The 144,179-nt window shown below is 40.0% G+C and overlaps 1 protein-coding gene across 5 annotated transcripts; it reads left to right on the top strand.

Annotated features, from left to right (window-relative positions):
* The first annotated feature begins 39,119 nt into the window (after window positions 1-39,119).
* Window positions 39,120-135,308, top strand: LOC126299308 (fizzy-related protein homolog). Of its 5 annotated transcripts, none has more exons than XM_049991111.1 (12): window positions 39,164-39,527; window positions 50,832-50,972; window positions 61,569-61,682; window positions 72,891-73,079; window positions 73,576-73,722; window positions 84,993-85,181; window positions 100,576-100,800; window positions 104,623-104,755; window positions 106,183-106,346; window positions 114,267-114,464; window positions 129,066-129,172; window positions 133,138-133,807. In XM_049991111.1, the coding sequence occupies exons 1-11, from the start codon at window positions 39,492-39,494 to the stop codon at window positions 129,135-129,137; spliced, it is 1,608 nt and encodes a 535-aa protein (XP_049847068.1). In that variant the 5' UTR covers window positions 39,164-39,491; the 3' UTR covers window positions 129,138-129,172; window positions 133,138-133,807. The 5 variants fall into 5 exon arrangements, with proteins under 5 accessions (XP_049847069.1, XP_049847068.1, XP_049847070.1 ...); XM_049991110.1 differs by having other exon boundaries at window positions 39,174-39,527; window positions 61,569-61,691; window positions 129,066-129,158; window positions 133,138-133,808; XM_049991109.1 differs by having other exon boundaries at window positions 39,174-39,527; window positions 61,569-61,691; window positions 133,138-133,808.
* The last annotated feature ends 8,871 nt before the right edge of the window (window positions 135,309-144,179 follow it).

Genomic DNA, 144,179 nt, shown 5'->3' with positions numbered 1-144,179 from the left:
TGAGTGCTGTCGACAAAGAATCTCAAATTGATGTGGTATTGGCCCTAAATAATGAAAAGTGTGAGGTAATTCATATGAATTCTATAAAAAATAAAAAGTTAAACTTCGTTTACACGACAAATAAATGAAATCTGAAAGCCGTAAATTCGACTTATAACTTAAATTGGAAAGAACACATAGAAAATGCTCTGTGGAAGGCGAACGAAAGAGTGCGTTCTATTGGCAAAACACTTAGAAAATGCAACATATCCACTAAAGACACTGCCTACACTACATGAGTCTGTCCTCTTTTGGAGTATTATTGCATGGTGTGGGATCTTTACCAGATAGGATTAACGAAGTACATCGAGGAAGCTCAAAGAAGAGCAGCACGTTGTGTAGTATGGAAAAGTAGGGGAGAGAGTGTCACAGACAGGAAACAGGGCTAGGTGTGGACATCATTAAAACAAAGGCTTTTTTATTTGCACTGGGATCTTCTTACGAAATTTCAGTCACCAAATTCCTCCTCTGAATGTGAAAGTATTTTGTTGATGCAGACGTAGATGGGGAGAAACGTTCATCATAATAAGATAGGGAAATCGGAAGATACAGGTGTTCATTTTTCCGCACACTATTTGAGAGTGGAATAACAAAGAATTATTGTGAAGGTGATTCGATGAACCCTCCATGTAGATGTAGAGGAAATGGGTATGAGAAAGGTTCAGCTAGTTATAAGTAACTTGAAACTAATTAAATTAAAATAGTAACCTGTCAAGCCTAAAATAAATCTCTAAAATATAAATAACGTTAAACATTTCTTTGTGTCATTAATGTAAGTCTGTATTTCTTGATAAAATGAGGAAACAGACACATCAACTATTTAGTCACAAATAAGGGGGGGGGGGGCTTAAAGTAAAAGATACAGAATCAAACATAGGTACCTCCAGGAAAACAAGTATGGGAAATGTCTTGAATAAAAAGAATTTACAAAACAACACAACCAAAAAACTACTTTGAGCTCTCTCAAAGAAATCTGCATTTCTAGACAAGATGAGGACAGAAATACATCTGACACTCATTCAAAAAAAGGGGGGAAAGTGCCAAGTGAAAGACAAGGGTCATGCGCAAATTGAATGTAGATGCACAATAGGCAAGTAAAGATATTATGGGGGGAAATTGCAAGTCACAGAGCAATGGCGCTTTGCAGTGGAAATCATGATTGTCATGAAGGAGCAAAACAGCTAAAGGAACACTCATTGCAATTTACAAAGCAACGTACTGTCTGAGTAATAACATGAAACCCCCATCCACAAAACGTGGTCCTTTCCAAACTTCTCAATGATATAGGCGAGAAGCGACAAGCAAAACTGAAGCATGGCCTCTGCCATCGAAATGTTATGCTAAGCTTCATGTAGCAAAATCACATTGAACCATCAGATTTGAAGGAAGATGGACCTTTTGTAATGTAATACACGCAGCACATCCACTGACAAACATTTATGGGACACCTGATGTGCCAAAGATGCCAAGTCTCTTGAAGACACACTTGATGGGAGAAACAATCTCAATACAGAAATAAAGCAAACTGACAGTCAACTGACAACTAGTCTAGTCATCGATCAAATACATTCTGTCGAGCGATGGCGCATCTGAATGCAATTGAAGATGTCTGAGGAAAAGCAATGTTAAATATTGAAGTGATCTGTATTTCAGGAAATGACACACCCATTGTTTAGTCGTAAACAGGGACAAGTCCCAATAAAAAGAATTGAAGAAAGCCATGCTCAGAGCCATTTGAACCATTGTTGAAGAAAGCCACTCCTGAATTGAGTATATGTATATTACTAAAAATACATTATAAGATGCACCAAATCACAGAATCATCGCTCCCTACAAATACAGTAATACCATGAAGAAAAGAAAAATCTCGAGGAGCACTCATTGCAGTATTTACACAATAAACCAATATCCATCTACAAATGAAACCCCACACAAGATGGTGCCCTACTCCAAAACCCATAATTGTAATGACTGCTGAACCCAAAAATCAAATATTGAAACAAAACCATGTCAACAAAATACTAGGGTAAGAGTCAATCATCAAAATCAGAATGAAATAACATTCACAAGAGGAAACAGATCCTTTGCATTGCAAAACACATAGCAAATCCATCATCTAAAGATCTCTTGGATACACGACATGCGAAAAACACAAAAGTGGTTCGAAGAAACGCCAGATTAGAGCAGCAGTTACAGCCCAATGAGAAACAGAAAGGCAACAATCGATATATAATTAGTCGAATCATCGACTGAACAAACTGTATCATGCGACCATCTAAGTGAAACAGATGAAGACATCTGAAGGGAACAGAGTCATACACCCATGAACACAATATGATTACAAAAACTAAACTAAACTCAACTACGTTGAACAGGCCTCGGAAAGACCAACGGTAATGACTAACTGTCGTGTCATCCTTTGCCAACACGTGTCACTGGATGTGGATACGGAAGGGTCAGTACACTGTACTCACGGCTGTTATCAGTTTTCCTGTCTGGAGCTGCTACTTCTCGAATAATTATCGTTTCATTTTGTCTCACAAGGGATGAGTGCAGCCCGCTTGCTAACAGTGCTTCGCAGAAAGGACGGTCATCCATGCAAGTATTAGTCAGGTCCGACAGCGTTAAAAGTCGATGATCTGACGGGAACCGGTTTTAAAACTGCGTCAAGACGGTTGGTAATAAAATAACTGACATCCTAAAATGTAGCTGAAAGTCAACACACATTCCCAATCAACATGAAGTCTATATGAAGCCTCAACATCACAAAATAGAACCAAAACGACATTGCGTATAAAGTCTCAAGACCAAATCTGTGTCCCACCATAAACAATGACAACTTACAGGACACCAAACGCGTGGAACAAAATAACTTTCCTTCAACTTTCAAACAAGGATACTTCAAATGAAACCACCACATAGTGATACATGTAACGAAACCATAATGTAATGAAAATTTAAAAGGCCATAATCACCACGAAAGGTCATAAAATTGGATCGATAGTCACAGAAAACAACTTGTCTGGTGTCCAAATTGAAAGCCACTATGTCGATTGCACAGTCCCTATGAGGACAGGCCCATGAAAAATAAAGGAAGGGAGCACTCCTAAATTGAACACATGTACACTATAAAAATACAAAAATATTATAGGGAGGACAAAGATAAAAAAAACAGTAGCGCAGACATCGTGAAAAACGCAACATTGCAAGGAGAAAACTCGTTAGAACCTTTACAGAATAAAAAAGTATCCAACTATAAAAGCAAATTGTGCCAGAAGAAAGTGTCTCATGCATAAATACGCAATTGTAAATGTTGCCAAGAGCAGCACCAAATACGGAATGAAAAATCCGCCGTTAAAATACTGCAAGTGCCAATAAATAAAGTCACTATCAACTAACATTTGCAAGAGAAAACAGGCCCATCGCAATGCAAACCATGTAGTCTATACGTTATCAAAAAAATCACTTGGATACATTGTATGCAAAATATCAGACTGCTTCAAAGAACCTCCTAGTAGAAGCACTAACTACAGTCTAGCAAAAAACAAAGTAGCAGCCCACATATGTGGTTAGTTAAGCTATCAACCAAATAACCTGCATTATGTGTTCACCCACTAGTAAACCAAAAAATGTCTAAAGAAAACTGTGTCCCACATACATGAATAAACCATAAATGAAATAACTATGACGCCTTATTACACGTTTGTACACACCAAAACCAAACCAACAGATATATTTTGTATGTACAGTTACAAAACAAGAACCATGTCTCACTATCCATAAAGACAGGAAATTATGCACTGTGCAGCAAACTGAGGGACTCAAGTGAGTGGAATAAAGGAATCTTTCCCAAACGAAGGAAAAAACATACCAAAACTGGATCTATCACAAAAGAACACGTGAAACCCAACCATAATGTAAGGACGTTTCAAAATCAATAATCATCATGAAGTATGACGGAAATGAAACAATAAACAAAGAAAACCCATTGGATGGCGCCACAATTGAAAGGCACAATGCCTGAAATTTTACAAGTCGGTAATAACTGAAAGTGGAACAAACACCTATAATGGGATGTACAAAGTTGGTGTGTAAGAAAAAAACGTGTGAACCTAGTGGCCACTTTGAGAGAAATCTATGAAAGGAGCCCAAGGGGCACTTTCCGCAAGACAATGTCGAAAGGAATACAAAATACATTACTTTCATAAGGTAATGTAGCATTAAAAAGGTCTGAAATATCACAAAGAAACATCAATATAATGAGTGACAACGACATCATAGAGTAGTTTTTCAGTAGTGGTGTTTCAGAAATACGTTTTGGTCTTGACATTTCCCCTATAACGTTTTTGCTCACCTGTGTGTACCTATGTTTGATTGAGGTTGTTGTTGTTGTGGTATTCAGTCCTGAGACTGGTTTGATCCAACTCTCCATGCTACTCTATCCTGTGCAAGCTGCTTCATCTCCCAGTACTTACTGCAACCTACACCCTTCTGAGTCTGTTTAGTGTATTCATCTCTTGGTCTCCCTCTACGAATTTTGCCCTCCACGCTGCCCTCCAATACTAAATTGGTGATCCCTTGATGCCTCAGAACATGTCCTACCGGCCGATCCCTTCTTCTGGTCAAGTTATGCCACAAACTTCTCTTCTCCCCAATCCTATTCAATACTTCATCATTAGTTATGTGATCTACTCATCTAATCTTCAGCATTCTTCTGTAACACCACATTTCGAAAGCTTCTATTCTCTTCTTGACCAAACTATTTATCGTCCACATTTCACTTCCATACACGGCTATACTCCATAAAAATACTTTCAGAAATGACTTCCTGACACTTAAATTTATACTCGATGTTATCAAATTTCTCTTCTTCAGAAACGCTTTCCTTGCCATTGCCAGTTTACATTTTATATCCTCTCTACTTCAACCATCATCAGTCATTCTGCTCCCCAAATAGCAAAACTGCTTTACTACTTTAAGTGTGTCATTTCCTAATGTTATTCCCTCAGAATCACCCGACTTAATTCGACTACATTCCATTATCCTCGTTTTGCTTTTGTTGATGTTCATCTTATATTCTCCTATCAAGACACTATCCATTCCATTCAACTGCTCTTCCAAGTCCTTTGCTGTCTCTGACAGAATTACAGTGTCATAGGCGAACCTCTAAGTTTTATTTCTTCTCCATGGATTTTAATACCTACTCCAAATTTTTCTTTTGTTTCCTTTACTGCTTGCTCAATATACAGATTGAATAACATCAGGGAGAGGTTACAACCGATTGAGGTATGGGCCCTTATTATTCATTTTAGCCCCCTCCCCTTTTTTGTGACTAAATAGTTAATGTGTCTTTTTTTTTCATTTTATCAAGAAATACAGATTTATATTAATGACACAAAGAAATATTTTCTGTCAGTTATATCTCAGAGATTTATTTTAAGTTTGACAGGTTATTCTATTAATAGAATTTGTTTTGAGTTGCTTATAGGTAGCTGAACCTTTCTCTTACCTAATTCTTCTGCTTTTATGCCCAGTGTGGCACTATATAGCATTTTTGAGTTTCACAACTTCATGGTAATATCATCTAAGTCAATGTTCTTTCCATTACAGTTACCTAACACAATAATTACCACTATTTCGTTGTATACAACTCTGTAACAAACCACCATATGGTGCACTATCACAGTTATAATTTATTCCTGTTCTATCTATAACTTTACCATACAGGATTTCAATAATTTTTTCCTGTATGGTTTACATTTTTCCTTGTCAGGCACCTTCTTCCCAATAACGAGACTCCATACTTTTAATGATACAATACCACAAGTACATATGTGGTGTTTTACCACATAATTAATCTTAATAATAATATTATTCTTATGGCAAACGTTTTACTTCGATGCTGCAGTTGTAGTATTCCCTTTTGAGGCCACAATATTTAAAAAAATTATTTGGACTTATATATGTACTCTCTAATAGCATCTGTCATGTATCTTAGATTTGTTCATATATCTGACATAATATCTCATTTTCCTCGTTGTTTCAGTGCACTATACCTACTTTGTTCACATAACACCTATCAAAATCTAAACATTAGCTTTTATTCATACATGTAGTATGTACAGTCGTGCTCGAAAGTATCTGAACGACCTGAATTGTATTTCGCATTATTCGCATACAACCCCCATAACGCAGCTGTCTAGGAGGTCCTCTAATCGCTCCTTGGTTCAGTCGTTTGACTATTGAAAATTGTTCCGACTAATCACCATTAGAAAACACTGCTCTGTATCGCAATAACTCAAGATGTAAAGTAATACCAAGACACTATATTTCAAATATCAGGGAACACCTTATCACAGATAAGACTGTTCTTAAAGCATGTATGTTCACATTTACTACAATACATGACATACCTGAAATGTTACCATTCACATTATTACATCAGATAGGTAATGCACGTAGTACGTTCGTCGTATTCATGATTTCCTCTTCAAAGTAACATACTGTACTTATTATTTAAAACAAAATGACATTAAAAATTTAAGATATTCACGAGCTGCTAGTTGAGAATATGTATGAACTTCAAATGACGCGACGAACCGTCTCGTTCTGCACATGGATTCAAACCCAGGTCATGCAGACTAAGCAAAGATTTCATGGCTGATGGAAACTAACAGTCATTCCTGATTAGACATACAGAGAGTGATATACCTCGATTTTAGATAGTATCAGTTAGCAAATATCAAATTTAAGTTACATAATGTAAACATTTTTAAAGGACGCGAATTCCTACCCAGTATCTATTGTCCCTGTTAACGAACTACGAGAGAAGTTAAATATTGCTTCTTCACAAGTAACTTCCGCATGAACCTTGGGCCTTGCCGTTGGTGGGGAGGCTTGCGTGCCTCAACGATACAGATAGCCGTACCGTAGGTGCAACCACAACGGAGAGGTATCGAGAGGCCAGACAAACGTGTGGTTCCTGAAGAGGGGCAGCAGCCTTTTCAGTAGTTGCAGGGGCAACAGCCTGGATGATTGACTGATCTGGCCTTGTAACACTAACCAAAATGGCCTTGCTGTTCTGGTACTGCCAACGGCTGAAAGCAAGGGGAAACTACAGCCGTATTTTTACCGAAGGCATGCAGCTTTACTGTATGATTAAATGATGATGGCGTCCTCTTGGGTAAAATATTCCGGAGGTAAAATAGTCCCCCATTCGGATCTCCGGGCCCGACTACTCAAGAGGATGTCGTAATCAGGAGAAAGAAAACTGGCATTCTACGGATCGGAGCGTGGAATGTCAGATCCCTTAATCGGGCAGGTAGGTTAGAAAATTTAAAAAGGGAAATGGATAGGTTAAAGTTAGATATAGTGGGAATTAGTGAAGTTCGGTGGCAGGAAGAACAAAACTTTTGGTCAGGTGAATGCAGGGTTATAAATACAAAATCAAATAGGGTTATGCAGGTGTAGGTTTAATAATGAATAAAATAATAGGAGTACGGGTAAGCTACTACAAAGAGCATAGTGAACGCATTATTGTGGCCACGATAGACACGAAGCCCACGCCTACTATAGTAGTACAAGTTTGTATGCCAACTAGCTCTGCAGATGACGAAGAAATTGATGAAATGTATGATGAGATAAAAGAAATTGTTCAGGTAGTGAAGGGAGACAAAAATTTAATAGTCATGGGTGACTGGAATTCGACAGTAGAAAAATGGAGAGAAGGAAACATAGTAGGTGAATATGGATTGGGGCTAAGAAATGAAAGAGGAAGCCGCCTGGTAGAATTTTGCATAGAGCATAACTTAATCATAGCCAGCACTTGGTTCAAGAATCATGAAAGAAGGTTGTATACATGGAAGAACCCTAGAGATACTAAAAGGTATCAGATAGATTATATAATGATAAGACAGAGATTTAGGAACCAGGTTTTAAATTGTAAGACATTTCCAGGGGCAGATGTGGACTCTGACCACAATCTATTGGTTATGAACTGTAAATTAAAACTGAAGAAACTGCAAAAAGGTGGGAATTTAAGGAGATGGGACCTGGATAAATTGAAAGAACCAGAGGTTGTACAGAATTTCAGGGAGAGCATAAGGGAACAATTGACAGGAATGGGGGAAAGAAATACAGTAGAAGAAGAATGGGTAACTTTGAGGGATGAAATAGTGAAGGCAGCAGAGGATCAAATAGGTAAAAAGGGCTAGTAGAAACCCTTGGGTAACAGAAGAAATATTGAATTTAATTGATGAAAGGAGAAAATGTAAAAATGCAGTAAATGAAGCATGCAAAAAGGAATACAAACGTCTCAAAAATGAGATCGACAGAAAGTGCAAAATGGCTAAGCAGGGATAGCTAGAGGACAAATGTAAGGATGTAGAGGCTTATCTCACTAGGGGTAAGATAGATACTGCTTACAGGAAAATTAAAGAGACATTTGGAGAAAGGAGAACCACTTGTATGAATATCAAGAGCTCAGATAGAAACCCAGTTCTAAGCAAAGAAGGGAAAGCAGAAAGGTGGAAGGAGTATACAGAGAGTCTATACAAAGGCGACGTACTTGAGGACAATATTATGGAAATGGAAGAGGAGGTAAATGAAGATGAAATGGGAGATATGATACTGCGTGAAGAGTTTGACAGAGCACTGAAAGACCTTGGTCGAAACAAGGCCCCCGGAGTAGACAACATTCCATTAGAACCACTGACAGTCTTGGGAAAGTCAGTCCTGACAAAACTCTACCATCTGGTGAGCAAGATGTATGAGACAGGCGAAATACCCTCAGACTTCAAGAAGAATATAATAATTCCAATCCCAAAGAAAGCAGGTGCTGACAGATGTGAAAATTACCGAACTATCAGTTTAATAAGTCACAGCGAATTCTTTACAGACGAATGGAAAAACTGATAGAAGCCGACCTCGGGGAAGATCAGTTTGGATTCCGTAGAAAAGTTGGAAGACGTGAGGAAATACTGACCCTACGACTTATCTTAGAAGAAAGATTAAGGAAAGGTAAACCTACGTTTCTAGCAATTGTAGACTTAGAGAAAGCTTTTGACAATGTTGACTGGAATACTCTCTTTCAAATTCTGAAGGTGGCAGGGGTAAAATACAGGGAGCGAAAGGCTATTTACAATTTGTACAGAAAGTAGATGGCAGTTACAAGAGTCGAGGGGTATGAAAGGGAAGCAGTGGTTCGGAAGGGAGTGAGAGAGGGTTTTAGCCTATTCCCGATGTTATTCAATCTGTATATTGAGCAAGCAATAAAGGAAACAAAAGAAAAATTCGGAGTTGGTATTAAAATCCATGGAGAAGAAATTAAAAACTTTGAGGTTCGCCGATGACATTGTAATTCTGTCAGAGACAACAAAGGACTTGGAAGAGCAGTTGAACGGAATGGACAGCGTCTTGATAGGAGGGTATAAGAAGAACATCAACCAAAGCAAAACGAAGATAATGGAATGGAGTCGAATTAAGTTGGGTGATTCTGAGGGAATTAGATTAGGAAATGAGACACTTAAAGTAGTAAAGGAGTTTTGCTATTTGGGGAGGAAAATAACTGATGATGGTCGAAGTATAGAGGATATAAATTGTAGACTGGCATTGGCAAGGAAAGTGTTTCTGAAGACGAAAAACTTTTTAACATCGAGTATAGACTTCAATGTCAGGAAGTCGTTTCTGAAAGTATTTGTATGGAGTGTAGCCATGTATGGAAGTGAAACATGGACGATAAATAGTTTGGACAAGAAGAGAATAGAAGCTTTCGAAATGTGGTGCTACAGAAGAATGCTGAAGATTAGATGGGTAGGTCATACAACTAATGAGGAGGTATTGAATAGGATTGGGGAGAAGAGAAGTTTGTGGCACAACTTGACTAGAAGAAAGATTCGGTTGATAGGACATGTTCTGAGGCATCAAGGGATCACCAATTTAGTACTGGAGGCAGCGTGGAGGGTAAAAATCGTAGAGGGAGACTAAGAGATGAATACACTAAGCAGATTCAGAAGATAGCTGCAGTAGGTAGTGGGAGATGAAGAAGCTTGCACAGTATAGAGTAGCATGAAGAGTTGCATCAAACCAGTCTCAAGACTGAAGACCTCACCAACAACACAAGTAACTTACGTGAGATGCTATGAGGTAAGGCTTTGTGTTGGACAGGGATTCGAACCCAGAACCTAATCGGATTAATATCGAAGCACAATCAACTGTGACATATCGGATTTACTCGGCAGTAGCAAGATGTTTTAACTGAAATGACGAGACGAAACATTAACTTTTCCTTCCCAGGTCTCCAACCCGGCACCTATCGCTGTTATATTCTAGAGAAAACGAATGTTAAATATAGGTCTGTTACACCAGCAGCGACATGTGAGCAGATTTGAACTAGAAATAATATGACGAAGAGTTCAGTGCTGACTGGTAACCAAACCCCACACATATCGTTGTTGACTACACACAGAGAGACGTCAGCTACCGAATTTATCTCCACCAGCAGATAGGTGTTCTCATGCTAGAGCTTGATAATAGATAATGAAATCTTTAGTGCCGGGCCAGGATTCGAACCCACTCACGCGCAGTATGTGGAGATGTTGAGGAATGTGCAGTTTTGAAAAAACAACAAATTGTAGTCGAGCTGTATTGTCACAAAGGGATCAAATTCTGCGTTAAGGACGGTCTAAGTTGCATTCCCAGATCAGAACCAATTTTATCGACATACAGAAGCTCAAATAAAAGATGGAATATGTGTCCTGTGACCCTACATAGCGTTTGTTACGTCACTAGAAATAAATAACTAGTATAAGAAAGGTTACTGGTGATAGAGTTTCTACATGTCGCCGCTCCAGACTTTATTGTGGTTCAACCTAACATGTACTTGGTAGAGAAGGAATATCATGTTTAATGTGCATTTCAGACCACACTGTCATTATACCTTCGTCAGAATCTGTCTCTCCGTATCTAGAATCATTGACAGAAGTTGGAAACGAACCCAGACCATGAGTATATGAACCTATCATCAGTCCAACAGAGCACCAAATCCTCATCTCTGTGGCTCATTTTTCTATCATAACGCCGTTGCGCCACATTGGATGAGAATTCTGACACACAAACTTCCTGTAGTAATTTGCAGCATGTTCAGTAAATTCATTTACTTGGTTGAACGAATCAACATGAACTAGCTGCGTCGGCTAACCAGTGCATTCATTCGACTCTATTTTGTAATCAGCGAAATAAAATCACGTAACTGCCACCTACACAGAACTGCCAACAGTGTAGAATGCAGAAATTGAAAATGGTTCAAATAGCTCTGAGAACTATGGGACTTAACTGCTGAGGTCATCAGCCCCCTAGAACTTAGTACTACTTACACCTAACTAACCTAAGGACAACACACACATCCATGCCCGAGGCAGGATTCCTACCTGCGACCGTAGCGGTCGCGCGGTTCCAGACTGTAGCGCCTAGAACCGCTCGACCACACCTGGCGGCATCTAAAAAGAAGTGTACCTTTCCACTTGAGCTACTCTATTGCGCTAACTGTTTGTTGAAAACGTCGTACAGTGCAAAAGAAAAGCTGTAACTGTTAGTCTCTCAGAAGTCTAGACCCGGACATTTGCATTGTAGCATGCAGAAATTCTGGAGGAATTGTCGTTGAGTTCTGGAGCTGCCCCAGCTTCGTTACAGTTGGTAGCGTAATAGTAAGTGTCGCGAACCGTAGATAAGATGTCTTGAGGTCGAGTACATTCACTGCTACATTTTTTAAAACGCAATTCTGCTGTATGCTGAAGTTATCAATCTAATGGAACTTTGAACTTAATTCCCTTCACTTCTCAATCCAAAATAGTCGCATGTGTAAAAAGGGCTAACTTCTGTGACATTTTGTTCTTTTCAGGTTTAATAGACAGCCAGCCAGCAGATGCATCTCGAAACTTTGGTATTATGTATGGGGAGAGCGCATCATGCCAAAATAGTCAGAAAAGTATTTTCTGTATTAGCTGTCGTGTGGTAGTGACATTTTATTCTTCTTCAAATCTTGTTTGACAACATTAACTCAGAACAAGTTTTCTACGTGTAATCAATAAATTGCATGTGCATTGTCAGACTGTTATAGATAACATTAGAGAATTCGTATATATCGTTGATGATTAATTTCTGTCTCATGTTTACTATTGTTTTAGCAACACTAAAGGAAACCTTATGAAAATTGTGCATTGTATTACAAGAAATGAAATAAAACTACCCACGATAACCTTACGAGGAAAATCTGTTTTAATAAATCTGAGTATCTGTACACAAGCATGCCTCTATCGACATATTACTCACTTGAATTTTGATTGGGTCTGTGTTTAATTGGTATGCTGTGTCATACTCAAGAGGTATACGATTGTGGCATTTCATAAATAAAGTCGTGTATTCCTAGAAACCCAAAATTTGCTTGTCAGCAGCGGAAAGAGGCGTTAGCTGTTGTGCAGCATTCTAAATTTTTCACCATTGCACTATGAGCCGAAAGTATTTTCTTGCGATTTCCTTATCGATGTTTGATCTTACTGCTTGTAGCTCCTTCACAGAAGGGATAAAGACGTTGCAGTCAGAGAGACTGAAACTGCGAACCATAACAGACGGTTTTTGACAAGTCAGCATGTTACCACAGAGCTGGCGGAAGGGTATGTGTCTTAGCTTCCTCTTATGAGGCGAATGGGGGCCAGAACTCGTAAACCGCTATTTAAAAGACGAGATTAGTTGCGATTTTCACGTGCAACGACTTTCCTGGGCTGAAAACCGTAAATTTACAATCTTTTGTTACACCTCAAGCGATAATAACTCAGATTATTCACTGGAGATGACAGGTAAAATCATGTGTACTTCGAGGCCTATTTCCGTGCACACCAGGAAGTAACTCGTCGATCACAGAGTTGCCAAACGTACCTTGCCTTGTTGCCAAATGTCAGTTACAGTACCAGCAGGAAGAAGACGAACCGATGTGATCCTACAGCGGGCTGGGAAGTGACCATAGCTGGTGTCTCCAAGTTGCGGCTGCTACCGCCTGGAATACGCAATGCGTCTGATTCGCATTTCTGTAACTATGCTTAGGGACTGGAGCGTAGTTACTAATAATACTCAGAACTGATTGCAAAGTAAGCATCATAAATCAGTAACTGTCAGAGTTGTTTTTTTTATTTCTTTCGTAAGTGTATTCAAAACTAAGAAACTCATTCATGGACGTTTTCGTGCCTGGCCAATAGTCGAGCACAACAAACAAATAAAAATAAAAAAGGAATGTGTGTGTTTGTGTTTGTGTGTGACAGAAAGAGACATAGATAGAGAGAGAGAGAAAAATAAAAAAGAATGAGGGAGAGTAAAAAATTGTTGTAAAAAAATTGAATTGTAGCATGTAAATATATATTTCATTAAAATGACACATTCCACATCATTACGAAATGTTGTATTCGTGATCTATGGAACAAGAATTAATCTAATCTAATCTAATCTAATCATATCATATTGCTGACTAGCCATGAAGAGTCATGAATTACCGAAATTTTTGCCAAGACTCCTATCAAGACCCTTTCGTCCCTGTTAACTAACCACGAAAGATGTCTGATACACCTCCATTCTGAAGTAACAAAGTGTGCATGCATTTAAAGATGAAGCGAATGACGTGAAGTTCTGTGACGGAGATACGAACCCAACACGTAAACGGATTGTTATCTAAGTAAAATCAAATGTTATGTATCGGTTTTTCTCAACAGCTGCTAGGTATTTGAATCTAAAATAAGGAAACAAATTTTTGTGCCTGAGCGACAATCAAGTCACACACCTGCTGTCCCCCTTTATCATCCACGAATATAGCTTAAGTATCAATTGGTTAATCACCAACAGTAAGATGTGTGCGTGTTGGAGCAGATATAATGACACCTATTGCGAATGTTGGCAACACATTAACAGATATTAAAAATGCATGTTAATTTTCACTAGCAGACTGGTGTGCACGTGATAGGGCTTGAAATGAAATTATGAATATTTTTGTACTGGATCAGGATTATGACTCACATACTTACCTTTGGAGGAGACCTAGAGAAGATTGCAGTCTTGGGAAACGGAATGAAATGATTGAACTATACTGTTCCGAGAGATTAAGATCCTCGAGAGAGGAGATACGAATTCAAATCACAGTCAAGCACCAAATTTTTCAACGCCTCTAATTCCATCAAGTACAAGTGAAATAAGAGAACTGTTCCTGTAAATGGCTATCGGTTCATAAAACAAAATAAAATTTTCTAATGTAAGTTAGTTTACGCTGGCGACAATACTTCTGTTTACCATGACTTCCGCCTATGTCATTTTCCAATGTAAACCGACTCTGCCCAGTTGGTAATGAAGGAACGTGATCTTTAATCCGGATTTTGAATTATAAAGTCTTTCTCTTGAAGTTAACAGAGGTAAAGTAAATCTGTTTGTGCCTTTTAAAAGTAAGTGCCTGAACCCACTCATTGAACCTGTGATACTTCGTTCCACCAGACTATTATGGGCACGTTTCCCAGCCCTAGGAGTGTGCTGTAACGGATCATGTGCTTAGCTTACAAAATTGGTCACGGTGGAAAAAATGCGAGTCTATTAATTGGTTAAGTAGGAGCAAGATTCTGATGTGGAGATTATGCTATTCTCATGTCAGCAGGATGTAAAGACTCTTCTAGGCATCATAGCCTCGATGTGAAGCTATTTGAAAATTTCACTAATTCAGAAAATTTCTTTGTTCGAGAAAATCCACTATGAAGTGTGAAGCTACTGGATAATTCGATTATTACCGTCATTATTACTATCATATTCCGCATACCTCTGCTGGGACACATGTGCTTGAGCATCATTTAATGCCCTTTGGTCATTATAGAAGTAGTTGCCCAAGAACAGGTTCATTCCCCTGTCTACGGAATCCTTTTCATATTAATATCAAACATCAGCAATTACTCGTAGATTATATTAAAACTAAAGTAATTGATGAAGACGTCACTTGATAACAAAAACGCGCTGTCTTTCTTCATTTACTTGTGCATAGAAATGGCTGTCGAATACTGCCACACCAAAAGCCAAGGGATCTTGCTACCTCCCGATATACGTCGCTGTCAGTTCTTCCATATGATTTGGTCGACGTGACCTGTTTCAAGTTGTGTATGACAGAGAATGTTTTAGAAAATCAATTGTTTTCCTTTGCCATAAACAGAAAGATTTTCATTGTAAGATATCCAAGTTCAAAATATTCGCAATATTAGTTCAAATTTAATATTCGATTCAGTAATGTGGGAAAGTATTTCACAGTTGCAACACACGTATGCGGCCCATTGACCTTACGCTTAGACGCTGACCATAAATTCTAGCTCAGAGTGACAAAAGTTTAATTAACATAATGTAGTGAAGACTGTTTGCCAGTGCTCTTTCTCACCGGAAAATACGCAACTAACCGACTGGGCTCCGTAAGTACGCTGTAACAGTAATTTCTGTGTGTATGCAATGCATATGAATTTTAGAATTTAGTGGTGCTCTCTCTTCCACTTCTGTATACAATATGCCTGATCTAAACGGACCGTTTATCATTACAGGCTCTGGGCAGTGCAACATCATATTGACAATAGTAATGTGCTTTTACTGACAACCTCACTGTTCGTTTTACCTGATTTTTTAATCATTTAAATGTAACAACATCAAGTGGGAGACATTTCAGACCCTTTTCCTTCCGTGAAATTTGTCAGTAAGCTTTTTGGCTTCCAACCAGCGAAATGCGACAGAGTACGTCTGGCAAACGATTCACAAACCACGATTTAGTGCCGTTAAGACGATTTCTTTAAACATTGTCGTGGCTGAAGGAATTTAGTTGCTTCTTAAATCGTCTAAATTACCAACGTTCACGGATATCTCAAATAGGAAAAGCTCTTTATCCAGGTACGAAGGTTGTAAAACAAACTTCCCACAGTTTGTATCAGGTTGATCTTTTCGTCTGTTAGGCGCTACAGTCTGGAACCGCGCGACCGCTACGGTCGCAGGTTCGAATCCAGCCTGAGGTATGGATGTGTGTGATGTGCTTAGGTTAGTTAGGTTTAAGTAGTTCTAAGTTCAAGGGACTGATGACCTCAGAAGTTAAGACCCATAGTGCTCAGAGCCATTTGAACCATTTTTTTCGTCTGATAGCACTGCGTATGTATTTTGTTTGAGGGGTATCACAAGTAGTGTTCCTGTAGCTGTGGGAATCATTGGCTGAAAACGAGTTTAACACCATTGGGTACAGTACTGCTAAATATTCTATATGATTATCGATCTAAGACTGAGTTCATTCACAAACTGAGGCGTATATAATATTGAAGCTAGACTGTGTATCCTTGTCTTCCTTGAGTGGGCACTGGAAGGTATTTACACACACGTATAGAATGCTATGAATACTTCGAACGCTATAGTTAACGTTGCTCCCATAAACAACTTTTGTTTTTTTAATTCTTCTGGGTCTTCAGCATGCAATATGTGTTGAAGATACACTCTTAGACTAAAAAATTGACCGCCGAGTCGTTCATGTACGGTGAACAATACAGTCGTGCTCCCCTCAGAATTCAATGTCCATCAATATGCTCAATCTTGTATTATTGCGTAATTCCAATTATTAAGAGTCTATTCGTGTGCTTGCTCACATTAAGTGGGATGAAACCTATCACAGAAGCAAGCTAAACACAAATATTTCTTGCACCATGCGCAACACACAAACGAAATCTCGGTGCACTGACGTGTTGTCCGATATATTGCTGGGAAAACTTAAATTGCTTAATGATGCTAAATACAGCTCTATCAGATATCAATTTAAATGCGTACCAAGTGTATAAATGTAGATCTTGAAATACACAGAAAGGCACGTAAAAGTATTCGACTGTAACATAGCTATGACCAAGATTGTAACTGGGTCGACAGCATCGTTGTCTACCACCTTGACAACTCAAATGGTGGCAGTGCTCAGCCGGTTACTTACGTTTACTGGTATCAAAGCTATAGCATTCAAAAACAAAAACATTAATAATCCAAAGATCATTAACTTTGGAACCCACAGTAAAGTAAAGCAGTCATCTGTCGGAATACTGGTTTGAACACCACAATGCTGTAATAGGCACGATCTTGTTGGAGGTGGTATGCCGTTGCTTTCCTCCGACCTTTGAGTTGGCTTACATAGCCAGTTAATAGGGGAAGCTACAGTTTAACGTGGCTTTCGGACCACAGTGGAGCTCGGTATTTTTTACATCAACAAACACTGCCTGAGGGGCAATAAGTATAAAATGGCACATAAAAATCGTGGTACTGACCAGGGATCGAACACAATACCTTCGAATACGTAGTTTTGTTTTTTACCACTTTGCCACCACGTAACGGCTGCAACCCACATTTACTAATAAAATGTTTTATTTGTAGACGCTCTTTCGGTGTACAGCACTGAAAATAGCTTCAAAACTAGGGAGTGTCTAGCAGAAAGCTAGAACGTCCATGAAATATCTCCTTGTGAGACTTATTTACAAATTGGAAGTTTGTACAGACTGTTTCCCCCTGCTCCCCACAACGAGCGTTCTAAGTGACAGACAGCAATGTATGTAATACCTCAAATACACTGAACACCACAGTTTTTTTAGTCTTCCATACTAAAACATGTTCGTTCCTTCGATGTAATAGTTACAACTAAAACATATTTCTGTTTAACCTGAATTTTGTTAAACAGATTTAAATTGTCATCTAACACAGCTCCATAAAAATACCACATACGTGGTAAAATCAACAGCTGCGTATTTCAGATAAGTGATTTTGGCAGATATACCCATAAACTGAACTCACCTATCTGTTATAACTGGATCGTCTTCAACAGCATTGATTTAATGATATTGCTCTAAACGTTCCAGTGAAATCATGCATATAATCTGTGTGTCATAGCATTGAAAGCTTGAAATCGGGAATGAATTTGATTTCGGTGCTCGTGTGAGTGCTATGCGTCCTGTGTGGCACTTCGTTTCCTTTGACCTTGTGAGTTCTGTTCTTACTTCTGTCAAGGCGACATGTCACAGCTCAGTGAGCTTGGTAAAGGTCGTATCCTTGCCCTTTATGAAGACGGATACTGTATCAGTGCCATTTCCCGTGTTCTGGGATACAGCAAATCCATTATTCATCTCTGTGTGAAGAGGATGGAAGATGAAGGCCACGTAAACCGTCTTCGTCGCTCTGGAGAATGAAGAAAAGAGTATACTCCGTTGCAGTGTTGAGGACCCTTTCAGAAGCAGCAGAGAAATTAAAATCATCCTGCAGCTAACAGAGAGCAGGTCGACCCCTACGTCGTCGGCTCAACGATGAAGGAAGATATGGACGGAAATCAGCTGTTAAAGAAATGTTGAAAGAGCAACATAGGGCTGCCAGGTTAAATTTCGCACTGGCCTCCAGAAGGAAGCCGCTTTTGTACTGGGACGAGAAGGTTCCAAATAGCTCTGTTCATGTATATCGACCAAGTGGAACGAGATACGACCGTAAATATGTCCAGCAGAGGCAAAGGTGTGGCCGGACGTCTGTTGCAGTTGTGGGCTGGATACAAGCAAATGGTTGCGGCGTGCTGTGAGAATTTGAGCATCCGCTGTGTGATGCTTATTATTCGAAGAAATCATGCTTCCTTCTGTTCATCAGCGATTTCCTGGAGGTAGAATCATCTTCCAACATGACTGTTCCACAATCCATACAGCCAATCGTGTAAAACACCGGTTTCAGATGAAAGGGGACATTGAGCTGTTGAACTGGCCTCCAAAAGCTACTGACCTCAATCCCATAGAGCAGTTATGGGCAGAGACGGAAAAAATTATTAGAAGCAAAAGACCTGCGCCAACATCCAAGGCAGAGCTGTCGGAAGCAGTTCACGCTGCGTGGGAAGAGATGTCACAGAGTGACAGATTCACGAGAAAGCTTGTTGCCTCTGTTCCCAGGAGATTAAATGCAGTTGTTGAAGGGGACGGGAACTGGACGCGGTACTGAGTCTACAGTGTTAAGAGGAAGAAGACTTTGTTTAAAGCAGATATTGGTTAATTTCAGCTTAACTTCTCTTTAGCGATTAAGATGCTGTGAAAAAAGGAAAACTTCTCCTATTTTAATTTTGATAGTAAAATTTTAATGTAAAATATAACGCAAATATTTGCATAAGAAGACGAAGATGTTTATTTCTGTCGACTTAACACCATGACGACAGACAAATTGGCGACTCAGTGTATTTTGAATATAATTCGTTAGCCTTCTTGCGACCTCGTTCTAATACCTCGTGGGAGCAGGCATAATAATTTGCTTTTTGAAAACCGAGGAATAACACAGAAAGATACTAGATGGGAGGATACAAATAAACAGTCTGACTCATGAGTGCGCATCTAGTACATCATTAGGAGGCTAAACTAGAGGGAAACATTACGAAAGCAATGAATACGCTGGTTAGTATACATAATTTGTATAGATCTGAAGATGAAAAAGCGCAGATCTGCACAATGCCCGCATCTGCACTTTAGTTTCTGTCTTAATGGGCATAATTTTTAGTTTCTTCTCTTCTGAATTTTCAAATGAATTGATTATTACGTTGCACAGAATAATTAGTTAACTGTGTTTCTTATAGTTTCCATTCGCACCAACATTTTTCTACATTCTCGTGCAATTCATGAAATCTACTTGAATGATCACAAGACTGCACATATATGAAATCGATTTCGAGATGCAAAGGTTTTGTTATATTACTTTTGTAACAGGTGGACATGGGTGATTTCCAAAGACTTTTTATTGTACTGAAATAATCTTTTGTCCCAAAGTAACAAGGTAAGTGTTTCATTCGCATATATTTTGTAGGAAACTGTAATCGTGATGGAAGATTATACACCTGAATGTTTGACACAACTGGTAGGAGAAAACGCTGCATATTAACCAAACCCCGCGCCTCCTCTCCATATCCTCCAATGACACGAGCATGGATTCTCCTCGCATACCGCTACAGAGCTGTTCCTAGCACAACTGAGAATTGGAAACGTCACAAACATTAGGCAACACTGTGACAGTGAAATCACTTCCGCGTATGGTACTGAATTGACTTGCTAAGTTCACTTGATATTCCCTTTCCATTTGAATGACTCGTGCTATATAATACTCATGTAAAGTAAGACACTTAGACAGAAAATTCAATTTTTTGGCTAAGGAAATTCTATTCCCCACATAAGTGACAACTTTTATTATCTTTCACGATGCGTCATGAGGCTGAACGACCAATACCATGATGAGAGTGACGTGCAGCCTGCAGTGTGTCCGTAGTGGGTGGTACCGCCCGTGTCTCGTGTCACAATGGCTCAACCAGTCGTCAGTTATGACTGTGGTAGGTGCCAGCGTGTGCGAGCTTTTTTTCCTGATATATCCTGTGGAGCTGCGAAGTTCCAGAAAAAAAATTCTGTAACGAAATCGGAAGAAAACCTTTACACATCAAATCCTCTTGGTAGCTCCACTCAGTAAGTTGTGTTAGCGGTCATAGATCTCGGCTTTCTGACTGCCAAGCTGGCCGGCCGGGGTGGCCGCGCGGTTCTAGGCACTTCAGCGTGGAACCGTGCGACCGCTATGGTCGCAGGTTCGAATTCTGCCTCAGGCATGGATGTCTGTGATGTCCTTTGATTAGTAAGGTTTAAGTACACTCCTGGAAATTGAAATAAGAACACCGTGAATTCATTGTCCCAGGAAGGGGAAACTTTATTGACACATTCCTGGGGTCAGATACATCACATGATCACACTGACAGAACCACAGGCACATAGACACAGGCAACAGAGCATGCACAATGTCGGCACTAGTACAGTGTATATCCACCTTTCGCAGCAATGCAGGCTGCTATTCTCCCATGGAGACGATCGTAGAGATGCTGGATGTAGTCCTGTGGAACGGCTTGCTATGCCATTTCCACCTGGCGCCTCAGTTGGACCAGTGTTCGTGCTGGACGTGCAGACCGCGTGAGACGACTCTTCATCCAGTCCCAAACATGCTCAATGGGGGACAGATCCGGAGATCTTGCTGGCCAGGGTAGTTGACTTACACCTTATAGAGAACGTTGGCTGGCACGGGATACATGCGGACGTGCATTGTCCTGTTGGAACAGCAAGTTCCCTTGCCGGTCTAGGAATGGTAGAACGATGGGTTCGATGACGGTTTGGATGTACCGTGCAGTATTCAGTGTCCCCTCGACGATCACCAGAGGTGTATGGCCAGTGTAGGAGATAGCTCCCCACACCATGATGCCGGGTGTTGGCCCTGTGTGCCTCGGTCGTATGCAGTCCTGATTGTGGCGCTCACCTGCACGGCGCCAAACACGCATACGACCATCATTGGCACCAAGGCAGAAGCGACTCTCATCGGTGAAGACGACACGTCTCCATTCGTCCCTCTATTCACGCCTGTCGCGACATCACTGGAGGCGGGCTGCACGATGTTGGGGCGTGAGCGGAAGACGGCCTAACGGTGTGCGGGACCGTAGCCCAGCTTCATGGAGACCGTTGCGAATGGTCCTCGCCGATACCCCAGGAGCAACAGTGTCCCTAATTTGCTGGGAAGTGGCGGTGCGGTCCCCTACGGCACTGCGTAGGATCCTACGGTCTTGGCGTGCATCCGTGCGTCGCTGCGGTCCGGTCCCAGGTCGACGGGCACGTGCACCTTCCGCCGACCACTGGCGACAACATCGATGTACTGTAGAGACCTCACGCCCCACGTGTTGAGCAATTCGGCGGTACGTCCACCCGGCCTCCCGCATGCCCACTATACGCCCTCGCTCAAAGTCCGTCAACTGCGCATACGGTTCACGTCCACGCTGTCGCGGAATGCTACCAGTGTTGAAGACTGCGATGGAGCTCCGTATGCCACGGCAAACTGGCTGACACTGACGGCGGCGGTGCACAAATGCTGCGCAGCTAGCGCCATTCGAAGGCCAACACCGCGGTTCCTGGTGTGTCCGCTGTGCCGTGCGTGTGATCATTGCTTGTACAGCCCTCTCGCAGTGTCCGGAGCAAGTATGGTGGGTCTGACACACCTCTGTCAATGTGTTCTTTTTTCCATTTCCAGGAGTGTACTTCTACGTTCTAGGGGACTGATGACCTCAGATGTTAAGTACCATAGTGCTCAAAGCCATTTGAACCATTTTTTGCCAAGCTGATTCACAATACCAGCGTCTGGAAGAAATTCCAATAGACCTTCAATGATACCAATTACAATATTGTTCTTCACTTAAGACTCACATGCCAGGGTGATGAGTTTGAAGGAAATGAACTTTTTGATTACTATAGGGCCTCTATGCTAAATTTCCACTGAAGCAATTAGGAACTCTCTGCAGACATATGTTAACAGCGGCTCTAGCAACTTACTTTTTCTCTAGGTAGTTTCAAATATGGACAATTTTGTCGCCTTAAATCCAATTGAATATTTAAATATCACTTGTGAACAGCATTCACTTCTCCATTATTTAATGTAAGGACCTCAAAACATGCAATTTGACTGAGTAGCTATAGAGCAGGTTCTGAAACGTACTGACCCAATTTTTCGCATCCATTTACCATAAGGAATCAAAGAAAGAAACCAAACACGTTACATTGCATTTACTCTCTGTGCCTTGACTAAAACATATGAATCCATGACAAAAATAAATTATTTGAAGAATGTCCTGTGAAAGGAAAAAGAACAGAATGTGACACTTTAATTATAGTGCACTGGATCAGAAACAATTAAATTAATTTTGTGCCACATTGATGTATTGCATTCTAGTGCAATAAAATAATCATCAAATAAAAACGGTTTTGTGACTCAGTTGCTATCAAGTGTGAAACACAAATTGTAGACAGATTTTATGGGTCACCACTCAACAACATTAAAGCATTTTACATGGTCGAGAGTGCGGAGTGGAGCAGACGTTGACGGCACAAGGCGAGAGAGCGCAATGCCTCAGCCCCCACCAGCAGGCAGCAAACGATTCCCAGAGAGTTCAGACGTATGCAGTGTTCAGAGGCAGATGGTCGGCCAAGAAATCTCTTGCTAAAACATTTGAACCAAACTGTTATTATCAATGTGACAGAAAGCGAAATATATTGTAGTTTCGCTTGAATTACACTCATAGCTTCAGCACCAAGAGGAAAGGGGCGATAACAAATTTTGGCGGCGTGTGCTTTCGGTCGCCAGACGTCATATTAGCTAGTATCGCGTTTTACCTCTAAACCATGGTCTTAGGCAAGACTGACGTACTCAGACTGCAGTCAAAACTGCCTCCAGGAAGTGCCGTAGTGTAAAATGTTGCCAGATTGAGCGTATTGATGGACATTGAATTCTGAGGGGAGCACGACTGTATTGTCCACCTTACATGAACGACTCGGCGGTCAATTTTTTGTCTAAGACTGTATATACAGCACATATTGCAAGCTGAAGACCCAGAAGAATTTTAAAAAAAGTAGTTTATGAGAGCAACGTTAACCATAGCGTTCGACGTAGTCATAGTATTGTATACGTGTGTGTAAATGCCTTCCAATGCCCGCTCAAGGAAGACAAGGATACACAGTCTAGCTTCAATATTATACACTACTGGAAATGGAAAAAAGAACACACTGACACCGGTGTGTCAGACCCACCATACTTGCTCCGGACACTGCGAGAGGGCTGTACAAGCACGGCACAGCGGACACACCAGGAACCGCGGTGTTGGCCGTCGAATGGCGCTAGCTGTGCAGCATTTGTGCACCGCCGCCGTCAGTGTCAGCCAGTTTGCCGTGGCATACGGATCTCCATCGCAGTCTTTAACACTGGTAGCATGCCGCGACAGCGTGGACGTGAACCGTATGCACAGTTGACGGACTTTGAGCGAGGGCGTATAGTGGGCATGCGGGAGGCCGGGTGGACGTACCGCCGAATTGCTCAACACGTGGGGCGTGAGGTCTCCACAGTACATCGATGTTGTCGCCAGTGGTCGGCGGAAGGTGCACGTGCCCGTCGACCTGGGACCGGACCGCAGCGACGCACGGATGCACGCCAAGACCGTAGGATCCTACGCAGTGCCGTAGGGGACCGCACCACCACTTCCCAGCAAATTAGGGACACTGTTGCTCCTGGGGTATCGGCGAGGACCATTCGCAACCGTCTCCATGAAGCTGGGCTATGGTCCCGCACACCGTTAGGCCGTCTTCCGCTCACGCCCCAACATCGTGCAGCCCGCTTCCAGTGGTGTCGCGACAGGCGTGAATGGAGGGACGAATGGAGACGTGTCGTCTTCAGCGATGAGAGTCGCTTCTGCCTTGGTGCCAATGATGGTCGTATGCGTGTTTGGCGCCGTGCAGGTGAGCGCCACAATCAGGACTGCATACGACCGAGGCACACAGGGCCAACACCCGGCATCATGGTGTGGGGAGCAATCTCCTACACTGGCCGTACACCTCTGGTGATCGTCGAGGGCACACTGAATAGTGCACGGTACATCCAAACCGTCATCGAACCCATCGTTCTACCATTCCTAGACCGGCAAGGGAACTTGCTGTTCCAACAGGACAATGCACGTCCGCATGTATCCCGTGTCACCCAACGTGCTCTAGAAGGTGTAAGTCAACTACCCTGGCCAGCAAGATCTCCGGATATGTCCCCCATTGAGCATGTTTGGGACTGGATGAAGCGTCGTCTCATGCGGTCTGCACGTCCAGCACGAACGCTGGTCCAACTGAGGCGCCAGGTGGAAATGGCATGGCAAGCCGTTCCACAGGACTACATTCAGCATCTCTATGATCGTCTCCATGGGAGAATAGCAGCCTGCATTGCTGCGTAAGGTGGATATACACTGTACTAGTGCCGACATTGTGCATGCTCTGTTGCCTGTGTCTATGTGCCTGGGGTTCTGTCAGTGTGATCATGTGATGTATCTGACCCCAGGAAAGTGTCAATAAAGTTTCCCCTTCCTGGGACAATGAATTCACGGTGTTCTTATTTCAATTTCGAGGAGTGTATTTCTTATGGTTTCTGATGTACAGGGTCTTGAAGACGACACTAATGCAGTGTTCTAACTGGTCACGTAATTAACATATTTTATAGAAAGTACGACTGTTGGTATTCCTTATTCCTACATGTCCGTCAGAGCTGCTTATAATTCCATAGTTTTGGCATGTGACGACAGTATTAGTATACGATTCCAAACCAACTCTCAGTTCTTTAAAGTTTTGGGGAGCTGTCGTGATTTGAACGATTGACAGTGGCGAGATGCCTGATGTTGTCTCTCTGAAGTCAAAAAACTTCACTTCTTGCCTTACTGGACGGCATCTGTCCCTGTTTATGACTTTCCCATACTGCCTTAATCGTTGAAAGGGCTGTTTGAGGTGTAACTCGTGTTTTCCAGTGAGATGGAGAACACTTAAGAGCCGGCCGCGGTGGTCTCGCGGTTCTAGGCTCGCTGTCCGGAACCGTGCGGCTGCTACGGTCGCAGGTTCGAATCCTGCCTCGGGCATGGATGTGTGTGATGTGCTTAGGTTAGTTAGTTTTAAGTAGTTCTAAGTTCTAGGGGACTAATGACCACAGCAGTTGAGCCCCATAGTGCTCAGAGCCATTTGAACCACTTAAGAATCATCCATGTAAGAGAACACGAAGTCCAAGGCTGAATTATTGCCAGGTTTGCACCACATTCTTCAAACTTGAGTAGACCAAATGGGTAAAGATGGCTTTTTTTATTTTTTTTTCCACCTTCTCAGGCGATCAGTGCTTGTTCGTAAGTCTTCTCACAATCATTGATGCTATATATTTGGGTGCTTGCAAGTGTGTTATAGAAGTCTGTTATGCGTAGAATTGGGTATGTGGCCGGTACTGTCCTTGCATTGGATGCTTTGTGGTTGCCGCGTGAGCTGTGCGTTATTTTCATTGCTACTGCGACAACTGTGTTCCGACCTGTTTTGTGTACTATGGGGTATCAGTACCGTCTCTTATTAATATATTTGGTTTATATATCTTTCAATTGCCATGGATACTACTATTTTGAATTTAAACTACATCTTGTCTAGCCTTCCATAGATTGAAAGGAATGGAGACTGTCTCTAGTTATGTATGAAGTGCATTTTTAATCTGCATTTTTAAGTAGATGCATTTTGCTTTTATTTTTATTGGGTTTAGAGGTTATGGTATTTAGTCCAGCTACAACAAACTTGTTGTCTCTAAAACTCTTTAACCATCATTATTCTCCATATTTGCTCAGGATTACTTGCCACGATGATGTCAAGTAAGTTTTCACAACCATTTACATTCCAGATGATCTCCTTAACAAACTCCTCCGTTGTTCAATTGCGCCAATCTTCTATTGTCCTTGAAACCTGATGCATGGTTTCACCATCCGTTCTTTTGCGATCTGTAGCCTTCATTCCTCCTTGCATTCCAGCCTCTGTTGTGTAGTACATAACTATTGAGGTTCTCATTTCAGTCTCTTCGTTGTTCAACTTCATTACTCCAGAAATTTCCCGACCGTGAATGGTTTCCGTAAGGCGCTCCATTCCGCGCATTTCCGTTCCTATTATTATAATGGTTATATTGTGGACACGACACAGGGCCTGCGACGTATCTGTCAGACTTTCCTCTGTGTTCTGTGATATTTTCTGCTTTGAATGCGTACTCTGATTCGTAAAGTGTGTTGCGGAAAGTACGGAGCTTCACATTACACCTGCCAGCTAATACTTGTTGATATGCTGACGGAGGTTTGGTGTAACAATGACAAATGATTTCACCAGTAGAGCATGGTACATGAAGATACGGGTTATGGTCAATCATTGCTTCAAGGAACTTGATTGGGCTTTTGTAGCCTGAACTCTCGAAATCTTTTCCAACAATCACCTCGTATTTTACGCGCTTTTGCGTCTCGTTGAACCAGTAGATATTTAGGAAGCTGTCGTTGAACTCCTGGTAACTTCTACACGTTATTGATATTCCGCGCATTTTCTCCGCAACTAAACCTTGCAAGTGTCTGCAAGTAAAGTACAGCTTGTATTTTAAAGAGAGGTCAAATTGTGATATCCAAGTGCGTGGGTGAGTAAAATTACCTTCACGTACTTTTGTGTTGATGCGCTGCTCCGAGTCATTTTGCCGCTTTTCCACACTTTCGATCTTCTTGTTCAAATTGATCACCGCCTCTCGTCCTTGCAATCCTATGCGTTTACTCGCTTTCGAGGCATCAGCTGCTACTCGTCTTGCAGAACTTACAACACTGTCTTGGCGCTCTCTGTCGTCTTCTTAGCATCATGTTAAGCCTTTAAGTCTTTCATTGCTTTCGTGTGTAATTTCCGCAGGTATTCCTGGAGTTTATTTGCCCATGACTTGTGTTCCTCTCACATCTGATTTACCTGAGAACTGATATTTTTTATGTCCGTCCTCGTCTCATAAGTTTTCTCCTCCATTCCTTTTAGCCCATTAAATTTTCCTCCATTACTTTTAGTCCAGCCTCTATCCCCTTTAGATATCAAGTTTCTTCCCATTAAAAATGCTACTAGATTGAAGTCCTCTTCGTGTTCCTCAGTGTCGTGATCGTCCGAACTCATACATGATTTCTGTGGTGTTCTGTCCGCATCATTGCATTCTGATACCGCCCTGTCTTCTCTGTCCAGATTTCTAATAAGCACATCTGCCTCTATATGTCGTGGTATGCTCACATCTTCTATCACACGCGATCTGACACTGCCTCTCCCCTCAAGAAAAGCCATATCGCTTTTGTCTCTCTGATTTCCTTGTTGTACGACCTTGTTGTTGCTAACACCATTCAACAGAAACGCCTCCCTTCGTTCAAAATGTGCCTAAACCGTTTCATTGCGCTCTTCCTCCATGACGTACGGTATGATTTATTTTCTCACTCCCGTCTACTTGTCTAGCTCTACTTCTCGTTATCATTCAAATACTCTATCAACAACAACTTTAATTATCTGTGCAACACGTGGACAACCTATTATCTAACTCACAAGATATATGCAGTATAATACAATGACATTAGTACACGAGATTCAGAATCAAAAACAAGCAAATACAAAGCAAATACAAAGTAAACACCACAAAAACAATACGAGAACGCCGTTAGCAACGACGAGACGAGAAATCGGTCGACAAATGACACAGAAGTCGCTAACACAAATGCACTATAAATAAAACAAATAAACACATAAACAACACATCAGAACATTGAATATCTACAGCATACTAATGAACCATATTTTTCTTAATAAAGTGGACCTGTTCGGCAAGTACGCAAACTGACAGCATCACAGAAGTTCCAACGACCAAGATCCTGGCAGCGGTTCGCCAATTAAAAGCCTTCTACTTACGTTTCAAATGTAGACTTTAATAATAACATGAGAAGGTACTGTTAATCAGAACTCAGGGAGAAGTTGTGATCTAAATGACAATAGCTTTATTCATCCTAAACATCACAAGACAACAAAGACAAAAGGCTAACCGAGCGAGGTGGCGCAGTGGTTAGACACTGGACTCGCATTCGGGAGGACGACGGTTCAATCCCGCGTCCGGCCATCCTGATTTGGGTTTTCCGTGATTTCCCTAAATCGTTCCAGGCAAATGCCGGGATGGTTTCTTTGAAAGGGCACGGCTGACTTCCTTCCCCGTCCTTCCCTAATCCGATGAGACCGATGACCTCGCTGTCTGGTCTCCTTCCCCACAGAACCCAACCCAACCCCCCCCCCCCCCCCCAAAGGCTAAAGAAACATCACACAAACATTTTTATTTGACAAACTCTTTCACTGACATGGGCTCTATGGTGGTCAAAGTGATTATCTGGGGATCGACACACGACACTAACCGGAACACTAATCGCTTTATCTGACTTCATACACTTTAATCCGTGTTATGGCACAAAAACTACGCCACCATCAAGCATATATACTCTACTACTCAAACAAAAGAAAAATATGGTCCCATAGAACAGGCTGCTGAGAAACATATATTGGAGAACTACGCTGTAGCAGCGAATACATTACCGTCCTGCTGGTCATGGTGGCACACCACGACGCGTTCGTCGACTGAAGTCATGGACGGCCGCAGTCTGTTGTTAATGGCGCGCGCCCGAAATATGCAAGTACGCGGTCTCGTGTTCGGTTAATTCGGAACACAGGTACCTTCCTATGAGCCTCTGAAACCGACTCGTGGAGATAACATCATGGACCTACTGACAACAAACAGACCCGAACTTTTCGACTCTGTAAGCGCAGAATAGGGAATCAGTGATCATAAGGCCGTTGCAGCATCCCTGAATATGGAAGTAAATAGGAATATAAAAAAGGGGAGGGAGATTTATCTGTTTACCAAGAGTAATAGAAGGCAGATTTCAGACTACCTAACAGATCAAAACGAAAATTTCTGTTTCGACACTGACAATGCTGAGTGTTTATGGAAAAAGTTCAAGGCAATCGTAATATGCGTTTTAGAGATATACGTGCCGAGTAAAACTGTGAAGGACGGGAAAAACCCACAGTGGTTCAACAACAAAGTTAGGAAACTACTGCGAAAGCAAAGAGAGCTTCACTGCAAGTTTAAACACAGCCAAAACCTCTCAGACAAACAGAAGCTAAACGATGTCAAAGTTAGCGTAAGGAAGGTTATGCGTGAAGCGTTCAGTGAATTCGAAAGTAAAATTCTATGTACCGACTTGACAGAAAATCCTAGGAAGTTCTGGTCTTACGCTAAATCAGTAAGTGGCTCGAAACAGCATATCCAGACACTCCGGGATGATGATAGCATTGAAACAGAGGATGATACGCGTAAAGCTGAAATACTAAACACATTTTTCCAAAGCTGTTTCACAGAGGAAGACCGCACTGCAGTGCCTTCTCTAAATCCTCGCACAAACGAAACAAGTGGCTGACATCGAAATAAGTGTCCAAGGAATAGAAAAGCAACTGGAATCACTCAACAAAGGAAAGTCCACTAGACCTGACGGGATACCCATTCGATTCTACACAGAGTACGTGAAAGAGCTTGCCCCCCTCTACCAGCCGTGTTCCGCAAGTCTCTAGGGAACAGAAGGTTCCAAATGATTGGAAAACAGCACAGGTAGTCCCAGTCTTCAAGAAGGGTCGTCGAGCAGAAGCGCAAAACTATATCTCTGACGCCGATATGTTGTAGAATTTTAGAACATGTTTTTTGCTCGCGTATCCCGTCGTTTCTGGAAACCCAGAATCTACTCTGTAGGAATCAACATGCATTCCGGAAACAGCGATCGTGTGAGACCCAACTCGCTTTATTTGTTCATGAGACCCACAAAATATTAGATACAGGCTCCCAGGTACATGCTATTTTTCTTGACTTCTGGAAGGCATTCGATACAGTTCTGCACTGTCGCCTGATAAACAAAGTAAGAGCCTACGGAATATCAGATCAGCTGTGTGGCTGGATTTAAGAGTTTTTAGCAAACAGAACACAGCATGTTGTTATCAATGGAGAGACGTCTACAGACGTTAAGGTAACCTCTGGCATGCCACAGGGGAGTGTTATGGGACCATTGCTTTTCACAATATATATAAATGACCTAGTAGATAGTGTCGGAAGTTCCATGCGGCTTTTCGCGGATGATGCTGTAGTATACAGAGAAGTTGCAGCATTAGAAAATTGCAGCGAAATGCAGGAAGATGTGCAGCGGATAGGCACTTGGTGCAGGGAGTGGCAACTGACCCTTAACACAGACAAATGTAATGTATTGCGAATACATAGAAAGAAGGATCCTTTATTGTATGATTATATGATAGCAGAACAAACACTGGCAGCAGTTACTTCTGTAAAATATCTGGGAGTATGCGTGCGGAACGATTTGAAGTGGAATGATCATGTAAAATTAATTGTTGGTAAGGCGGGTACCAGTTTGAGATTAATTGGGAGAGTCCATCAACAAAGGAGGTGGCTTACAAAACACTTGTTCGACCTATACTTGAGTATTGCTCATCAGTGTGGGATCCGTACCAGGTCGGGTTGACGGAGGAGATAGAGAAGATCCAAAGAAGAGCGGCGCGTTTCATCACAGGGTTATTTGCTAAGCATGATAGCGTTACGGAGATGTTTAGCAAACTCAAGTGGCAGACTCTGCAAGAGAGGCGCTCTGCATCGCGGTGTAGCTTGCTGTCCAGGTTTCGAGAGGGTGCGTTTCTGGATGAGGTTTCGAATATGTTGCTTCCCCCTACTTATACCTCCCGAGGAGATCACGAATGTTAAATTATAGGGATTCGAGCGCGCACGGAGGTTTTCCGGCAGTCGTTCTTCCCGCGAACCATACGCGACTGGAACAGGAAAGGGAGGTAATGATAGTGCCACGTAAAGTGCCCTCCCCGACACACCGTTGGGTGGCTTGCGGAGTATAAATGTAGATGTAGATGTAGATGAAACCCCAGTGGATTCCAGTGTGCAGATGGACCCATTTGCTGGTCTGCCAAACCCATTTGACTCCATGCCACGACTGTGTGTGACGGAATATTTCAGATTCTTAGACAGTCGACTCAAGACAAATAAGTACACCCACGCATCACTCGTTGTGTGCGTGATGCTAGAAGCAGTACTTCTGAAGTTTCAGAAGATGACTGGCTCAGGCTCTGAGTGGAACACTACCAAAGGACACAAATCACACCGTTTAGGTGGAGACCTGTAGTTCTTTACTAGCGAAGCGCTAGTACAAGAGTGAGATCTCTTCTCTTTCTGTCTACTTTCTCCTCATCTCGGTAGCTAAGCACATTTACATCTTAGACTTCCCCCACTTTAGCAGAAGGCAATCACAAGCTGGAGCCCCAGCATTCGAACCTGGGAGAGCGGCCCTTGCTTTGCATACACCGATTTGACCAATCAGAGACTTCGAAGTTAACTGGGAGAAACGGAAAAAATATTCAGCTTCGCGGTCTCTTTCCCGTGCATATACGCCGTGTCTTTTGCTAACAACATGACCAGGATGGAACAACACCCGTCCATAAAAAGCTTGTTATCTCCCCTGTTGTGTCCATTTCAAAGTTTCCAAAGAACGGCCATAAACTCGCTAAAAGCCTCGTGCTTTCACAAATATGTTTTGCAACAGAGTCTGGACGTCTGGGCGCCAGTGGCCTGTGCCACGGAAATTCACAGAACGCTCACAGTTGTTTTGTCGGCTTCCTGCCTAAAAAGGGCCCATCTTCTGGTTCACTGCCGGTCTACAATGCACTGGCCATTGCAGGGAGGACGTCTCGGCGTTAGTCAGTCTACCTGCATGCGGCTGTGTCCCGATCTGCGCCAACCAACGAGTCTACACAATGAAATGGCGGAACTCGGCCGTCCGGAAATGTTTCCACCCAGGTTCCGTAGAAAAAACTCGTTTCGCTCGGCCCATTGTCACCGTGCTCTTTTACTGTAGCTCTTTAAATTGGTACCCTATTCCTTTGAATGCAGGTAAAGCTTACCGTAATTCCTTCCCCAGAGCATGCAAGCAAGAGCATTAACTACTGCCCACCATTTCATCAAGATGTATGGAGTCAAATCGCAATAAAGTACATATTCACTAAGAACATGAAGCGACATAACACCGAATCAGAAGTCAGAATGCCCTGCAATCTCTCAAACGTTCTGAGAACCCATTCGGCACCATTTCGGACAACATTTTATGCCTACCACCGTCTTCATACATGTATTTTCGCCAGCATATCATGGGTAGGTTGAAGTCACTAGCAACTACATTACTAGTAGAACTGAAATACACTCTTCAAGACTGGAAATAAGATACAAATTATACACAAGAAGCAGACTTATTCTCATCCCACATTTATTGAAAATTTTACCCTTCTAGTTTTCACTGATCCAAACTTGTGAGACATCTGCTAACTGAAGTCTGCAGTCTCCATTAAGACATTTATTTCAGTGAAATATGTCACCTAGGCCATTCATGTTTCCTAGCTCATAGCATTATGTAAGAATTATTTTCTTCTTTTCAAAGTAAAAAAGCACTCTTTTGCTTCGACCAGCCTCATAGGAATTGTGAGAATTAGTTTCAACGGTTTATTGCATACATTGAACGTCTGCTGTAGGTCATTAGTTGTTACAAACTTCCCTAGATTAACAGCACCAGACAATGATCTATATTTTTGCACTAGGTAGATAAAAAATAGTTAATAATGTAGTTTCAATTTATCCAAAAATGAATACACCTAACACACTCCCTTTAAGGTGTATTCAGGAAACTTAGAACAGTGAAATGGGAACTCTTCTGTAGGAACCAACTGATGAAGCTACAAGAAGGCCTGAGAAACTGAAACAATGTTCAGCCTCATTTATTATTACATTACACACCTCATTTGCTTCTCTTTTCCATTCAGTCTTGCCCAACGTCCTTTTCTTCAGCGAGATATCAGTAGATTTGTTTGCACTGGTGATGTCAATTTCTTTTCAGATCTTGATAATGTTTATTTCAAATGATGAAATAAATTCTTAAATGGCCTGCATTAGTGTCTCCATGCTGTAGCTGACTGAAGAGGACCTCAACTAACAGCATAACTCAACTGAAGAACTCCAACCAATAAATCAATCTACAACTGGAAAGAACTTCTTTGTGACCAAGAACATGGCAATTCGTAGGTTCATTCATTACAGAGTCCCCTTTCAATATGTGATTCATAAAATCAATAATGTCTTTCTTGTAGTCATAAACTGTGTTTACCAATCAATATTGAAAATTGCACACAGTAGGACAAGGTCGAGCTAAATGCTTTCTCACTATCTCTTAATAAATTTCGGTCTGCTGTGGGCTGTTTGAGAAGAATGCACATATTACCTGTAAACTGGAAAGAAAATCTTTTCACACTGCGCTGGATTGATGCCCCCTTGCTTATTATAAGATTAACTTGATGGGTATAGAAATGTTCATATTGTGTATTAGCTTCAGATTTTTTCACAATAGCTGGTATCCCACTAGAGGAACCAGCCATAACAGATACCCTGTCATAGGTCTTTGCAATTATTTTTTCAGAGACTCATTTTCTTTTTACCTTTCTAGTAGTTCTAGCCAACTCGCAGGTAATGTCTGTGTGACATGTTTGGAAGAAGACAGGAAACTCCAGAGCCTTTTTGTTGATTTACCTCTTAATATGTAACAGTGCACAACAGCATTTGGAATATCATTAGGTTCATCTGCTGTAACAGATAAAATTTTTATTTTCTTTGAAATTTCTTCGTGGTATACCTCCAAAATAAATTTTCAAAGGTTTGTTTTGTATAGTTTTGAATGTTCCTTTGAAAACAGTTGCCTTGTCCGAATAATCTTTTAGTGCTGCATCCAGTTCATCGCTAAAATTAATCAGTCCTCTGAAAACACCGGGGTTTGATGAAGATTTAGTTTCATCACGACCCCTCATGGCGAATTCAAAGAAGCCACAGAAACGAATACAATCTATTAAAATATTTAACACATGCCTATTATGCTTAACTTTCATTATGCTCTACAATTTTTCTTCTATATGCACTATCCAGTTGTTCAGCTGTGTTTACAGTTCCAAAAAATGTCAGTCTTAAACAATTTTGTATAGGAACAGCTTAACATTCAAACTTCTTCATTTTGGCACTCAAATGATTTATTCTGTAGCTCCCAATTTCCTTCATGAAGGTTCTCCAGCAAACAACAAGTATGTGAAGCAGAATAATTCATTTTTAACTTCACAACAACATAACCAATCACTGTTTTGATAAGTATCCACTTTAAATGCTTGCTTAAACTGTCGATTTCCAGTATTAATATTTTGTACAATATTTAAAACTGGTAACAGTTGTCCTAGTCTCTTTCTTTTCACTCACACTCCTCAAATTAGAAACGACATGATGAGCTAGTTCTAACTGTCCAGAATGTATCAGATACAGAAATATATAGAAGATTGCTGTATTAAGAACCAAAAGACTCATTCACCTTGAAAGACCACAACATCTATATGCAGGCTCCATAGAAATAATATTCTTACACATGATAAGCATAAACATTACGATTCCAACAACACCGACAATAGCACAATTCTAGCCACTTAACAAATGTCACTATGTTAGCATTAAATCTAAGCTCTTTTTACGATTGACAAAACTATGAAATTCAGTTACGTTGATGAGGAAACACTTACTCCAAATTTCTACCCTCAAACCTAATTTCTGAATGTACAAAAATTCTTATAATTGCTGTTGAAGTATCAATATTGGTAGTATTCTGGGTGGTGTAATGTTGTACCTTAGAAGCTTGGGTAACAAATTGACATTATGGGAGACATGTCCTCTGTATAGTGTTACCACCTAATGGGGCATTTGGAACAGTTTCTAGTCAGGGAGTTCGCATCCCAATTGCAGCACCCTGTGGTGTCACTGGTAAACATGCTACTTGGAGTTACAGGCAGCCCTCGTCTTGTACCTATTGGAAGTAATGGGCTGCTCTATATGGCGAGGAGTTGCCATAGGAGTGCAAACCCCCTAAGTTTGCTTCGAACCCAGCAGTGTTTTTTGGTTCATTATGTGGCAGTGGGACATTGACGACCGCAGGTAACATATTCCATGGCATATTAAGCTTCCTAAACAAAACAAAAAAAAACATAAAGGAAAAGGGAACATATGAAGTGTAAAATTATTTTGAGTTGTGCAACACTGCAGCAATACCACGCACCGCTATTGCTAAAAACTTTTTGGGTATGAGCTGGTGAGGCTTTTCTGCTAGTGATGGGCTCGTCGCTATCTTAATATGATGCATGGAGCCGTGTTTGCAAGTCATCACTACCTTTGCAGAGCATGTGAGCTCTGGGAAATTTTGTAAAATGTTGTGAAAAGGAAGGTTTATTGGGATTCATGCCACCTCCACCAATTACAGAGGCCTTCTATTATTGAGATCAGCAGTGAGATGTAAGTTGTAGAGAAAATCATCCCCTGTAATTGCCAAAACTGTTGGGATGTTAGGCAGTAGCCACTGAAGCCACAACATGTGAATATTATTCTCAGGCAGCAATCTATTCCCGCCAGTGTCTTAACATCCCCCAAAAACTGTTTGAGGGACTTGTCCCCTTTGTTCGCCACGGAGTAACGTTTGAAGACATAGTCCAGGCCTCAGTGTGAATTCTCAGATTAGACTATCTTTTAATGCTACGTAACACTGACTTTGCAACACTTCTTCAGCTTGAAAAATTTGAGTTTTGTTTAAGTGAGCAACTATGCAATGAAGTTTGTCCTCGTTATCTCTGACGCTGAGCATGCATGAACCATAATAAAGGTCGTGTCAGCCAGAATGACGATAATTTTACGTGACTAGGAGCCCTAGGTTGCTTTGCTGTATGAAACTGCCTGGGGTGCTCCGACTGGTCATTTGTCGCATTTTTCTCGGTTTGGTGCATGTTTGTCGTCCTCAGCTGCGGTTTCTCCAGTTTGTTGTTTACGATGGGGGTTGTCAGATGCGACACTGCTGCACATTTCAAGTTAATGTCTTGCTCACTGGATGAGGTCATCACTATACGATTTTGTTTGCTTGGTGTGGTGTGATTCTACACTGAATTATTAGAGAGTAGTTTGACATCGCACATTTATTTCACCTTGAACTTATACTTTACAGTACGTGACGCAAACAGAATTCCGCGCTTAGCACAATAAGACAATGAAATGAAAGACTAAAGTTACCACATACTGAATCAGATTTCATTCTTCATAACTGATATGTCGACTGACGATATCGTTATATTACATATTAGGGTCTCTTCCCATTCCACATTCGCATGGAGCTACATAAGAGTGATTGCCTAAAAGCTTTTGTGTGCACTGCATTTATTCTAAATTTGTCGTACAGGGTTGTATAGGCCTATATTCGTTGATTCATCATTTAATACTGCTTCTTGAAACTTTGTAAGCTTTCTCGCTATAGATTATCTATTTCCAAACATTTACCAGTTCAGATTTTTCAGTGTCTCCATGGTGCTCTCCCATGGATCAAATATGTGACCACATGTGCTGCCCTTCTTTGTATCGGTTCAATATCCCATGATAATCCTATTTGGGATGGGTCCACACACTTGGGGAATATTCCATGATGGATCATACGGGTGTGCTGTAAGCAATCTCCTTTGTAGACCCACTGCACTTTCCCAGGATCTAAGCAATGAATCGAAGTTTTCCACCTGCATTACATACAACTCAGATTATGTGGTAATTCCATATTATATCTTTACTCAGATAGTTGCAGTAGTTGACTGATTCCAATACTACTAATTAGTCTATCTTGTGACGAGTAGAATTTTACTTTTATGAACATTTAAGGTTAACTGTCAATCTTGGCATTAGTTTGAAATTTTGTACAACTTTTTCAGACAGCACTTCATTATAGATAACTTTATCATCTGCGAAGAGGGTTAAATGTCACATGGATAGCTAGAGTCTCGGTACACTACCTTGTGATACACTGAAATTTATTTCTACAATTAGCGACGTCCCTTCATTCGAGACAACTAGCTGCGTCATCCCTGGTTTTCTCAAACCATTTCAGGCAAATTCCTGGGGGTTCCTTCAGCAGAGCTGAGTCTGACCACCTGTTCTATTCCTCATAAGGCACACTTATGTATTCCTCTCTCTCTCTCTCTCTCTCTCTCTCTCTCTCTCTCTCTCTCTCTCTCTCTCTCTCTCTCTCTCTCTGCGCGCACGTGTTTGTTTGTTGTGTGTGTGTGTGTGTGTGTGTGTGTGTGTGTGTGTGTGTGTGTGTGTGTGTGTGGTGTTATTACGAGGGTAATCCCAAAAGTAAGGTCTCCTATTTTTTATATGTACATAGACCCGTTTATTTCAACAATGGTTTACATCAGTTTACAGCTTGAACATTTAGCTATTTTTCGACATAATCACAATTTCTGTGGATGCATTTTTGTAGACGGTGTGACAGTTTTTGTATGCCCATGTCATACCAGCTCGCCGGCGTGCTGTTCAGAAAGTTATGAATCTCTTCTTTCACCTCGTCGATGGAGCTGAGCCGGCCGCGGTGGTCTCGCGGTTCTAGGCGCGCAGTCCGGAACCGTGCGACTGCTACGGTCGCAGGTCCGAACCCTGCCTCGGGCATGGATGTGTGTGATGTCGTTAGGTTCGTTAGGTTTAAGTAGTTCTAAGTTCTAGGGGACTGATAACCACAGCAGTTGAGTCCCATAGTGTTCAGAGCCAGTTGAACCAGTTGATGGAGCTGAATCAATGGGACCACAACTAACGCTGACAGGTACTGTGAGACTTTGAAAAAACTCAAACGGGCAATTTAGAACCATAGAAGAGGAATGTTGAGCAAGGGCGTACACATTCTCCATGACAACGCTCGCCCACACATCGCTCGGCAAACCGTTGCTCTCCTGCAACAGTATCAGTGGAACATAATCACCCACCCACCCTATAGTCCTGACTTGGCGCCCAGTGATTATCACATTTTCCCTAGGTTAAAAGAACATTTGGCCGGAAAGCGATTCAGCTCCGACGACTAAGTGAGAAAGAAGAACAGCATGGCGGCGAGCTGGTATGACATGGGCATACAAAAACTGCCACAGCGTCTACAAAAATGCATTGACAGGAAAGATGATTATGTAGAAAAATGGCTAAATGTTCAAGCTGTAAACTGATGTAAACCATTGTGGAAATAAACAGGTCTATGTACTTAAAAAATGGGAGACCTTACTTTTGGGATTACCCTCATATCTATTGATTATCGTTGTATCAGAATGACAATTCCTATGCCATTGTAAGATGATCCTTGGATGAGTTAAAAAAAGCCAAGAAATGCTCTGTGTATTTAGAGACTCATACTAACCAAGCATGTCTGAAAAGCCAAGTAAATAATATAATTGTAATGTAATTAACATAATTTGTTTGAAGGAGGTTGATTTATGTGCAGTATGACGAAGAAAAAAAAGTTACCTTGTTATGTGTGTCTGTACATTTATTTGTGATGGCTAAAAAGTTTGTATGCCAGAAGCCAATAAAAATAAGAAAATGATTTATGTGCACCCAACTTCGACCATAGATACCGAAGGCACCCAACGAGATCTGCCGTTATTTATCCTTGGCTTGTAAAGTCTGTGGTGTTCGGAGTAACGTCAGAGCAAGCATCTTTGGTATTGTATGTGTTTGTGTGTATGTGGCGTCGTATGGAGATATTTTTACGTGGATTTGAATTTCGCGAGAAGTCATCTGTGTTATTCTAGAGACAAGACATTCCAGACAACTTTCGTAAACGGATTATAACATGTATGCGCAGTGTATGGAGAGACTTAAATGAACAGAACGAAATTGAATTTTGTTAAAGAGTGAGTGCATCTCAGTGCTGCAAAAAATCTCAAAAAGAGACTGTCGATGTAATATATAAGTGAAGTGATAGTTCTGAGGCATTGTATTTGTGAATAATTTGTTAACAAGGAGGGTCCTGGATGACGGAGAACGATAATGTGAACGGCTGTGTAAAGGTATGTTTTGCAGATAAGTATTTCTGCTTGCGCATTGTTTACTGCCCCGCGAGTAAACTTATTTCTTTAATTGGAATTGATCCTGAAACTGAGGTGCGACTGTATTTCCAGTATGTGACAAAAATAACCAAAAATACAACATAAAATTGACCCCTTTAAAAGCTTTAGCCTGTTCTGCTTGTTCATAATCTTCAGGGAACAAGCTCATTGCAGAACGGTTGTAATTTTTGTTATCACGGTACTCTTTAAGATATAAAACGTAAGGAAAAATTTTAATTTTAGAGTGATTGTGTGATGCATTCTCATCTTGCTGTGTTAACTGCATCCTGTGTAAAGATGAATCGTTCTCATGGTATCATTACAGTCCCAGCATACGCCATCTATGGTGTGTGTGTGCACAACTAAAGCAACCCCCCAGTGATAACACTTCGCACTCTGATAACATCTGTGAGTAAGCATCATCTGCATCCGTGGTGAAAAGAGCTTCATTGGGATGCTCTATGCAATACTATACCTGCATTAAATGTTTAGTTTTATATAAGGCTGCACCTGGGCTGTCATACATTAGTGATAATTGCTGCAACTGAAGTACCCCCAAAGCCAGATGACAATGGATAGACGGGACTTGTGGGTCACAGTTGATCGAAGATTAGGCATCAAAGATGGGACAGTAGGTCATTCTGGCGTACACAACTGCTCTCATGGACAACATTTCACATCTGAATCTCGGCATCCCAGGACACAGTCTTTACTGATGAATGCCACAAAGCCCTCGGAGCTATACAGCCAGTGTGTAAGAACTAACCAGCCGCCCATGTTGAGAGACACCACTTGGCCACTTAAAATTATGCCATATGTTGAGAGACTACCATGTCCTAATGTTTTGCCATACTGGTAGTGGAAGGCGGTATGTAAACATTGGAATATGCATTTATGCCTACCTGGCCACTTCACCAAACTTTTGACCCCCGACAGTATTAAATCGAATGCTGTCTATAGCATAGTGTTTGGAAGTGCAATTGTAAAGATAAAAAAGAGTCATTTTTATGCATATCCTTTGGTAGTACTGACATTCCGGTGATCATCCATTTTGATTAGTATTTTCAGAGTGTTGTGTATCTCTGTGCAGTAAAAGGAATGTTCATTGTCATACTCATTTGAGAATACTTGTGGCAAAGCAGGAATCGTGCATTATTGCCTGTGCCAAGATGTTAGTGGAAGTGGTTTGCCACTTCCTTCCTGGGACCTGTAACAAAGTGTGAAATGTGCACATGCTACCCAAGGCTTTTGTTTCATTCTGAGATTATGATCTCTGTACAGTCAACAGTTTAGGTTGACAACAAATGAAGTATTGAAAGAAAAGCACATTGTAAAGAAAAGGCTACTACAAAACCTATAGCACATGAAGAATGTTGAATAATCCACCTCCATTCATACGTGCTAAGTGAAACAATAATCAAAGTTTCAAAGCAATCTTTAGGTTAATAACAGATCCAAATTATTCATAGGTAATGGAATGGCTGAACAACGTTTGTGTTGAGTAGTCATGGATTAAACCACGTCCTTAGTACTAAATGGACATTGGTGTCAGAATCTCCACTTACACTTATTGTGAAGTCAGAGTTCCAGCAGCATTATACACTGTTCTAATGAATTCATAAAGGATAACTAAGTGTGACAAATGACTGTAGTCATAGTGTTGTAGATGATATCGCCACCCTTGAATCGTATTTCAGAACACATGGCATAACTTCTCTCCACAGAAATTGGGAAACTATTTATCGTCTGAACATATACAAAGAAATTGTTTGCATGAATATACTGGTTTCTTATAAAATATTTTTTCTGTGGATGGTTTCATTCTCAATTTCAAAAAGACACATCATATTTAGTTCTGCACATCTAGATGTACTGCACCAGTGGTAAGTGCAACACAGGGTGAGCAAATAATAACTATGGTTGAGATGTCAAAATTTGTAGGTGTCCATGTCAATGATAATTTAAATGGAAAAAACTCAATTTCAAACTCCTAAAACTGCTTAGTGCAGCCACATTTACAAGTAGTATCATTACAAATCTTGGGGAGAGAGAAATCAATAACTTGACATATTTTGCATAATTTAATTCAGTATTGTCATATGGAATAATGTTCTGGGGTAACTCAATGTTAAGAAAGAAAGTGTTCATTGCTCAAAAACATGCTTTGAGAGTAGTATGTGGTGCTCACCAACCGTCATCTTGTAGAGGCCTGATGAAGTAGTTGAGCATTTTGACTACTGCTTCAAGGTCTGTTTATTCCCTTGTGAAGTTTGTTGTAAATAATCCACTGCAGTTCAACAAGGACAATGATCTACATAATTGCAATAACAGAAGAAAAAATAACTTGCGTCACACTACATTAAGATTATTTTTAGCACAAACTGGGGGCGCAATGCTGCCACCGACATTTTTTATCACTTACACGTTGATATAAGATATCTGATAGACAGCAAAGTTAAATTTGAAAGCAGACTGAAATGGGTTCTCTGTAACAATTCCTCCCATTCCATAGAAGAATTTCTAAATTTGTAATGGGTAGGAATTCTTAACTCTCAACAGTACTAAAAAAATTGTAGCTTATCAGCATGCATATGTTAATGTGTAATGTGCATGTAAAATTGTTCATTCCACATCCAGTTCCTCGCAGTATCATGTAAGTGCAGTCAGTTTTAGCAAAAATGAACTATTATATTCAGTTCATACTGAACGCTGCAAAAATCGCATCTCCATTGCATTGCTTCCGTCGCAAGAATGTCCCCTTTGTTTGGACAGATGTGTGCCAAGAAGCTTTTCAGGAACTTAAAGATGCATTGCTCAGTGATTGATGCTTAGTTCACTTTGATTCTACCAAACGAGTTGTATTGCAAGTTGACACTTCCTGTTTCAGAATCGGTGCAGTGCTTTCACACAGAATTTGTGATAAAGACAGGTCTATTGCTTCTGCATCAAAAAGAGTTGTCCAAAGCTCAATGTAACTATTCGCAAATTGAAAAGAGGCTTCGGCTATTGTGTATGGCGTCACCAAATTTCACCACTATTTGTATGGCAGAAAATTCTGCTTAGTAACAGATAAAAAGAAGCCTTTGCAGTCCTTGTTTCATCCGATGAAACGGTTACTGTACAAACTGCCCAAAAATGGCAAAGATGGGCTTTGTTGTTGTCTCAATACCAGTATGAGATTGTGTATCGTCCAACAGCTCAACATGGTAATGTGAACTCGCTTTCATGTCTTCCAATTGGCCCTGATAAAAACTTTTGACACTTCCACTGCATATTGTTGCCTTATCGATGCTCAGGATTATGAATTGCGTCAATCTTTTCGGCTGAGCTATTGGAAAATTGCACAGCCACAGAAGCTGATTCAAATTTGCACATCTTGGCGTCGTTCCTTGCATAGCATAAAGAACTCTGTTGTGTGCCGATACTTTGCACGTCGGCATAGCACCGCTGTACAGAAAGATGTGATTCTTGTTCAAAATGACAGTGGACAGTCACGTGTGTTGATCTCTAAAGCTTTGCATAAAGAAGTGCTGCAATTACTTCACCAAGAACACTGGGGGATTGTTCGTATGAAACAGGGTGTCAACACTTGGCAAGGTATGGATGCCCTTATAGAACAGAAGACATCGCAGTGTCACGCATGTGCAGAAAATCAGTCCACTCTGCCACAAAAATTCTCTGCTTGGCAATCACCATGGCAACATGTGCATATACACTGTGCGGTACCTTTTTGGAACACTCGCTGGTTGACTCATATTGCAAGTTGCCTTTTGCTGTGCCAGTGAACTCGACAACATCATATAGTGCAGTTCAGGCGTTGTCCTCTGTTTTTTGTCTCAAAGGTTTGCCTGAAGTCATAGTGTCAGGCAACGACCCTCAGTTCACATCACATTAATTTGAAAGAGTCTGTGAATGCGTGGTGTGCAGCATCTAACTAGTTCACTGAACCTTCAAGCAGCAGTTAGCCAAACTTCGAACCACACACACCAGGGATCAAGCACTGCTACTGTTTCTTGCATCCTGTCATTCGCATCCGTGAGATCGGCCATCGCTGACAGAATTGCTTCACGGCTGCCGCATCGGACACTGCTCCACCCTCGTGTCGTGCAGAGTGATCCTTCTGTATCTCTTCCCCCAGATTTACAGATCCTGAGAACAGTGCGGCCACGGCAGCCACCAGAAGTTATCATCACGACTCTGTTGGATGACCCCATGGAGACGGAGCCTCTGCCCCCTCTCATCCTACCGATGGAGCTGGACGTGCCTACACCGCAGCAGTCACTGCCTTCTTCATCTGGTTCATGGTAGCAGTAGGTGGCTGTGTACCCTCCTGGTCATTTTCTGGGATACGTTTCCGCCAGAGCGCAGGCCAGATGGCGGGGCATGGCCGGAAGCTTGACATCCCCTGCAGCCACAGCTCCTGGCCCGACGATGCGCCCACACTCCTGCCTCCCCCACCGTGGTCGTACTCCCTACACGACAATGGTCCGTCGCTTTGGGTGGGGAGGAATGTTCTGGTGTAACCACAAGCACCGGAACGAAGAAGAACGCAAGACGAGAGAAGGTGGTGAAACTAGATTGGCCAATAGTGCACTGACCAGGACATCACCATGATAGGAGCGACATCTAGCTGAAGTGAATATAAGTGCTGCTCCTGCAAGCTCGGCCGGATATTGCTGGAGTATACGCAGAGGATTACCACTGCCTTGCAGAGCGTGCTAGGAGACCGGTTATTAGTGATCCAAAAACTGTGTGTCAAACTTGCAGGAACATTGCATATAGCCAAGGACTCTGAAATATATTCCCTGTTGCCCATCACTTGTGGTAACTTGTAGTACATTCAAGTTAATTACTGTCAAATCTGCTTTATTGAAATAAAATAACAAATTGCTTGAATTGTAGAGCATTCCGAGAACACTTTATCCCTTAGGCACCCTATACGAAACGAGTGGGCAAGACACCACAATAGTCATCTGCACAAAACAGTTACACTTAAAGTATCTGGCATTCAAGTAGTCCAATGGATGTCAATCAGAAAAGGCTTGCACATGTTCATCACTCTTACAGCACCATCTGGAATCCAATCTGATGCATCCATGCTGTCTGCTATGTATAGATGATACAAGTGGATTGCAGTGCCGGTGATTTTAATGTGGTAATTTTGTGAAGCACAGTTGTGACATCACATCAGGTGCTATCTGAGAGTTACTGAAATTTCAAATTAGTGTGCAAATTTTTACAGTTGCACTGAAATACTGCTAGGTGTCTTCCCAAATACCCTTCTTGAATATTTATGGCAGGTGGTTGCAAGCCAAGTGGTTTGATTACTTGTTTTGGAGCCCATTTCCATTGCCGTCTTTCCATAAAATTGCAGTTTTGTGATAACTACCTGAAAGAGCAGTGTGCCTGTATAAAATTGTGCTTGGGTAAACTGCTATAGGAACACACCAAATGTTGAAGCAAGCTTCTCGAGACAAAACTTTGGATCAAGCACAGACTTTCAATAGATATAAGCATTTCAAAAATGGAAAATGGCTGCAGATCATCCGAGACCTCTGCAACACGTTGGGAGTAAATTATGGTACATGAAAACATATTCTGTCAGAAAAATTGAACAGGGAAGGATTGTGCTGAAATTTGCACTGCATCTGATTGAAGGCAGTCCAGACTTTCATTCGATGGTTGTAATTGGTGATGAAAGTTCGGTTTATGACTATGATCTAGAAAAGGGTCGACCGAAGCATCCGATCCCACCTGTCGGCTTTGACCCGTGATGTAAGGCTGTTGTGGTGACATCATGACGGCGCAGAATTTAGTTTCTGAGAGTGGCGTGTTTGTAGGTGTCGTTTTGATGTGGTTGGTGGTGCTCTCTGGTGGTGTGTTAGGTGATGTTTTTGGTTTAGTTTGCGTGTGTGGTGTGTTTATGGGTGTCGTATTGTTGCGGTGGGTAGTTTTATCTAGTGGTGTGATTATGGCTAGCGTGTTACGTGGCATATGGGGTTCATTTGCGTGATAGGATTCCAGGTGTGTAGTATCGGGACTGTGCTTTCAGCGGAATATTTTTCAGTGAGTTAACGATTTTAGTTTTGTTATTTCGACGTTATTGTAGTTTTTTTCTGTTCATCATGTGTGAATTTTGGTAAATTGCTTTTTTTGTCTTTTGGTGGGTATGGACAATGTTGCCAGTTTTAGGTTGTCGGCGATGATGGGGGACAGTGCGATGTCTCTAATAAAATTTTTGGATGAAGTCGTGAAGTGTTCAGTATGTCGTGAAGAAATGAGGCTTACTATAGATCTGTCGTTTCGGACCAGGGATGGCTGTATGTGGAGATGTCGTAAGGATAACAGGTCAAGGGAAGTGTTCCAATTTTGTTGGTTTCTTGTGTTTTGTGAGGTAGTAATGATTGTGGACATGGTTGTAGTTTTGGATTTTATTATTTGGTATCGGTAGTATCTGTTAACCTATATAGGTCAAGGGAAGTGTTCGATTGCAATGTGTGTTATAGGTCAAGGGAACTGTTCGATTCCAATTTGTGGGATCGGGAGCTGCTGTTGAGCTATATAGGTCAAGGGAAGTGTCCGATTCCAGAGGATATTTTGTTTAGTGGAATTTGGGGAGTTTTGTGTTGTCGATTTTTTTTTTTTTTTTTTTTTTTTTTTCCGTTGTTTCGTGTGGTTTGGTATTATGGTGTGTGTCTAAATGTGTTTATATTTGCTTTGCCTCTCCCAAAAACCCCAAATTTCCCATGCTTGTCCTGTTAGTTTCATTAGGGTTTTTGTGGAATGTGTGTGTGTGTGTGTGTGTGTGTGTGTGTGTGTGTGTGTGTGTGTGTGTGTGTGTTGGTTTTCCAATGTATTTTCGTGTTTGAGGTCATGTTTATGTAATGATGTCATAGGCGCCATATTGGAGTCATAGTGTATGGTCGTTTCCACCACATTTGTGATGTCATGGGTCAAAGCAGACTGGTGGAATCTGACACTTCTGTATTTCCCCATAAAATAAGCAGTAGTTGTTACAGTGGAACAATCCATCTTCACCACAGCCCCCCTCCTCCCCAAAATAATAGAAAGATCGACAAGTCAAAGGTAGCCTTGAAATATGATGATTGCAATTCCCCACTAACATACTCAGCAGACTTACCTCCATGCAACTTGTCCACAGCTCGTTGTCTGGTGGTTAGTGTTGCTGCCTCTCGATCACAGGGTCCCGGGTTCGATTCCCAGCAGGCTTGAGGATTTTCTCTGCCCGGGGACTGGATGTTTGTGTTGTCCTCATCATTTATCATTGTTATCATTCATGACAGTCACTAAATTGCACTGAGTACCAAAAAATTGGGCTGTGTAAAAACTGGGACTTTGTAGGCCGATGATGACCATGCAGTTGAGTGCCCCGCAAACCAGACATAATCATCATCATCATCATATCCATGTAACTTCTTCCTCTGCAAGATGAAAAATCTTTGATGGTACAAAGATTTGATATAGCAGAATCAGAGAGCCTGCTAAACACTTTAACGAGGAAAGATTTTCAGGATGTGTTCCAAAAGTAGCAGAAACATTATGATTGGTTTATTCCCTCCCCTGGAGCAACTTTGAAGATGGTGGTGCAGAATAAGACCTAGGCAAGATGTAATAATTTTAATTAACATATTTCAGGACCTTTTGTACACCACCTCATCTGTAATGTTTGTATTGGTTGCTTTATGTTTATCGACTGAATAATTTGCGACAGTGATCCCAAAACCTGGCGCAAGACATAATCTAAAACAGTCATGATTTATGCAACGTATAAATGGCACATGTTAACAATCAACTAAAGATACAATACAAATTCTGCTACCTCAACACTACAGAAAACAGCAAACATAAATGTACATGCTTGGTCTCAAAATTAGGCTGCATTAGCATGTATGCATGAAATTTGACTCTACCTCTTTTTGTGTAGACTATGCATGCATGTTGTTATCGATAGTGAAGCTAAATACTTTTGACGTCTCTTGTCTGAGAACAACTTTTTCTGTGCTAAGGGCAATCTTTTTAAAGTCTGTCAGTATGCTATGTATTCATGGCAAGTGTAGCATAGTGTTTACTTAGCAATCTTCTTACACTTAAGTGAATCTTTTTTTTTTCCCCCTTCAGATAACAGTGTAACATATTGTAAGAAATTTCAGTTCCCACTGTTTTCGGACAGAATCTTTTACTCTGCAGCTTTGTCAGATGCTTATGAAATAAGAAATAACAGGATGGTTTCTGAAAGAGACTAATATCACAGTTCTGAAGGATATATATTTTTAATCCAAGAGAGGCAGAATTTGTTCCCAAATGAAGCAGGTTTCAAAAAAATTTCAATGTTGCTCGTCGTGGATTATGAAAACTTTTATTTTTTTATGTTACGTTCATCACTGAAAGAGTTAGTTTTATGAGCACCCAGATTGTGTATGTGAAAAAATACAAAATGTAAATTTGAATAATTGATTTTTGTTTGTGTGTGTTGTGTATTGCAATCTGTAAACATTATGTGGTGTCAGCGCCAGACACCGCACTTGCTAGGTGGTAGCCTTTAAATTGGCCGCGGTCCATTAGTATAAGTCGGAACTGCATGTTGCCACTATCAGTGATTGCAGACCGAGCGCCGCCACACAGCAGGTCTAGTCTAGAGACTCCCTAGCACTCGGCCCAGTTGTACAGCCGACTTTGCTAGTGATGGTTCACTGTCTACATACGCTCTCATTTGCAGAGACGACAGTTTAGCATAGCCTTCAGCTATGTCATTTGCTACGACCTAGCAAGGCGCCATATTCAGTTACTATGAATGTATTCTGAACAGATAAAACTGTGTATCATGTACCGTCAAGAGCAACGTTCATCATTAATGGATTAAAGTTAAGTATCAAACTAATTACGTCCCCTTTCTGAATTCTAATTCCTTGTCATGTTCCAGACCTCACGTCAGTCTAGTTCTTTCCTCCTCATGCCAGCCTGCGTGAGCTAAAACGCGTGCATCCACTAGTAACACAGTGTTGGCTCTTCTGCCAACACAACACATTATACAAGTTCAGAATGAAATTTTTTCAAGTGTTTGCTTTTGTTGTCTTACATTCACAGTCACAATTTTTTCTTTGTTTAAAAAATCACTTGATATTTCAACTTATGTTTCTAAAGTGATAATATGATGAAAATAGTATTGCAGAAATTAAGTTAAAATCGACTGGACATATTCAATATTGAAAGTTGCATTAACATAGCAAATGTGTATTGTAGTTGCTTCAGTAATAATAAGTTATAGCTTTATTGCATTTTTGAGTCAATGAATTCTCATCTAGTTGGAAAAGAATAAACATTGCCATACAGTACAACATTTCAGGGCTTTCTTCATATATGACAACAGCTCTATAATGTGGACAACCATGGTAAAACTGCAGACAGCTGTTAATTGATAATTCATTGACACAACCAGTTTCGCTGGTTGTGGCTACACATGTTATAAAGTTGTTGCGATCAATAGCCTAGCAAGGCGAAAAGGGCATATTTCAAATAATTTGAGCAAAGCTCTTGTAATGACTATGGATTACAAGGGTGCTTTCCTTTCTAGTCGCATCTTTGTTTTTACTTTGTGGTATTACCTCTAGATGCTTTAATGCAGTGAAACCAGTGTGTCAAAAAGTCATCAATTAACAGCTGTTTGTGTTTTTATTCAAGTTCAGCTTACCACAACTGAAAAAGCTGTTTTGTTGGATGAGGGAAGACATCTCACTGTGTTTAATTACCAAGAGATAAATACTTGAAACATATTCAGAAGGATGTAGGTTGTAGTAGGTACGGGGAGATGAAGAAGGGATGAATACACTAAACAGATTCAGAAGGATGTAGGTTGCAGTAGGTACTAGGAGATGAAGAAGCTTTCACAGGATAGAGTAGCATGGAGAGCTGCATCAAATCAGTTTCTGGACTGAAGACCACAAGAACAAAAAACTCAAGACATTTTGATTTCCATTACATAACAGTTGTTTTTCAGAATAACCACTGTTCACTACAACCAATATTGCCCAATAGATCCAGCAGTATTCCTGACCATCACACTGTGTTTTCATCTTGTATAATGCTGAATAATGTACTCTGGGAAATAGCATTCACCTGTTGTATTCCAAGTGTTCTTGGTCATCAGTGCTATTGAAATGCAAGAGGGACCTGTTGGAAAGGAAAATTTTTTGTCTGATTCCATGCTAGAATTTGTATGAGCAGATGGTTGCCTGGGGTATTTTTGGTCCATTGTCGAAGTTTATCACATGTAAGGGAAGAAAACCTAACGGTCCATGATGCTTCTGGCATGAGCGTGTAGCAGCACTCTGATAGTGTGACTTCACTCAAGCTGATGCAATAATGCACATCACTGCCCTACATGTAAGATCACTTTCATTCCGTGGTCGCATCACATTCTGTAGTTCACTACCAGATTTATGACTTGTTAGGCACAATCTGGCACATATCTTCTACATATGTATCCCTATTGACATACAGATTCTTATTGAAGTATTATGCTTCTAACAACTGCAGTTTCATAAAAATAGGAATCTGATTTCACAAAGGTACCATTAAAGCTTAATGACCAGATTTTTTGGCACTCTTTGATGCTATGAAGGCATTATGATCTCTTACATGGAATTTGCTGCAGGCAGACAGCTGTGCACAGTTGGTAAGATTTGGCAACTCTGATCACATCCATATCCTTTCAAATTGCAGGAATATAAAACTAGAAAGAGAATTGTTTTAATACTCAATTTCATTGGAGTGTTACATGCTTTTGTTGTTTTCTCAATAACTTTCAAGAATTATGGGTGAAGAGGACTCTTACTTTGCAAAATAATTCATTGAGTCCTTTTTACTGTTGATATAACAGTAACGGTTGAACTGGGATAAGAGCTAGAGTGAATAATGAGCTTCCTGACATGTAGCATTACAGAAACTGATTCTAAATATTAGTCAGAAGGAAACGAAGGAAATACTGATGTGTGAAAACAGAAATGTGACAGAAATGAAAAGTAGAACTAAAAAGAAAAACTTTGAGGGCATAAAAGAACTCTTCTATGTGAATAGAAAAGGTGTTACCAAGTTGCTGGGAGAAAATTAATCTTACACTACATAATAATAATAATAATAATCCTGATATGAGGAAGATATATCTGCAGTTTTTTGTGGAAGCAATACACTAAACAGGAAAAGCTTACACATATTCTAATTATAATTGCTTTTTATTCCTTATTACAGGATAGCAGACAACATATCAGAATGTTTAACCACGATTATGAGAAACGACTGGTGTGGATACCTAAAGGAAATGAGAAATCAACTAGAAGTCCACTCAGTCCACCTAATAGTGCAAGTACACCATTCACACACCCTGATTCTGTAAGTGTTTACTAAATGTAATTAATTCATAATATCCATTCCTAAATAGAGATAATGAGATATTATATAGGGTATAGAAAAACTGCGTAGAAAATTTTTTAGTGTTTAGAGGAGATAAAAAGAAACACTTTTTTGTGTTACAGAAGTGTCGTAGATGCGCTAGTAGTGTTCATAGACAGTATTCAAACTGCTGTGTTATGAATATTGTTTTAGAGATGTTACTGGCCTCCTAATGGCTTCTTTTAATGGAGGGAGATGAAGCGTTTTATGTATGAGATGTTGATAAGATAAATGCCTCAGTAAAGCTGGTTGCCCATTTAGCTGAAGCTGTAGCCATTATTCACAAAACACTTGGTTGTTTGCAGTGTGTTAGGCAGTCATTAGCACACAGATGCCAGTTTGTACATTACTGTAAATGGACAACCCTTTTAGCAACATCTCTAAAACCATACTCTTCGTGTGACAGTTTGAAGAACATCTCTGAACATCATTAGTGTCAAAACCTTCACGGACACCTAGCGAGGAAACAGTGACATGTTTGTTGAGTTTCTTTTTATTTTCTCTAAAAACCCAAAAATTTTGTCTGTAGCTTTTTACATCCTGTGCATTGAGGTTATGTGCTATCACAACAGTTTGTAAGTGGGACCAAAGTGACAACATTTTTATTTGTCAACCAGATAACAGATTTAAGTAGAAATGTAAGAGGAAACTATGAGGTTATTTTGAAAAGTAAAGCCTCGGAATTTTTTATCTGAAAACTTATAAATCTTTTTAAATAAAACAAACTTTATTAACGTTCTACAGCTTTATTCTCCATTTCTGTATATTTATTTCTCGACACAGTCACCATGGTGATGAACACATTTCTCCCAGTGAGAGACCAGTTTGTTGGTACCTTCACTGTGAATGTTTGACTTTGATAATCTCATCTCTGCTTGCACCACTTCGTTACCATTAAAGTGAAGGCCACAAAGGTGTTCTGTAAGTTTTTGAAATACTTAAGATGTAAGTGGTGTTCTGCACTTGCATCATCTGTCAAAATGTTGTTAAGTGAATAAGAAACTGTTGACAGGTTTCCAGTATCGTCTGTTTCATACTTGGTCTTGTAAGCTGATATACCGTCAGGAGAACGGTGTGCCGACCACGTGCTCCTCCATATCTGCATCCACTGATGCCTGTGGGCTGAGGATTACATGGCGGCTGGTCGGTAATGTTGGGCCTCCATGACCTATCTGGGTGGAGGTTTTTTTTTTTTTTCTCCTGTTTCACGCCGGGAGTGAGCGTTTGAGGCCTCGACCATGCACACAGTTTTCTGTACCGTAGTTCTGCAGTGATGGCCTGTACACTCCCTCATAAAATTCCACTGTTACTGAGAGCTGTGTCTGTGTTATCTGACAGATTTGCTGATGAGTCTTGTTGGTTGCTGTATGTGGTCATTCGCTCTGAGCTCTGTTGCACTTGTTGAAGTTAGCACTACCATTTCCTTCATTACGAGCATGAACAACTGTGTTGGACATTACTGATCTCGATACAATCATCATTGTAAACAGCTTTCATTCTTCTGTGGATTTCATTTGGAAGCATGCTTTGTGCAGTTAGAAGCTCGGTTACAGCTTGCTGTTTCTCACCCGCTGAAATAGTTACGTTACACATTGCCACGTTAAATGCTACAATTTGGAGCCTTCTAATGGCAGAGTGTTGCAACTCATGTCAAGAAAGCAGGAAAGTCAACCACATGACATGTAATACCTCAACCCTAATTGAGAACAGAATAAAAAATTAGAAGGCAGTGCTTTTCAGCATTCCATCACATATTGGAGTAAAAGGGCTCAGAGGCCTTTGAAAGTATGTGGGTAATTTGTATTGTTCTTGACTCAGTTTTTATATGTGAGTTGTCACTGAAATGTTGTCTGACATAAAATTAGTTCAGATCTGAAGTTCATATAAGTAAGTCCTTTTGTGCTATAGGTTGTAAACTCCATAAACTGCTTGTAATAAATAAGGTTTTGTGGTGTAATAGTGAGGTCATAATTGTTAGCACCTTTCTGCTTACAATAATATGTAGTGTCCTTGTTCTCCAAACATGCATTTTTGCCAAGGTTATGGTATTCTTTTGCTTCTGCTTCCTGTTTTTATAAGTTGAGAATTAATACCCTTATATATTGCTGTTATGTCATTGAATACTTTCAGCATCATTACTAAAAATACCTGTAAATTTGTAGCACACTGATTTGCTTGAAAAAAATTGTAGGAAGAAGCTTATTATTAGTTCTATATTCCATAATTTAAGAGATTTATTAGTCTGCATAGCAAGTAATTATTGCTTGGCACACTTCTTTTACTTTTAAAGAGTGGTATGGCTACACATCAATTTTATCATAGATCTCTTAACTTTGTCACATTTATGGACTGCTGTGTGTGTAATTGATAAACTTTCCTCTCTGTCCACTGTCAATTTTTAGGTAAATTAGATCAAACAGTCAAGTACATAGAACTGTTATAAGCTGATTTCCTTTGACTTTAGACATAAAATAAATGAAACTCGGAGTAACTAATAAAATTTGAAGTAGGTAGATTTAAATACAGTATTCTCAGAAACTAATTAGGTACTGTGGTTTTCAAAATGCAAGCTCAAAAGTGCTCCAAAATATATTGGAGAAGGCAGTGTGTAATATGTTAACCATGAATTCATTTAGTATGATTTGCTATCAGACTCAAGGTTACATATGAAAAATAAATACTTATGTGACAGGGAATTTATTTTATTTCTGTTTCTTTTCATCTTGTTCTAATAATCATAATATGTGTGAGTAAGCAAGTAAATTAATTATAATTTTTTAAAATTTTATTTATGCACTGTTTAACTGAAACAGGTCCTCGTAACAACTTATGGACAGTATTTTGAAATTATATTTCTTCTATATTACAGCAACATCTTGCAGAAAGTCCAAACATTCTCAAACCATATCATGTTAAAGTAGCCTTTAAAAGTGGATAACATGCTGGTATACAAGTTATGACACAACCTGGAAAGTTGAACAAACAAATATGATAAATCAGGCATGTGTAATATACAGTACACCGCATGTGATACTAGATATACAGGATAGACACGAATAAATTATAAACTAAGATATAAAGAACATAAACACGTATTTAGATTGTGTTACCTTGACAAATCATCAATGGCGAAGCTCATTCGCATTACAGGGCTTCCACCTGTAGGAATTGATGGCCTCAGTGTGCCACATACACAGAGTAAAGGTAAAACACTGGATCTGTTGGAATAACTGGAAATTTTAATGTACAGTATTAAATTTGAGAATTTAGTGAACAAGGATAAAACAATCAAAGTAAATTATTTCTTTAAAAGCTTTGTGGTAATGCTGTAAACTGTAATGCTAGCTTTCAGTGCGAATGAAAAATTGCAGTACCCCAATAGGCATGGTCGCAAAATATAACGTTTCTCCAGATTATGCACTAATGGCATGTGCGTTACATATATCAATATAATAGGTTACAGATAATCCTTGACTAGTTTGTATGTGTGTCTTTATTGGCTGGGGGAGACTGGGGGGTGGGGGGGCCTGGTAGCTACCTTCAATGAAAACATGAGATGGCTCTTGTCTGTGTTGAACTACAGATGGTCATGTATAGTGTACACATTAGTCCCATTGTATTGTCCAAGCTGGAAAACAATCTCTTGGAAGCCATGACATGTGCTGTTGATCTAGGGTGCTGCAAATTACAACAAGATACCATATGGGCACTGTTGACATGGTGCTTGATAAGAGGTCTGCTGAGGGAATTTAAGTGTTCTGATGCTTGTTGTGGTTTGAATGTGAAGGTAAAAACTTGTCCTTCCAAAACACGGTAATTTTAATGTTATTAATATTATAAATTTGATTGAGCTGAATTATTTTCTTAAAGTGACAGAACCTGTTTTTTATGCTGCATGACTAGTCAGTCTTGCATTCCAAATTGAGTTTTATGCATCACTTAGTTACAGTTTATAATTAAAGCATAGCAGCAGACACAACAAATTAAGTGTGTACCTCTGGGTAGAAGCTTACTGTTGCAACATGAATTACAGTTTTTTAAAACTATTATCTCTCTCTCTCTCTCTCTCTCTCTCTCTCTCTCTCTCTCTCTCTCTCTCTCTGTGTCTGTGTGTGTGTCTGTGTGTGTGTGTGTGTGTAGCAGAAAATTGTCATGCATACATGGACCAGGTGCTTTGTCCGCAGAACAGGATTCATAGAACGGACAGTTCCTGGATGACTTAAGACCGACTTTGAAATTTCCTGTACTTTAATTATGAGGTTCACACCAGAGAGCCTTTACACATCAAAGACGTGAGGTGGTATTAAAGTTTCTGTCACGCTGCATTGGAAAAAAAAAAAATGTTATTTGTCCAGTGTGCGTGCTTACTTCTGCTTACATGGAAAATAAGGCTGAGTCATATATCTACCTCAGGTTTTCTGTTTGCACAGGATGCACTGTAATTAGTGAATTTCTCTTTATTGAGTAGTCATTTTATGTCTCATTTGTACAAATTCCACCAAAACATAAATAAATGCTACTAGCAAATATGCTGTCACACTGGTATTGCGTAAAAAAAATTGAGGTTATCCATTCTTAGTGTATGATTATTTTCCCGTCGTTCACTTGCCTGAAACTCCAATTTATTTGTTTGCAGCAATTTACTGGACCTCTGTTTTCCTTATAGGTAACTGCTAGTCTAAGTGTATTAGTGTCTTTATCTCCACACGGATAACATGCTGTTCAGTTCTTATATTGCCTTCAGTTTCTGCAAGCACACAAGTGGCTTGTTGTGTCTAAATATGAATGTTCAGCAGGTTAGATATTATAGATAAAAACACACATTTCAGAATAAATGATTGTGATTTTAGGTCAAAGAACTAAGATGAGCGAGGGCTACGAGGCAACTGCACATAGGCACTCCACCTCTGAAGTAATCGAAGTCCACAGTGGTGTGTGTACGGTGGCTATTTTATGGATAGATTACTTTGCACTTTAACACTCTAAGGTGGACTGTGGTGAACCATGGTAGATATTATTGATGGTCAACAAATGGTCTATCTGTATATTGCAAGTGTTTTCTCAGAACACTGCAAGTCAGACAATACAAATTCAGTGGTTCCACTACATCTTGAATGATTGTATTTTGTGATATCAGTCTCTACAATCCTTGCTGGATCTTCTATTATAAGATAGGTCTGATGCGGTCCTGAAACTTGTGTCCTGGGAGGAGTGGGATCCTAGTCCCCATCTGGCCATCCAGGTACAATTTTCCCATGTTTTCCCTAAATCATTTAAGATGAATGCTGGAATCATTCCTTTAAAAAAATAAAAAAAAGACAATGATGCTTTCTTTCTCATCTTAGTGCAGTCCGAGCTTGTGGTCTCTCTCTGCCAATCTCGCAGAATGCAGATATAAGGCACAGTCAAATGAATATGAGGCAGATGGAAAAAAAGGTAAGTAAAACATTCATTATTTCAAAAGTAATAATTACAACAGTTAATGCATTTACCTCACTGGGAGACAAGACAGTGATTGCCTTCATGGGAAAATGTTTATGGTTGCATGTAGAACCACAATTGTACCCAGACATGCACCTTTTCATCTGAAGCAGACTGATGGCCACGAATGTCTTTCTTCAGGGCTCCAAAAATGTGGAAATCATATGGGAAGATTAGAACTATATTGGAGGACGTGTAAGGGTTTTCCAGCAAAACTTCTGCAGCATACTCAAAACAATCTTGGCAATATTTCTATGGTTTTGGAGCCGTGAAAAGACACATTTGTGGCCATTGATTTGCTTCAGATTAAGCGATGTATGCCTGTGTACAATAATAGTTCCATAGGCAACCGCAAACATTTTTCCATCAAGTCATTGTCCATCTTGTCTCACAGTGGGGTAAGTGTATTAACAGTAATGATGATTACTTTTGAAATAATGCACAGTTTACTTACTTTTCCCCCATCTGTCTCATTTTCATTTCACTGCCATTTATAGAAAAGGCTAATATGATATTAGTAAACTGAAGGACTGTCCACGGTAAGATCCCAAAATTAATATTGCTTATTAAAGGTAATAATATCTATATAGTATTAGAAACAGAAGGTTGGTTGACTCCAGAAGTGAGTAGCAATGAAATCCTAAATTCAGGTTGGAATGTGTATTGTAAGGCTCGTTTATAAATCAATATTAAAACTAAACTCCGTTCACACCAGAGAGCCTTTACACATGAAAGACGTGAGGTGGTATTAAAGTTTCTGTCACGCTGCATTGGAAAAAAAAAAAATGTTATTTGTCCAGTGTGCGTGCTTACTTCTGCTTACATGGAAAATAAGGCTGAGTCATATATCTACCTCAGGTTTTCTGTTTGCACAGGATGCACTGTAATTAGTGAATTTCTCTTTATTGAGTAGTCATTTTATGTCTCATTTGTACAAATTCCACCAAAACATAAATAAATGCTACTAGCAAATATGCTGTCACACTGGTATTGCGTAAAAAAAATTGAGGTTATCCATTCTTAGTGTATGATTATTTTCCCGTCGTTCACTTGCCTGAAACTCCAATTTATTTGTTTGCAGCAATTTACTGGACCTCTGTTTTCCTTATAGGTAACTGCTAGTCTAAGTGTATTAGTGTCTTTATCTCCACACGGATAACATGCTGTTCAGTTCTTATATTGCCTTCAGTTTCTGCAAGCACACAAGTGGCTTGTTGTGTCTAAATATGAATGTTCAGCAGGTTAGATATTATAGATAAAAACACACATTTCAGAATAAATGATTGTGATTTTAGGTCAAAGAACTAAGATGAGCGAGGGCTACGAGGCAACTGCACATAGGCACTCCACCTCTGAAGTAATCGAAGTCCACAGTGGTGTGTGTACGGTGGCTATTTTATGGATAGATTACTTTGCACTTTAACACTCTAAGATGGACTGTGGTGAACCATGGTAGATATTATTGATGGTCAACAAATGGTCTATCTGTATATTGCAAGTGTTTTCTCAGAACACTGCAAGTCAGACAATACAAATTCAGTGGTTCCACTACATCTTGAATGATTGTATTTTGTGATATCAGTCTCTACAATCCTTGCTGGATCTTCTATTATAAGATAGGTCTGATGCGGTCCTGAAACTTGTGTCCTGGGAGGAGTGGGATCCTAGTCCCCATCTGGCCATCCAGGTACAATTTTCCCATGTTTTCCCTAAATCATTTAAGATGAATGCTGGAATCATTCCTTTAAAAAAATAAAAAAAAGACAATGATGCTTTCTTTCTCATCTTAGTGCAGTCCGAGCTTGTGGTCTCTCTCTGCCAATCTCGCAGAATGCAGATATAAGGCACAGTCAAATGAATATGAGGCAGATGGAAAAAAAGGTAAGTAAAACATTCATTATTTCAAAAGTAATAATTACAACAGTTAATGCATTTACCTCACTGGGAGACAAGACAGTGATTGCCTTCATGGGAAAATGTTTATGGTTGCATGTAGAACCACAATTGTACCCAGACATGCACCTTTTCATCTGAAGCAGACTGATGGCCACGAATGTCTTTCTTCAGGGCTCCAAAAATGTGGAAATCATATGGGAAGATTAGAACTATATTGGAGGACGTGTAAGGGTTTTCCAGCAAAACTTCTGCAGCATACTCAAAACAATCTTGGCAATATTTCTATGGTTTTGGAGCCCTGAAAAGACACATTTGTGGCCATTGATTTGCTTCAGATTAAGCGATGTATGCCTGTGTACAATAATAGTTCCATAGGCAACCGCAAACATTTTTCCATCAAGTCATTGTCCATCTTGTCTCACAGTGGGGTAAGTGTATTAACAGTAATGATGATTACTTTTGAAATAATGCACAGTTTACTTACTTTTCCCCCATCTGTCTCATTTTCATTTCACTGCCATTTATAGAAAAGGCTAATATGATATTAGTAAACTGAAGGACTGTCCACGGTAAGATCCCAAAATTAATATTGCTTATTAAAGGTAATAATATCTATATAGTATTAGAAACAGAAGGTTGGTTGACTCCAGAAGTGAGTAGCAATGAAATCCTAAATTCAGGTTGGAATGTGTATTGTAAGGCTCGTTTATAAATCAATATTAAAACTAAACTCCGTTCGAACAGGCCTCGGAAGGTTCATTGGCACTGACCAACCGCTGTGTCATCCTCGGCCGATAGTCATCTCTGGATGCAGAAGTGGAGGGGCATGTGGCGAGCACACTGCTCTCCTGGCTGTTGTGATCTTTCATGACCAGATTGTACACCAATAGTGTTGGCACATTTATTGCAGGAAAGAATTCAGCTAGTGAGGTTATTACAATTCCAAACATGAAATAATGGGGATAAAGTTAAGCATGTGTACTGTTAATCAGCCTGGAATCCTTACCAGGTTGGATTGATAGCAGAGATAGAAAAGATACAATGGAGAGCTGCATATTTCATACAGGTTCTTTTAATTGGCACAAGAGCACTACATATATGCTCAACAAACTCTAGTGGCACACTCTGAAAGAGGGGTGCCTTGTATCACAGAGAGCCTTACTATTGAAATTACAGGATAGTATATTCTGGGAAGTGTTTGGCAACATATTACTTCCTCTCATATATGTCTCCTAAAATGACCATGGTGCAAAAATCAGAGAAATTAGAGCTGATACAGAAGTTGAGCAACAATAATTTTTCACATGCACCATTCCCAAATGGGACAAGGAAGAGGGAAAACAATAGTTATACCAGAGGTACCCTCCTCACACTCCATAATGTGACTTTCAGAGTGTGGATGTTGATGTAGGTCTCACTGCTGATAGAATATTCCACACTAATCATCTTTCCATAAGTTTTGTAATTTCCAGTCTCCCTGCCATGTTTTCATTGTTGCTAAACTGAAAGCTTAGTTGTTACTTATGAGTATGGAGGAAGAATGTAGTATGACATTTTGTTTCTTTGGAGACACTACTTGAGCTGAATATTCTTGGAAAAAACTATAAAAGATAATTATAGTGAAACATATCATTGCTTAAACATTCTCATCTCACTATATATATAACTTTTTTAAAATCAAGTTTCATGCTACCAAAGCCTGCCTAGTTACCGTGCGGTCTAATGCACTGCTTTCCGAGTGGGAAGGCGTGCCGGTCCCCTGCATTAATCTGCCTGGCGGATTGGTGTCGAGGTCCGGTGTGACAGCCAGTCTGTGGATGGTTTTAAAGGTGGTTTTCCATCTGCCTTGGTGAATGTGGGTTGGTTCCCCTTATTCCACCTCAGCTACACTATGTTGGTGATTACTGCGCAAACACTTTCTCCACGTACACATGCACCATAATTACTTTACCATGCAAACATTGGGGTTACACTCGTCTGGTTTGAGACATTCCCGGGGGGGGTCCACTGGGGGCCGAATCGCACAATAACACCGGGTTCAGTGTGGGGTGGTGGTGGGGTGAGTGGATTGCTATAGCCTGCTGTGGCGTGAACCACTGAGGGTTACGGCGAGGACAAAGCCTCTCCGTCGTTTCTAGGTTCCCGGTTCCATGCACATACACTTACACATGTTACCAACATAGGATTAAACTAAAAGTTGATTTTTAGTGATATTGTTGCATTAAAAGATTAGGCCAGACAGGCTGTGACAACATCCACACTGTAGACTTCTAAAATTTTCTACAGTGTACAATCTGAACAAGGTAACTTGACAACAAATATTATGCTTTTCTAGACCAGGAAAATGTTTTCAGTTCGCAAATTGAATGTCTTGTACAATGTTGCAGTGCCTGCGTTGATCAGAAGTATGATGCAATGTTCCTTCGGACATGCATGCGTGTCAGAAGGAACTTTGCATCATTCTTCTTAACAACATTGGCAGTACATTATCGTATTTATTCACCGACTCGGGGCAAGCGACTTTCAATTAACGTGTCTCCCATAATGTGAACGTACAAGTGCAGGTTGTAGACACATGGTTGACGACATGTGGAAGTTTGGATCTGGCCATGAGTTGTGCTCAGATAACTTAACTGTAAGGCGACTGCTCGTGAAAAGTGCGAACTACGGGTTCATGTCCCAGTCCAGCACGAATTTCCATTTTCGTCATTCCATTGTACAGCTGATGGTTGGCATATTTGCAAATGCATGTGCATTTCATGTAAACAGGTTATCTATGCAAAATAATTTGTTTTCTAACTCCAAGAGTAACTTTTGGAATAAGTAATGTAAGGTTTACGAAGTAGATAGTGTGATCACAAGTGAGTATAATACGCTATTTCATCTGGAAGGACTTGTCAAGCAGATGTGATAATTTCAGTGTGTGTGTGTGTGTGTGTGTGTGTGTGTGTGTGTGTGTGTGTGTGTGTGTAATTAACTTTATTATTTATTAAGTCCCTTACTTCAGTCTAATAAGTTATGAACAACTGTTAAAAGTACAGCAACAATACATGTAAATATGAAGGTATTGCATATAAAATTTTTGCGATTGTATTTTCTTATCATATATACTGTGTGTGTACAGCAAAGCTATATATTCATTTCATGTTCAAATTCCAGGCCCTATCACCATACAAATGCTTTCAGCCAGGTATGGGTGTTTCATGTGGTCCTGACCGGTTCATCCCACACAGAGCAACAAACAACTGGCAGATTAAATTTTCCATGATTTCCGTAAGTCAGGTCAATATCCTCATTGTATGTTCATATATAATTCCTTGCTGGTTACCTGTAGTGTTATGGTTCTTGTTATAAATGTTTTAGCAGTTGATTAATTCATTTCATTCCATAGTGACAAGCTCAAGTACTAATCAGACAGTTGAATTTTGTTGTTTGTTGATGTATATTGGCATTTAAGAAGTGGAATAAAACTTATTAAGAACTGAAACTTTTATCAATTTCCACATGTATATGAAAGTTCAGACACCTACTTGTTGGTTTTCTTCCTTCTCTTTGGGAACCAAACAGGAAAAAAATACCAACAGATGTCACAACTATGCTGCTGACAACATTTTATTTCTTCTGGTTAGTGCTTTTAAAGACTTATGAATATGTTTGATATGTTACTTCAATAGTTCTTAATGTTTTATTAGTGAAATCACATGTGGCATTGCTTGTAACTGTTTTCTAAGTTCATACATATATAGTTCTCTGAATAATAGTCTTTGTCTCTCCTTTAAAGTTTAAAATGTGGAAATAATACACAAAGATCATAGACAAACATTAAGGTTTGTGTATTTTTGAGTGCTGTATTCTTATTTTACAGCACCAATTGGAGCACACTTTCAATGTAGATGTAGTTTAATTCCCTCATTTGTGTCTTACACATGAAGTCTAATGTTAAATATATACTTATATGGATAGGGGTGTCTGTTCTTTCGGACATGTCTGAAAGAACAGACACCATTGGTGACCTGCAGCCGTCTAGAACAAAATTAGAATTATATTAATACCGTCAGCTGCTGACGGGTGTTGATATATATCAATGGGGACAGGTGAAAATATGTGCCCCAACTGGGACTCGAACCCGGGATCTCTTGCTTACATGGCAGTCGCACTAGCCTCTGTGCTCTCAGTGGCTCAGATGGAGAGAGATCCTGGGTTCAAGTCCCACTCGGGGCAAACATTTTCACCTGTCCCCGTTGATATATACCAACGCCCGTCAGCAGCTGAAGGTATTAACATAATTCTAATTTTGTTCTAGATGGCTGTGGTCATCAACCGTGTCTGTTCTTTCGGACATGTGCAAAAGAAGAGACACCATATCCATATAAGAATATAGTTCTGGCAATACCGGCCATGACCTTTTTCTTCTGTACGGATGCACACATATTACCCAAACTCCTACAGGACTTGGTAAGAATGTCTTCCACGAGTAATGAATGTGTTGGGTAGGGACAGTACAAATGTAGTGTGTGGACGTATAAGATGAGAATGTAGGTCTCGTGGGAGGCGTGCACGAGATAGTCCCTGGAGTCGCACTATCCTTTGTTTCCTCAGTGGCTGAGATGGATAGAGTGTCTGCCATGTAAGCAAGAGATCCCGGGTTCGATTCCCAGTCGGGGTACACATTTTCACCTGTCCCTGTTGATATATATCAACGCCCGTCAGCAGCTGAAGGTATTAATATAATTCTAATAATGTTAAATATTTCCTACAATAATTTGTGTAGCAAGTGGATAACAATGTTTTGAAACCTGTGGTGTGTAAAACAATTTACGTATTTCTAGTGTGTTCTTTAAGGCAAGTATGCAACTTGATGTATAGATAAAGGTTATTGTTACAAAGAAAAGTATGATAAAAAATACCAGCCTTATGAAGTTTAAGTTTGAAATTTAACAATGCTAAATTGTTTAGTATTTGTTTGGCAGCCATCACTGGTAAACACACTTACTGAATTTGTAAACATGGATAAAAATTGTCATCATTATGTAAGACATTACTTTCAATTGAAAGGTCTTAATCCAACTAATATTAAAGCTGAGCTAGATTCTACTCCTTTGTTTACAACTGTAAAATATAGAGTGGCAGAGTTTAAGCAAAGCCATATGAGGTGCCAAAACAAAAATCCTGCTGTTTGACCAAATGAGGTGAGGTGACAATGCCAGAAATTGTGAAGAAAATCCAGAAAGTGGTATTGGATGTCCATTGACTAAAAGTGCGTGAACTAGCAGACATTGACATTTCAAAAAGTACTGCGTATTGCATTCTGACTAAAAAAATTGGACATGAGAAGTCTGTGCACAGGATGGGTACCACATTTACTCACAATGAAATGAAAACAGCCTCCTGAGGATGTTCGAGTTTTCCGTTGCAGTAAAGCTGAGTTTTTGTCTTCACCCATAACCATGGATGAAACATGGTTCCACTGCTTCACACCCAAGGTGAAGCAACAATCAAAGCCGAGGACTGAAAGGGAATTATTAGCTTCAAAGAATGTAAAGACCACGCCATCTGCACACAAGGTCATGTCATCAGTTTTTTAGCTATGTGCATGGGATAATTTCCATTGATTACCTTCAGAAAGGAAAAACAGTCAATGGCAAGTATTGTATAAAACATTCTTGGACTTGCTGCAATGTCAGTTCAGAGTAAAACCTCGAGCTTTCGAAGGTTTCCGCCATCATCTTCGCCAGAGGCAACTGACTGTCAAAATTGCTGCTGTGGTGGTCTTTAAAGCACAAAGACAGATCCTGATTGGTTGGTAGTTATGTCATGCTGTTGCAGGTGGTGTCTGCACTGGTGGCACCACTGCTCACACTGTGGCATAAACATTGCCACAAATATCTCTGGCTCTTCTCTGCATCGAGAGCTCGCTTCCATGTACAGCTTAGATTATATCTGCCATCATGACTGAAGGTTTTCCCACACATTCTTATTTCTACGGCCTCTTTAATTATAAAGTCCCAGTATGTGGGAGCCTGGGACAAAACTTTTTTTTGTCAAACAATATTTTATATTTGTTTGAGAGGCTGAGCTCAGCAACTGCAGATTTCTCCAGTTCATGATTTTTAATATGCCATTGATGTTCTGCACAGCAGTTGGAAATGGTGCGGATGGACTGCTTGATGTAATTGCTTCTGCACATAGATGGGATGTTCTAAATCCCTGGAGAGTGTCCTTAGCAGGGTATAGCATCTGCTTTATTTTCTTAGGATGTCAGAAAATAGATCTGATACCTCGTCATGCCAGGACCCTGTGTATTTTGCTGGATGTATCACCACAGAAGGGAAGGAATGCAATTGGTGGCTCATCAAGTGAATGTTAAACATTGTCATGTTTCCTTTTCTTAGAGAACTTTCATTATAGCAATCGTTGTACCAAAACATCTAAAAACAGCAGCCTTCCCTCTTTCTCTGGCTCAACAGTGAACTGGGTGTTTGGGCACATGCTGGTTCTATGTTGCTGGAACTGCTCAAGAGCTCCTATACCATGTGGCCTGGCCATAAATGTGTAATCGACATAATGATAAAATGAAGATGGAGAGAAGGAGAGCCAGTTTAACGCATGTTCCTAAAAATTTCCCATAAAAAAAGTTGGACATTGCTGGAGACAATACCCATTGTCTGTCATTTCATAAAGTTTACCGCCTTACAAGAAGTATGTGTTTTGTGTGGTAGTGCCATTGTGAAAGACTTTGTTTTAATGACAAGTATTATCCAATCATATTGGAGCATTTGAGTGATGAAATCAAGCAAAAATAGTGGTATTTGGTGAAAAAGTTATTTTTTATCCCAATAATGCACCAGTTCACACATCCGTTAATTACATGGCCCAGCTTGCTTCCTCATGCACCCTATTCACCAGGTTTATTCTTCTCTGATTATTTTCTGTTTCCATACTTGAAGAAATGGCATGGTGCTGTAAGATTTGCCAAAAATAAGGAGGTGAAGTCTGCACTGTTGATGGGTGTTTCGTGGGACTTGATGGTGTTCACAATCAACGGGGTATCGAAGCTATTGAACACTACTGGGAAAAGTGTATTGAGATAAAAGAAAACTATGTGGAGAAATAAAGATGCTTTTTCTAAAAAAAAAATTGTGTTGTCTTTGTTATGTCAGGTACTTCTGGGACAGCCCTCGTAAGTATGATGACACACAAATTTATGATAGCAGAGAAGTTACCTCACTTGGATCAGAACTGTCTTAAATTGGTTAGTGTAAGGAAATGACAGAAAGCCTACAAATTTTAATTGAATTAAATGGTGTGCTTAAAAAAACCTCTGTCAACAGAGGCTTCATATATTCTCCATTGTGCATGTTCATACAGACAATTACTAATTTGTGAGAAGATAATCTTTTAAATCCCACATTAAGAGGTCATATTAGCGAGATATAAAGGATGGGTCAGGGGATTTCATTATTATAATGTAACTATCAGTTTCTGATTCACTTCACTTTGTTACTTTGTGCTGCTGTTTTGTTTAGGGACTCTTAATCTGATTCTCCCCCCATGAACCATGGACCTTGCCGTGGTGGGGAGGCTTGCGTGCCTCAGCGATACAGATAGCCGTACCGTAGGTACAACCACAACGGAGGAGTATCTGTTGAGAGACCAGACAAACGTGTGGTTCCTGAAGAGGGGCAGCAGCCTTTTCAGTAGTTGCAAGGGCAACAGTCTGGATGATTGACTGATCTGGCCTTGTAACAATAACCAAAACGGCCTTGCTGTGCTGGTACTGCGAACGGCTGAAAGCAAGGGGGAAACTACGGCCGTAATCTTTCCCGAGGGCATGCAGCTTTACTGTATGATTAAATGATGATGGCGTCCTCTTGGGTAAAATATTCCGGAGGTAAAATAGTCCCCCATTCGGATCTCCGGGCGGGGACTACTCAAGAAGATGTCGTTATCAGGAGAAAGAAAACTAGTGTTCTACGGATTGGAGCATGGAATGTCTGATCCCTTAATCGGGCAGGTAGGTTAGAAAATTTAAAAAGGGAAATGGACAGGTTAAAGTTAGATATAGTGGGAATTAGTGAAGTTCGGTGGCAGGAGGAACAAGACCTCTGATCAGGTGACTACAGGGTTATAAACACAAAATCAAATAGGGGTAATGCAGGAGTAGGTTTAATAATGAATAGGAAAATAGGCATGCGGGTAAGCTACTACAAACATCATAGTGAACGCATTATTGTGGCCAAGATAGATACGAAGCCCACACCTACTACAGTAGTAAAAGTTTATATGCCAACTACCTCTGCAGATGACAAAGAAATTGAAGAAATGTATGATGAAATCAAAGAAATTATTCAGATAGTGAAGGGATATGAAAATTTAATAGTCATGGGTGACTGGAATTCGAGTGTAGGAAAAGGGAGAGAAGGAAACGTAGTAGGTGGATATGGATTGGGGCTAAGAAATGAAAGAGGAAGCCGCCTGGTAGAATTGTGCACAGAGCATATCTTAGTCATAGCTAACAGTTGATTTAAGAATCATGAAAGAAGGTTTTATACATGGAAGAACCCTGGAGATACTAAAAGGTATCAGATAGATTATATAATGGTAAGACAGAGATTTAGGAACCAGGTTTTAAATTGTAAGACATTTCCAGGGGCAGATGTGGACTCTGACCACAATCTATTGGTTATGACCTGTAGATTAAAACTGAAGAAACTGCAAAAAGGTGGGAATTTAAGGAGATGGGACCTGGATAAACTGAAAGAACAAGAGGTTGTACAGAGTTTCAGTGAGAGCATAAAGGAACAATTGACAGTAATGGGGAAAGAAATACAGTAGAAGAAGAATGGGTAGCTTTGAGGGATGAAGTAGTGAAGGCAGCAGAGGATGAAGTAGGTAAAAAGACGAGTGCTAGTAGAAATCCTTGGGTAACAGAAGAAATATTGAATTTAATTGATGAAAGGAGAAAAAATAAAAATGCAATAAATGAAGCAGCCAAAAAGGAATACAAACGACTCAAAAATGAGATCGACAGGAAGTGCAAAATGGCTAAGCAGGGATGGCTAGAGGACAAATGTAAGGATGTAGAGGCTTATCTCACTAGGGGAAAGATAGATGCTGCCTACAGGAAAATTAAATGGACCTTTGGAGAAAAGAGAGCCACTTGTATGAACATCAAGAGCTCAGATGGAAACCCAGTTCTAAGCAAAGAAGGGAAAGCAGAAAGGTGGAAGGAGTATATAGAGGGTCTATACAAGGGTGATGTACTTGAGGACAATATTATGGAAATGGAAGAGGATGTAGATGAAGATGACATGGGAGATACGATACTACGTGAAGAGTTTGACAGAGCACTGAAAGTCCTGAGTTGAAACAAGGCCTCCGGAGTAGACAACATTCCATTAGAACTACTAACAGCCTCGGGAGAGCCAGTCCTGACAAAACTCTACCATCTGGTGAGCAAGATGTATGAGACAGGCGAAATACCCTCAGACTTCAAGAAGAATATAATAATTCCAATCCCAAAGAAAGCAGGTGTTGACAGATGTGAAAATTACCGAACAATCAGTTTAATATGCCATAGCTACAAAATACTAACACGTTTTCTTTACAGACGAATGGAAAAACTAGTAGAATCCAACCTCAGGGAAGATCAGTTTGGATTCTGTAGAAATACTGGAACACGTGAGGCAATACTGACCTTATGACTTATCTTAGAAGAAAGATTAAGAAAAGGCAAACCTACAGTTCTAGCATTTGTAGACTTAGAAAAAGCTTTTGACAATGTTGACTGGAATACTCTCTTTCAAATTCTAAAGGTGGCAGGGGTAAAATACAGGGAGCGAAAGGCTATTTACAATTTGTACAGAAACCAGATGGCAGTCATAAGAGTCGAGGGACATGAAAGGGAAGCAGTGGTTGGGAAGGGAGTAAGACAGGGTTGTAGCCTCTCCCCGATGTTATTCAATCTGTATATTGAGCAAGCAGTAAAGGCAACAAAAAGAAAAATTCGGAGTAGGTATTAAAATTCATGGAGAAGAAGTAAAAACTTTGAGGTTCGCCGATGACATTGTAATTCTGTCAGAGACGGCAAAGGACTTGGAAGAGCAGTTGAACGGAATGGACAGTGTCTTGAGAGGAGGATATAAGTTGAACATCAACAAAAGCAAAATGAGGATAATGGAATGTAGTCGAATTAAGTCGGGTGATGCTGAGGGAATTAGATTAGGAAATGAGACACTTAAAGTAGTAAAGGAGTTTTGCTATTTGGGGAGCAAAAGAACTGATGATGGTCAAAGTAGAGAGGATATAAAATGTAGACTGGCAATGGCAAGGAAAGCTTTTCTGAAGAAGAGAAATTTGTTAACATTGAGTATAGATTTAAGTGTCAGGAAGTCGTTTCTAAAAGTATTTGTATGGAGTGTAGCCATGTATGGAAGTGAAACATGAACGATAAATAGTTTTGGACAAGAAGATAATAGAAGCTTTTGAAATGTGATGCTACAGAAGAATGCTAAAGATTAGATGGGTAGATCACATAACTAATGAGGAAGTATTGAATAGGATTGGGGAGAAGAGAAGTTTGTGGCACAACTTGACAATAAGAAGGGATCGGTTGGTAGGACATGTTCTGAGGCATCAAGGGATCACCAATTTAGTATTGGAGGGCAGCGTGGAGGGTAAAAATCGTAGAGGGAGACCAAGAGATGAATACACCAAGTAGATTCAGAAGGATGTAGGTTGCGGTAGGTACTGGGATATGAAGAAGCTTGCACAGGATAGAGTAGCATGGAGAGCTGCATCAAACCAGTTTCAGGACTGAAGACCACAACAACAACAACAACAATCTGATTCTCCTGGAATTACCTGAGATTTAATTACACTTCATTGCCCTCGTATTGCTTCTTTGGTGTTCATCTTGTAAGCTCTTTTCAAGACACTAACCATATCATTCCACAGATCTTCCAATTCCTTTGCCATTTCTGACAGAATTATAGGTTTTTGTTTCTCCTCCCTTAACTTTAATTCCCTTTCCGAATTGCTCCTTGGTTTGCTTGACAGCTTTCTTAGTGTACCGATTAAGTAACATTGTGGTTGGGTACAAAACTTTCTCTCACCCTTCTCAACTACTGCTTCCCATTCACTTTCATTGACTCTTTCAAATGCAATCTGGCTTCTGTAAAATATGTTATCCTTGGTTCCTTTAAAATTTCATAAATTACATCTGAGTCAACACTGTCAAAAGCTTTCTCTAATTCTGTAAAAACTATAAACTTAAGTCTGCCTTCCTTTATTTGATTTTCTAGGGTAACTTGCATGGTCGGTTTTGCCCCCACATGTTCATAAATTTCTCATGAACCCAAAATGAGTTTCCCCAACATCTGATTTATCAGTTTTTCATTTTACTTTAAATAAGTTGTGTAAGTATTTCACAACCATGACTCATTAAACTGATGGTTCAGTAATATTCACATGTGTCAGCAACTGCTTTATTTGGAACTTGTTTTATAACAGTCTTCTTGACATCTGAGGGTACCTTGCCTGTCTCATATATCTTGTGTACCAAGTGGAATAGGTTTTGTTGTGATATTTCGTCACCAGGATCTGAATAATTCAGAGGGCATGTCATCTATTCCAGGTGCCATGTTTTGACTGAGGTCTTTGGTGTTCTGCAAATTCTTCTCATATTATCATGTTCCCCATCTAATCTTCATGTGCTTACTCTTTCTGTTGATAATATTGTCTCCAGGTTCATTTACTGTATAATAACCATATAGGTGTTTCTGTTTTCTGTAAAGGTTTTAGTTAGTTTTCCTTTTAGTGGCAGTCATCTTTCCAATAGTCATACATGATTTTATAAATCTGCGTTTCTCCTTCGGCTGTTCTGTTTTTTCCTTTCATCTGTTAAAGTCAATATCTCATGTGTTATTCGAGGATTTCTGCTGCTCTAATTTACAAATACTGTTCATCTTGCCACCTTGCTTCACTAGTTCTTATTATAGCTAACTTCAACCTTTCCATTTCTCTTTTATAATTTCACCAACCTACCCACCTTATTAAGTGATCTAACAATCCATGCTCTATTCCATGGATTGCCAGATTTGTTTTTCTTCATGGCAACATCCTTTTGAGTATTCCCTGCTTGGATATCCAAATGGGTGACTGTGCTGCCTCCAAAATATTTTACTGAAGAGGATGTCATTATCATTAAACTATACAGTAGAGATACATATACTCTGGAGGTATAACAGCTCTAGTTTCCCCTTGGTTTCAGCCAAACAGCCTAACCATGGTGTCAAGATAGGTAGGATGTGTTAGGTAATGTTACATGGTGAGACAGTACATCCAAGTAATTAATTACAACTAGAAAGTTTAAAAATAGAGACAGTTGTGCGTGTGTGTTCTGACTGTGATGATAGAAAGGTGTGGCTGAGTTGTGAGTATTTTGACAGCTGAGAAGGCATGGGGACAGAGCCAGGCAGAACTCGGCAGCTGGACAGGTCTCATGGTATTATCAATAAAAGATGGGACCCTTTGAGCCTCAGCGAGTGGCAGATACTGCATGACATTCACTGCATGGTTGGGAAAACCTGGCCATTGGCATGAAACATGGAGCAGTAACTGTCATGGCTGACTTGAGTGACCACACCAAGTATCAAATAAGTCTAAATCCAATAAAACCTGATCCCAACTAGTTAGAGAGAAGCCAGTAAAATGTGCACCCTCGATCTGAAAAGTAGTTTTCAAGTTATTTCATGTTAAATATTTTATGTATAAAATGAACTTTAAAAAATAGCATCTCAATACCACCGTAAGTGATTTTCACAAAAAAAAGTGTGTAGGGATGGATCTCATTGAACACTATTAGAATATCAATGTAGATCTTTTTATAAACATTGCCTGTTTTGAATTACAGGCCATACTGTACATTCTGTGTATAAAAACATGAATTTTTACATAAATAATGAATGAAATGTTACAAGTAGTGGCTGCCTTATGAAGTAGACGTAGGTATGGATATATGAATGGACTTAGTTTTAACTGTTTATATTTATTAGTATTGAAAAGTAGTGTCTAGCTGGACAACATCCATCGTTATTTATGAACAAACTATTTAAATTAGAGAAAACCTAAGATCAGCATTAGAGAAAGCTGAAGAAACTTATGTACTAATTGAAATGTATTACATGTATATAACATTACATTTATAGTTTATAAGTATATTGCGGAAGTCAGAAATGTGTGCACTTAACTCACGTCACTGTGCAATGCAAGGGCTTAAATAGTGGCAGCCATCTTAATGCAGGATACTTTACTTTTGATCTGGATGCAGGACAGGTGGGTTTGAAATCTGGAACAGGGAGTGGCAGTAGCTTGCCTCTTGAGTGTGTTGAAATTGTTCTAAGTGTTGAGTTGTGAACTTGTGATTTTGCATATGTTGCTAGTGAATACTCTGAAACATTTTCAGCTTTGTGTCAGGCAAGCTAGTCTGAACTTTAAAATTTTACTAGGTTATATTTGTGAGTGATTTACACTAGGAATTTAGTTAGTTTGCAGTTGTCAAACTTTAACTTTAAACTTACAGTAAGAGCACTGTCATTTTTCCAGAAGTTCACTCAGACATGAGCTACTGTTCCTTTTCATTTAAGTCCTTTCTCAGATATTAAGTAATTCTCTGGTGTAAATGTTACAGTGATGGAAAAACTCAGTTTGTTAAAATGTAGTGAACATTATTTTTCACTGCAAATTCTTGTCTCCATTTATTTCAAAATTGCACCCGGTTTTTTAGACTTAATGTGAGATGCATTTGTTGGCCCATAGATTGTAGTGTAACCAACATTTAAAGATCCAACCCCGTATTTGGAGGCCCGACAAATTGTGACTTATTAATGTGCAATTTATTATTCATGCAGATGCACATGAGGGTTCATGAGCTATAAGTTTATTGAACAGTTATTTTGTGGAATGAACAAGCTAATCGCAAGTTCAGCTACCCTATTTGTTATCTGTTACATCGCAAAGGCAAATCAATCGATCATCCGGGCTGTTTCTGGTGCGACCATGTATTGGTCTGGCCTTTCCATGTGTACCTCGCCATTGTAGTTACACCTACAGTATGGATATCTGTGTTGTTGATGCATGCAAGCCACTCAACCACGGTGCATTTTCCTTTGTATCAGACCTCTTATGTGGGATTTGCTGGCAGGATGCTAGAATATATCTGCAGTAAACTGCTCGTTTGCTGCCATGGAGTTGTCAACTTTGATTGAAATAGTCACAGCATAAGGCTGAATTTCACAGTTGAAAATGAGATGTTTACTAATACCACACAAGAAGTATTTTCTTCATAATGTTTCCTCTGTGTTTCGTTAAATATTACTCCCATTTCCTATCTGGACCAAGCTGATTATGGTGTGTGGTACCACGAAATTGTAATCTGATTTTTCTGATTTGTATATTTACTTATATTCTGAACACTTTCAGGATAATACTGTTCGTACAGGGGCAATTCCAAAAAAAGCAACCCGTGAAACTGGTGAAACAGGTAGAGATGCTGTTGCGTATTCTTGCCTATTGAAGAATGAGCTTCTAGGTTGCAACATAGAAGATGTTAAAGGCCAGTCAGAGGAAAGGAGAACCTCGGTACCACAAGAAGGGAGAAATCTGTTTCATGTAAGAAATGTTTTGTGTTAGACTTCTTTTTTCGTATAACTTATTCGCCACTTTCTTGTTACTTTGTATCTTGTCACACACTAAGATGTTAAAATGTGTGTCTTCAGTCTTGTCCATCCAAAATATTTTGGTGCGAAGGAAAGCATACAGCAGCATAAGACATTTATTCAGTAAATGATTGTTCTTTTATAAAGTATAATGCATTAAACAAAACTATAGGGGATAAACTGATACTACATAATGTATCTATTCATCATAAGTAAGTGTGCTAATAAATGTGAAACATGTTTAAAAAATTTTAACTACTTATTTGAATTATCATAAGAAAGGAAATGTCTTGTTTATATTTAAAGCTGAAAGTCATAGTGGTGGAACATATATTTAATTTTTGGGAACATGCGCAGTTCATTACTGAAAAAAAAAACTATAGAATAGTATAGTATAGCTGAAATTGATTATTAATTTTTTCCTAACCTATTTTTAAAATTTCTTGAAGTATTCTCCACCATCCCAGAAGTCAGTATCCAGCAGCGATACATCAGCTTTATCTGCCTACTCATTATCACCTGTAAGTGCCAAGAGTCAGAAGTTGCTGAGGTCACCCCGTAAAGCTACAAGAAAAATTTCAAGGATCCCGTTTAAGGTAAATCTTTGTTACTATGCTCCTGAAGTTTAATGCATTTGAGTTTCAAATCATGCTTCAATTTTAGATTTACTAAGCAAAGTGCTCTTAAGATATTCTTTTCATAGCTTCGGGCCACAGTCATGTAATAATGTTTGAATGATGATTCCTCCATTTGAGTGTGTCCGTCTCCGTAGCGTAGCGGTAGCGTTACTGCCTACCACGCATGGGGCCCGGGTTCGATTTCCGGCAGGGGACTGGGTGTTGTGTGTCCATCAACATCATTTTTATCATCATTGACTCGCAAATTGCCTAACTAAAGAGGACTTGCAATACGGCGGCCGAACTCCCCCGAATGGGGCCTCCCGGCCAATAGTGCCATACGGTCATTTCATTTCATTTGAACTGTACAAGTTTCGTTATTTTAGGTTGCTATTGTGATGTTGGCCTTAAGCCATTATCAGGTACAACAATGTTTGTTATAATTAGACTTTTTTAATTATTCAACATTTTATCAAGTACAACAATGTTGGTTATAATTAGACTTTTTTAATTATTCAAAATTTTTGTACTTGATAATGGCTGAAAGCCAGAATCATGATAGTAATATAAAATAAAGAAGTTTGTACAGTCAATTGGGGAAATTAGCATTCAGACACACTCTAAGGTAGAATGTGTATGGGTTTATTTTTTACTGCTCCTCCAGTACTAACATTCTTTTTCAGTTCTTTCCATTTAAATTTTGATGAAACATGTGCAAATCCATCTCATTTAAATACAGAGTAAAGCCTATTTCATTTCATAAAATTATTCAGATTTTTATGGGCCTGCTCTGGCAGTATCCGTTTAATGCGATTCATGCGTTTCTCTGTAGCCGCTCTCTGGGCTGTTGTCTATCAACCTAAAACATTAGCCTCCCCTATGTTTTTTACCATCAGGAACACGTTTTCTGTTTCTAATTTAGGAATACAACAAGGCGAGAACTGTTTGTGACAGAATGGAACTGTTGCAAAATAGTCCCTGAAATTTTGAAAAGTTACAGATTTAGTACTAGATTGCATTTGTGTGTGACATTTTCTTGTGCGGTACATCTGGGAAAACACTGTCAACATGTCGCATCAGCCCCCCCCCCCCCCCCCCTCTCTCTCTCTCTCTCTCTCTCTCTCTCTCTCTCTCTCTCTCTCTCTGCATATTTTTCATTTTACCCCCATTTTGGGTAATTGTGTAATATTTATTCTCAGATTCATAGAAATTGGTGTCTCAAAATAGTTGAAATGGCTCTGAGCACTATGGGACTTAACATCTGTGGTCATCAGTCCCCTAGAACTTACAACTACTTAAACCTAACTAACCTAAGGATATCACACACATCCATGCCTGAGGCAGGATTCGAACCTGCGACCGTAGCAGTCGCGCGGTTTCAGACTGAGCGCCTAGAACCGCGAGACCTCCGCGGCCAGCAATTGGTGTCTATCTCATTATTCTCTTACATAATATTCCACATGATTTCCCACATCCATTGAGACAGACATTGTGTGGATCTTTACAACAGTTTACATCTGTGTACTGAATACAAGTGGGATCCGAGATTCATGATTTTTGATGAAATTCAAGCCTTTAGTCATTCACTGATGAATACATAAGTAGCTCACTTGTGAAATCGCTGCCTATAAAATCCCAGGATCTGCACTTTTTTTCTAGTGTGATGCACCATTTTAATATATTTTAAAGAGTCATTTCGTATATCACTATATGCCATGTGATGGGAGATTTAGTCTTAATAACTTTGCAGTATGGTGCAATTTATTTTTATAGGTACATATACCAGTCACATCAATGTGGACGTCACCTATTTTCGGATGTCATCATGCAGTAACCAGTCACAGATGCTGGTGGCAGTACTAGAAGTGGAGAGTATATAATGCATGCCCAGGGGACATGGTAAACAGTCCAGTCATTGTCGTAATGTGGAAATGGAATGATTTATCTGATTTCCATGATCATTGGCTTTTGGGCCAAGTATGGAAGCATTTCCAAAATGGCTAAGTTTGTAAACTGTTAGCAAACCTCTGTGGTTAAAGTATACCTTGCATGGCCAAATTGGTACTATCCAAAATGGAGATGACAGGAATGAATGATGGCTATACAGATGTGTGCAACTGTTGAGCAGCTGACTGCCCAGATGAACTAAGGGCAGCCAATAGTGCCTCCTCAACAACTTTTTAATGAACGTTGTTGCATATGGGCCTTTGCAGCAGTGCCTTGTTCGTACACTCATGCTGACTGCTGTTCATTAGTGACAAAGGCTGGAATGTGCACACCAATGCCAAAACTGGATGTCTGCTGAGTGGCAGCTGGTCGCCTTTTCAGGTGAATCACATTTTATGCCCCATCAGACAGATGGCTGTTAGTGTGCATGGTGTGAAACATCTGAAAGCAAACACCCTGTGACAACCATCACATGGGTCCAAGCTGGAGGGCATCCACAGCATGATTTCGTCATTCTGGAAGACACAATGGATCAGCACAAGTATGCATCCATCCTTGGGGGTGATGCCCATCCCTGCATGCAGTTTTGTTTTCCCTTGACACGATGGCATCTACCAGCAGGAGAATGCAACAAGTCACACAGCTTCCAGTGTACATTGTGTTGTTCGAGGAACACCATGACGAGTTTACCATACTCCTCTGGCCACCAAACTCCCTGGATTCAAACTCAGTCGAGAATATGTGGGACCACCTTGATCGGATTGTTCATGCCATGGATCTTCAGCTGAGAAATCTAGTGCAACTGGCCACAACACTGAAGTTGGCATGGCTCCACATCCTTCTCAGTACCTTCCAGTGCCTCATTGACACTCTTCCAGAACATCTCACAGCAGTCTGTGCTGCAAAAGATGGTTATTCAGTCTTTTGACAGGTGGTCACATTAATGTGACTGGACACTGTATGCGGAAACTTTGTTTATGAAATGCTCATTAGATAATATCAGATAGTGTCATGTGTGCATACATTTGTGTTTTGCAGCAGACATGTGAAGCATAGGTCATAGTGTACCAATGTTGTTAGTACCCTCTCCTATTCCATTAACAAATTGCTCAAGAGGACTCATTGTATGCCTTTGAGAGTCCTTGAATTTCTATAAATTTCACTATCTTGGTCCATATGGAGTATGTATATTTTTTACTGTAATATATTATCTCCTCTTGGAAGGCAGCTTATTGGAATTTTAAGGGCAGTCTATTTATTGATGCACAACATAATTGTCTTAGATTTTCCCATGGGACTCTGTTTATCATATCTGTGGTGCCAAAGATTCTAGACAGAAAGCAGACATTGAAGAATGGCCAGACAGGGGCTTTGCGTGATGGGAAGATCAGGATTTGATGTACTGTCAACAGTTACATGATTTGAGATTGAATACAAGATCAGATTTCAAATGGATGAGGAAGGAAATTGGTCATGCTATTTCCAAAGATACAATCCCTATCATTTACATGACACACTGGATAACCTAAATGTACATACCTAAATGGGGACTTGAACTGTCCTGAATGCATTTTGAGTGCCTTGATCACAGTGTCTCATCACTTGGTGAAAGCTTTCTAAGCAGCCTGAAATGAAGCTTTTCTGCATAGCTAGATCAATATGTTTATTCCTTATTGAGTTGCTACAGGTACTAACAACTAAACATTGTCTGTTTCAGGAGGACTACATTAGGAGTGCTTTAGGTGGTGATAGTATAGACTAATTCCAATAAAACATTCTACCCAATAAAACAGTTTATGTAATGTGTTCAGTTGTTATCGGTTATGGAGATATAACCTTTAGAATGTAACCCAGAAAAATACTCACTGGCAAATGATTTAAGTTCAAAGTTGATTTTCATGAATTCCATCTTCAATGTACTTTTGAGTCTCCTGACAACACCACGTGTTGCTCTTCTGAGGTTTTTTCAACATTCTTTTATAAGGGTAGCGCTAGTCATAATATGAAAGATTAATTCATCTCTGGCATATATACTTTTTTAGACTTTGCCTTTCAGCCATCCCTACAGGCAAAAGTCAAAAAGGTGTCGTGTCTGGGGGCATTATTTGCTAAGAAACATGAGCATTTTTGCCATCAGTCTTCCAGGGAGTGGTAGGTTTAAATGATATGTCACCTGATAATTAGACTGTGCAGTGGCTTTGTCATGTTGGAAGAAAGTACCGACTCTTGTAGGCTAAGGAACCTCCTCTAATAACGCTGGAAGCTTGTTTTCAAGAAATTCTAGATAACGAAGCCTTTAAGAGTGTGCAGTAATACAACAGGTCCAGTCAACTGATGGTCTGTCAGACTGCACCACACATTTACAAAGCATGTCTCCCCACAAAGATGTGTAGGTTTTTGTCAACAAACTAACAATGTGACTTACTAGTGTTGTTGGTACCATTACATGTAAAATAATCTTCATCAGTTAAAATATTACTGAGATTACTCAGCGATTTACAATTAGTCAGCAACAAAATTCCAATCATCCACCATCATCTCCTTCTCAAAGATGTGGAATCCCCTGTAAATGATAAGATAGAGATGGTGCATATGTAATGCCTGCCATATTCTTGTATGTGGAACACCGATAAGTGTAGAAATTCTGTGTATGCTGGTTGAAGGATTACATTCTACCAATTAAGTAATGTCTTTTATTTCATACACTGTGTTCACTTGCATGTTCATTACTGCTGCTCTGACGCCGATCTGTTGTAGAATTTTAGAACATGTTTTTTGCTCGCGTATCATGTCTTTTTGGAAACCCAGACTCTACTCTGTAGGAATCAACATGGATTCCAGAAACAGCGATTGTGTGAGACCCAACTCGCTTTATTTGTTCATGAGACCCACAAAATATTAGATACAGGCTCCCAGGTACATGCTATTTTTCTTGACTTCTGGAAGGCATTCGATACAGTTTTGCACTGTCGCCTGATAAGCAAAGTAAGACCCTACAGAATATCAGACCATCTGTGTGGCTGGATTGAAGAGTTTTTAGCAAACAGAACACAGCATGTTGTTATCAGTGGAGAGACATCTACAGACGTTAAAGTAACCTCTGGCGTGCCACAGGGGAGTGTTACGGGACCATTGCTTTTCACAATATATATAAATGACCTAGTAGATAGTGTCGGAAGTTCCATGCGGCTTTTCGCGGATGATGCTGTAATATACAGAGAAGTTGCAGCATTAGAAAATTGCAGCGAAATGCAGGAAGATCTGCAGCGGATAGGCACTTGGTGCAGGGAGTGGCAACTGACCCTTAACATAGACAAATGTAATGTATTGCGAATGCATAGAAAGAAGGATCCTTTATTGTATGTTTATATGATAGCGGAACAAATGCTGGTAGCAGTTACTTCTGTAAAATATCTGGGAGTATGCGTGGGGAACGATTTGAAGTGGAATGATCATATAAAATTAATTGTTGGTAAGGCGGGTACCAGGTTGAGGTTCATTGGGAGAGTCCTTAGAAAATGCAGTCCATCAACAAAGGAGGTGGCTTACAAAACACTCGTTCGACCTATACTTGAGTATTGCTCATCAGTGTGGGATCTGTACCAGATCGGGTTGACGGAGGAGATAGAAGAGATCCAAAAAGAGCGGCGCATTTCGTCACAGGGTTATTTGGTAACCGTGATAGCGTTACGGAGATGTTTAGCAAACTCAAGTGGCAGACTCTGCAAGAGAGGCCCTCTGCATCGCGACGTAGCTTGCTGTCCAGGTTTTGAGAGGGTGTGTTTCTGGATGAGGTATCAAATATATTGCTTCCCCCTACGTATACCTCTCGAGGAGATCACGAATGTAAAATTATAGAGATTCGAGCACACACGAAGGCTTTCAGACAGTCATTCTTCCCGCAAACCATACGCGACTGGAACAGAAAAGGGAGGTGATGACAGTGGCACGTAAAGTGTCATCCGCCACACACCGTTGGGTGGCTTACGGAGTATAAATGTAGATGTAGATGTAGATGTAGATGTAGTCTCGAGCAATTTAGTGAAAACGCATGTTAATGCTCTTGAATCTGTTACTCTTGAGATTATGAAATCATCTGCTGTATTCTCTACAAGCATCAGCACCATTTCAATTACAAAATCCATTCGCAAATCCTATATCAGCATATGCATCATTTGTAAACATACACAACTTACTTAAACAATACAGTAGAATTGGCCAGCAAATCAGAATCACAACCGTAGTTGAAAAACTCAGTTATGTAAACTCAAACACAAGTTGACAACTTGAAATTCAAAACAAAAATGGGAATCATTAAATAAACCCATAGCAATTGGAGTACCAACATGGAAATGAGGATTTGTCATGGTAAACGATAAAAATTGGACACGTGTAATATTTTTGTGTGTCTGTTAGCACACATTGCATTGCTCTAAAGTAAGTGTCAGATTATGGATCTAAAATGTCTGGGGTCCAATTCGTGGTGAGCTGTTGGATATCTAGCTGTCATTAATGAGTTCTTTCACCTCTGCAATATTTGCTAATGCAAGAAAATGCTTAGTTGCACCATTGATTGGAGTCCACCTTAAACTGTGAATTCCCCTGTAACTGGTTGGAGTCATTTCAAAGGTCTGTTTCAACAGAAATGTATGTGTGTTGTAGAGGAATTGGACATCAACTGCAAAAATATGAAATCCAGAAAAGGTGTGACACAGTTTTCTGCCAAAATTGCTATACTGTGGAACTTCTATTTTGTGTTCTCCAATGTTTTTCATGATTCTACACCATAAATTTGTTTCCGTACAAAAAACCCATAAGATCACTGCTAAAAACTCCCTGATTTCACATTTCTTCCTGGTATGGTTTACCTAGATTCTAAGTTCTTACTTGACATCTCACTTGATTTCATCCCATTATCTTCCTGTTGATATTTGATGTGACTGACCAAGTTATAAGGGACTCAAAAGGCAGATGGTTCATACCACGAGTGGTGGCAGAATTAAGGGAATATTTTGGGCTGTTGTGGAGAGGGGAGATGTGAGAGAGGGAATGCTGATGTAATCCATGATTGGTGTTACCAACACAACTTGCAGCATTTAGCCTCACCACTTAATTATAATACAACTACTACCAACTTGCAGCAGTAATGGAGAAACAAGATAGTTGACACTAAGTGTTCCGGATGGAGCAATACGTGATGAAGGGGCCCAGTCACCACCTTTACTTGTGCCATTTATAATTCAGTCTCATTTTTCTGCATGAATTTCCAATGTACTGTATTCAGCAATGATATCAATTGTCACCCTTTTAAATTCAGACACTGAGTCTTGAAGAATATGCTTGGTCATAGTTGAGGAAGTGTCATCCATTTCCGGCTAGTGAACTATTGTTGGCTGGTGATGTGTTAAGTCATCCAGTAGCCAGCGCAGCCACCACAGCACACTAACACACGTAAAACGAGATTACCTACTGCAAGTGTGGAGTGGGGGAGCGGCCCTTCAGCAATGGGATTGCAGGTAGGGGGTGAAAGCATTTTGTGAAGTGCTGAAAATATACTTTTTGAGAAAGTGATATGCTATGACAGAGATGTCACACGGAAATAGAACAAGGATTTTGCTACAGCACATTTTAAAGACTTTCATGTTCAAATCTGACATGATACCATTGCAACAACTACATACACTACTTGTATATATAGTTTGCACCACACACTGTAGATTGTAAAGACTGGCAGCAGTGGTAGACGGCATGAAGTGAAACTGTAGCACTTGAGCTTTCTTTCAAATTTAAAATTTACACAGTGTACAGAAATTCACTGAGCCAGCTTCTGATAAGCTTGTAATGTCAACTGGAGAAGTAAATTCATTTTTTCATGCTTCTCTTTCACTCATCAAGCCTAAAATAACACTTTTAAAGGAAGGTGAGCAAATGAAGTGCAGTTCATAAGAAAAACATTAATCTATAACAGCAGTGGTGATGAAGTAGGTCATTAAGCATATGTCCACATTTATGCTTATGCTTGAACCACTTAGCTGTTGTGATGTTTTTGGTTTTAATTCAACGTGCTCATTGATTTTTGCTTTTTTATGAGTGAGCACAAAGGATGAGCTCTCAAAAACGCATGTTTTGAACGTGTAATGTGTAGTCATAGCATGTTGGAAAACAGCTCGATTACCTTGTACCCAGATATCAATTTAATTTTATTTTATGAGATTTTACTTACTGTTTCACATCTTTGACTTTTTAAGAACTGTTGAAATCCATTACCACAAATTATTGCATAAATGTTGTAGTGAAAATTCAGTATTCCAGATTCTGCTGTATAAATGATCCATCTCAGTTTCATCATTGTTGATATAGGCTTCCAGTGTCAAAAATAATGTGTCTGCTTCCACTAATAGGCAGAATACTGTTCAAAAAGTAGTAGTGGTGATCTTCTTCTTTTTGTCTGTGTAAAACCTTCTAACTATAAAGAAAAAGAACCTGGTGTGCTAGGTAACAATCTTGAATGATTCTGTTTACTCGTATACTTCAACTCTTTTGACACAGCAATTAATTATGCTGTTCCAAAAACTAGTGCTGCTGTCAGCTTTTATTACTGTAATATACGAGGGTAATCCCAGAAGTAAGGTCCCCTATTTTTTTAAAGTACAGAACTCTGTCTGTGTGGCAGCTGGTCACACTGTTATGAAGAGTGCTTCACACACTGTGTGTAAACATGTGCACGCTGTGCTGAGGCGCTCAGTCTTGGCTTGGCAGCAGTTGAGAATGGAGCTCCCATTGGATGTTACCGCCAAGTGCGAACTGCGTGCAGTTATTCAGTTTTTGAACGCAAAGGGCACTGCGCCGATTGAAATCCATCGCCAGTTGACGGAAGTGTATGGTGAGTCATGCTTGGATGTCAAAAATGTTCGTAAGTGGTGTAGAGAGTTTGCAGTTGGTCAGACCAAAATTCATTATGAACAAAGGTGCGGGAGACCGTCAATTTCTGAGGAGTCAGTGTTGAAGGTTGAGCAAAGCATGCGTGAAGACCGGCGGATCACCCTGGATGATCTCTGCACGTTGGTTGCTGAGGTTTCCCAAAGCACCACTTACAGAATTTTAAAGGAAACATTGAACTACTGGAAGGTATGTGCAAGATGGGTGCCACGCATACTGACTGAGCACCACATGCAGCAACAAGTTGATGCTTCCCACGCATTTTTCACTGCCTCACAGCCGAACAGGACAACTTTATGGATTCAATTGTCATGGGTGACGAAACATGGGCATACCACTTTACACCTGAGACCAAGCAACAATCACGCCAGTTCATAACTTTCTGAACAGCATGGCGGCGAGCTGGTATGACATGGGCATACAAAAACTGCCACAGCATCTACAAAAATGCATCGACAGAAATGGTGATTATGTCGAAAAATAGCTAAATGTTCAAGCCGTAAACTGATATAAACAATTGTAGAAATAAACAGGTCTATGTAATTATAAAAAAAATCGGAGACCTTACTTTTGGGATTACCCTCGTAGTATACTCATTTACTTGTTCGAGGATCATTTTATGATGGTATGGGATCTGTCAGCTTCATACAAGGAAAAACATAAGTCATACATGTAGCCGTATAAATAGTTATTACACATATATCAGCTGTAGAAGTATGAAACCAAAATTTGCTTGCAGTAAATACATGTCTGTTGTTTGAAACTGATAAACAATATTTTATTGTAAATAATCTCCATTGCTATTTAAACTTTTCTCCCACCTCTCTGGCAGGCTATGAATACCACGCCAAAAAAACATTTCTTGTTTTTAAGCGAACCATTCAGTGAGCTATTTTCATAGATTTTCATATGAATTGAAGTGTTGTTCAGCAAGAGCGTGTCCCAGTGATGCAAATAGATGATAATTGGATGGAGTCAAGTCTGGCGAACAAGGCGCATACCCTAATATTTCCCAACTAAATGTCTCGATCATTTCCCGGACCCGTTTTGCTGTGTGTGATGGGGCATTATTATGGAACAAATGACTTTGTGTTGCCTTTTTTCCATATTCCAATCATGTTTCGCATAATGCTTGATTTAAATCAATCATTTGCTGTTGGTAGTGATCCTACAGAGCATTGTCTCCTTTCCAAAAAAATTTTGTCTTGTAGTGGATTTAGATGGGTTGCTTGGAATCACCCATAATATACGACACTTAGGATTCTCAAAATATATCCATTTTTCATCACCTGTCACTATTCGATGGAGAAATGACTTCCTTTTGTATCTGGTGAGCAGCATTTCACAAGTGGTCTTTCTATTTGCTTGCTGTCTTTCATTCAGTTCATGCGGAACCCATTTTCCCAGTTTCTGCATCTTTTCCATAGCTTTCAACCAAAGAGAACTGCTTTCTGCATCACATTCAATTTTTCCATGAGTTCCTGTTGAGTTTGAGTATCATCTTCATCCAATAAGGCCCACAACTCATTGTCTTCAAACTTTTTTGGTGGTTTCCCATGCTTGTCGTTTCTCACTTCAAAATCACCACTTTTGAATTTTTTGAACCACTTGAAACACTTATCTTCCCCCAAGAGCATGTTCGCTAAAAACTTCTACAAGCATACAATTTGATTCTGCAGCAGTTTTTGTCAAGTGATAACAGAAAATCAATGCTGTCCACATATTGTAATTCGTATGCACAAAACTCGACATGTTTATTGGTTTGAAAGAGATTCCGATGTACGGAACTTGGGCTATTGTGTGCTGACATTCGTCGTCAGCCGTTACAGGAAGCAAAAATGCACTGCAGACACGGTCTCGTGGGTCCTACACTGACAGCAAGCACCATCTATAGGGAAAATCTGGTTTCATACTTTTGCACCTGGTATATCCTAATGAAATGCTGTGTTGCTTTCCTTTTTTGTTTATTTGAAAGCACTTGTCATCAGAGATTTAAATGACATTATGTAATCTGACTGGATATATGTCATGTTCCATTACCTTCTTGTACGGGAGTAAAGGTGGCTGTAAAAAAATGAAAATCAGTCCATTAAAAAATGTAGTATCATCATAAGACCATAGACAATTATAATTCATGTGTTGTAACTATCATTTACTATTGCAGTTAAGGTGGTATATTTACCTTTTTATATACTAGGCTTTGTATCTTGAGAAGTTTTTTATTGCTTAACAAATTGTGTTGTTCTTTTTGTCATATTGTGCCTCAGCATCAGGAAAGGACGTAGTTCTTCAAGTAGAACTGTAGTGTTGAAAACTATAAGGTAGTAGAACATTCATTACACAAACACGTAACTTTGTTCTAGGTTCTGGATGCTCCAGAGTTGCAGGATGACTTCTATCTCAATTTAGTTGACTGGTCTTCACAAAATGTACTAAGTGTTGGGCTCGGTAGCTGTGTTTACCTATGGTCTGCCTGTACAAGCCAAGTTACAAGACTGTGTGACCTTACGGGTGATGGAAACTCTGTAACATCTGTGGCCTGGAATGAAAGGGTATGTTGCAAATGTTCTGGGCTATGTTTTTTCATGTATACAAATCATTATGCACAGTAATGTAAAATTTATAATTAGAAATACATATATTTTGCTATTTCTGTATATCTGTGTAGTGACATTTGATGTAAAATATGGAGCCACAGTCATGTGATGGAAGTAGAAAATCATATGAACATCAGTTCTCATCCAACTTTGGTTTATAATATAGAATGGGCACAAATGGATGGAAACACAAATATGTAAAATAGAATGAGTTAACAGATTTAAACCATACAGCAGAAATGATTAGAAAAATTTTCAGTAATTAATAAAATGGAAATAACATTTGATTAACAGTGCTCTAAAAAGGATAGATTTCTACTCCCCACACAGAGGAGGCATTGAGTCACAGACAGACACAATGAAAAAGACTGTTAAACATTTAAGCTTTCATGTGTGAGAAAGAGTCATGCTTTTGTGATTGTGTGTGTGTGTGTGTGTGTGTGTGTGTGTGTGTGTGTGTGTGTGTGTTTGTTTCTGTTTCAGGAGGAGGACTTTCTTCTCCAAAAGCAGCTTAGATATTTAGCAATCTTTTTCATTGTGCCTGTATGCGACTCAGTGCCGCCTCTATGTTGTGAGTAGCGATTTATGCTTTTGATATTGTTGTTATTCCATGGTGAATTTTATATTATTGGAAGGAGCATATGGTTTAACAAAAATTTCAACAAGTAAAGCACAACTAGGAATAGAAAAGTACAACACTAGAGCACAGTAGTAAGACCATGATGTTTGTTTGCATGTGAATGCTTAAGCTGCTCAGAATATAGATACTTAAAAGATGTATTATTAGAAAAATAGTGGATGCAATACAAACTACAGATGGCTGGAAAATAAGAAATAATGAGGATATCTAGCAGAATATAGAAAAGTGTAGTTTAATCTTCTTTCGGCACCAGTACCAAACAAATGATAACAAATATTCAGAAGTCAACAATCAGAAATGGCATAGACAAAAGAAATAAAAAGATGATATTGGGAAAAGATGAAAGAGTGCTGGAAAAATAGGAATTAACGAAGAAGGAAAAGGGATTGAAGTTGTTGGGTGATATTAGTTGTTCATTATGAAGATAAAAAAGCTGGCATTATGCTAATGACAGAAAATAAAAACCAATTTGAATATTCCACCTAGAGATAAGATTTATTGAAGAAATTATGAAAATATTGGTGGGGGTCCTACAGTTTCTGCCGCATCCTGCATCTCAGCCCCATTGCTAACCCATTTTGTATGTATGCAATGGTCAGATTTCTATTCCTCATACTCCTTTCTCTCTTTTGAATCCACTTAAGTTGTGATCTTCCTCTGCGCTTTCTGTTAGTTGCTCAATATTCAAATGAATTTTTGGGTATTCTTTCCTGCCCCTTTCTAATTAGGTATCCAAAACCAAAACAGGTGTCTGTGTTCTATTTCAGCCATTATGGTATACTTATTTGTTCTGTGTTTCAAATGGGAGGTCCTTGATGCATGTTTTAGAAAGTCTATTTCTACAGTTTTTATCTTCTTGCAGTTCTCCATAATTGTACAGCACACCAAACTGTTGATGGTAATTGTCATAGTGACTTTATGTATATTAAGTTCCGTTTTTAATCCAGTTTTTCTGGACCACAAAAGGGAATGCAGTTTTGATATTACTCTCCTCCTTGAGCTCAGTCTGTTTCCCGAGTCATCTTCATATGTCCATGTGTATTAATTATGCTCCCTTTACTGTTGTGCTAACTTCCACAACTATCAATGGTTACATTTCTGAGATTTCAAGATCTATTGATCGTGTTCCATTGGTTAAGCATTCTCTCTTCTTGATATTCATCTTCAGTCCCCATTTACCATATTCGTCTATTAATTTTCTCACCATAGAGGAGATATTTTCTTCATAGGTGGCAACCAGCATCTGGTCATCTGTGATCTCACGTTGTGGTCTTCAAACTGAATTCCCATTATAGTGCATTTATTTTTCCAGATGTATTTTAAACAGCAGCCTTGTTTCAGTCCTTTATTTTAAACAATTTAGAGATATTTTAAATGATTGAAATATCGTACCCATATTCATCTGTGCACATCCGTATGTCTGTTATATGTGCTGCTTACATGGAATGGGTCCGTGGCATATAGTTTCAGTGCTTAGAACAACTTGGTTAATGGGACGTTGTCATATGCTTTTTCAACATCTTTGAACACTATATGTGTCTTCAAATTTCTTTCATATATTTATTTCTATCAACTAGCATAGGGAGACTATATTATCAATACACAATATGCTTGCTCTATATCCACTGTCTTCTTCAGTGTCTACAATTTCTGTTCCAGTTCTGATTCTCAATCTTCTTGTTGAGCTAGTTACACTCATGCCTCTGTAATTATCACAACCCTGTTGCTTTCTTTTTTGTAAATAGAAATTATTATTGAAATATTAGAATCCTCTGGTAGCTCCTCACCATTCCTTGTCAGTTTATTAAAGGATCACGGTGCCATTTGACAATCTTTCCTGCCTCATTCTGCATCACTAGTTCCATATTCACATTATCTGCATCTCTCAGCTGATACTCTGCCTGTTTGTACTGATTTCTATTCTCACTCAGTAGCTTTTTGTAATACTTCTTCCACTGCTGTATTCTAATTATTGGGACACGCAGGCATATCTTACTTTGGTCTCTTCCATATACCTACAGATCTCCTCACATTTTTTGTCCCACATCACCTGTTTTGCTCCTGAAACTTATTTTATAACCTCTCTGCTGCATCTTGCATAGCACTTCTTATCCTCACTGTCTTGTCTACTTAACCACTTTGCTACAGTTGTTGTCCTCTTTCACCATTTCCTCAATATCCTTTGTTGACCATTCTGGATCCCTATGCTTAGAACTATTCTTCATTCCTAAGGCCTCCAATGCTGCACTATGAATGCACACTTTCATCCCACTGTACAACATTGCTGCCATGGATTTGTGTGTGACCTAATATATTTAATTTGTAGGCCAATCTTGTGTTGTACTGGGCAAGGTGGCGCATTGCTTAGCACAATGGTCTCGCCTTCAGGAGACTGATGGTTCAAATCGACATCCAACCACACAGAATTAGGCTTTCCATCATTTCCCTAAATTGCTTCAGATGAGTGCTGGCATGGTTCCTTTGAAAGGCACAACCGAATTCTTTCCTCATCCTTAAAAAAAAATCTGATGATGTGCTCCATCTCCAATGATCTCATTGTCGATGGGACATTGAACCCTAATCTCATCTTGTACCATATAGTCTATTATGCATCTCAAATTCCTTGCAGATTGCACCCGGAGTCTCTCCATTGCAAGTTAGGTGTGCACAACTGCTGGCCAGTTAAGCTTCACATGTTCATAGTTCTGCTGCGCATCCGAATTACTGTCTCCATTTCCCACCCATGGCGGTTCATCTTCCCCATTGGCCAGGTCAGGGCCTCCAATTGCAGTTTGTGTCTGATCCCTTCTTTCTGAACTGGAGTCCTTGCCTTTACCACCTATACTTGAGGTCCATTCGCGTACACCTACGCCGCGGCTTTGCCTGGACCTTTCCCGTATCCCTAAGGACTCAGTTAACCCCACCGCTCTCTGCTGCCACTTTCTCTTGATTCTTGACATTTACCGAGGCCATGAAGTGGTTTACACTGATGGCTCAATGGCTGATGATCATTTCGGCTTCACGTTCATGGAAGTCATATTGAACAGCATTCCTTGCCTGATGGGTGCAGTACTTTCACTGCCGAGCTGGTGGCTATATCTCGTGCTCTTGAGCACATCCGTTCATCCCTTGGGGAGTCATTTCTTCTGTGTACTAAACTCCTTGAGCAGCCTACAAGCTATCACCCAGTGCTACCCTCATCATCCTTTGGTAGCAACCACCCAGGAGTCCATCTATCCCCTGGAACAGTCCAGTTGTTCACTGGTGTTTGTCTAGACCCCAGGTCATGTCGGAATCCCAGGCAACAAATTTGCCGTCAGGCTGGCCAAACAGGCTATACAGAAACTGCTTATGGAGATAGGGTTCTCTGCAACTGACCTGCATTCAATACTACGCCACAAGGTTTTGCGGCTTTGGGAGACGAAATTGCGTAACCTCAGTACCCAGCTAAAATTAATGGCAACGATTCCAGTAATGGAAGAGTCCATTGCAGGGCAGCCAAAGAAGGACAGCTCACCAAAATATGGGCCATTGTCAGCTGGGCACCGCACTGACACTGAGGTGGGTCATCATGATGCAGGAGGTAGCCATGTGTCACCCAAGTGGACCCAATGCGGAGGCGATAGAAAACCAGACTCCCTGCGAGAGGGCTGCATGGAGGTCTTCCACACATTCGTACTCTCCTTAATGGCACACAGTACTGAGGTTACGCAATTTCATCTCCCAAAGCCGCAAAACCTTGTTTTGCTCTGAACGTGTTCTCAGTTCTTCAATCATAAATCACTGACAATTGTGAGGTTGCAGTTATGACAACTACTTGCACACATGCTGACCAACACATGAAGGATGCAGTCCTTTCTTGCAACAAACACATACTGTTTGTGAATGCCGTTTCTTATCCTTCGTAGAACAAACACTACAGTAGCGTTCCTTTCTCCCCGGAAGAGTCTCTACACCATATACTGTTGGAGCAGGTACATTTATATCTATTGCACTTGTGTTTGCAGTCCTTGCCTGAAACCACTGTTGAGAAAGTTTGCAAATGACTATGCTGTTAAATTTCAACCGTGTCAGTGGTTTGTTGCTGGGATTTAGGCTTTCCTTATACAAAACATATGCATTCAGCAACATCCTGGCAATTATGCTGAACACTATCTTCTTCCACATCGTGACAGTCCTCCTCTCATCTAAATAGCAGTATGCCATCATATCAGATGAGTCAATACCACCCATATACTTATTATATTCAAAAATTACATCTGGTTTCTTGACCGACTGTCTACTGCGAATTGTCTTTTCTGATGATGTAGCAGAGGATGATGTACTCCCAAGGAGGACTGGATTTCTTTGTGATTTCTTCTGTTTGAAGCCACAGAGAAGTATAAAAGATTTCTTGAAAAACTTTAGCCGACCTACAGCATAATTCAACAGAAGACCATGTGGCAGAAACTTTCTGTTTCTTCTAATTGTTCCTGTTAGATAAGTGTCGACTGAATACAGCTTTTCTGCCAGAGGAATAGATGTAAAAAAGTTATTGCAAAACACATGGTAACCTTTTTGCATATGGCTCCCAAGAGCTATTAGTTTCATGACGTCTACATATCCCAGGCCATTCTCTTTTATTTTGTTTTTGTCATCAACACTTTTTGCACCATGGTATGCATAAAACCCTAGGCAGTAATTTACTACTGAATCACACAGCATCCAAACTTTGACTCCCCGTCTGTGATGATGTTTATTGGGAAGGTACTGGATTAGCTGTGAGTGCGCCTTTGTCCCAACAAGACTTACATCAACACTCATTTGCTGGTGTGGAGTGTAGTAGCGACGGAAAACATTGTTGGCAATATCCACCAACACTTGAAATTTGGCTGTTGGATCATATAATGGATGACCAGGAGGGTGAAGTTTCGAATTGTCTACAAAATGTAAGAACCACAGCAACAACTGAAACCTGTTGCATGAAAACATTTGCGAAAACCACGGTGTCAACAGGTTTGCATCAGTTGACCAATAACTAAAAATTGTCGGTTTTTTTATCAGTCCCATATTCAAAATAACTGCTATAAAAGCCCTAATTTCTGCTACATTTCTTGGTTGCCACTGTTTGATTCTCATATTTGGCGATAAATGCATTGACTTAATCACCTGGCGAGCGTATCTGTTAGTCTCAGTCACCATAATCGTAAGGAGCTGCTGTGAGAAGATCAAATTGAAAAAAATCTATTGGTGCGGCGTTTGCTGGTATATGTTTAGGGCCTCATACTTCTGCATACACAAAGCTTGGACGGGGCGGATTATCTGATGCCCCATCCATTATTTCAACAAAAGTATTTGCACTGCAGTTCAGTTGTGTTTGGTCGTTGTCGTCGTCATTTGCTGATGCACAATCATCACTTGAAGAAGAAAACAACAAGTCCTCTTCTCCACCTGACATCTCATAATCCAATTCACTTTCTGCAAATCCTGCAAATTCATCTTCACTTCCACTACTTATCATATTATTGTCTTAATCACTCGTATCAAACTGCAACTTCTTACTTGATGACACTATGCTGCCGCGAAATACTCGGTAAATAAACAACACCAGAGAAGTTTATTTTACTCGAAATATCGCACTGACTATCAAAAAGAAGATCAATATGCTTTGCCTTTGACCTTCTTTTGCGTCTTGGCTAGGAAATACTAACAACTTTGCCTTCAAGCGCGGAAAAAATGAATGAGAAGGGTATCACGATCAGATCATTACTGGCATTTTTTGCCGAAAATCTGGATCACGATGAGATCATATTTGCCACTAAAAGGGTTAAAGCTGGTTTGTAGTCCCAGGCCAAGAATAGAATACAGCAAAATAGGAGAGTTTGGAAGTTTATAATGTCATACTAAGGACAATATTTTAGATAAAACAGAGAATTTACAACAGATCTGTAGAAAATAGAGTGGTTAATGAGTCACAAATAAGATGAAGAGAAACTGAGATGAGAAATTTAAGCAGAGGCATCAGATATAGGAACTAGCACAAAAAAAAGAAAAAAATTGGGTAATTCAAAATTAAGAGATAGTTAAAAATTCCTGAAAACAGGATCATTCTGTTTGCCATTGAGTAGAGATGGAATCAAAGTTTTAAATGCTTGACTGCAACAGTTATCCACTCAGGGATCTTTTTTATAGGGCAATGAAAACACCATATCACAAAATGTGTGTGCTACAGTTTTCAAGTCCAGTATCAATGTTAGCATTTTTCCAACAACATGTTGTTTGTGATAAACTGTATGCAATATATCTAAGCTTGTATGTTTAAAATATTACTCCTGAAACTATCTTTTATTTTATTTATTGGTGTTTCGGCCAGTCAGAACAGTGCATTCTTCGCCTGTATTGGAAAGTTTTCTCTGTGCACTCTGCACACCAAACGATTACAGTAACAGAGGAATACAGCCAAGATTGGTGCAAAAATAGCACCAAGTGAATGTCCAGTTCAGGCCAGGGTGGTGTGAATTTCATGAAGGACAATGAGATGAGCAATCTTCTGTGCAAAGGCAGCTCTGTGGCATGGTTTAGACTTTGCTTTTGCTGTATTGACATATTTGAAATACACAGCTAGCATTTTGCTGCTTCCTCGTCTGTTTACGGTCGCAATTCCAGTGCCTGAAGACTACATTGTCACTCCTACAATTTAAAGGATACATTGTTTTAAAATTGACAAATTGGTTGAAAACAGGAACAAGAGATTTAATAAGCTCATTATTTTCAAATACCATTTACAAAATGGAAACTGAATCCTATTGTAATTGTCTTCTCTGCATGACTTCACTAACACCTTTTATGCCCAACAAAAAGCAGCACATATTTAGTTTGCCACCGTAACAGATTCACTTGTTAGAAGAACAATGAAATCTTACATCAATCAGTTCTTGCTTCATTGTGATGCAACCATGAATAATCTTGGCACACTTCAAAAATGTGACTGTTAAACACTATTTCTCCAAAAAAGAGAAACTAGTTGAGTATTGATTCTTTAATTTACTCAAAACAGTAACTATTGTGAAATTAGTCACTTGTGTCAAGGCTTCCATCAAATGCTCCACAAATCTCATTTTATAATTTTTTACGTGTAATTCATTGTGCTGCCACAGCTGTTTATACTTTAAGACATATGTAAAATATAAACCTTAAAATCATAGTTTCTATTTTATTTCTCTTTTATTTTTATAGGCTGCACCCATTTTTCCTCTTTCCTTCATAATCTGAAATTCATGGTTTACCAAGTTCAAGAAATACTACTGCAAGCTGTATTGCATGAAGTGGCGTAGTGGTTAGTGTTGATGACTGAAGTGCTGCAGGTCACCAGTTCAGACCAAACAACCAACAATTATTTGTTATTTAGTATTTATCGTTTCTGGAAGGTTCTTGAAATATCTTATGTTTGTTATGTTTGTATAAATATCAGCATTATGAAATATCCAGTGTTCATATAAATAGCTGCATTCTCCATCCGGTAAGTCAGTTCTGTTCTGGCTGTATGTTGGTGTCAGAAATTGATGTGCTTCCAGTGCTAAATGATGTAATTCATTGGCAACCCAACCCTTCGGATTTGGACTTGATTGTTGTTTTGATGTGATATTGTTTGGTAGAGATGCTGGGAGCTTCAAAACATCCACATCACTGTGGTCCTAATTAGGCAACAAAAAGCTGTTACCTACACAGACAGGAACTGGAATGCAAGCAGTACATCACTTCTAAAAGCCATATATTCAGGTGACAGTTTGATTCCAAAACAGAAGAAAGTCAGCTGCACATCAGGCAACCATCAGTGTTTCCTGGAGACACTGGTCAGGTCCCACTGAAATGACTACGTGTTGTACTTCATTGGCAACACTGCCTGCAGATTTGGACTTGATTGTGTGTTTGACATTTTGATATATGTGTACTCTAACTTATGAATCTGTTTCCACATTTAATGCCAGTTGTTATTTACTCCTCCTTAGCAACTATATCCAAAGGAAGACAACCACTTCAACTACCAGTATGAATCTTTAACTCTGCAGAGGACTGTGCACTGTTTTGAAACTTCCTTGCAGAGTAAAATTGTGTGCTGGTCTAGGATGTGAACCTAGTACCTTTACCTCTCTGCTAATGTTAAAACATGATCTACATATACGTACATACTCCAAAAGCCACCATACAATGTGTGATGCGGGTACCCTTTACCATTTTTAGTGCCGGCCGCAGTGGCTGAGCAGTTCTAGGCGCTCCAGTCTGGAAGCCCACGACCGCTGCGATCACAGGTTCGAATCCTGCCTCGGGCATGGATGTGTGTGATGTCCTTAGGTTAGGTAGGTTTAAGTAGTTCTAAGTTCTAGGGGACGTATGACCTCAGATGTTAAGTCCCACAGTGCACAGAGCCATTTGAACCATTTTTAGTCATTTACTTTCCTGTTCCAATCACAAATAGAGCAAGGGAGGAATGACTCCCTACATGCTTCTGTAAGAGCCCTGATTTATCTTGTCTTTGTGGTCCTCACACAAGATATATGTTGTTGGCAGTAGGATCATTGTACAGTCTCTCACAAATACTGGTTCTCTAAACTTTCTGAGTTATTGGTTAGGTAGGTTTAAGTAGTTCTAAGTTCTAGGGGACGTATGACCTCAGATGTTAAGTCCCACAGTGCACAGAGCCATTTGAACCATTTTTAGTCATTTACTTTCCTGTTCCAATCACAAATAGAGCAAGGGAGGAATGACTCCCTACATGCTTCTGTAAGAGCCCTGATTTATCTTGTCTTTGTGGTCCTCACACAAGATATATGTTGTTGGCAGTAGGATCATTGTACAGTCTGTCACAAATACTGGTTCTCTAAACTTTCTGAGTTATTGTTGTTGCGGTCTTCAGTCCTGAGACTGGTTTGATGCAGCTCTCCATTCTACTCTATCCTGTGCAAGTTTCTTCATCTCCCAGTACATACTGCAACCTACATCCTTCTGAATCTGCTTAGTGTATTCATATCTTGGTCTCCCTCTACGATATTTACCCTCCACGCTGCCCTCCAATACCAAATTGGTGATCCCTTGATGCCTCAGAACATGTCCTGCCAACCGATCCCTTCTTCTGGTCAAGTTGTGCCACAAACTCATCTTATCCCCAATCCTATTCAATACTTCCTCATTAGTTATGTGATCTACCCATCTCATCTTCAGCATTCTTCTGTAGCACCACATTTCGAAAGCTTCTATTCTCTTCTTGTCCAAACTATTTATCGCCCATGTTTCACTTCCATACATGGCTACACTCCATACAAGTACTTTCAGAAATGACTTCCTGACATTAAATCTATACTCGATGTTAACAAATTTCTCTTCTTCAGAAACACTTTCCTTGCCATTGCCAGTCTACATTTTATATCCTCTCTACTTCGACCATCATCAGTTATTTTGCTCCCCAAATAGCAAAACTCCTTTACTACTTTAAGTGTCTCATTTCCTAATCTAATTCTCTCAGCATCACCCGACTTAATTCGACTACATTCCATTATCCTCGTTTTGCTTTTGTTGATGTTCATCTTATATCCTCCTTTCAAGACACTATCCATTCCATTCAACTGCTCTTCCAAGTCCTTTGCTGTCTCTCACAGAATTAGAATGTCATTGGCAAACCTCAGAGTTTTTATTTCTTCTCCGTGGATTTTAATACCCACTCCGAATTTTTCTTTTGTTTCCTTTACTGCTTGCTCAATATACAGATTGAATAACATCGGGGAGAGGCTACAACCCTGTCTTACTCCTTTCCCAACCACTGCTTCCCTTTCATGTCCCTTGACTCTTATAACTGCCATCTGGTTTCTGTACAAATTGTAAATAGCCTTTCGCTCCCTGTATTTTACCCCTGCCACCTTTAAAATTTGAAAGAGAGTATTCCAGTCAACATTGTCAAAAGCTTTCTCTAAGTCTACAAATGCTAGAAACGTAGATTTGCCTTTTCTTAATCTTTCTTCTAAGATAAGTCGTAGGGTCAGTATTGCCTCACCAGTGTTTCTACGGAATCCAAACTGATCTTCCCCGAGGTCGGCTTCTACTAGTTTTTCCATTCGTCTGTAAAGAAAACGTGTTAGTATTTTGTAGCTATGGCATATTAAACTGATTGTTCGGTAATTTTCACATCTGTCAACACCTGCTTTCTTTGGGATTGGAATTATTATATTCTTCTTGAAGTCTGAGGGTATTTCGCCAGTCTCATACATCTTGCTCACCAGATGGTAGAGTTTTGTCAGGACTGGCTCTCCCAAGGCCGTCAGTAGTTCCAATGGAATGTTGTCTACTCCGAGGGCCTTGTTTCGACTCACGTCTTTAGTGCTCTGTCAAACTCTTCACGCAATATCATATCTCCCATTTCATCTTCATCTACATCCTCTTCCATTTCCATAATATTGTCCTCAAGTGCATCGCCCTTGTATAGACCCTCTATATACTCCTTCCACCTTTCTGCTTTCCCTTCTTTGCTTAGAACTGGGTTTCCATCTGAGCTCTTGATGTTCATACAAGTGGTTCTCTTATCTCCAAAGGTCTCTTTAATTTTCCTGTAGGCAGTAACTATCTTACCCCTAGTGAGATAAGCCTCTACATCCTTACATTTGTCATCTAGCTATTCCTGCTTAGCCATTTTGCACTTCCTGTCGATCTCATTTTTTCGACATTTGTATTCCTTTTTGCCTGCTTCATTTACTGCATTTTTATATTTTCTCCTTTCATCAATTAAATTCAATATTTCTTATGTTACCCAAGGATTTCTACTAGCCCTCGTCTTTTTCCCTACTTGATCCTCTGCTGCCTTCACTACTTCATCCCTCAAAGCTACCCATTCTTCTTCTACTGTATTTCTTTCCCCCATTCCTGTCAATTGTTCCCTTATGCTCTCCCTGAAACTCTGTACAACCTCTGGTTCTTTCAGTTTATGCAGGTCCCATCCCCTTAATTTCCCACATTTTTGCAGTTTCTTCAGTTTTAATCTACAGGTCATAACCAATAGATTGTGGTCAGAGTCCACATCTGCCCCTGGAAATGTCTTACAATTTAAAACCTGGTTCCTAAATCTCTGTCTTGCCATTGTATAATCTATCTGATACCTTTTGGTATCTCCAGGGTTCTTCCATGTATACAACACTTTCTGAGTACTATTTCATAAAAAGAATGTCTTCTTCCCTCCAGGGATTTTTGTTTGAGTTCACAGAGCTTTCCTGTAGTATTTGCATGTTGATTGAATCTAGCAGTAACAAATCTAACAGCAGGTTTCTGAATTGCTTCAGTTTCCGTCATTAATGTGTTCTGATGGGATCCACACTCAAAAAGTACTCAATAATGGGTTGCCCAAGAGTTCTGTATGGATATTTAATCAACATGATTGTGCCAGGCTCCCACACTGCTACTAATGTATGTGAACATTAGAGAATGATTTGAATATGAGATCTGCTTGTTGCCCTTTGTCCATTATTCACAAGCTACTTTGCAAGAAAAGGGCAAACTGAGTTTTGTGTGAGTGATGCTTTATAAATCTGTGTTGATTTATGAGGAGAAGCTTTTCTTTCTAGATTCAGCAGCAAAACAGTGCCTGTTGTTGTGAGTTCATTATTTGGCCTTCCTAAATCACAGGAGCCACCTGTACTTTTTCCGAGCCACTTGGATCTCTCCACACTGGACAAGAGATTCACGATGAAAAAACTGTATGGAGTCAGTGCGAAGGAGTACTCACTGTAAAACCGAATTGGGATTCCATTTGGACCTATTTGTTTTTAACTCTTTCAGTTGCTTTTCAGTGCCAGAGATTCCTGTTTCTTTGTCTGACTGAATAGATCCACTTAGCAATTTTATGTAGGGCCAGAATTTTTTAGGATTCTTGACAAGATCTTTTGGTAATGCATGGCAGTGGAATGGTATGCTTCGGCATCAATCTCCCAGGATGTATGTATTTCTAGGATTCTTGGAAAGATCTTTTTCTAATGTATGACATTGGAAGTTATAGTGTGCTTTCCACATTAATCTTTCTTGACACACGATTTTCTACCAATTTTTTCCTGTGAACATATCAGAATCTTTTTTTAAAAAAACCGAGAGTGCAACAGTCCCTGTTTTTTCAGCATTTTCTGAATTTTGTTGTTAAACCGTGGTGGGTCTTTTCTATCCTTAATCCACATAGTAATGTCATATTTATTCAGGGGGATATTTACAATCAGAAATTCTTCTGCATATCTTGTGGGACTAGCACCTGAGGCTACACACACACACACACACACACACACACGCGCACGCGCGCGCAGGGGGGGGGGGGGTGTTAGAATGCACCATGAAGGAATTATATGAGTGGGACCATAATTGGTAGATGTGATGTACATGTACAAACAAAAAGTGATTACAATTCCAGAAAAATATGATTTATTCAAGAGAAAACGAGCAAGTCACTATCATGTTGGTTCACCTCATTCCTGTATGCAAGTAGTTATTTGGCTTGGTGTTGATTGATAGGGTTGTTGGATGGCCTCCTGAGGAATGTGCCAATTCTGTCCAGTTGGTATGTTAGATTGTCAAAATCTCGAGACAGTTGGAGGGTCCTACCCGTAATGCTTCAAATGTTCTGAATTGCAGAGTGATCTGGTGACCTTGATGGTCAAGGATGGGTTTGGCAAGCATGGAGACAGGCTGTAGAAAAGCTCTCACTGCGCATGGGTGGCCTTATTTTGCTGAAATGTGTGCCCAGGATGGCTTGCGATGAAGGGCAACAATACAAGTTGTAGAATATTATTGACGTACCACTGTGCTGTAAAGGTGCCATGGATGACAACCAAAGGGGTCCTGCTGTGAAAAGAAAGGGCACCCCAGACCATCGCTCCTAATTATCTGGCTGTATGGCGGGCATCAGTTAGGTTGGTATCCCACCACTGTCCGGAGTGTCTCCAGACATGTATTCAGGCGGAAAAGTTGTTCACTGGCATAGAATTGCCTGCAGCGATGAGTCCCACTTTGAGTTGATCCCTGATGACTAGTGAACACATGTCTAGAGATGCCCTGGGTTACAGTGGGATAGCAACGTGTTGCACACCATACGGCCCCCCAGCCAAGGGTGATAGTCTGTGATGCCCTTTCTTTTCATAGAAGGACCCCATTGTTTGTCATCCGTGGCACCCTTACACCACAGTGGTATGTCGATGATATTCTGCGCCTCGTTTTGTTGCCCTTCATGGTAAGGCATCCTGGACTTACATTTCAGCAAGATCATGTACACCTAGACACACAGTGAAGAGTTTTTACTGCTTGTCTTCATGCTAGCCAAACCCTACCTTGGCCAGCAAGATCACCAGATTTCTCCCCAGTTGAGAATGTTGGAGCATTATGTGCTGGGCCCTCCAACCGTCACTGAATTTCGATGACCTAAAGTGCCAGTTGGACAGAATTTTGCACGATATCCCTCAAGAGGACATCCAACAACTCTTTATCAGTCAATGTCAAGCTGAATAACTGCTTGCATAAAGGCCAGAGGTCGACCAATGAATGCATTGATTTGCTAAATTTGTTAAGCTGTTTCTATTGAATAAATCATCCAATTTTTCTGAAACTGTAATCATTTGTCAGCATATATTCATCACATATACCAATTTCGATGAGGCAGCACAGTGATTTTGTTTTTTGTGCAATAGTCATGCACCAACAGGGATGAATGTGTGGGTGCATTATCATGATGAGAAAGCCATGAATTGTCTCACCACATTTGAGTCTGTTTTCTTCTTGCATTTTTTCGTAGACGTCGCAACACATCCTGATAGTAGCATCGATTAACAGTTTGTCCCTGGAGCATGAATTCATGATGAACTAATCCTTCAAAGTCAAAGAAAACTATCAGGATAGCTTTGACATTTGACCTGACCTGACGAACCTTTTGTAACTAAAAAAGCCAAATTATGAGTCTTTTTATACATTTCTGTTTTTGGTACGTAGAAAAAACATTTGACATATTCATTATTGAAAAAATATTGAGCTTAAAACTGCTCAAAAAACTGCCAAAACAATAAATCTGTTATCATGTGAAATATATTTAATATATTTTTTATTCTAATAGCATCTTGCAGGCTCCTCTGGCATAGCTTGCGTACCCCTGGGGGTACACGGACCACCTGTTGGGAACCACTGGTCTAATGCTATGCAACGTTCTACCCAGTAGAGCACAAGAACAATAACTAATAGACATGTGTAACTTCCGGCAGTTACACATTAAACACAGGTGTGTTCAGGGATGCCAACCTCAACACACCATTGGCACACAATTATGAATGTTCCAGAATTTTTTGAACAGACCTTGGTTTTTTTTGTGGGGGGTGGGGGGGGGGGGGGGGAGAGAGGAGAGAGAGAGAGAGAGAGAGAGAGAGAAAGTGAGTGTGCACGTGGCACGTGCACATGTGTATGTGTGTGTGCACGCACCTGCGCCCGCTCGCCCCATTTGTTTAGTGACCTCTGGATTATCAGTTTTATGTCTATTTTCATCACATATTATTCATGTTGCTGTTTCATTATGTACATAACTTATGCTCTGAATAAAATTTAATTGCATATTTTTTTCTGAACCACCATAAATAGCCTTCAATTCCTTACCATGAATTATAGCATTTTTCATCATCTCACTTACTGAAGTAAAAAATTTATGTTTTATTTACTTGTATATTTGTACAGGGTAATCTGGTAGCTGTTGGCACCCATCATGGATATGTTCAAGTGTGGGATGTCAGTCTTAACAAACAAGTTAACAAGATGCAGGGACATTCTGCTAGAGTTGGTGCTCTTGCGTGGAATGGTGACATCCTCTCTTCTGGTAGCAGAGATAGACTGATACTGCAACGTGATGTGCGTACCCCTGGAGTTGTAGCAGAGAAAAAGCTTGTAGGGCATAGGCAGGAGGTAACTTCAAGATGCTTTAATTTTAATTTTATGAAATTTTAAACTAATTTAATTTTAGTTTCATTGAATTTTAAAATAATTTCTGGGCTTGTGGATCCTCTCATACACTGAGTAATGTAGAAAGAACTGATTATTTCAGAGGTAGAAGTCCAATCTCCCATTGGAGTTCATCAACTGTGGACACTTTCTTCTAAAGTAGCAACAAAATTTAGAAGGAAGTGAACGAAGGTGTATTTAGAGGTAAGCATGTTATGTAAGGATGGTTGTGGATGTTTTACTGTGTACTAAAGGTGTCAGATGCTGGCTGTTGGCCATTATAAGGAGTGGCATTTTTATTGATAATCATTAACTGATTATAAATAAGTGGTTGCCCATGACAAATTAGGAGATGAGAAAAAATTGAAAAGTAGGAAAAGGTTGCATACAAAAATACAAAGTGCCTTTTCAGACTGAGATTTAGCAGAAAAAGAATAGTTGGCTTGTAACAGCTGTAGGAAGAAAATGGAGACAAAAATGAAAGAATTGTGCTATAAATGGCATTAAATTCACAGGACAGATGTTACTGTTGTAATATGAGAGTTGTGTTTTAAATTTTACAATCAATCATTGGATGCAACTGTTGTTGTGAAAGTACTATTGTTATTTTTTATTGTTCAAACAATAAGCTCATGAATTGGCCAAGTCACTTGTTTAAAATGAACATTTAAAGAAACAATGTTGTGAAAAGATGGCAATTTCATGTAAAGATTTTCATTGGATAACTTTTAAAATTTCTTGTAATGATCTGACTCAACAACAATGTCTTCAGATTGCAATTTTCAACATTTTAGTAATCAATCACCTAAAGAACACAGCTGTCTACAAATGGTTTGCAGAATTTTGTCGCGATCATGCTTCCGTCATCAATGAATTTTGTGAAGATCAGCCTAAATCGGTTGTTAAAACACACACACACACACACACACACACACACACACACACACACACACACACACACAAAATTGAAGAAAATAGGCTTGTAACATAGCATGAGATCTCGGCATCTGTAGGTATGTTGAAGGATACAGTACATTTGATTCAACATGAATATTTACCTTTGAGAAAGATCTGTTGAGAGAGAGAGAGAGAGAGAGAGAGAGAGAGAGAGAGAGAGAGAGAGAGAGAGATACAGAGATACAGATAGAGCTCCTGGGAATGCTCAAAAAATTTTACTGAGGAAATGATATATTCGTAGGCAAACTGGTAACAGAATACAAAACTTGGATTTGTTCAAGCAGGAATTTAAGTAGCAACCAAATGTTTGGGAGTTCTAGGATGAATCAAAACCAACGAAAGTTATTTGTTTGTGAAGCATTTGCAGGATAATGAATGTTTGTTTTGTTGGTTACACTGGACATTTCATGAACATTGCTTTGGAGAATTTGTGACCAGTTAATGCTGAATGGCGAGGGGGAAAAAAACGCAAGTCATCAGTGGAATCAGAAAAAATGACCAAAAATGTCCCATCATTCTCCATCATGACAATACATCTGTCACACAGCACTTCAAACAATTTACTATTTGACAGAGAAAAACATGGACTTAATGTCTCACTGCCCACATTCACCTGATTTATAACCCAAAAATTCCTTGTTTCCTTCAACCATATATAAAATGCACGGGCAGTAATTTTTTCATCTTCTCAAGAAGCTGTTGAATCTTTCCAAAACCCTCTTTTTGAGGTATCAACATCAGTGCGAAGAAAAAAAGTTATCATAATTTGTGTGAATTCATGCAAAAGTCTATAAACTTTAAATGCTATTTGCAGAAACAACAAAAAGATATGTGACAAAAAATTGTTTTTCTTCCATTGTTTCCTAAAATCTTAAAAACAGCCCTCATAGTGTGATGGATGTTACAATAACAAAATGCATTGATCAGCCAGAACATTATGACCACTGACTTGTTATCGATATAAACCCATGCAGGTGATAGCAGCATCACGTGGTGAAGAATGATTGCGTCAGACATACGCACAGTGCATGTAGTACCATTGAGCATGCTGTCTGGTGTAGTGTTGAGAAAGTGTGCAATCTGAGTTTGAAGATTGTGGTGGCCTGGAGGCTTGGCATGAGCATTTTGCAAACTGCATGAGATGTTGGGTGTTCGAAGTGTGCGATGATGAGTATCTTCAGCAGATGGCGAAATCAGGGTGAAACCATGTCCAGATGATGTGGGATTGGGCAGCCGCCTCAAATTACAGATGTCGGATGTCATAGGCTGTGCAGACTGGTGAAATAGGACAGGCGGCGAACTGTAGCGGACGTAACATCAGACTTTAATGCTGGGTAGAATACAAATGTGCCTGAACACACAGTGCACCAAACACTCCTAACGATGGGCCTCTGCCGCAGATGAACTGTGCGTGTGCCAAGGAGCACCACAATATTGGTTGGCAACTACGACTGAAATGGGTATGTGACCATCGGCACTAGACATTGGCACAGTGGCAGCGTGTTGCGTTCTCTGATGAATCCCGATACCTTCTTCATCGTGCCGATGGAAGGGCCCAAATCTGTCATCTTCCAAGAAAACAGCTCCATGACACATGTACTGCGGAACGGAGATAAGCTGGCCGTGGCTGCATTGTTCTTTGAGGAACATTCACATGGACATCCTTGGTTCTATTGGAGCTTGTACAAGGCACTGCGACAACCAAGGGTTATTGTACTCTGGTTGCACACATACGCCCCTTTGTGACGATCATGTTTCCTGGCAGCAGTGACATTTTTCAACAAGATAATGCCCATGTCACGAGGCCAGCAGAGTCAATAGAGTGGTTCGAGGAGCACAGTGGCAAGATCTAATTGATGTGCTAGATTCTCAACTTGCCAGATCTGAACCCGATCAAACGCATCTGGGATGTGATTGAATGTGGCATCAGATCTCATTCCAGAGTTTAAAGGAATTAGGTGATTTGTGTGTGTGCAGATGAGGTGCCAATTCCTCCCAGTGACCTACCAAGGCCTCATTGCTTCCATGTCATGGCGCTTCACCACTATTATCCGTGCCAGAGGTGGACATACTGGCTATTAGATAGGTAGTCATAATGTTTTGGCTGATCAGTGTATGTTTGGAAACCCCCTAAGAGCTGTGCCTGGAAGTATGTTTTCTTTGATGTGTAAGAACAAACTGTTTCTAGTTTTAATATGGTATTTTGTTTGCCTTTATTAGCCTTTGATGAAATAACATACTCATTTTACGTTATTGGTAACAAAGTGCATACTAAGTTTTAAGTCTATGTCTTACATAACATTTAGTCTTCTGTTGCATAAAATAATATGTTCTTTGTCAATTATGTTGCTTCCACTTATCTTTATTGTCATTAATTTGCTTTCTGGCAGTTTGTTGTTAGTAAAATTTTAAGAGATCGGTTGGTAGGACATGTTTTGAGGCATAAAGGGATCACAAATTTAGCATTGGAGGGCAGTGTGGAGGGTAAAAATCGTAGAGGGAGACCGAGAGATGAGTACACTAAGCAGATTCAGAAGGATGTAGGTTGCAGTAGGTACTGGGAGATGAAGAAGCTTGCACAGGATAGAGTAGCATGGAGAGCTGCATCAAACCAGTCTCAGAACTGAAGACCACAACAACAACAATTGTCTTGTTTTATTCATTATGCCCTATTCCCGACATTGCTGTGATTATTTTCAAAAAATCAAATGACATTGAAGCTATATCTTAAAATGTAACAGTCACTCTGGCTTTGGATATTGAATACACTTTGTTATCACAGCAAACTTTGTTTCTGTTATGATAACTAAACAGCAGTATTCTTTTCAGGTCTGTGGTCTAAAGTGGTCACCTGATAATCAGTACCTGGCATCAGGAGGTAATGATAACCGACTATATGTTTGGAATCTACATTCCTTAACTCCAGTTCAGACATACACTGAGCATCTTGCTGCTGTAAAAGGTAACTACTGTAATTTGTTTTAAAATTTCAGATCATATTATTGTCCAAAAGCTTTGTAATACAATATTATTTTGGGAAGTCATTCCGCACAACAAATTAATTTGCTTTATTTCAAGTTTAATCATTGGACATTTTTACAAAGACTGTCACTGATAACAAATACAAATAAATGTAATGTGATGCACCTTGTGCTGTTTTATTTATTCTAAACTGAAGGGCCAAAGAAATTGGCGCATCTGCCTTATATTGTATAGGGCCCCCGTGAGCACGCAGAAGTGCCGTAACACAATGTGGCATGGATGCAACTAATGTCTGAAGTAATGCTGGAGGGAATTGACACCATGAATCCTGCAGGGCTGTCCATAAATCTGTAAGAGAATGAGGGGGTGGAGATCTCTTCTGCACAGTGTATTGTAAAGCAGCACTGAAGAACTAAAGAAACTGTTATAGGCAGCCGTATTCAAATAAAGAGATATGTAAACAGGTAGAATATTGTATTGAGGTTTTCGTATGTATCCTTAACCCTGAAGATGACTATCTGATTTCCTCAAAACAATCTACTAAAAATATAAATATGATTATGTGAGGAAATAAGTATTTCTTTAAACAAATCTTTAATTTATATATCTTTAAGCTCACAATAAGAAAAGTTTGAGGTACTCGGGTGATTTCATGCTGCTGGTGCAATGACCAGAACCCAGTCAAACAATGGATTGGGTACTTTCAGTACTAAACCTGTACATTGTTATCTTGTTGTGAATTAATGACTTTGCACTCAAAGTTGAAAGTCTCATTCTCTCTTTAGTATCATGTGAGATATTATTTTATTATTGTCACAAACACAGGAAAAATAATTGTAATCTGTTCAATATTAAGTCCAGTGCACACATTCAGCAACAAGAAATAAACCGGAGGCCAAACAGGGCCCTTGCATAACACATTTCCAGCCAGATCATAAGTGATCCACAATATGGACACAATGATAAGTATGTAAATTTGAGACCTTGTCTCACTGGTGAAGTCTGGTGGTAGATGAGCATTAATAGCAGCCCTCAGTCAGTGGGACGACCAATTAGACACATCATTGGCACCACTGCTCTTAAGTGATGGACATACACAGTGAAGGCTTTGTCTACAAGCAGGCTGTACACTGATACTTTGTCTTATGTCATTAGTGTGTCATGGGGGGGGGGGGGATACAAGAGCAGAACTACTCTTTACTTTCCATTTTCTTTATCTGTTATTTGTTCTTTCTCAATGTTGTTACAACCCATACTGAATTTAGATGTAATACCACAACACGTTATTTTCCGAAAGACGTGACTTTTTTGTAAAATTTGTTGGATCTATAAAAGATATAAAATAAATCCGAAAGTCTTATGCTGTCTACGTAATTTAATCAAGCACCATTCTTTAATGTATTGCAGCAATTGCATGGTCACCACATCATCATGGCTTGCTGGCAAGTGGTGGTGGCACAGCTGACCGATGCATTAGGTTTTGGAATACTCTTACTGGACAGCCAATGCAGTGTGTGGACACTGGTTCCCAAGTCTGCAACTTAGCCTGGTCAAAACATTCCTCTGAACTGGTAGGTGTTAAGTAACAGTTAATATTAATATGGATAAAGTGACAAGATTATGACCTGCGCCACAAATAAGACCAACAACATGTAATTTAGTACTGAAATTGTCTTCATTTATATGTGATGTGACCACCAACGGTGGCACAGGAAAAATACCCAGGTGCAAAATGAATATGAAGTTTACTGTAATAACACATACAGTCATCCTTCTCTAATGGGAGTTAATTTAGAACACAATGATTGAAAATAAGTCACTTCTTGAATATTGAAAGAACATCAAACATATCTGTAGGCAGAAGCCCCGGAAATGTCACAGTAAATTGAAAGTTCCAATGTCCATGGTCCATACACTAAGCATGCCACAATTAAAGTCACAAAAGGATGCGTAGAAATTAAGTCGAGCATATTACAGATGAAAAACAAAGACAAATATTATAAAGTCCAATTGTTGGTCACGGTATTGGGGTAAAGGCCACAAATTGGCAGCTACCAGATGTGAAGGTCAATATGGACGTCATTGTAGCGTCAGCTCCAGGGTAAACTCCTTGTGGGGATGTTTTCACAATCAGCACTTGGCTCACAAAACTCATCTGAAGTGAACTGCCAGAATGTAGCCTGAACAAGAGCCTAAATACTACCCGGGCACCACAATACTGCTGGTACTACTTTTGGTCACTTGGCCTGTGGAGGAGAAAAGGTCTCTAGGGGCGGTGACTTCTGGCAGCACTTGGGATTGACGCCTGCTGGCCGGGCGGAGCATGGCAATCCCTTGTCAGTTGTCAGAAGAGCTGTCTCCTGTGAGGTCCTTGCCCAAACAACCCAACCGTAATTCCCTGACACAGCAGTATGTATAGTCTTTCACTGTGATTTGTCACCCTAGACTAAATAGGTTGGATAGATTGGTACTCGCTATATAGTGGAGATGTTCAGTTGCAGATAGGCTCAACAGAAAGACTGTCAAACAAATAAGTTTTCTGTCAAAAAGACACACAAGTGAGTTTTGTGTGTGTGTGTGTGTGTGTGTGTGTGTGTGTGTGTGTGTGTGTGTGTGTGTGTTTTGTCTAATTCCAGTGAAGGCCTTTTTCGCCAAAAGCATACTTGCTTGACTCAGCATCTCCGCAGTATGGTGAGTAGCATTCTTTCCTTTTCATTATATTGTCATTCTTCCATCCTGGATTTTCCATTTTTTTGGTTTCCTGTAATAACGTGTATCAGCAATGGCAGAATGATATTTGCTTATTGTAGAGCTGATTTGTTCTTCACTTAATTTGATGTTACTCCAAAAAGAAAATCTGAAGAAATGAAATAAAAGAACAAACCTGACAGGTCATTTCAAACTTCCACCAAATTATGGAACTTTAACAGGTTTGTGCTTAATTTAAACTTAGTGATGCTCTTCTAACACTGGAGTTGTGGGAGGAGTCAAGGTGACTGTTTTAAATTTTGTCTATGTATAATGACAATTTTTGTGGCTATTTGTTTCTTTTAAATAGATATTGCAGTGTAGAAATTACAAACCTATAACTATACTCATTGCATTTATTTCTCATTGTGTTCCTAGAACTGTGCCAATGGTTGTTTTTACTGTTTAATATTTTTTTTTATGTGCTTATGTTGCCTGTCAGTACTGTAAATCTTCAATTGCATTGTATGTGACTGTGAAATGGTGCTACAATATATGCTGCAGCTTCTGATCTGATTATTGTGTCTCCCTATACCTAATATGCTTGGTTGAGTGTAAGTCATGATACAGAAATTGTAAATGGGTGATAAGTTCTCAGATGAGGAAGTAATGCGATATTTAGAACACCACCTGCAAATGGCAAAGCATGAGTTAGAAAGTAGTGAAACTGAAAGGCAAGGAGGAACTATTATGATGATTATAATCGTGACAGTGCTTGAATCAACTGAAAGTTGTTGTTACGTGTCTGGAGAAGTCACTTCAGTGACTGTTATAGCAGCTAGACACATTCCTCCATCAAAAACTGCAAAGCATTCAAGAAGGGAGAACCGAGAGAGGTACTCAAAAGTACCCTCTGCCACACACCGCTAGGTGGCTTGCGGAGTATGGATGTATATGTAGATGGGTTACGACAGAGAAAGAAATAGATGTGAGTTACTTTAACAGCTTTTTGTGGGCCATTTGGAATTGGGGAAAAAGCGATACAGAATGGATTTGGGATCTTATCTTGAATGCACCTGGAAGGCTACAAAAGCAAAATGTTTTATGCCAGACATCAAGGTCTGATAAACATCAAAATTCAAATTACTTGTAGTTCTTGGAGGCTGTTCATAAATGTCACTATGCTGAAACAAATAAAACAGTGCAAAGAGACGTGAGCAATTAGGAAACAGTAGTTGGTATGTTTATCTTTCAGTTTTGTACACTCAATTTTTTCTCCTAAGAGAATGAGAACTTAGGGTCAGAAAACTGAGGACCAAAGTTGTTTTGTGATACAATATCAAGAGAGAGATTAAGAGAAACTATGGAAGTTTTTATACATTGATATCAAGTATGGAGGTCAGTGGGCCCCAAAGGAGACAAATTAGCTTTTGGTTGAGATCGTTTCATCACAGTTGATTAACAGCTCTTTCCTACTAAGGCCATATGCAGATTTAAACAGTACATGGGTAATAAATCAGACAAATTTGGCAATAAATTTTGGTTAGCTGTGGGTGTAAGGACAAAATATCTGTTCAACAGACTCCCATACTTGTGAAAGTATGTTTGTGGACCAGAGAATCCAACGCTTTCCAAATACATTGTCAGGAAGCTTAAGCCATTTCTTAGAAGTGAAAGAAATATCACAACAGATTTTTTTTTCAGATCTTTGCACTTGACAGAAATTTTGAAGAGAAAGGATATTAGCCTAATGGGTTCAGTGAAATGTCTGAGATGAGAGGTACCAGTATCACTTAAGAATGTTAGATGCAACATTTTATGAAGCTACTTGATGGACCAACTCAGATTTACCCATTTATCAAAGCGAGAACAATAAAAAATGTTTTGGTTTCAGTAAGCTTCATTCAAGTGTAGAAATTTGGAATGTCTTTCAGAAATGGTAGAATTTGATAAGAAAACTGAGCTAACCTTAACAAAGTCATGTGACATGTAGTAATTGGAAGCATGTATTGGAATAATAATTCTTTGTTTATTAACTATGTATACACTCAGTAGAGCTTCAGAGGATGACAGTCCACACTAGATTACAACGAAAAGCTCGTCTTGGTAATGGATAGTGGGTGCACATTGTGGCAAGGTGCACAATCATCAGAGATGGTGTTGAGCTGGGAGGTAGTGTGGATGACCAGCACTGTACCACAAGGCTGTGAGCCTCCATCAAGGTGCAGGTCCAGGCACAGGACTGGCTGATGGACATCAAGTGGCTGACGATCACAGTGAAGGTGTGAGATGGTGCTGTCTGATGGGTGCAGTGGCAGGTATTGCAGTTCGAAATGTAAATTCGTGATGGCTGATGGTCGGTCTGGTGCCCAGAGCAGAACTGGCTGTCAAGGGGCTGAGCAGCAAGGCATGGCGTCACATGGACACAAATATTTACTTGCAACTGCAGTGCTAATTACTGCAACCTGTGTGCCGCATATTGGCATGGATTGCACCCCAAGAGATTGTGGTGGCTCCAGGAGGCTTGACGGCAAACAGCCCAGTGCATCTTCTGTTGATAAACTATATTCCGAGATAAAGCAGGGGCTGCACCTGGCCAGAGAAGTGTATCTGTGAATGTGGTGCCCAAATACGTTAGGGCCCAGCCCTGCATGTACGAGTACTAGATTCTTCCCCACATATGAGACTCATAGAGAAGTGCAGCAATGGAAGGAGGCACCAAGCAGCCACCAGAGCAGACTTGAATGAAACAACAGGACAATCAGTCGGCGAACACAAAACATGGTCCTGATGAAAGAAGCATGTTGTCTCTGTGTAGGGAATCGCATCAGGGTGCCGTAGGTGGCGAGGAAGGTCAGACATAGGCAGGATTGGTGGCAGTGGAGTGTCCAAGAAGTCACAACCCAAAGCCTGGTAGAACACATGACAGGATTGACAGCACTGTAGAGGTAGTGGTAGGCGTGGTGCCTGCCAGGAACAGCATCTAGAAAGCCAGCCGCAACAGGGCCAAAGTGACTGCAGAAGCAACCATTTGGACAGCTGTAGTGACAGCTATGGGGATGGCGGGACCAGCCGCCAGAATGTTTGCAGAGGCTGTGGCAGGGGTGAGTGCTGGAAGTGAGGGCCAGTGGTGAGAGTAGGTCGTGACAGGGCAGGCGAGAGAGCAGCTGTCGGTACGAACAGGGCTGGTGAGGGCAGGAGGGCCAGCCATGACAGGGCTGCTGATGAGATCAATATCTGATGAAGTCATGAGCAAGAGCTGTGTCTGTACCAGAGGGACTTCCATTGGAGAACTCTGTGAACAAGAACAGAGTGCAACTTGGCATGACAATGCGGCAAACAATGTGACAAAAGGTGATCGAGCTTGCCCAACCCAAAAATCCTGGATGTTTTGTCCAAACACAGGTCCTAATCACAGCCACTTAAGCATAGTGGGAAAGACTGTAGAAACTGAGTGAGCAGAGAGATGCTCTGTAGCAGATCCAGAATTGACTGACTCCAGAATGGCAGGGCTTGAGGCAGCAATAGCTCCACCAATTGAATAGACATGCTAAACAAAGAGAAAAGAAATTCGCCAAGGAACTACGGAAAACAATCGTGACTAATGCTCATGACTGTTACAGGGTGTATTTAAAGCAAACCTGATTTGCATCCTCATAGTGGTGCTACTAGCACCACTGTTATTGCCCTGACCAGCAAGTTCTCAAGATCACTCACATGTTGAAAACATCTGGTCATGAGTTACTAATAGGCTGGCATGCCACCTTTCACGCGCTACTATGCCAAGTTGGATTAGGGGTGTTGTTGCTGTCAAAGGTAGCAGCTTTATGTATAAAAGCCCACACCCTGCACATCCCAAAATCATCTACAAATGTAATCATGTACTTCTTTCACTGCTCTTATATTTTCTGTTCTTTCTGGGACTGCAAATTTAATAGTCAGCATTGTAAGTGTAGCTTCATCAGTAAACTATATTAATACAAGGACATGATAATTGGAACTTAATCAGTAACAAAATTCTAAATGTTTAGCTGTCCTCCAACATGAAAATGTAAGTTAATTTAATACAAACTTTCTGCTTGTAATATTTAGTATACATGCAGACACAAATTGCATGTTACTTGTAAGAGTACACAGAACAGTATTAACAACACCTGCTCATTTTGTCACACTCCTCATTCAAATGAAACATGGACAGTGAGTATTCTGAGTGTTTCTACTCAGTGTATCAATAACTCTGAAAAAAAAGTCGGGATTTTGACATGCCAGACAGAGCTGGCATTATTCTTCAACAACATGAGCACTGCAACTGAGTGAGATGGTGCAGTGGTTACACACTGGACTCACATTTGGGAGGGTGGCAGTTGAAATCCTATCCAGGTTTAGATTTTCTACGATTTCCCACTTAAGGCGGATGCTGACTTGATTTCTTTGAAAATGACACACCTGGTTTCCTTCACCAATCGAGCTTGTGCTTCATCTCTAATGACCTAGTTCTCAAATGAATGTTAATACCTATCTTCCTTTAAGAGTGCTGCATCACAGAAGCTGTAAACATACACCGTATTGGCAAATTACATGTTAGTGATAATTTATTGCATTTTTAAAGCTCACTTGTAAAGTGAAATAGTTGCTGGCTACACTTACGCTTACATCACAGAAAACAATCAATGGAGAATTCAGTGGCATAGTTTCATTCCATCAAAACTATTGTAGCCGGCCATTGCCTTGCTTGTTTTCTAGTGGCTGGACTGCAGGCTTTTCTTGTAGAGGTGCCAGTATTCTGCTACACTGCTTGTACACCACCTATAGCAATGCTGTAGTTGCGAAACTGCTTTACTCATACACAATCACGTGGGTAGACACATCTGTACGCACACGATCCATAACGGCCTTGTGATTACGCTCATATCAGTCTGCATGCTTTTATAAGCCGTGACAAGGCCACCAGCATACAGGGTTCTCCCACTCTGGCCATTTACGGTGACTGCTTGCAGCTCTACAGCCAGAGCCTCATCTTCCGGTATCGCCACATCCTCAGGAGACCTCTTGCTCCTATCAGTCTCAGATGCCTCCCGACATCAACGTGGTTCATTGGCTCTAAACTAGTGCCGTCCGACGGCATTGTCACATCCAGGACAGCCAGCTGATCATATACCTTCCTCCCAGCTGGCCATTGATGCCGTTGGCCTCACTGCATCCCAGGTCTGCCAAATTTGCCATCAGCTGGAGCAACACTGCCCTCACCAGAAGACACTGCTGCTGGCTCCTCCGACTACTGATGCTGCTAGCCTCGCTGGTTGCCAGTTGTGCCCTACAGGGCATCACTGGGCACCAGATGTGCCCACCCACATCACAGCTATACACCATGTCCAGACAGTACCCTGATATAATTCACATCCTGCTATAAAAAAAGATAATCTATGAGAGAAGTATTATACCTCAAAAACCATTCCAAATACACATTTTTGCTTCAAAACACACTTCCTGTCCCTCATAGAATATTGCCATTTCCTGTTTGTGCAGTCCTGTACCACTGTGCAAATGCTGCCCACAATAACACAGTTCTGAAACATTATTTGGTGACAGTTATGATATTTCAGAAAGTTGTTACAGAATTAGTCGTGGGGCTGACCAATAGAAATTTCTACTCTGGGTTGGAGCTCAACTGGTGAGTTAAAAACTGTTAAGAAACTTGGCTGTGGGCAATAAGTTGAAAATATTGGTAAACAAGAGCCAAGATTCTTTCCATTAAAGCACAGTAATCAGCTACAATGGGGCATCCAGGATGCTTAAGTTTATGGATTTTGGGAAGTGTGTGTAAGGTGGATGTGTGGTGGTGTGAAGAGGGAGAGGGAAATTCCGTGCTGGGCCTAAGGATTTGAGTCTGCCTTAAGGTTGTGGATGGATGTTTTTTCCTCTGTTGAGAGATTTTGGTTACTGAGAAGAGCCTAAGGAGAGGGAGACCAAGTTGAAGGTATGGAATTCCTGGAACCTAGCATTGGCGTGGTTAAGTGGGAATCCATGAGAATCACAATTGAACAGAGATATGAACTGGGAGAGCTTAATGAGAGGGTTCATGGGCAGGAGTAGGGTATCAGAAAATTGGAAAATTTTTATTGTCTGAAATGCTCTTTCAGATGTTGGAGGGAAAGGGTTTCAGTTTGGGTGATAGGGTGTAGGTAGTTCTAGTTTTTTAGTAATAGTTTCTTGGAAAGGAAGCAGAAATGGTTCAGGAATGCCTTTACATTTGTTTCTCTAATATTATGTTAATGAGGGGTAGGGGTTGGTGGAATCTGAAGATTCGAAGGTCATTTTGAAGTGAGGGGTAGCATCCAGAGATAGGAAGTGATAAAAGTTGTTATGATGTAGCATGCCCTTAGCCAACTCTAATAGTTGATGATTACACATGAAAGATATAATCAGCTTCTCACACAATCATAAAAGATATCACTAGTTTTAGTCATTAGGATCTAGACACATCCATGTTAAATCATTGTTGAAATAATGTTTCATATGCCTTTTACTAAAGCAGACATTATGAGAATGTGGAACCCTGCTTGTAATGCTGTGTTAAACTCTGGTGTATTAAATAATAAAAATGTATGTATTCATAATAGGAAAGTTCTGGTAGAATGTAAAGGACACTGATGGTGTGTGGGGTGAGGGGATGGGGCTGTGCATGCGCGCACTCTAGTTCGGAAAAGGATTTATTCCAAAAGCTAGCAAGTTTAGCTTCTCTTATGTCTGTTCCTGTCAGTTACATAAAGCTTCTAATAATTTATATTTTCTTCTTTTTTCAGGTTAGTACCCATGGCTATTCCCAGAATCAGATACTAGTCTGGAAATACCCAAGCCTTACACAAGTTGCAAAACTAACAGGACATTCATATAGAGTATTATATTTAGCAATGTCTCCAGATGGTGAAGCAATTGTTACTGGTGCTGGAGATGAAACATTGAGGTTTTGGAATGTTTTCAGCAAAGCAAGGTCACAAAAGGTATGTACTGTTATGCATTTATGTTTTTCTTTAAGGATTACAATGTTTTCTTTTGCTCTCTTGCCTACAATAGTGTGAACATTGGTGAAAAATTTTTGTTACATAAAAAATGAATCCATGGTTGTCTAGTAAAGCAGTGTTATTAAAAAGCTCAGAATATGCAAATAATGAATGTACAATTCTTATGTCCTATGATAAACTAGAGACCAAGCTGCTTCTGGAAATAAATAAGCACCCAATAAATGAAAGAAAAGTGTGTGAATCTGGTTCTGTCTTAAAGCCGTAAAAACAGATAGATGTACTTTTTTTATATAAGTATGGGTATGTAGTGGATTTGTTGTTATTTTTCGTAAAATTGACGTTTTTCTTCTCTTACATAATTTTGATTGTCTTATACACCAAAAAGTGTTGTAACTGATTACCTGCAGACTCTGAATATGCTATTAGCTCAAAACACTTTCTAAATACAGTCACAGCCATCTGTCTCCCATCAGAAATGCCACCTCTTACAGAAATTATCCCAATATGTGGCTTCTTCATTATTAACATATTCTTTCCTAGTGTTCAACTGAAATTGTATTTCATTGTTGTCATTTCATTTCCTTTTCTTTTCAAAGCCATTTTTTATTGACATCTTGACTAAAGTTGTGACAACAGTCACCTCTCCTTTCTTTTGTGTCACCTCTATGACTGCCTTGGAGGCTTTTGTGTACTCCCATAACTATCACTGGTTTGGCACAAATTTATGAGTGCCATCTTTGTGTTCTAAATTCATGCCACTGAACAGAATGTTGCTGTAGTCGAAATGCTAGACTCACACACAGGAGAAACATGGTTCAAATCCTTATCTTGCCATCCTTATACAGGTTTTACACAACTTACTTAAATCATTTCCAGTGAATGCAGAAACAACTCGTTTGAAGTGGATTGTGATGAGTTTCCTGCCTAGTCATTGTCCTACTGAACTTGTGCTCTGCCAGTAATAGCCTCAGTGTCCAAGAGACACAAAACTTGCAGTTTCCTTCCTTGACTTTGGGCCACAGTACAATTTTATCATTTCATAGATTGATGTACAAAAATTCATACGGTCATTTGCAGATTGTTTGCATATTTCATCAATGTTTATTTATGTTCCAGAGGCCTGTTTCACAGTTATATCTACAAAAAATATATTTCCAAAAGTCAATTTCCTTTGTCACATTTGCCATAACTTCCGTATCATGTACCCCTCTCTAACCAATGTCGCCAGATGAATGTGTTTCATTGTTGAAAACAGAACAAACAACTGAAGATTTCTGTAATTGGTTGTATGCGCTACAATTGCCTCATTGATATCATCCAGAAAAATACCTGTATCACTCAGATAATCAATAAACATTCTTGTTCTGGACCTATGATGACAAAATGATAAAGTACTCCACATGGGCTGTTGCTTCATAAGGTCTTGAAATGAATGACTCCTTATATCCACAGTCATTCTTGAAGGAGCCAGAGATATCTTTTATTGTCCACTCATCTTTGACATCTTTTTTAGTAAATTGTTTCTATAGAGGTTTGTTTTCCATTGGATGCTTTATTTTTTAAATATGTATCAGCTCATGTAGACTCCCTGAGAGGAAGAATGTCATTAGGTGTAGCAAAGCTGCCTCATTTGGACAAGAGTAAAAAGTTATGTGGACCCGTATTCATCATCATCATCATCATCATCATCATCATCATCATCATCATCATCACCACCACCACATGATCTTAATAGTTGGCTATTGCTGACAGCCACCAGGTACTGACAAATTGGTCATAAGAGTTGTCCCAAGACGGGCTAAATTTGATAGCACAGTAATGCCGCAATCATACAGGAAGAGTAGAGGGAGCTTTTAATTTTCCCTATAGTGACTGTGAAAGATATACAGTGGTTGGACAAAAATATGGAAACATGTTGAGGAATGCTTGCTTGAACATAAATACAGTTGCTAGCCAAGCCTGCAGGTTGCGATGTTGTATTTCAGCATGAATGGCACCTGTACAATGTCGTCAATATGTTGCAGGCATCAGTCATCATCAGAAGAGTATTCTGTGTAGTTGTGAGTGCATTATGTCAGAGCTAAGTGACTTCAAACATGGGCAAATGGTTGGTGCTCATATGGTAGATGCCTCCATAACAAAGGTAGCCAAAGTTTTTGATGTTTCAAGAGGCACTGTATCAAAGGTTTGTACCACATACTGTGAAAGTGGAAAAACATCACCTGCTAAGTCACAGCATGGACAAAAGTGTGTGTTGAGCGATCATGAGAGATGGTCATTGAAGTGGATTGTGATGAAAACTAAGGCAATGACAGCTGTAAAAGTCATTAAAAACTGAATGTCTTACTCATGCACCCTGTTAGCACAAAAACAACATGAAGGTAGCTCCATAAACTGGGAACTCCAGGGATCAGCATCACCTTAGGGTACAGTGTTTGTTCCCAAATGGCGATGATGTGTTCGAAGACAGAGCCCATGCTCACACAGCTCTCATTTTCCAAAATTGATTTTGTCAGCATGAGGATGCGTATCACCTGGCCACCACAGTCTCCAGATCTCAATGTTATTGAACCTTTGTGCTCTACTTTGGAGAGAAGGGTGCATGATTGTTATCCACCTCCTTCATTGTTACCTGAACTTGCCACTAGTTTTTAGGAATAGTGGTATAAAATTCATTTGAAAACAACACAGGACCTGTACTTATCCATTCTGAGATGACTGGAAGCCTTTGTTAATGCCAACGGTTTTGTTACACCATATTAGGCCTGGTAATATGATGTGTTTTTGGTGTTTCCATATTTTTGTCCATCATTGTACATGCATAGTCTTGTGACATAATACTGAACAGGCAGCTGCTGGTAAAGCTACACGTACATACAGTCTTGTGAAATACTTGTGTGACTGCATTGTTAGACAACTGCCTTTAAGAGAAAGTCCAGTAGCCCACATGTGACAGAGAGATATTTTACACCTCCTGGCTACAAGCAGGCATGACATTTCCAAGGGTGTCATAAAAGAGATGGAAATTATGACCATGATGTTGCTCTAGTGATGATGGTCAGTAAAAACAGAAAGTTTGAGAAATCTTGAAGAGTGCTGTGTGTAGTACAATTACTAGACAACCACCAAAATCATCTTCAAAGATAAATTGGGAACATTTAGTTAAAAATTTAAGAAGTGTGAAAGATATGGTTCAAGCTCAGACACATCATAAACTTCGCGTTACATAAATACTTACACTAGGTGCTGAGCTACATCTTGCTTTAATAGTACCAGTTGTAGTATGTTGTGAAAACAGAAATCATTATGCTCGTACTACAAAAGAGAATGTAAGAAACACTGATGGTAAAACTTAATGGGACTCATATATCCATTAGAACAACAATTTCCATAGTAATATCATGGTGAAGATTTATCAGAAACCCCAAAAAAGTTATGGTCATACGTAAAGCCAGTAAACAAATCAAAACTATCCATATTATTTGTCCTGGATCAGAACTGTGTTGAAGCTGAGTACAACAGACATAAAACCAAACTATTAAATTCTCTATTTAAAAATGCATTACCAAATCAGGTTTCTGGGAATGCAACCACTTATAGAGTGTTGTTCCACAACATCAGTGTCTGTCATAATAAGTGTACATAGTTCGCACAGAAGAGTAATAGTGGTGCTCAGGGAATTCAAGCGAAAATTGATGGGAAAAAAGGCAGTGTTGTTTGTTCTCACAAAAACTTGTTGGATAAAATTAGAAGACCAATATTTGAGGAGGACTGTGCGGTAATTCTGCTATGTGTGTATGTCACACAGGGACTGTGAGAATGAGGTAAAAGAGGTTGGAGTATATACTGAGACATGCTGACTGTAATTTTTCCCTCACTTTATATGCAAATGGAATAGTAGAGAAAATCACTAATGTTGGTACAAAACACCCTCTGCGATATACTGTACAGTGGCTTGTGGAGTATCTATGTAGATGTAGAAAGACATTTTTTAATGGAAAAATGTTTTAGGGTTATGTGAGAATGAACACCACAAAAACTGCGCTATTTAAATATAATTGACCAGAGACAAATTATGTGCACTGTGAGTTCTGTAACACGGTATTGAGCGGTATAGATCTTATTCCAGTTTTGCTTTCCTACTACCTTTTGCTGTTGTTTATTCCTTCCATTTTCCTGTCCTGTTATATTCATAAACTAAGAATATACTTCTGTTGTAATTTATGTGTTAGAGAACAAGGGTGAACCTATTGCACTTACCTGGTGCACTCCTGAGTATACCTTTGTCTCTGATGAACACTAGTCATCGAGGACAGCATAGTGGGTTCTATTATTTAAGAAGTCTATGAGCCAATCACGTATCTAAGAACCTGTTCCTTAGATCTTAATTAACAGTCTGCAGTTTTCCAGAAATCTGTGAATACAGAAGCTGCCTGTTAGCCTTCTCCCGTGGTTTGCTGGATATCGTGTGAGAAAATGATGAACTGGCCTTCATACAAGCACTGCTTTCTAAATCTGCACTGATTTGTGAACAGAAGTTTTTCTGCCTCAAGGAAATTCATTATATTCAAACTCAGAATATGTTCAAGGTATCTTCAGCATATAAATGTTAAGGATATTGGTCTGTAATTTTGCGGTTCTGTTCTTTGCCCTTCTTATATACAAAAGTCATCAGCAGTTTTTTCCAGTCTCTTGCAACTTTCACCTAGGTTAGAGATTCACAGTAAATGCACCCCAAGTACAAGCCAATACCATAGATTAATCTGTAGTGGCAGGGATGCCCAAGTCCTGCATATGGGAGTCTGTGTGATGGTCACGCACTGGTATGTGTGTATAATCACCTGCATGAATAATTTTTCAAAAAAGAAATGTAAAACATCAGCTTTCCTTTTGCTGTCTACTGTTGCCATACCAGACTGGTCGACAAGTGAGTGGATAGAAGCCTTCAATTCCCATAGTGATTTTATATAGGACCAGAATTCTCTCAGATTCTTGACAAGATCCTTCACAAAGGTATGACATGTATGTTGTACAGTCACACACACTCATTTTACAGGCATATGAATTTTTACTCACTTTTGTCTTTCAACATTTCCACATTCTTTTTTTATTCAAGATTGCAACAATCTCTGCTTTCTGAGCATTTTCTGAATTTTGTTATTAAACTACTGTGGTTTTTTTATTCTGCCCTTAATTCATGTACTTGGCACATACTTATCCAGAGCACAATCTATGGCTGTGTTCATGGAAAAGAAATCCACTAAAGTTGTAAAATGCTTTTATTGACCAAAGTTTTGTAAGACATAAGTCACTATAAACCATCATGCTTTTGGGGTCTTAGTCCTATCATCAAGTGAATTTTAAATCTAAAATTAAACAACAGTTGTAACCTACTTCTTAAAACAAATGGGAAATTTAAAAAGTTAAAATTTAGAAACTAAAAAAATCAGATGAAATGATTAAAAAATAGTCTACCTAGCAGAGTAGGACATCATGTCCATGCCCGAACAACTAGTAGGCAAACATCTGCTGTAGGTGGACTGCGATAATAGCATCCCAAATTGTGTGCATCCAGTAGCAGAAAAGCCCAAACATAACAAATGACAGGTTGTAAACCCATGAAATCTAAAAGTCAAATATTCAAAAGATGAAAAATGTAAACAATTTAAAAATTAAGAACTAAATTTGTTTACAGTAATTAACCGTCTGATGTTATTACAATAAAAAAGTATACAGGATGCAGATGAAGGGGCTGTGGCAAGGTTAAGAAGTAGGAGCAAAGAAGATAATAAGCCACATTCAAATTCTACTATTGAAAGTGGAAGGTGTTGTACAAAGTTATTCAAGAGATTTTTATGTTTGAGCTTCATGCGCTCGTTAAGAGCAGTATCTGAATTCTTCAATCTACATTTGGAAATCTTTATCTCTTCCAACATGTGTAAAGTCAAGCCTTTGGATAAAACTGAAGTATGGAAAGAGCCTCCTTAATCTCCCATAGTTTATGATTATTTAATGGTAAGTGCACAGACATTGCTGATTTGGGCTTTTTAATATTACAGTGCCTTTTAAACCTAGTCTGACAATGTCTGCCAGTTTGTCCAACATAATGGTAATCACATTTCAGACACTCAATACAATGAATACCTGTTCTACTACATATTTTTAAATTTTTTTGAATTGTGTAAAACTTTTTTAAATCTTTTAAATGTTTTACCATTTAATTTCATGGCTTCACAACCCTCATTTGTTATGTTTGGGCTTTTCTGTTACTGAATGTAGATTTTGGCATTTTTTTTATGCATTTCGACCTTTGGCTAATGCTATTATATTTACATTCCGTGTCATGGATCTTTTGCTGTGTTGCACTTCTTATGTTATTAGCCATGCTGCTTTTTCCTATATGCCTGTTAAGACCAACATCTCTCATACTGGACTGCCATTACTTTCTTCTGTAATCTTTTTTCGGCTTTCATACATACATGTGCCTTAGCTCCTCTTCATGCTGTGTTATGCACATGCTTCACGATGTTTATAACACATACAGCCCGCAACGTTACTGCTCAGTCCTCTTGTTGTAGCCACATGGATCACACAGGCATGTCGTATCAGTGTTTGGTAAGTGTTGGCCTCAAATGCTACTGCCTTTTTCTTGTGGTTTGCCATATCAGGATTATAGTTCATTTCCTTTCTGCAGTGCAGGATTGTTATTTAGTTCAGCTTTGGTCTAGAATGTGACTTCCACCTAATGCCCTATGGTGACTTCAGTTTTGTAGACTGCACGCGTTCCCTGTGGCAATTTTGGTACAAGAGGCTTTTTCCCAGGCTGCACTTTTAAGTTGGGGTTCTTTGCAGCCACAATTTGGGATGCTGTTACGACAGTCCACCTACAGTAGATGTTTGCCTACTATTTGTTCGGGTATGGGCATGATGTCTCATGACTTCCTAAGTAGGCTCTTTTTTTAATAATTTCATCAGTGGAGGGCTTGTCCAAAATGAAATCTGGTTCACTCTTGATCAAAACAGCATCCTCTGCTCAGTCATGGGCGTTACTCGCTTGTGACAAGCTGGGGGATGTTTCTGTGACAAGAGCTTAAATCTTGTCCAGGGTATCATATTTCACAGGGACCTTCTTTTTCAGTCTGACAATGATCTATGCGCCAATTTAGAGCGGCGAGGTGTGTATTTCGTTAGGTGTGTCCACCGGGGTCCGAGGGGTAATCAGGTTGCCACTGGTGCCTTCATCTCAGCCTTCGAGGGTGATACATTGCGCGAGAAGCTCAAGGTGATGGTCTACTGGTGTGATGTAAAGCACTATATCCCTCCCTCAATGCAGTGCTTTAAACACTGGAAGTTCGGCCATACGTCTTCCCCCTGTACTTCCAGCGTCACGTGTCGAGATTGCGGACGCCCATCACATCCCAATACTCCATGTGCCCCACATCCCATCTGTGTCAACTGCAAAGAGCACCATGCTCCTTGCTCATCTGACTGCAGGATTCTGCAGAAAGAAAGGAAGAGCATGGAGTACAAGACCCTGGACTGACTGACCTACACTGAGGCTAAGAGGAAATTTGAACGCTAGCATCCTGTACGCATGACATCATCTTACGCTGCCGCTACAGCAGTTCTAGCCCCATCAGCTCCGTCAACCCCAGTGACCTCTCAGAGCTGGAAGACTACACCTGCCCTCTTGATAGATGGGAGCATTTCCTTCCCTGTTTCACCTGCACCACCTACTTTAGGAGCAACACCCTCACAACCATCAGGCACATCAGTCCCCACTTCTGCACCGGAGAAGTGTAAGTCGTCTTCAGCTCCTCTCGCTAGGAAGGGGTCCCTTGGGTCACTCCCTTCCCAGGTTTCTGCTAGTGGGAAAGATGACACCCGCCAGATGCTGAAGAGCCCAAAAGCAGCTGGTCGTAAGGCTACATGCTCATCCTCAGTTCTGGAGACTGAATCAGTGAAGTCCTCCTAGCCAAGGAAAGCCAAGGAGCAGTGAGAGAAATCCAGAAAGAAGATCCCCAAGACCAAGGGAATTGCAATGGCATCCACACCACCGCTACTTACAAGCTCTGCATCTGTGGATGAGGTAGAGATTCTGGCGTCCACTGAGGACCTAGAGCTCGCCGGACCCTCAGACACAATGGATATAGACAGCTCTGACAATAAGTCGGTGGCAGCAGGTGACCCTGAGGCGTAAACTGCCTCATTGAGTGTTCAATGCTTTCCCAGTCTCATGATAAAGTCATCTTCCAGTGGAATTGTGGCAGTTTTCTCCACCACTTGGCTGACTACGGCAACTGTTAAGCTTTTACTTCTGCCTTCTGCATTTCCCTCCAGGGAACCTGGTTCCCGGCAATGCTGAGCCTTGCCCTCGCCTGCTATAAGGGATATTACAGGAACCATAGTGACTATAATCGAGTGTCAGGTGGAGTTAGCATTTATGTCCTAATCTCAGTCTGTAGTGAAACTGTGCCGCTTCAAACCCTCCTTGAAGCTGTGGCTGCCAGAATAAAGACGACACAGGAAATAATTGTCTGCAATGTAAATCTTGCTCCAGGTGGTGCAGTACCCCTGAATGTATTAGCTGCTCTGATTGATCAGCTCCCTAAACTTTTCCTACTTTTGGGAGATTTTAATGCTCATAACCCCGTGTGGGGTTTCTCCATGCTTATTGGCTGAGGCAGAGACGTCGAAACTTTAGTGTCTCAGTTTGACCTCTGCCTCTTACATACTGGGGCCACCACACATTTCTGTGCAGCTCATGATAGTCACTCGGCCATTTATTTATCAATTTGCAGCCCAGAACTTCTACCATCTATTCACTGGAGAGCACATGACAACCTGCCTGGTAGTGACCACTTCCCCATCTTCCTGTCACTGCCCCGGCATCATGCCCATGGACACCTCCCCAGATGGGCTTTAAACAAGGGAGACTGGAAACTTTCACTTCTGCTGTTACTGTTAAATCTCCCCCACACGGGAAGATCGATGTTATGGTTGAGCAGGTGACTACAACGATCCTTTATGCAGCAGAAAACGTGATCCGTCGCTCTTTAGGGTGTCCCGGCGTAAGGCAGTCCCTTGGTGGTCACCGGAAGTCGCTGAAGCAATTAAGGAGCGTTGATGATCTCTACAGTGGCATAAGTGGCACCCTTCCCTGGAGTACCTCATAGCCTTTAAACAGCTCCGTGCCCACGTTCGCCAACTTATCAGACAACGAAAGCAGGAGTGTTGCGAGAGATATGTCTTGACCATTGGGTGGCATACGTCACCTTCCCAAGTCTGGGCAAGGATCAAACATGTTTTCGGGTACCAGACCCCAACAGGTGTTCTTGGTGTTAACATGAATGGCATGTTATCTCACGACGAAATCGTGAATGCCGAGCACTTTGCTGAGAACTACACTTGAGCCTCTGCATTGGAGAATCACCCTCCAGCCTTCGCACTCTCAAACGGCGGCTGGAAGGGAAAGTCCTCTCGTTCACTACACACCACAGTGAATCCTATAATGCCCCATTTACAGAGTGGGAGCTTCTCAGTGCCCTTGCACATTGCCCCAACACTGCTCCTTGGCCAGATTGGATCCACAGTCAGATGATTAAACATCTCTTATCTGACTACAAATGACATCTCCTCGTCATCTTCACCTGGATCTGGTGCGATGGCGTCTTTCCATTGCAATAGTGGCAGAGTTCCATCATTCCGGTGCTCAAACCTGGTAAAAACCCGCTTCATGCAAATAGCTATAAGCCCATCAGCTTCACCAATGTTCTTTGTAAGCTGCTGGAACATATGGTGCGTCGGCAGTTGGGTTGGGTCCTGGAGTCACGTGGCCTACTGGCTCCTTGCTAGGGCAGCTTCCTCCAGGGTCGATCTACCACTGATAATCTTGTGTCCCTCGAGTCTGCCATCCGAACAGCCTGTTGCAAATGCCAACATCTGCTTGATATCTTTTTTGATTTACGAAAAGCGTATGACACGACCTGGTGACGTCATATCCTTGCTACATTATACGAGCGTGGAGCGTGATCTCCAAGGCCCATTCCCGATTTTTATCCAAAATTTCCTGTAGCTTCATACTTTCCATGTCCAACTTGGTGCCTCCCATAGTCCCCCCCCCCCCCCCCCCCCCCCCTCCCTTTCCATATTCACGAGAATGAGTCCCCACAGGGCTCTGTATTGGGTGTATCACTATTTTTAGTGGCCATGGTCTAGCAGCAGCTGTAGGGCCATCTGTCTCACCTTCTCTCTATGTAGATGACTTCCGCATTTTTTACTGCTCCACCAGTACTGGTGTTGCTGAGCGGCGCCTCCAGAGAGCCATCCACAAGGCACAGTCATGGGCTCTAGCCCACAGTTTCCAGTTTTTGGCCACAAAGTCATGTGTTATGCACTTCTGTTGATGCCGTGCCATTCATCCGGAACCAGAGCTTTACCTTCATGACGATCCACTCACTGTAGTGGGGACATTTGGCTTTTAGAACTGGTTTTTGATGCCCGATTGACGTGGATTCGTCATCTTCGTCAGCTTATGCGGAAGTGCTGCCAGCACCTCAGTGCCCTCCGCTGCCTGGGCAGTGCCAACTGGGGTGCAGATTGCTCTGCGCTGTTTCAGCTGTACAGAGTCCTTGTTCAATCCTGCCTTGACTATGGGAGTCTGGATTATGGTTCAGTGGCGCCCCCAGCATTGCGTTTACTCAAACCAGTGCACTACTGTGGCATTTACCTAGCGACAGGAGCTTTTAGGAGGAGTCTGGTGACCACCATTCTGGCGGAGGCCAGGGTCCCTCCATTGCAGGTTAGGCATGAACAACTGCTGACCAGTTACGTTGCACACGTTCGTAGTTCTCCTGCGCATCCGAATTACTGTCTCCTTTCCCCACCCATGGCGGCTCATCTCCCTCATTGGTGGCCCACGTCAGAGCTTCTAATTGCAGTTTGTGTCCGACCCCTTCTTTCCAAACTGGAGTCCTTCCTTTTACTACATATAGTTGAGGTCTATTCAAGTACATCTCCATGATGTACACCTAGGCCGTGACTTCGCCAGGCACTTTCACAAGGCCCCAAGGACTCAGTTAACCGTGCAGCTCTCTGCTGCCACTTCCTCTTGGTTCTTGACATATACCGAGGCCATGAAGTGGTTTACACTGATGGCTCAATTTCTCATTATCCCGTCGACTTTGCGTATGTCCATGTAGGTCATATTGAACAGCATTCCTTGCCCGATGGCTGCAGTGTTTTCACTGCCGAGCTGGTGGCTATATCTTGTGCTCTTGAACACATGCCATGGGGAGTCGTTTCTTCTGTGTACTGACTCCTTGAGCAGCCTACAAGCTATCAACCAGTGTTACCCTCATCATCCTTTGGTAGCGATCATCCAGGAGTCCATCTATGCCCTGGAACGGTCCAGTTGTTCAGTGGTGTTTGTCTAGACCCCGGGTCCTGTTGGAATTCCAGGCAACAAACTTGCCGATGGGTTGGCCAAACCCAACAGGCTATGCGGAAACCGCTTATGGAGATCAGCTTCTCTGCAACTGACCTGTGTTCAGTGCTACGCCACAAGGTTTTGCGGCTTTGGGAGGCGGAATGGCATAACCTCAGTATGCACAACAAATGGCATGCCATTAAGGAGACTACGAAAGTGTGGAGGACCTCCATGAGGGCCTCTCGTAGGGACTGTGTGGTTCTCTGTCAGCTCCACATTGGCCACACTTGGGTGACACACGGCTACCACCTGTGCCATGATGACCCACCTCAGTGTAGGTGCGGCACCCGGCTGACAGTGACCCCTATCTTGGTGAGCTATCCTTCTTTGGCTGCCCTGTGACGGACTCTTCCGTTACTGGACTTGTTGCCATTAATTTTAGCAGACGACGCCCCATGAGCTAACTTAGTTTTACATTTTATATGTGACGGGTTTTATGATTCTGTATAAGTTTTAGTGCATGTCCGTTGTCCTTTTGTGTTCTCCACTGTAATGCTTTTAGGCTGGAGGTTTTAGTGTGTCACAGAGTGGCTGGCTTTTTCTTTTTATTCTCGTGGTTGGCCAGCCATGGGCATCTGCTCTCTTGTTTTTATCCCTTCTACCTGTTTCTTGCTTCTCTCTGTGGTTTTCTTCTGTTTTGTCCATAGCAGTGTTGGTTGTCCTCCTGTCGTTCTTCTGGTTCTTTCATTCTCCTGTTATTGTGCTGTATGTGTCCTTTCTTTTCTTCTTTCCCTTTATTTTACTGCACGCAAGGGACTGATGACCTCGCAGTTTGGTCCCTTCCCTCCCTCCTTTAAACCAACCAAACAACACTCCAACTGAAGTGAAATTAGTCATAAAGCATAGTATTTTCTCTTCACTTGAAATGCTTACATAATCACTTGGGGTATATACACCTAAATAAAATGGTAGACTTCATTACAAACTCAAGTTCATTAAATTGGCCAGGAGCTGCTTCACTTTATCAATTTATTTTAGACCTGAAGGATGATATCTCAGCTGTATTATGAAAGTGATTAAAACAAGAGTAGAACCATGGATATTGAGTATTCATAAAGAAGGTGAAGGAGGTTGGTGACTGGAAGTAAATAACAAAATGTGGAAGATAGGAAGTAACGGAGATACCAGGTTTTAAATCTTTGCTCTGCTTATAAATGTTTTGTGTTATGCCTAGTTGTCACTTATTTAAAGAGGCAAGAATGAATTTTATTGTCTTTAAATTTAGTATTGTATGACCTTATTATTTGTAACAAAGACTCACCATGACAACTGAAACAATTGCTAGCAGTAAATTTTTGTTTTTCTCCTGACATTGGACTGAAGGAAGCTATGCAGATTAAAATTAAACAAAATCTTGAAGTTGTCTCTTTACGTGTGTGGAGCATGGGTAAAAAAAAATGAATAAAACCTCCTCCTTTTGCTAAGGATGATACATCTTATGAATATTGGCAGGAAGTCAGAGAATAGGTTTTATTTCGTGATTCTCTTGCTAAATCTGTCCGGAGTCTTCTAAACCGAGACAGAGTAGCAGATTGCCAACATATTGCCAAAGCAGTTGTTGTTTCTGACATAATGAAAATTTGTGTTTAATTTACAGTCTTTGTATGAAATATCTGTGGCAGTGGTTCATAAAACATTTGTGAAGGTGGTAAAACACAGATCACAAGGAATTAATATGAAACAGTTGAACTGTTGGTAGCGCAACACTTGCGATGACATAATGCAGATGTATCAGAAATTAACTAAATACATGTTTTTCACTTAGTAACTTGGCACACACTGACCTGTCCCTCAGTATGATAATTGTTACATTAAGTTATTCCAACAAGAACAGTAATAACAACCCATATACATGTGAAATGTATAACTGTGATTTATTGCTTCTGTATTTGTCCACCCAGGCACCTAATGATTGGTTTGTATTTCCAGTAATTAAATCCCCTATGGAGGTCATTTCACTGATTAATTTTTGAACAAAGTACAGTTAGATACATGACTTCTACAAAGTCATCCATAAACTCTGTGACTATGAATCAGACAAGAGAGACAAAATCTCAGTTGCTCAGCACAAAATATTGTAGATCAATATGATTTTCTATCTCTCCCCCCCCCCCCCCCCCCAATCATCACCAGTCTCCTTGCCTCCCCCCCTCCTCTCTCTCTCTCTCTCTCTCTCTCTCTCTCTCTCTCTCTCTCTCTCTCTCTCTCTCTCTCTCACACACACACACACACAGAGTGGAGGGAGGGGGGGGGGAGTGTATGAAACTGCATTATGTGGATGGCATATTTTTCTTCTCCAAAACACCATTTATCTCCTTTTTCAGTTTGAAATAATTAGCATGCTATAGAATTAACTGAAGTTGATGTTTTCTGAACTGTTCTGCTATCAGTTAATTTACCAAATAGTAGAAGCATTGAGTCATTGGCAAGCGCACAAAAAAGAATGAAAACTTTGCTATTTTTCTTTTTTGTGTGCCTGTTGATTACTCAACACTTCTACTATTTGATGAGTTCTTACCTTTACTCCTAAATTCTTACATTCTGCGAGAACTTTCCACCATATTTATTTGTTAGCTTTGCTGTGTGACAGCCAGCTCTAAAGTGTGGGTGGTGATATATTATTTCAAACACACCAGTGATGGTAGTTGTTGAAAATTTACAGTGTTTGGGCCATTACTCAGTTGTAGGTATAGAAACACAATTCAGTATGCAGTCACTACATTATTTATTAGTGGTGACTTGTAACAGATTGGTAGTACACTTTGAAAAACTAAGCTAAATGAAGAATACCATGTGGTGTACTGTTACAGTTTTATCACTGCTCATTGAAAGAATTCGTGAATGATGTGATCATTTAAAGGGCTACTGTATCTTGCTGTTACAATTTGATCATAAATTTGTAGTATTGTGTCACTTATATTAAGCTTATGTCGTAAGCACATGTACTACTCTATAACCATAGTGTTGATGAGCCATCATTCATTTAAATAGAAAGATTTGAAGTTTTCCATTCTAGATAAGAAAGTCTGATTCTGATTCCTACAGTGAGGAGGTAACTTTGAGTATTGTAAGTTGTAATAATAATGTTGCAGAGATGGGGCGGGCAGCACAAAACTGCTCTGTGTGGCGTAGGATGGAGTTTTGACAGATTCGTCATCAGGTAGATTTGAAGCGTGAAAGCTTTGGTAAGGATGCAAAGGTACTTATAGAGGTCATCACAGCTGGAACAGAACTGCATGCCCTGGAGACAGATGTTATTAAACAGGGAACATTTGATGTGCAACAGATGGCGGGTGTAAAAGTGGAGATTGTTGTTGGGTTGTGTGTGTATGAATGTCTTGGAATACAGTATGTTTGATACTAAAAATCACAGTGGCAATAATTGTTTGGGATTCCAAGAAGCACCAGGACAGTTACATTCAAGGAATGAGTTAAGTTGAAAAGTTTCACCATGGATCCACATCATGAACATAACAGTTAAACAATCCTCCAGTTCAGGAGATAGTGAGTGGCCAAGGGTGTCCCCTGTGTACACTGCAGGGCTCCCAATTATAGAACTGTGGAGTAAAAAAATCAAGAACATGATGGTCGTTTGCTTTACTTTTGTATTCAGCTGTGTAACACCAGAGTTTATGCTAAGTCATTACCACAAGTCCTGTCATTCTGGAGGTAACGAGTTGTTCAGAATCATCGCAAAGTAATAAATGACTCACATTTTTTGTTATTTTCTTTTTCTAATTTTATTTATTTATTTTAAATTAGAGCTCTAGAACTATAATTCTTTGATTGCTGTTTAAAGTAAACAGTATAATACCAGAAGAAAAATGCATCATCTAAGTATAATATTCCTATCTAGTAGTGTTTTACAAGTTCTACACAGAGAGACTGCATGGCAGTTACTACTTTCAGTCCACCCCATTACATGACCTGCAGGATCTCAAATGAAGAAGAGAGAAAAAGAGTACAAGTTCACAAAGTCTCTTCATGTCTTTATTGCCTGTACAAATTTTATAAGTCACAAATGATACAGTTATCCAAAAATTAGGAAGTCCAGTTCTTCTGTGGTATGTTCTTGTTGCCCATGTGTTCAACACGTCACCAAAAACATTCTAACTTTTTCTTAAGAAAACAGCTGCTGTATGTGTGTTGGACAAGCCTCTCATTGCTTTTTTCTTTCTCTTATTGTTGATAAATTGTTGGTGTTATTTTTCTGCCGTGTGTGAATTGTATTCACCTATCTTTGTATTTACATAATTTTTATTAAAATATAATTTAAACACAGGTAACAACATCACATTGATTAGCTTAACTATTTTCATCTTTTGAACATACACTTCATTACTGAGAAAATGATATGTAGTAAATCGGAAAAAAAGGTTTTAGGGTAACTCTTCATGCCTTAGCTCCTTCAAGAGCTCTTTGTAGAGTGCTTTCCTGGTGACATCATGATATGGACCCATGGTTAAGTGAACACTTTACTTTTTATCTTTCAGTTTAACTCATACTTGTATACATAATTGATTTGGAGCTTCTGAATGTGCCATATAATAAACCTTGCAGTAAATAGCTTTCTCCAAATCCATACATAAAACCCAGTAACTGACATGCCTAATCAACTGCTGGTAGCAGTATAGACTAGTTCTCAATTGTACTGCTGTTTTAGACATATAACCTGTTATTGTTCATTTTATACTGTTCCATAATTGAATTAAGTGTCACCTTACACTGCATAATTTTTTAGCTTTCATTAAATTAAAATATGCCAGCAAATATCCTGTTAACTGTGAACAATCGCTAATGGTCTCAAACTAAACTCCATCCGAACATGCCTCAGAAGGCCCAATGGTACTGACTGACCACCATGTCATCTTCAGCCAGTTGGGGTCACCCCGATGTGGATGTGGAGGGGCATGTGGTCAGCACACTGCTCTACCAGCCGTTGTCAGTTTTAGTAGCTGGAGCTGCTGCTTCTTAATCAAGTAGCCCCTCAATTGGCCTCACGAGGTCTGATGGCACTCCGCTTGCCAACAGCACTCTGCAGACCCGGATGGTCTCCCATCCAAGTGCCAGCTAACCCAATAGCATTTAACTTTGGTGATTTCTCGGGAACCAGTGTTAGCACTGTGGCAAGACTGTTGGCACTAATGGTCTCAAGAAACAAATAAAAAAACTCAGAGCTATGCCCAGTTACACATAATGCTGATAACAGATCATTCAAGAGGAACTTCAGTACTCTAAATATCATGTTTTAAACATTTCACATAGCTTTCCAAGCACTGCTTGAGTAGAACCATCACTCGCAGTCACTAGAAGTTAAGCCTATCACTTTGAATGTTCTCTGATAAAATTAGTAATGATGATGATGATAACACTAATAACATTAATAAAAAGTTACTATTGTAAACTGGCCATGAACAAGTGTGAACCTGTCAGTTGTGGTCTCTTAGTTTTGCACATGCAATTCACAAGTGAACCTTTCAGTTCTACTATCAGTTGGCTTCTTTGCTAGCTGCTTGCCACAAATGCAGAATAAAAATTTTCTGATTCTCTTTTGCAAGAATTGACGTAACTGTGTTTATCTTAAAGCTTCCAAATATCACTGATTTTCAGACTAATTGTATCATGGATTTATCCTTACAACTCTCTTTTCTTTCTTTCTTTTTTTTTTTCTTTTTTCTTCCAGCTATTACATAGTATTACCTTGCAGCTGCGCAGTCTATCAACAAACCTCACTGCCCCGTATATATTTCTTCATTGCATAATTCTGTCATTTTGCAAGCTCTTTTAAATTCATTGTTATTCATTCATAATTATTCTTATTTTCTGCGAAATTCGCAATGGAATGCATACAAGATTTCATTTTAATTCTCTCCCATTAGCTACATTTACTGGCCACTGTAAGTTACTCATTGATTTAGGATTCCATAATTGTCAGTTTCTCTTACTGTATATACTTACAATTCTTCCTAATTGCCATCTATTCTACCATTCACATGGAGCTGCTTACTCTTCTTAGCTCTGTGCATTTTCTATACATTTGAATGCCTGGTCTGTAGCAAATGAGGATAGTGATAAATATCATGCTTTAGAACTATTACAACGTATGAAAATATATCCATCCTTAAGCTTGGTGTTGAGTAATCACCTGTACTTAGTTATTCCTCAGCATGTTGTTACTTCTTCACATTGAAATATTTTCTAGAGTGCTTGGTGATATTTCTTCTTTTATTTCATTTTTATGTATTTTATTCCTGTCATTGCTTTATCTGTATCACCAGTGAGAGTCCCCATCAGTATCTTAATTATTGTAGTTATCAGTGTACTTATTTCTCTCTGTTTGTCATTATGTCACACGAGATAATGTTAGAGTGTTTTTATATGAAATGTTGTTTACATAAGGAAAAGGCAGGAATAAGTCAATTACACACTAATTTTATTTGTGATTTTAAACTATCACATGAACACACTATTGTCATAAGTTGACAATTTCTGAAAACTTTTGTGTTTGATTTAGGCATCATGATCCTAAATATCATACTTCTGCATATTAATCCCATCATTTCGCTAGTCCTGCCAAACAGAACAATATTTTTCTATAGAATATCTTGTGAATGAAGTGTTCTTGGCATTTCATTTTTGTGTCTGGTAATATAATAATTCTTGCAAATTACTTTATGTTTTATGTTTGTAGGATCTCAGTTCATAGTATTAAATTTTAGATTTTCACAACTATGTACAGGAAAGGACTTACAAGGCAAATATCTGTTGCCTAAAAGCTTGGGTATAGGCTTACTTGATATTATAAAATAAATAAAAATATTATTTTGTGATATTATGTAGCAGTATACTACCATTACAGTGATACCGTGAGGTCATATGACTCATATTTACATATGCCATTAAGGTGCCAGTATTGCTAGTTATGTAACTGTAATGCCATGTGCCATCATTTCCATGTGACATATTCCTGTCTTAATTATTTATAACAGTACTATTGTAGGACATCTGTCCAAGTGTGTGTGTGTAGGTAATTCCTGTTATGTAATGCTTGCTTTTTCTTTAAGTAGCAGTAGATAAGTATCAGCTTTTGTTCAAAAATGCTTGTTACTCACCAGAATCATATTATTACATACAATACTTATGAACTCTCATTTCTGTTCACAGGAAAATAAATCAGTTCTGAACCTGTACGCAAGCATACGATAACTACAAACTGGCCGGCTCTTGGTTTAAATGCAGACATTCAACATATTCAGTTCAGAAACAAAGAGTTGTTGAATTAAAAAATTGTATATTATTCTGAGTGTGCGGTTTCTGCGTGCCTCTGTGTGTGTGTGTGTGTGTGTGTGTGTGTGTGTGTGTGTGTGTGTGTGTGTGCATGTTTATTAAATGTGATATGTGTAGTAAATATGTTATATTGAATTACATCTGTGTAAAGCTATTAATTTACTAAATATAAATTGTTACATATGTAATAGGAATGTCTTACATATGTGGAACTTGAAATGTAGTATAACTTACATTGCAGTTTAATTTACTTTTCTGTATTATATTGATTTCCTTGGGAAAAGAGTCCCTGCTCTGATTTTTACATGGGCAGTATAATAGCTGTGAATGGACATTATAAGCTTCAGTGTCAACGTATAAATCCAGTATTTACAATGTAAAACTCAAAAAGATGGTGAGTGCCACATTGTATAACATTGCTAAATTGTTATAGAAAGAAAAAGCCCCCCCCCTCCCCACCACCACCACCACAACCTTCTCCTTGCCCCCCTCCCCCCCCCCCCCCCTCTCTCTCTCTCTCTCTCTCTCTCTCTCTCTCTCTCTCTCTCTCTCTCTCTCTCTCTCTCTCTCTCTCTCTCTCTCTCTCTCTCTCTGTGTGTGTGTGTGTGTGTGTGTGTGTGTGTGTTTGTTTGAGAGAGAGAGATAAATTTATACACATGGTGTACAACACTTGAAAGTTAGCTAATACGTAAAACGTATGTTGATGTACTGTATGTGGAATTAATGCTTATTATATGAAATGATATTGTCGTTGTATGTATGATATTCTTGCTGTGAAAAGGTTTTAGTTGTTAACTGATTTATTGTAGACGTATTTCCTGTTGAAATTGTGAATTTTATTTTGTTGAACATTTCACATAATTATTGTTGTTATAAACATGAAAGTCTGAGTCTTTTGTACTGTTCTGTTACTTTTTGCATGTAAGTATTTTTTTTTGTGTGTGTGTTCTTCTTATTGTAAATTTTGAAAGTTGTAGTGTGTGTTCACATTGTCGTGTAATAAATTTTTTGTGAGCTTGACTAAAGACCTTTATATGGATGTATGGATCGCTATATTAGTCTTGCCAGTCTTATAGTTTGAAAATTAGTAATTGTTATACAAGGGCTGTTCAGAAAGTAACTTAAGTTTTTCTGCTGCTCAATGAGAGAAGGTGCTAGTGTCCCCATCTTAGTTTTGGGGCATCTGCTGAATCATTATGCATCATGTGATTGTTTGTGGTGCATGTTGCCTCTGCTTTGTTCACTGTAAATGTTTAAAATGTGTGCTGCAGTAGAAAATACTGCAAGTTATGAAGTGCTATCAGTGATTAGTTTTTTATTTGCCAAAAAAAACCGATTGGAATTTATCAGGAACTTTGTACGATGTATGGAAATGATGCAATTAGTGAAGCCAAAGTGAGACAATGGTGCATCATGTTTAACAGTGGTACACTAGTGTTTTTAGGGAAGCATGAAGTGATAAGCCAAGCATTGTCAAGGCTGAACTGGTGGAGAAAATCAGTGTAAAGATATGGAAAAAAATTGTGAAACATAAAAAAAAAAAATGCAGGAGAGTGATACAAAACAAGCATTGAGGAAAATTGCATTTTAAGGTTTTTATTTCCATCTGTGACAATGAATAGCTATACACAACCGTTTGAACTCAACAGATCATGGGTGCTTTTGTTATGGGAGCATGATGGTCATTCACAGTTCAGTTTGGACCTTCATCTGAGTGATTTTCTCTTGTTTCCACACATATCGACCTGACTCGCAACACGGCACTTCAGCAATGATGAGAAACTGCATGCAACCATGCATGCATGGTTGAACCCCCAGTAGGCAAGATTCTATGATGGAATTAACAACAAAGTGAATCATTGTGATGTCTTACTGTATATGGAGATTACGTTGAAAAATAGCTGAATAGTTTGACTTTCAAATGTATATTAGAATATGTGTTTCATTTGATTTTTTAATTCTGAAATGTAAGTTACTTTCTGAATAGACCTCACATAATGTATGGACACATTAGAAAAAGCTATTACATATTTTCTGATTTGAAATATGCCATTGAAGTACGCAAAGATTATAACTTACTCTGCAGTAATATGAGCACCAAGCAACAGAAGGATAAGCTGAATTGAGGTTGTAAGAGACAGAAATAAAATTATGAGGAAGGAAAGCCTACAAAATGAACAGTCAGTATTAGAAAACAATGTAATTATGATTCTCGATTATTTCCGGTTTACTTGTTTCCACAGTCCTTTCAATATCTTAGAAATTGTCAAAATGTTACACCTTGTTCTCATATATTTATCGGGGTAGAGGAACTCGCAGAACAATTGACACTGGAATTGTGGTAATCCTCATCAACTACATGAAAAGTCACTGCATGCCAAAAATGTGAACTGATGCATCATTTTCCGCTAAATGACAACTTCTAATAGGTATGTGAGTAATATAGTGTAACCCTTTATCATAACATGAACCACTATCGAAGAAACTTGTTATTTTGTGTGGGACAATGCAAGAACACGCACTGCTAACACATCTTTGACAGTATTATGATGTGTTTTTTGATGGTAGAAACTAGCTTACAACTTCAGTGCTGACATCAAGAAACTGCATTGACTGACCAGTTCAAATACTCTGAGATTACTTTGCAAGATTTCAGTTAGAGTTTTTGCACAGCTTTGTGAAAAGATGTTCCGAACATACCAGGCTGCAGTGCTAAATAGTGCAGACTTCTTTCCAAGACCACCTCTAGGAGAAAAAGGATATGCCAAAGACCAAGGAACAAGTCATAGATTGTGTGTCATTCAGAGCATACCTTTCCAGTATCAGTTCTCAAGCAGTGCCAGACATAGTGTTTTGTGTCATACATGGAACACCCAGTAGCTCAGTTGTTTGCTAGAAAACATGACTACAGTTCAAAACTGCAGTTTGTTTTTCTAATAAGAATCTGTTACACAAATACGGTACATAATGAAGATAAGGACTTTATGGCCATATAATGTTGACATTCTGCGACCCTTCGTGTGTAAGAGAGATCAGTTTGTAAAGTTTATGTGGAACAAATTTAATTAAACATTAATATTCATTATTATTGAGTATTTAATACAGCTGTATTTTATTGATTTGTTTCTGGCAGAAATCAATCTTTCAACAATGGAATTATCGGGAAGAAAATGGTAAAAAAGAAATGTACTAAAGAAGCTGCTTAAAATCCTCAGTCGATAACATAATACATTGTGCAGAACTGGTGCCATGAGTGCAAGCAGTATTTTTATTTCTGATACTGGCTTTGTGATCATTCATGACTTCTTGTTTGAAGGGAGTTCTTTGAATTTTGTGTCATGGTTCCTAAACTAACTCCATGTTTAACTAACAGAGAAGGCACTTTGGCAAATTAAAGTTTGACATTCATCACCTTCAACTACATTCTTCTCAACCTTCTAGCAGTTACACTTTTCTTTCACCCATATCGTTCTCATTTCATTATTACCTCTGCTTAAAGAAACCTCAGGTTCCAAAAGCCCATTGTTTATAACATGCAACTGTTTTACTTTAGCAGCATTTTGTCTATCATAGTTGGCCTTATTTTTAGTGCCATCTATAAATTCATAATCCAAAGGTTGCATTGTCTTGATATGACACAAACTACATGATATTTCCACATTGAATCCACAACAGAGTACCATTTAAGTGAGTTGGGTCCAAGGAACTAACAGTCCGTACTACAAGCACATTTACTGAGTAAACACAAGAGTATAAAAGAAGCGGAACAGCCTGCCTCAGCAGTGTGTGTTCCTTTTTATACATATATAAAATGTTCAAGCATATTACAATAGTCATTAAGAAGTGAGCCCCAGGCACAACAACAGCCAGAAATTGTAATCATTACATCATGGTGAATGATTTGTAGCATGTAGGATTGCTACCCTGCCTCACAAAATATTGGACTGCAAACATCGGGATGCCGTTCACTGTCCTTTGTAAGGGGGGGGGGGGGGTTTCTAGTGGATCATCACATTCTAGTGATGATGTCATATGCTCATGGTCACTGCGATCATTCAAATGGAGTTGCTTCCGTTGTTGCATCATGAACTTCAGACAGGCAATTCTATCATGTTTGTTTGAATTCCAAATAGCTGTAAGCTGCAGTGACAGAAATCAGTCTGCTCAAAATTTGAGAACTCACCAGTTTACTGCAAGTCTGCTTAATCTATCCTAAAACTGATTTTGAATTCCTGAATTTGAAACTAGCTGCCTTATCACCAGTCTTGCCACTGTATATCACTTACCACCACAGAGATCCAGCTGTTCTCATTATACTGTTCTCTCATAGGTTAAAGTGTTCCCCCAATACTAGGGTAGTTGTTTAAATAATAAATTTGCAATAAGCAAAGTGCACTTAAAATATGGGGGCAGGGAAAATAATATCACAGCACATGACTCCAAAACTATCCTCTACATGCTGTTGCTTGCTTGTATGATGATATACAGATTGCATACCATAGCTGTTTATACCATATAAGTCTAATCTTTGGCATGTGGAATCTGTGTGAATGTACACTCCTGGAAATTGAAATAAGAACACCTTGAATTCATTGTCCCAGGAAGGGGAAACTTTATTGACACATTCCTGGGGTCAGATACATCACATGATCACACTGACAGAACCATAGGCACATAGACACAGGCAACAGAGCATGCACAATGTCGGCACTAGTACACTGTATATCCACCTTTCGCAGCAATGCAGGCTGCTATTCTCCCATGGAGACGATCGTAGAGATGCTGGATGTAGTCCTGTGGAACGGCTTGCCATGCCATTTCCACCTGGCGCCTCAGTTGGACCAGCATTCGTGCTGGACGTGCAGACCGCGTGAGACGACGCTTCATCCAATCCCAAACATGCTCAATGGGGGACAGATCCGGAGACCTTGCTGGCCAGGGTAGTTGACTTACACCTTCTAGAGCACGTTGGGTGGCACTGGATACATGCAGACGTGCATTGTCCTGTTGGAACAGCAAGTTCCCTTGCCGGTCTAGGAATGGTAGAACGATGGGTTCAATGATGGTTTGGATGTACCGTGCACTATTCAGTGTCCCCTCGACGATCACCAGAGGTGTACGGCCAGTGTAGGAGATCGCTCCCCACACCATGATGCCGGGTGTTGGCCCTGTGTGCCTCGGTCGTATGCAGTCCTGATTGTGGCGCTCACCTGCACGGTGCCAAACACACATACGACCATCATTGGCACCAAGGCAGAAGCGACTCTCATCGCTGAAGATGATACGTCTCCATTCGTCCCTCCATTCACGCCTGTCGCGACACCACTGGAGACGGGCTGCACGATGTTGGGGCGTGAGCGGAAGACGGCCTAACGGTGTGCGGGACCGTAGCCCAGCTTCATGGAGACGGTTGCGAATGGTCCTCGCCGATACCCCAGGAGCAACAGTGTCCCTAATTTGCTGGGAAGTGGCGGTGCGGTCCCCTACGGCACTGCATAGGATCCTACGGTCTTGGCGTGCATCTGTGCGTCGCTGCGGTCTGGTCCCAGGTCGACGTTCACGTGCACCTTCCGCCGACCACTGGCGACAACATCGATGTACCTTGAGACCTCACGCCCCACGTGTTGAGCAATTCGGCGGTACGTCCACCCGGCCTCCCGCATGCCCACTATACGCCCTCGCTCAAAGTCTGTCAACTGCACATACGGTTCACGTCCATGCTGTCGCGGCATGCTACCATTGTTAAAGACTGCGATGGAGCTCCATATGCCACGGCAAACTGGCTGACACTGACGGCGGCGGTGCACAAATGCTGCTCAGCTAGCGCCATTCGACGGCCAACACTGCGGTTCCTGGTGTGTCCGCTGTGCCGTGCGTGTGATCATTGCTTGTACAGCCCTCTCGCAGTGTCCGGAGCAAGTATGGTGGGTCTGACACACCGGTGTCAATGTGTTCTTTTTTCCATTTCCAGGAGTGTATTTTGTAACCACTACATAGGGTAAACGTTATTCAGGCTTTTCTAATATTGTATCATTTCAAAGAGCTATAAGAACATATGGCATTGTTACCTGATTTCATAGATGAATTAAAATAGGAACACACTTCTTTATTATTAAAAAAGGAGTGTATCATATGAGCAGGTCCTTGTGACACAACCACAGAACTAAATAGTACATGCTTTGTTGGACTGTGGGTAGTAAGATTTAATTTGCAATTCAGGTGAAGAGCAGATAATAATAATAATAATAATAATAATAATAATAATTATTATTATTATTATTATCATCATCATCATCATCATCATCATCATCATCTGGTTACATAGATAACTTAAAATAAGAACACCTTTTTTGGGAGAGGGTAAATCATATAAGCAAGTCCATGAAGATCAAATAAGTGGAATCACATAACACATATTTTATAAACTCAGGACTTATAACTTGCCTTAGTAAATGTCACAAGTAGATGCAAATATGGATTCTTTTAGTGAAACATATATAAGTATGCACCTGTGTCATACCCTGTACTTGTATACTACACGGAATGTTATAAAGACAGATGAAGGACCATAAACTAAGTACAGCAGAGTCCCGGTAATCTGAACGTCGGGTTAATCCGAACGTGAAAAATTTTAGTCTAAGTATGGAAAACTGTGCAGTAAACTGCTGTACATCCACACTATTTTAATTTACACAGTACAGTAAACATGTATTAGAAAGATTGGCAAGAAAACATTAGATTTAAACAATGCATAACAATGCAAGAAAAGCTGTCAAACTACTAAATACAGCAGACATTTTATCCCTACTTTTTAGATGGCAAAAACTCAATCATTGTTTTTTGGTGCAATGAAGACTGTCTGTTATATGCGCTATCATCTCATAAACATCAAATCAACACGTGTAGCAGAGGGATGTTGCTCGAAATAACATAGCGCAAGGTCAAGGGCTTCTGCTGCATCACTATATGGCACCAGCTCTCCTTTGTTGCTTTCAGGCTTCACAGCAGCAACTAAATCAAGGTTCTCCACACATGTTCCATCTGCTGCCATCCACTAATCTACAGTTCCTTCACTAGCTTCTTCACATCCAGGGAGTGTCTGTATAATTTGTAATAAATTTTCCTCTTCATTTTCAACTACGTTGTCCTGAAATTCAAGAGATGTCCACAGTTTTCTCCACAATTTTCTCAGAGTATTTTCCGAAATATTCTGCCATGCCTCAGCGGCCCAATAAACAACATCCTTCACATTGGTCTTTTTCATTTTGTCCATTAAAGGAATGCTACATCTTTGATCAACATTCTTAAAACTTGTTTTCTGTAAATCAGTTTTAATGTTTGCAGTACGCACTGGTCCATCTGCTGTAGAAGTGGTGTAACATTTGGTGGCAAAAACATTGCCACAATTTCTCCACCACATAATTCCTCAGTGCTGGGGTGAGATGGTGTGTTATCAATCAAAGTCTGCCGAATTTCGAGTGTTTTTCCCAAAGATGTTGCACTGGACTGCTCAAGCTTTCAAGCTTCACTCGGTTCTTCTTCCAATCACGAATGGTTGTTTTACAAACACTCAGTTCCGTTGCCACTTTAGATACATTCTCACCAATGCCCATCCACTTCAAAGCATTCACTTTTTCTTTGAGAGTTAACATTGTATGTTTCCGTTTACTCATGATGAAAATATGTACACCACTACACCTGAACGAATACAATACAACTGTTATGTGTGCCAGCAATCGATTACTAACATAACCAAGCACCTTGCAAGCCAACTGGCAGTAACACTGACCTTTGACACTACTAAGGTCACAACAACACGGTCAGGGAGTGAGAGTGAGCCACTGTTCCCACTCTTGTTCCCATTTGTTACAATGGTGTACCTATTTATCTCCTTGGTATACTTCATTCTCGAAACTCGTCACCGTAATTCCAGCTAATCCGAACAAGGTCTGGTCCCAGTTAGTTAGGATTAACGGGACTCTACTGTATAATATCATGAGTGATGGAATATTACCAAAAATTTCTTCTCTCATATTCTGTTCTAGTTACCATATGTAACAAAGCATGAAAAATATGTGGATCCACTGTATCACTGATAGTGTAGGTGGATGAGGCAAGAAATTAAGGGTCATACTGCAGTTGTTAACAGATTACATAGGAGAACAAAATAAGAGTAAAGTTTAAAGAAGTGGGGACACCATATGAACAGATCCACATGATGTAACCATAAGTGTAAAATACATATTGTGGTAGAATGTGGGCAAAACTCTAGTTACCATACAAATGAAGATCACATACATTGGAATCCTGCACCACACCATAAGTACGAGAGATACTACTGTGGACATATATATGCTATACCTTGCCTCTGTGGATGCAGCATTGTAACTGTGACATTAGATACATTTTACTAACAATTATGTGGGTATAAACTTAAGTCATACTCTGTGTTTGTATATCCTGTGGAATATGTCAGAAATGAAAAGAAGTGAAAAGTGCCATAAACATATTATTTCATAAGAACTGGCACATTTCTAGAAATTCACACGTCACAGTCTGTTCAGGATGTCGTGTATGAACAGAAATATCTAAAAATAATATATGTATACACTGTATCACCACTGGTGTAACAGTATGTGAGAAAAAGTATAAGCATACTTTTTAATTACAAAATATGCAGAGTTCTTATTATACGATGATGGAAAATACAGTAGTTAATATTCATTCTCAAATAATAATCATGTAGATTGGTCCACATGAAGTAAAAATAAAAATGTGCTCCGAGTTCCAAATATATATATTCAGTAATACACTGAAAAGCCAAAGAAACTGGTACACCTGCCTAATATTATGTAGGGCTCCCGAGAGCATGCATGCACACGTGCCGCAACACCATGGGCATGGACTTGACTAATGTCTGAAGTGGTGCTGGAGGGCACTGACACCAGGAATCCTGCACGGCCTTCCAGAAACTGTAAGAGAATGACAGGATGGAGATCTCTTCTGAACAGCACGTTGCAAGGCATCCCAGATATGCTTAATAACGTTCGTATCTGGGGAGTTTGGTGGCCAGCAGAAGTGTTCCTGGAGCCACTCTGTAGCAATTCTGGATGTGTGGGGTGTCGTATTATCTTGCTGGAACTGCCCAAGTTTGTTGGAATGCACAGTGGACGTGAATGGATGCAGGTGATCAGGTAAGATACTTATGTACATGTCGCCTGTCAGTCATATCTAGATGTATCGGTGGTGCTGTACCACTCCAACTGCACACGCCCCTCCATCAGCTTTAACAGTCCCCTGCTGACATATGAGGTCTATGAATCGTGAGATTGTCTCTACACCCAAACACATCCATCCTCTCGATACAATCGGAAATGAGACTCGTCTGACCAGGCAACATGTTTCCAGTCATCAACAATCTAATGTCGATGTTGACAGGCCCAGGTGAGACGTAAAGCTTTGTGTCGTGCAGTCATCAAAGGTACACTAGCGGGGCCTTCAGCCCCAAAAGCTCATATTGATTGAATGGTTTGCGTACTGACACTTGTTGATGGCCCAGCATTGAAATCTGCAGTAATTTGTGGAAGGGTTGCATCTCTGTCACGCTGAATGGGGGGAGAAAAAAAATTAAGTTGAAGTCAGCAGATTTGTCACCTGTGGCTGTTTTATTGAATTTTATTCAACAAAAGTTCCATACTGCTGTATGTTTCCTTCAAAATAGTGACAAACTATGGCAACATGAGGATATACATTGCTATGGTGAAGGAGTACTGCTTTGAAGCTAGTTTTGGAGCCATCAATAAATAATCACCATTCTGATGATACATGTTTAATTCCCATAGCATTAAACAGACCATTCACGTCACTGTAGTAATAGTGTGAGTCTTCCATGTCAAAGAATGGTGTGAAGGCAGCCCAATGATATTGAAAGAAACAAATCCTAGCACCTTTATCTTGTAAATTCCATTGTTTCAGACATGAACCCAAATGTTCAGCTTGTGCCTTAGAAAGATTCAGGTCCCTAACAAGGTCATTCAAATCATTTTGTGTCAGTAGATGTGGCTTCATTTCTTTGTAATCAAAATCAGAGCTTGCATTCTCCACATCTGTACTAGATCCAACAACGGATTCAACTTCCAATGACCATATGTCTGGAGGAATGGGTACAGGTAAAGAAGAACTGTGCAGTACAGGTTGAATAGCTGACTTGATGGGGGAATACTGGATCGTCTTCCTATCCTTGCACTTCATACTTGTTATTTTAATCAAGCACAAATAGGAATCATTAATGTGATTGGTCAGGTCCTACCATATCATTGGAAGAGCAAAAGGCATTGCAACCTTATCTTTTTTCTTCATTGAACCATTAAGACGAAACAAACAGTTCACACAGACAATGTGTGGTGTCCATTTTAGATTCTGATAACCTAACTTGCACTCAAAATAAAGATCATACAATTTTTTCACTAAGGGTGTCACCTATTTGCATGATTTAATAGTGTACTCCCCACATGGGTAGCAAAGGTTATTTGAGTGATTTAAACATGCCTGTGACATTGTACAAATACTAACACAAATGAAACTTTCTGGCAGATTAAAACTGTGTGTCGGACTGAGACTCGAACTCGGAACGTTTGCCTTTCACGGGCAAGTGCTCTATCAACTGAGAGAGTTTGAGTCTCGGTCGAGCACACAGTTTTAATCTGCTGCAGAGTGAAAATCTCATTCTGGAAACATCCCCCAGGCTGTTGCTAAGCCAAGTCTCCGCAATATCCTTTCTTTCAGGAGTGCTAGTTCTGCAAGGTTCGCAGGAGAGCTGTAAAGTTTGGAAGGTCAGAGACGATATACTGGCAGAAGTAAAGCTATGAGGACAGGGCATGAGTCGTGCTTGGGTAGCTCAGATGGTAGAGCACTTGCCG

This window comes from Schistocerca gregaria, chromosome X (genome assembly GCF_023897955.1).
Source record: "Schistocerca gregaria isolate iqSchGreg1 chromosome X, iqSchGreg1.2, whole genome shotgun sequence".
Classification (NCBI taxonomy): Eukaryota; Metazoa; Arthropoda; class Insecta; order Orthoptera; family Acrididae; genus Schistocerca; species Schistocerca gregaria.
The sequence above is the reverse complement of the archived record's forward strand: the minus strand, read 5'-3'. Positions and strand labels throughout refer to the sequence as shown.

Excerpts from the sequence above, each read along its gene's own strand:
- LOC126299308 (XM_049991110.1), top strand. The coding sequence starts at position 39,492 with ATGACGGAGAACGATAATGTGAACGGCTGTGTAAAG. Across the intron at positions 39,528-50,831 it reads ATGTGAACGGCTGTGTAAAG|GATAGCAGACAACATATCAG; the intron begins GTATGTTTTGCA and ends TCCTTATTACAG. Across the intron at positions 114,465-129,065 it reads GCAAAGCAAGGTCACAAAAG|AGATGGGGCGGGCAGCACAA; the intron begins GTATGTACTGTT and ends ATAATGTTGCAG.